At 48.1% G+C, this 142,373-nt stretch overlaps 5 protein-coding genes, 1 long non-coding RNA gene and 1 other non-coding gene across 9 annotated transcripts; 3 read left to right on the top strand and 4 right to left on the bottom strand.

The window, feature by feature from the left end:
- Window positions 1-1,782: 1,782 nt before the first annotated feature.
- Window positions 1,783-15,824, bottom strand: C15H17orf67 (chromosome 15 C17orf67 homolog). The gene is made up of 4 exons (XM_038757485.1): window positions 15,749-15,824; window positions 14,905-15,005; window positions 3,979-4,103; window positions 1,783-2,198 (listed from the first exon to the last, which is right to left on the bottom strand). The coding sequence occupies exons 1-3, from the start codon at window positions 15,801-15,803 to the stop codon at window positions 3,987-3,989; spliced, it is 273 nt and encodes a 90-aa protein (XP_038613413.1). The 5' UTR covers window positions 15,804-15,824; the 3' UTR covers window positions 1,783-2,198; window positions 3,979-3,986.
- On the top strand, window positions 11,827-11,964 carry LOC119937915. Its single transcript, XR_005454285.1, has one exon. It is a non-coding gene; the product is annotated as a small nucleolar RNA SNORA7 (small nucleolar RNA).
- A 23,878-nt stretch (window positions 15,825-39,702) lies between the features above and the next one.
- On the top strand, window positions 39,703-56,773 carry DGKE (diacylglycerol kinase epsilon). The gene is made up of 11 exons (XM_038757021.1): window positions 39,703-40,278; window positions 48,072-48,231; window positions 49,072-49,191; window positions 49,883-50,026; window positions 51,428-51,585; window positions 52,217-52,268; window positions 52,471-52,584; window positions 54,076-54,147; window positions 54,452-54,579; window positions 55,259-55,370; window positions 55,834-56,773. Exons 1-11 carry the CDS (start codon window positions 39,836-39,838, stop codon window positions 56,035-56,037), a joined length of 1,707 nt encoding a protein of 568 aa, XP_038612949.1. The 5' UTR covers window positions 39,703-39,835; the 3' UTR covers window positions 56,038-56,773.
- Window positions 44,763-54,807, bottom strand: LOC119937499. 2 transcript variants are annotated; one of them, XR_005454133.1, is made up of 6 exons: window positions 54,569-54,807; window positions 52,540-52,685; window positions 52,282-52,417; window positions 51,366-51,543; window positions 45,664-45,753; window positions 44,763-45,148 (listed from the first exon to the last, which is right to left on the bottom strand). It is a non-coding gene; the product is annotated as an uncharacterized LOC119937499 (long non-coding RNA). The 2 variants fall into 2 exon arrangements; XR_005454132.1 differs by having other exon boundaries at window positions 44,763-45,753.
- An 8,137-nt stretch (window positions 56,774-64,910) lies between the features above and the next one.
- TRIM25 (tripartite motif containing 25) lies at window positions 64,911-98,560 on the bottom strand. Its single transcript, XM_038757150.1, has 11 exons — window positions 98,542-98,560; window positions 95,728-95,909; window positions 89,554-90,285; window positions 78,623-78,718; window positions 74,385-74,618; window positions 71,089-71,263; window positions 69,424-69,489; window positions 68,182-68,208; window positions 67,212-67,238; window positions 66,094-66,264; window positions 64,911-65,936 (listed from the first exon to the last, which is right to left on the bottom strand). Exons 1-11 carry the CDS (start codon window positions 98,558-98,560, stop codon window positions 65,407-65,409), a joined length of 2,259 nt encoding a protein of 752 aa, XP_038613078.1. The 3' UTR covers window positions 64,911-65,406.
- A 49-nt stretch (window positions 98,561-98,609) lies between these two features.
- COIL (coilin) lies at window positions 98,610-118,237 on the bottom strand. 2 transcript variants are annotated; one of them, XM_038757513.1, is made up of 7 exons: window positions 117,975-118,237; window positions 108,365-109,454; window positions 107,193-107,285; window positions 106,275-106,322; window positions 104,654-104,723; window positions 104,442-104,530; window positions 98,610-99,273 (listed from the first exon to the last, which is right to left on the bottom strand). In XM_038757513.1, the coding sequence occupies exons 1-7, from the start codon at window positions 118,232-118,234 to the stop codon at window positions 99,181-99,183; spliced, it is 1,743 nt and encodes a 580-aa protein (XP_038613441.1). In that variant the 5' UTR covers window positions 118,235-118,237; the 3' UTR covers window positions 98,610-99,180. The 2 variants fall into 2 exon arrangements, with proteins under 2 accessions (XP_038613441.1, XP_038613442.1); XM_038757514.1 differs by having other exon boundaries at window positions 107,193-107,282.
- Window positions 118,238-122,992: 4,755 nt separating this feature from the next.
- SCPEP1 (serine carboxypeptidase 1) lies at window positions 122,993-141,461 on the top strand. Its single transcript, XM_038757319.1, has 13 exons — window positions 122,993-123,107; window positions 127,728-127,942; window positions 129,600-129,689; window positions 130,464-130,619; window positions 131,105-131,179; window positions 132,454-132,526; window positions 135,411-135,448; window positions 135,834-135,962; window positions 136,884-136,977; window positions 138,525-138,638; window positions 139,892-140,029; window positions 140,451-140,614; window positions 141,088-141,461. Exons 1-13 carry the CDS (start codon window positions 123,029-123,031, stop codon window positions 141,154-141,156), a joined length of 1,434 nt encoding a protein of 477 aa, XP_038613247.1. The 5' UTR covers window positions 122,993-123,028; the 3' UTR covers window positions 141,157-141,461.
- Window positions 141,462-142,373: the final 912 nt, after the last annotated feature.

The raw sequence follows: 142,373 nt of genomic DNA, 5'->3' as shown, positions 1-142,373 counted from the left end.
GTAGTCATTCCAGAGACCGATCACTGCTCGCTACCAAAGCCAAGAGCTCTAAGGACTAAGGACAGATCCATGCCCAAATCATTCCTACAACTGCCCATCAAACAAGGCTGCATAGACTGGGTTAAACTCAACTGGTCCTCTTAACCAACTCTGCTCATTGGCACGATAAAGGGGAGAGAGCCAGACGAGGTTTCTTCCACTCTGACTTGACTGACCAAACCATCACCAGTTATCAATCAACTGAACAGCTACTGTGTGTGTGGAACACTAACTATACTACTAAGTGCTTGCAGGAGCCCAACAGAGGTAAAAGACACCACACCCTCAAAAAGTGGCATGGCCCAGTGGAAAGAGTACAGGCTTGGGAGACAGAGAACCTGGTTCTAATCCAAGCTCCACCATTTGTCTCTGTGCCTCAGTTACCTCATCTGTAAAATGAAGATTAAGACTGCGAGCCTTATGTGAGACAGGGACTGGGTCTACTATTACCTCAAATCTACCCCCGCACTTAGTACAGTGCCTGGCACAGAGTAAATGCTTAACAGATACCAATAAAAAGGGAATGTTTAGAACAGTGTTCCGCACACAGTAAACACTGAATAATTAGCATTCGTTGAAAGAACTTACAATTTAATGGAGAAAACAGACATAAAATAATTTACTGGTAGGAGGAAAAAGAAAATGGAAAGATGAATGGGTGGATAAATAATAAAATAGTAGAGTATGTAAAATGATCTGTATAAGTGTGCGCTTATAGGATCCTGGGGAACCTACAGACAGTGTCCAATGCTTTTATAAGATCTACAAATATGATAGAGCTTAATATTTGTCCCAAACACAGCAACGCAAAATGACAGTCTCTAGCATTTTTCACAACGAGCGTAACCTGCTAAAAGTGGAGAGAGTCGGGAACGTATTTAAACACCAGCAACAAATTTTGGACACATTATCAGGAGGACTAATTCTCTGGAGAAGACACTAATGCTAGGAAAAGTCCAGGGAAAACGTGGAAAAGGCAGACCATCAGCTAGATGGATAGAAACCCAAACAACAAAACCGACTCGACAGTACGTAATAATAATAATAATAATAATAATAACGACAATGCTGATGGACTTTAAGTGCTTACTATGTGCCAAACACTGTTCTAAGCACTGAGGTAGATACAAGTTAATCAGGTTGTCCCACGTGAGGCTCACAGTCTTAATCCCCATTTTACAGATGAGGTAACAGGCACAGACAAGTTAAGCGACTTGCCCAAAGTCACACAGCTGACAAGCGGCAGAGTCAGGATTTGAACTCATGACCTCTGACTCCCAAGCCCGGGCTCTTTCCACTAAGCCACACTGCTTCTCCATAATAATAATAATAACAACCAAGTCCCCTAATACATCTTTCAGCCTCTCTGTAGTACAAAGCACTGTACTAAATACTTGAAAGAGTACAATACAATTAATGGACCTGCGTCAGCAGCAGTACAACTGACACTACAGCCGACTTTCTCCAGAGTCATCTTTAGGTCCGTCGCTCCACTGCAAAACATCATCCTGTCCTTCACCTTCCTCAACTACTCCCAAAAATCCTCTTGTGTCCTGAGGTGGTCCCGTGAGACCGACGGCAGCTCCCTCTCACCCTGTCAGCACTAAGTTCCATTTGACCGCCCCGTCTATGAACCTGCGCGACCATCAAATCTGCGTTTTTGTCCTAACCTCCTTTTTTTCCCAAGGAAAACAAAGGTCGCTGAAGACAGATTTTGCTAATGTATTTATTATGACGGGCACAGAGAAAAAGATTCAGACCATTAAGATAAAAAGATACAGCAAAGTAGCATTAGACGCTACGCTACTACTCCAGACTTTCACCAACATCCCAAAGGCCGGCGCCGTAATCTGTTTTTGTTAGTTACCCTTCTCCGATTTCTTTCCTGGCAGTCTCTGCCTCGGCGCTCACTAAAATATGTGGCCTTGGTACCCTCTCAAATCTAGTGGGAAACCCAGAGGAGCTTGTGTTTACCAGGCATTAGCTTTCCAGGTCTCCGCAGGTCAGCAAAAAGAAACATCATGCAGATTTGTCATGCTCCAAACCGCATTCGATACGAGTGAGATTAAGCAACTACTGAAGATATGGATTTCTGACTTCTACAGAGGCATCTCCAGAACAACAGTGGAATTCCTTTCCACCAAAGCACTTGTTGGGATCTAGAAGAGAAGAAGAAAATGTTCTTTCTGCGGCCTTAGAGCACTCAATTAACTCTCTTCCTCCTACTTATCCACTCTCTTCTCTCACCGCCCCATAGCTCGCACTTTTTGCTTCTCTCAAGCCAACCCTCACTGTGCCTTGTCTCTATCCCTGCTAACCTCCTGCTCGCATCCTAACCCCCAGCCAGAATTCCCTCTCCAGTCATATCAGACAGGTCACAGTTTTGCCCGTCTTCAAAGCCCTTCCAAAAGCATATATCCTCCAGGAGGCCTTCCTGGCTTTCTCATCTCCCCACTGTATGTCTCTCAACTGCCATTCTGACATTTCCACACTTCCTGACCATCTCAGTACTCACCATCCTTCAAAACGCATCTGCACACGTTTTAAGCTTGACGAGACAACATTTAGTATAGTAATTCAATCAATCAGTCGTATTTATTGAACACTTACCGGGTGCAGAGTGCTGTACTAAGTACCTGGGAGAGTACAATATAATAGTATAACAGAGTTAGTAGACATTCCCTGCCCACAATAAGCTTACAGTCTACAGGGGTGTTAGGTGTTAAGTAGATGTTATAAATTCGCTGCTCAGTAAGCAGTGGGTGCTCAATTCAGCACTCTGCACGGTCTCTCCCCACTCCAGTCTTTACTTCATTCTGCTGCCCAGATTATTTTTCTACAGACTGTTCAGTCCATGTTTTCCCACTCCCCAGAAACCTCCGTTTCCACATCAAACAGAAACTCCTTTTCAATGGCTTTAAAGAACTTAGTCACCTTGCCTCCTCCTACCTTACCTCCCTGATTTCCTACTTACTGATGACCTCTCGCTCACTGCTGCCTCTGGCCTGGAATGCCCTCCCTCTTCAATCAATCAATCGTATTTATTGAGCACTTACTGTGTGCAGGGCACTGTACTAAGTGTTTGGGAAGTACAAGTTGGCAACGTATCAAGAAGGTCCCTACCCAACAGTGGGCTCATCTGACAGACGAGCACTCTCCCCACCTTCAAAGGCTTATTGAAAGTACACCTCCTCCAAGAGGCCTTCCCCGACTAAGCCCTCATTTCCTCTTCCCTCACTCCCTACTGTGTCATCTCTGCACTTGGATTTACACCCTTTATTCACCCCTTCCTCAGCCCTACAGCACTTACGTACATATCAGTAATTCATTGATATTAATGTCTGTCTCCCCTTCTAGATTGTAAGCTCATTGTGGACAGAGAACGTGTCTACCAATTCTGTTATGTTGTACTCTCCCGAGCTCTCAGTACAGTGCTCTCCTCACAGTAAGCACTCAATAAATACAACTGATTCATTCATTCATTTGTATTTATTGAGTGCTTACTGTGTGCAGAGTACTGAAGTGCAATTTGGTAACAGAGACAATCCCTACCTGACAGTGGGCTCACAGTCTAGATGCAGGGAAACAGACAACAAAACAAGTAAACAGGCATCGATAGCCACACTTCTCCTTCTGGAGGAACACAGGGCAACAGGGTGAGTAGACAGGCTCCCTGTGATTGACTGCATACAATATTTGGTTCAGTGCCTCATGCAGGACGGATACCCAATATATCACTCCTCATGTGGTGGGCATCCGGTAAATACTTTGGCTTGCTTGGTTTTAAGACATTGGCAAGGTATATTTATTCTCTAGATCTAGCTGAGGTAGAAAGGGGAGGGAGGGAAGGCCAGGAGGAAGGAGAGAAATCAAAATAGAATTTGAAATGAACCCGTGGGGTGAGAAAAGCAGAGAGAAGACTCACCACTGTGAACTCACCTTGGACTTCACACTGGATGGACCCAATCCCTGTTGCAGTGCGGTTTGCAATATGGATTCAGCCAGTGTTCCAGCAACTGCTCCTCTGCTCTCTGCTCCAGGCGGAGAAGGTAATGCAAGTACTCCTGTTAAAACAGCGTATCACTGGCTGAGAACTCTTCCAGCGTCAATCAATCGATCGTATTTACTGAGCGCTACCTTTGTGCAGAGCACCGTATTAAGCGCTCGGGAGAGTACGACATGACAGAGCTGATGGATAAATTCCCTGCACACAAGGAACTTACTGTCTAGAGGAGCTTACAATCTAGACTACACAAAACGCTCTGCGCTTAGGGGGTGATTCACAAAGTGGGATTTGATTGCTTTGAGCAGTCACGACTCATCGGACTGCTTCATCCCTTTCAATGAAATGTGGGATGGAAGCTCCTTTGGGGCAGGGAGCATTTCTTATAATTCTGTTAAACTTCCCATGGGTTTAGTACAGTGCATGGCATTCAGTCAATCCCAAGGATTGATCGAGACCAATTTTCTCAATAAAAATGGAAAATTATTGAAAATGTTCTCAATTTTTATTTTCCACCTTAGTAGCATCCTTGCCACCCAATAGGTGCTCAATAAACATCTCCCTACCTATTTTCCTCTCTTAACTGTGTCACATTGTGCTTGAGTGTGTACCCCTAAGCACTTGGGTATATATCTGTATATTGGTTTGCTTCCCCAACCTGTAATTTATTTTAGTGTCCGTCTCCCCAGATAGACTGTAAAGTCTTTGAGGGCAGAGATGGTGTCTACTCACTCTATTGTACTCCCCTATGTGCTCCTTACAGTGCTCTTCACAGAGTAAACATTCAATAAATACTGATTATGTGCTACAATACCTAGCCTATTCCGGTTCTGGGCAGTTTTTTTTTTCTTCAGACAGTTACTCTGTGCTGTGAAGCTCCAGCCAAGGGAAAAAGGAGCAAGGAGAATCTGAGTCCTTCCTCCAATTCTCAAGTACGACATTCAAGTAGAGTGGCAACTTGAGACCTTTTTCTGGGGAGGTGTGGGGACTGCTAAATGCATTATTCTCGGCCTTGAGTTTGTTGGTAGGCACTTTTAACAGAAACCAGACAACGTTCTGCGAGGAAACTCGAGGAGAACAAAACATCAGCTGGTCACAGCTAATCTTGGCCCAAAAAACAATCTTAGGGAGGCTTAATCATCATTAGCCCCATCATCGAGACTGACCCAGGGGCCCCTATATCCTGTGGGGACCAGTGAAAAATCCAGTTGGATGAATGGGCTGCCCTCCCCAACCCCCTCGTCCTTGGGTGTATTCTGCAAAAACAGCAGAGGGACAAAGAGGTGCTGAGAGACCTACTCAAGGAAGCAGATCAGCCACCCCAAGCAATGCAACAGACACTTCTACCATCCTCAGCACTCGCCTATATTCATTCAATCATATTTATTGAGCACCTACTGTGTACAGAGCACTGTACTAAGCCTATATATGTTTTTATGTGTGCATGTTCAATAATCTATTCCGAATCCTCTATTTGTAAATATTTTTCTGTCCATCTCTCTAACACATGCACCATTCAATGGCTGATTGTCATCGTGAAATATTGGTTATTATTATTATTATGCACCTACTATATGCCAAACACTGTACTTCAGCACTGGGGTATCATCATCATCAATCGTATTTATTGAGCGCTTACTGTGTGCAGAGCACTGTACTAAGCACTTGGGAAGTACAAGTTGGCAACATATAGAGACAGTCCCTACCCAACAGTGGGCTCACAGTCTAAAATGGGGAGACAAAACCAAACACAGTAACAAAATAAAATAAATAGAATACAAGATAATCAGGTCGGACACCTTATCTCCCCACATATGGCTCCCAGTTTAAGTGGGAGGGAAAACGGGCACGGAACCCACATTTTACAGATGAGGAAACAAGCACAGAGAAATTAAGTGACTTGCCCAAGGTCACACGGCAGGTAAGTGGCAGAGTCAGGATTAGAACCCAGGTCCTCTGACACCCAGGCCTGTGGTCTTTCCACTAGGCCAAGTGGCTTCCCCTAAAAAGCTCCTGAAGGGCAAGGGACTGTGCCTTCGGCTTCTGTTATACTTTACCCCGTGGGCACTTAACGAGAGAAGCAGCATGGCTCAGTGGAGAGAGCACGGGCTTTGGAGTCAGAGGTCATGGGTTCAAATCCCTCCTCCACCAATTGTCAGCTGGGTGACTTTGGGCAAGTCACTTCACTTCTCTGTGCCTCAGTTCCCTCATCTGTAAAATGAGGATTAAGACTGGGAGCCCCCCGTGGGACAACCTGATCACCTTGTATCCCCCCAGCGCTTAGAACAGTGCTTTGCACATAGTAAGTGCTTAATAAATGCCATTATTATTATTATTACTTAATAAATTTCAATGTTCTTCCAGCTTGGAACATCCTCCCTCTCCACGTCAGACAGACCACAGCACCCTCCACATTCAATTCCTTCCTAAAATTCCACCTCTTCCAACAAGGCTTTCCAACTTTCCACAGTTAATTTCCCAACATCCCGAGTGAGGGTATCCCTTCAGCCAACTCTAGCACTGATGAATCTCTGCATATCTTCCTTCGCGTTCCTGTATAAAGGCCTACTTAATACATTTATTTTGACTGCTCTAGTTGTAGGTTTGTCTCCCCAGCTAGAGTCTAAGCGCCACAGGGGGAAGGAACTAATCACTTCACAAATACCAGAATTATTATTATCATTCTGTACTTCTCAAGCAACTAGTGCAGTGGGCCACACCAAGAAGACACTTTAAAAGGTTCATTATTTCTGATGACAGAGATGCTTATTAAGCCCTAGTCTTTATCAACAGACTTTTGGTTGAGCCCACTCAATGCAAAATGTTGTCCTAAGCCATTTACAAAATTTCATTTAAAAGAACCCTGCCCGTGCCTCTAGGAGCTTACAGTTTAATGATAGGCAACACGGACAAAAAAAAGGGGGGGGGTGGGGGGGAATGACAAAACATTCCAATTCACACCGCTATTCTATTATTTCATTTTACTTTGATGGATCTTTCTGATTTACCTCATTGTCCATCTTTTAACACTACTTAGCCACTCAATAAACAACATAATTCATCCTCTAACTGTAAGCTCCTTGTGGGCAGGGAATGTGACCATTATGTTATACTCTCCCAAGCGCATAGTAAAGTGCTCTGAACACATTAAGCTCTAAATAAATACGATTGCTAGATTGATAATTGTCTGCCCTGCTTGAAGACACAGCTGACAGTGAATTTCATTCATCATATGTGGCTGACAAGGCTAATAATAGTAATATTGATAGTCTTTGTTAAGCGCTTACTGTGTGTCAAGTACTGCCAGGCAGATATAAGGCAATCACGTTGGACACAGTCCCCGTCCCAAATGGGGACCACAGTCTTAACCCCATTTTACTGATGAGGTAATTGAGGCACAGAGAAATGATTTGCCTAAGATCACACAGCAGACAAGTGGAGGAGCCGGAATTAGAACCCAGATCCTTCTGATGCCCAGGCCCGTGCTTCATCCACTACGCCTGAACCACACACCCGCACACAAACACACGCAGACACAGTGTCGACTGTCCCTAACGTTGCGGGGCCTGGTTCTGTTTTCACTTTAGGCTGCTCGTCTCAATCCTTACTAAGTTCCCGCTTAAAGAGAGCCCCTCTTATCCCGATAGCAGTCTGCCCCGTGCTGCTCTAACTGCAGTATTGGACTCCCCAGTTTCAGCTGGGGTGCGGCTTCATCGGAGACTCTGTGCCCTCCTTGCTTTCAGTTTTCCAATTTCAGCTCGCCACACGAAAGTTGTTTGGGTATCCTGCCGTCGTCCGCCCTCCAGACAGTATAGCTTTGGAGAGCAGGGCTTCCAATGCCAGGAGACTTCATTCTAGGACTTTGTTGTTTGTGATCAGTACTAATTTAGGCCAGGTGGGTAGAAAAGAATGCTAATTTTATTAACTTTGGGAGCCACCCTATCCTCATTTACGAGGCTTAAGCCCTGCATTCCTAGATCAACAAGGGAGGATAGTTGAGGGGGAAGAGAATTCTCCTCACAGCCTGGAGCTGTTTCTCCACCAGGCAGTGAGGGTGGGCACACAAAGAGCTCTCTCATCACCCTGAAAGTCGAGGATCACCTTCAAGAGGACTCCCTGCAGCTCACTGGCAAAGCGACTAGGACATCAGCTGCATTTTGAGGAGTTAAAGTAAAACAACCATGATATAAAAAATAAATAAAAACTGCACGGGTCGAATGGAAAAGCGAGGAAATTCAGTCAAGTTGGACTCTTCATAATTCACTCCTTTGACTGTTCTCGGTTTGTTTGTGTTCTTACTGAGACTATTCAGTAAATACTCTCTTCCTGAAGATTCTTCCAGAAAACTTGGATACCTCCAACTAATCACAGGGCTTTTAATAAATGAAGGTAACGATTCCCCAGACGGGGAAGAGGGGCGTTTTCATGGATAAAGACTCTTACACCATTCCTACATGCTAGAACAATGCTAATTCGTTTAGAAAACATTATGCTACCCTCCTCATTCTCAGCTCATAATCCACTATTACCTCAGACAAAGGATCCTCATGGATGATTAGGAACCCACCTCTGGCCCTTGAGTGCTTATTTATTTATACCCCTCCTCTGGACCGGTGTATATCCATTTGAGCACGCGGTTTATTTATTCTAATTCCACAGCCTGTAAAAATGTTTACGTCTGTCTCCTCTACTAGAGTGCATGTTCCTTCTGGGCAGGAAACACGTCTTGAGCTTCTGTTGCGTTTTCCCAAATGCTGAGTAGGGTGCTTTAGACTCAGAAGGTGTCCAATAAATGACATTTCTAGTACTAATACGACGAGTTATCTTTTGGCCTTCTCCATACCTGTTACCATCCCTTTTTTTCATTCGGTTTGGCTTTCGTCTTCCCACTGACCACCCTGCATTGGTCTATACTAATAACTGTGGTATTCATTAAGCACTTTCTGTGTACTAAACACTGAGGACAAGAAGTCCTTGACAAGCCACCTCCCATTTCTTATTGATTGTTCTACAGCGTGCCTTGGCCATTTTGAGTTCCCATTCTAGCCTTTCACTCAGGGTCACATGCTTTATTCTGTCACTCAAAATCAGGACAGTAGTTCCGAATTTAGAACAGATCTCCAAAAAGACTCCTTCAGTCACCAGGGACTACTGATAACTTCACCTCCAAAGATCATCTTCTCACTGGTTTCAAAACACGCGTTATTAATAGGATCAAAATCCACTTGCTTATTAATCACCTGCCTTAATGAAGACCAGGTACTAAGTATATACCCTTCCCTACCTTTAGGTCTGCCCCTCTGACATTCGTACTCCACCTATTTATAAAATCACAATCTAAATACACCTGTGCCATGACTATAACATTCTTTCTGCAGAATCCTAGAGTTTGCAAAGTTTGTAATCCACGTTGACTAGCTTGTGGAGATGGCAGGTCAGGCTGAATATGTTTTGAGGGCAGAATAACGTATGTTTCACATGTCCAGTTGAAATCAGTGGTGACAAAACAAAACCAACAAGCAAAAACCAGCAAGGAGTTTCCATGGTATTTCACTATTTATTTAAAATATTATGAAAATGAATACTCCACAAGGCCTTAAAAATGATCATTATTCAAAGATGAAATGCCAGGCTTCAAATCTGCTGAAAGGCCACACATTTCAACAATTTAGTGGAATGTGTTAAAAATGTTGCCCAGCTCTGATGATAAACTCAAATGTTCCTGGCCTGGGAGAGGGGGGGTTGGCATATGGAAAACAATTTGGACTACGTTAGGTTACTTTCTGTAGAAATATAAGCTTTTAAGTACTTATAGGTTAAAGGACAAGACTGGGAGTCAGGTTTTGGTTCTAATTCCTGCCCCACACTTTGCCTGCTGGGAAAGCCACTTCATTTCATTCATTCAATCATATTTATTGAGCGCTTACTGTGTGCAGAGCACTGTACTAAGCGCTTAGGAATCAATCATATTTATTGAGCACTTTCTGTGTGCAGAGCACTGTACTAAGCGCTTGGGAAGTACAAGTTGGCACCATATAGAGACGGTCCCTACCCAACAGCGGGTTCACAGTCTAGAAGGGGGAGACAGACAACAAAGCAAAACATATTAACAAAATAAAATAAATAGAATAAATATGTACAACTAAAATAGAGTAATAAATATGTACAAACATAGAAGCAGCATGGCTCAGCGGCTCCAAAGAGCCCAGACTCTGGAGTCAGTGGTCATGGGTTCAAATCCTGACTCTGCCAGTTGTCAGCTGTGTGACTTTGGTCAAGTCACTTAACTTCTCTGTGCCTCAGTTACCTCATCTGTAAAATGGGGATTGACTGTGAGCTCCTTTAATAGTAATAACAATGAAAGCATTTATTAAGCGCTTTCTATTGCAAAGCACTGTTCTACTTGCTGGGGAGGTGACAAGGTGATCAGGTTGTCCCATGGGGGGCTCACACAGTCTTAACCCCCATTTTACAGATGAGGTAACTGAGGCCCAGAGAAGTGACGTGACTTGCCCAAAGTCACACAGCTCACAGTTGGTGGAGCTGGGATTTGAACCCATGACCTCTGTCTCCAAAGCCCATGCTCTTTCCCCTGAGCCAGGCTGCTTCTCTGTGCCTCAATTTCCTCATCTGTAAAATGAGGTTTTGATACCTGTTCTCCTTCCCTCTGACACTGTGGGCCCCTTGCGATACAGGGACTGTGTCCGATCTGAATATCTTTTATCTACCTGAGTGCTTAACAGAGGGCTCAGCACCTAGTAAGCATTTAACAAATACCACCGTATCAATTCAAGCTAGTAGCACTTACCCCAAGATTACAGTAGAATGACAAAGACACATCATGGTGCACAGATCAGATGCCACGTTTCAAACCATCTAACAGGAACCGAATTGAACTGAGAATCACGGGCTAAGCAACAGTTAACATCAGGGCAGAAACTTGTTCCAAGAAGTTTAAATCTTTCCTATTTAATTTTCACTGAGTTCGAGGATGACAAACATTTGAAAGAAATGTTTTGCTCATTAGTACAACAAGGGTAACGCTAGACGCAGAAGAGTTTGCTTGACAGGTGATCATTTATTCTTCAAAGTCTATTCTAACCCCAAAAGTCCTCAGATGAATATTTCTGACCATTCAAACTTCAGTAATCTTGGTCTTAAAGGACATAAGGAAAAAAATACACATTTTTTCAATGAGTTAATGCACATGATGGTACACTTCACTGAGGGCTATTTAAGCTGATTTACATTCCAGCATCCAAAATGTTCCTCCACTGAGACAGGCCAAAACGGAGGAGATTTGCTTAGAAACGAAGTATTCCCAGGGCATTTACCACCAAGCGATGCATTCACAAAAGAATGAATTTATCCTTGGATGTCATCCTTGTAAAGCTTTCCACTAGTCACTCCGGTCCCATACAAACATGTTTTCCTCACTTTAAGTTTTCTCTTCCTATTCCCAAATTTTAATTCGGTGAATCACTGAAATTAAAACCATCTCTGAGCTTCACTCCAAGGCAGGACTGTTCCATATAGAATTGCTTCCAGAACTCCCTCACTGCTTTCTAGGTCCGCCAGCAGGACTTAATTGAGCACCTTCAGGGTGCGTACCATTGTCTGAGGTAGTAGTGATAATAGTATATTTATTAAGCGTCTCCTAAGGGTGATGCACTGTACAAGTAGAGGTCAAAACAGTGATCCAAGGGAGAAGTAATAATGATCGAAGATGACCCAAGTGGAAGAGGGAATCAATCAGTGATATTTATTGAGTGCATACTTTGTACCTCTTCTCAGGATGGCACCTGGGGAGTTTCCAGTACTCTACCAGTCTCGGATAGGGGAGGGAGAGTCAAGCAGAGGCCTACCCATTCCATTCCCAGCTTGGGCAGTGGCTACAGAGTGGGAGACCATCTGCTGCAAGTCAAAACTCACCCGTGCAGCGGCGGCATGGGAGAGAGTTGAGGGGGGAGACTCAAGTTTGCAGCACGGAAGAAGGCATTGTAAAACACCTCTGTATTTTTACCAAGAAAGCTTGATGGATACACTACCAGAATGATTGCAGTGGAGGTGGGGCACTCTGGAAGAGATGTGTCCACGGAGTCACTATGGGCTGGAAATGGCTCGACAGCATAAGACAAGACAATACCTTGAGCAGAGCACTGAACTAAATGCTTGGGAGAGTTCAGTACCATTTTTAGACACAATCCCTGCCCTCAGGAAGTTCAAAGCCTGGGTAGGGGGGAGACAGCGATTAGAATAAATTAATAAATACTAATAATAATACTAATAAATAATAATAAATTACAGCTAAGGGAAGCAACTGAGTATAAGGATAAAAACATAAGTGCTGAGGGAAATAGGATGAGTGCTTAGGGGATGGGATTAAGAGCAGGGATGAGGTACTGGAGTGGGGAAAATAGGCTTGGGAGTTGAAATCTTAAGGGAAGTAGAGGAACAGTTTGTTTCATTTCCTCTCTCGACTCTCCTTCCACTGCTGATCCATGGTCTTCCTGAAGGCAATTCATATTTTGTCACCATCAATTAACCAATCGGTTAAAAATATTTAGAGAGCTCCTACTTTGTGCAGAGCCCAGTGCTAAGCACTTGGGAGAGTACTGTAGAATTAATGGATGTGATCCCCGCCCTTACGGACCTTGGAATCTAACAGGGAAGACGGGCTCAAAGTAATCTAGAGCTAAGAGATAAAAAAGAAGGAGAAGTTGGATATGTGAATGAATGAAAATGCTTGACTACTGAAGCACACTCAAATCAACCACTATGCATTTTGGCTAGAAAGCACTGGCAGAGTTAGGGAGTGTTCTTTTGACAATGCACAGCCATGTGGATACATAGCCTTGTGGTGGGAAGAAAAAGTTGTGTGCGCATGTGTGGTATGGGATTGGGTGTGAGTGCTACAATGTCACACTGCAAGTTTTTCTAAACATGGAGTTATACGAGAACGCAATTGTCCCATTTTAGGAAATCTTGAGTGGGCGTAAATCAAATAGTAACAGAAGTGCTATTGATTTGATATCTTCCACCCAGAACTTTACTATGGGCCTAAATTTTTCCTCCTCTGTTATCATTTTCATTCATTCAATCGTATTTATTGAGTGCTTACTGTGTGCAGAGCACTGTACTAAGCGCTTGGGAAGTACAAATTGGCAACACATAGAGACGGTCCCTACCCAACAATGGGCTCACAGTCTAGAGGGGGGAGACAGACAACAAAACAAAACACGTGGACATGTGTCAAGCCATGAGAATAAATAGAAGTAAAGCTAGATGCACATCATTAACAAAATAAATAGAATAGCAAATATGTACAAGTAAAATAGAGTAATAAAGTTGTACAAACATATATATAGGTGCTCTGGGGAGGGGAAGGAGGTAAGGCGTGGGGATGGAGCGGGGTAGGAGGGGGAGAGGAAGGAAGGGGCTCAGTCTGGGAAGGCCTCCTGGAGAAGGTGAGCTCTCAGTAGGGCTTTGAAGGGAGGAAGAGAGCTAGTTTGGCAGATGTGCAGAGGGAGGGCATTCCAAGCCAGTGGGAGGATGTGGGCAGGGGGTCGATGGTGGGACAGGCGAGAACGAGGCCCAGTGAGGAGGTTAGCGGCAGAGGAGCCGAGGGTGCAGGCTGGGCTGTAGAAGGAAAGAAGAGAGGTGAGGTAGCAGGGGGCAAGGTGATGGAGAGCCTTGAAGCCAAGAGTGAGGAGTTTTTGCCTGATGCATAAGTTGACTGGTAGCCACTGGAGATTTTTGAGGAGGGGAGTAACATGCCCAGAGCGTTTCTGTACAAAGATGGTCCAGACAGCAGCGTGAAGCATAGACTGAAGTGGGGAGAGACAGGAGGATGGGAGATCAGAAAGGAGGTTGATGCAGTAATTGTGTATCATTTTGTGTCCGTCTCCCTGGCTAGATTATCAAGGTTAGGCCTTGGAGTCTGAAGGCCATGGGTTCTTATTTCACTCTGCTGCCCAGATCATTTTTCTACAGAAATGTTCAGACCATGTTTCCCCTCTCCTCAAGAACCTCCAGTGATTGCCCATCCACTTCCACAACAAACAAAAACCCTTCTCCATTGGCTTTAAAGCACTCAATCACCTTACCCCCCCACCCCCACTTATCTCTCCTCACTACTTTCCTAATACAACTCAGCTCACACACTTCACTTCTTTAAAGATAATTTTCTCACTGACCCTCTATTTCATTTATCTTACTGCCAACCTCTCTCCCACATCCTACCCTCCAGCCTAAAATGTCCTCCCTCCTCAAATTTGACAATTGCTCTCTCCCCCTTCAAAGCCTTATTGAAGGCGCATCTCTTCCAAGAGGTCTTCCCTGACTAAGCCCTCCTTTCCTCTTCTCCCACTCCCTTCTGAATCACCCTGCCTTGTCCTTTTATTCATTCTCCCTCCCAGACCCACAGCACTTTTGTACATATCTGTAATTTGTTCATTTATAATATTGTCTGTCTCCCCATCTAGTCTGTAAGCTCCTTGTGGGCAGGGAATTTTGCTGTTATACTGTACTTTCCCAAGCCCTTACTACAATACTCTGCACACACTAAGTGCTCAATAAATATGGTTGGCAGACTAACTAGCTTTACTGAACCCTTCCAAGCACTTAATGCACTGCACACTGTAAAGTCCATGAGGGCAAAGACCATAACTACTAGCTTTGTTGTGCTCTCCCAACTGCTTAGTGTAGTGCTTTGCACTCAATAAATACTCAAAGTGCTCAATAGAAACTATGGATTAATTGTTGCTCAGGGCACAGCCATTTCTAGACAAGGGTGTATTTTAGAGGATTAAATTGAAATTATTTTATTTTCTAAAGAGAGAGAGAGAGAAACAATCATTTACCCTCATCGGTTCATCAGGGAAACCAGCTTTTTGTGGTCTGTCTTCTCGCCTGGTTCTCAAGAGCTGCTTAGCTTGTTTTTCTGTCAAAATTGGGGACGCATCTAGAAAGAACGGGAGGGCTTAAGTACTGAGTTAACAGGAAGTTAATAGTTTATCTCCCAAGTCCGCAGCAAAATATTTGCAAGTATGATTTTGGTTAATACACAAAAGTGTTCTTTCACAGAAGCCATGTCCCAGGGAACGTTCCATCCTGAGTGTTCTGAGTAGAATTTTAAACATTTTTAATAGACATTTGGTTTTGGTTCACTGGGTTGGCCAGCGTAGAGCACAAGTGGCATAAAGGGTCTTCTTTACATAGTGCCCACAATTCTAAGAAAAATAATAATAATAATAATTATGGTATTTGTTAAGTGCTTACTATGTGCCAAGCATTGGGACTGTCTGTCATCTTAGTAAATCTACAGAAAAACTGTTGTTTTTCTTTCATTTTTCTCTTTGATGTCTTTAGTTTGGGAATTCTGCACCAGACCAGAAATTGTTAAGCCTCTTTTGGATGAGGGCAAGAATCCCTTAAGCTTTCATAGACCTGTGAAAACTGTAGCCTTCCAATGACATCGTTTAAGTTCATCAATATATGTTAGTTGATCAAAGATAAAAGCAGCACTGCATGTCCCTAGCACTTAGCAATAGCAACTAACACTGGAAATCTCCTCTACAAAACAACGTGCCGAGATAAAAGCATGTCCTATTATTAAACGAGATTTTAACACAAAGCTGTAAACATGTCAAAATCAGAGTAAAGAGTACTTTTTTCAAAACTCTGTATTTTCAGACAAACTCCTACCTGAAAAGAGAATCAGTAAGACCAGAAAAAGGACCCAAGCAAGAAGTTTCTTCATTTTGGCCTCCTTTTCTCTGGGAGTTAGTCCTACTAAGCGGCAACCTCCTTTAGAGAGAACAGCAGTAGCTGAAGTGTTGGTTTATGTTTTGACTATATCAACCCTACGTCACCAGCACGCTTTTGACGACAACGGATCAAGTTTTCACTCTGGTTATTTTATCAGCTTGAATATTTCTCTACAAATCTCTCAGACGCCACCACAGGAAAGAAATAAAAATCAGACTTGGGTTGGCTAATTTGACCTGCTGGACACACAAAGTGTAGCGTAAGATGAAACAGCCCCCATCATCTGCTATTTATTTGTGCATGTGTTAATTCAACCTTTGTTCCTAACATTTTAGTGGGGAGAAATTCTGAATATGGAGAGTGGGCATAGAGAAGCACTAGGTAGCCTCAGAGACTGGGATTAACAAATCTCGCCCTCCTGAGACGAGATATTGAGCGTGTAAGGGTAATGAGTTTTATTGAGTACCTACTGAATGAAATCCACTGTACTAGGTGCTTGGGAGAAGTGGCCATTACCTAGAGATTTTACACTAAACCCAGCATGCATTATTTAATATATTTCAGTCAGTCAGTGGTATTTGCTGAGCATATACTACATGCATAGCACTGTACTAAGGACCTGCCAGAGTACAATGCAACAGAGTTGGTAAAAACAATGCTTCATGATTTTATTTAATGGTATTTTTAAGCACTATGTGCCAAGCACTGTTCTAAGTGCCGCAGTAGATACCAAGTAATCAGGTTGGACACAGTCCCTGTCCCACATGGGGCTCACAGTCTTAATCCCCATTTTACAGATGAGGTAACAGGCACAGAGAAATTACATGATTTGACCATGGTCATACAGATAAGTGGCAGAGCAGGGATTAGGACCCAGGTGCTTTTGAGCCCCAGGCCTGTGTTCTCTGTTTAGAGAAGCAGCATGGCTCAGGGGAAGAGCTTTGGAGTCAGAGGTCATGGGTTCAAATCCCAGCTCTGCCACTTGTCGGCTGTGTGACTTTGGGCAATCCACTTAACTTCTCTGGGCCTCCGTTACCTCATCTGTAAAATGGGGATTAAGACTGTGAGCCCCCAGTGGGGCAACCTGATCACCTCCGCCTCACTTAGAGCAGTGTATAGCAAATAGTAAGTGCTTAAAAAATGCCACCATTATTATCATCATCCATTCAGCCACACTGCTTCAGCTATATCATCAAATGGTTATTAAGTGCAGAGTGCTGTACTTAAACACATAGCAAAGGACAACAGAGTTGAGAGTCCACTCTCAGGAAGTATGTGGTCACTCTAAAGTCAAATTGCATTATGTATAGGTAAAGAAAGGGCCCCAGAGTAAGAAGGACATGGTTCTAATCCAGACTTTACCATCTGTCTGCTGGGTGACCTTAACTGCCCTGTGGCTTAGTTTCATCATCTGTAAAATGGGGATTAAGACTGAGCTCCATGTTGGAGAAGGACTGTGTCCAATATGATTAACCTGTGTCTACCCAGGGCATACATAGTAAAGTGCCTGACAGTTAACACCATAAAAAAAAATGCACATCTGTCATTTGGAAAGATTAAAGCTAGGGGCAGAAGTAGCAGAATTGTTGGTCACAAATTGCACAAAAGCTGGATAAAGAGTCACTAAAGTTTCAAAGTGGTGAATTCAAAACAGAGACTTTGAGGAGTACAGACACTAGGACAGAAGGTTTGCAGGTATAGATTTGCCCCATCCACAGCTCATTTTAATGTCTGTCCCTGTCAATCAGTGGAATTTGAGTGCTTCCTCTGTGGAGAATATTGTATTAAGTTCCTGGGAGAGTACAAGTTGTAGACATGCTTCTTGTCCACAGAGTGATTACAGTGTAAAGGGGGGAAAACAGGTATTAAACAGGTAAACACTTTAGTGGTCTGAGAGGTACAGAACCATCTGCAGATTGTGAGCTTCTTGAGGGTCAGGATCACATCTATCAACTGTTTCGTTCTTGGCCAAGCACTTAGTTCAGTTCTCAATAAATACCATAGATTATTGTAGCTCAACACCAAGGTGTGAACGTATAGTGAGTTTGGAGGGCGAGGAACAGGTAAAAGGTAAGGAACAGAAGGAAAAAAAAGAAAAAAAAAGCAGCTTGGCTTACTGGATAATACATAGGCCTGGTCCTTAGTAGCACCTGGTTTCTAATCCTGGTTCCATCATGTGTCAGCTACGTGTCCTTGGGCAAGTCACTTAACTTCTCTCTGCCTCAGTTACCTCATCTTCAAGATGGGGATTATGACTGTGAGCACTAGCTGGGACAGGGACTATGTCCAAACTGATTAGCTTACCTACCCAGTATTTAGTATGGTACCTGACATGTAGTAAATGCTTAATAGTGCACACATACCAAATAAAATAAAGAGAAATCTAGGAAAAGGAAACACCTTTGGTTTCACACAATGGTTACAGAATAACTAGCTTAGGTAATGTTAGCAAAATGGGGTGGAGGGACCAGAGTTCTCCAGCTAGAGTGTTATTGAATCAAGTGTTTAGTACAGTGCTCTGCATATAGAAAAAGCTTAGACAATATCATTCATCTCATTATTACAGTATATATGCTGAAATCTCACCAGAATTACTATTGCTTGGGTAGTTTTTTTTTAATGGCATTTATTAAGCGCTTACTATGTGCAAAGCACTGTTCTAAGCACTGGGGAGGTTACGAGGTGATCAGGTTGTCCCGTGGGGGGCTCAGTCTTCATCCCCATTTTACAGATGAGGGAACTGAGGCCCAGAGAAGTTAAGTGACTTGCCCAAAGTCACACAGCTGACAAGTGGCAGAGCCGGGATTTGAACCTATGACCTCTGACTCCAAAGCCTGGGCTCTTTCCACTGAGCCATGCTGCTTCTAGTTCTTGAGTCAAATAACCTTTGTTGGGGAGTGTTCGGGTCATTCCTGACTGAGCTCCCATAGAAAGGCCTGCTACCACCAGAATTTTTCCAACAGACTCGGAGAAAGCATTGAGGCAACCAAGCATCAGTGATCATGGCCTCTTTCTGTGTGTATGTCTACAGCCCTGCCAAGTACATTATCTTATTTGAAAAGGCTATTCAAGAACAAAATACAATGTGTAACACTATGGGACCCCAGTCCCATGGAGAGGTGCAGGCAGACCGCAAGAAGCACAAAATAAATGAGGACTTGCTCACCTAGCTGCAGGTCAGGGACAGACAGCAAATAACAGTATTTGGGCATTTAGTAGCAGTATTAAACACCAATACAAGGTTCTGAACAGATGTTTGAGAAATACAGTAGCAAAACAGTTAACTGTACCATAATATGTAAAAGTCACTATTCCTGCCTTCTGACAACATACAGGCTACTATGGGAGGGACTAAGTTTTTCATTCACTTAATTGTAATTGAGAATTTACTGAGTGCAGAGTACTCAGCACTTGGGAGAATATATTACAACACATTCCTTGCCCATAACAAGCTCAGTCAAGAGGAAGATAAATACACATAAAATTACCATTCCATCATATTTATTGATCATTTACTGTGTGCCGAGTACAAAAGTCAGCAAAAGAGTCACATTTCTCTACCTAAAATAGGCTTACAGTCTAGAGTGGGGGAGGCAGATGTCTATACCAGTAAATAACAGACATGTACCTAAGTGCCGTGGGGCTGTCCTTTGGCTAGCCAGTCTCAAAAGTAGTACCCTCTGCATACAAGGAATTGAACCCAGGATGGTGTGGTAGGGTGAGGAATTAGAGAGACAGACAATGCTGTTACCTTGGTCTGGAAACAAAGCTCCATCCCAGTCTCCTGCTGGGGCTCTAGGAACCTGCTGAAGGCACCACAGCTGTTCCTCCAGGGGGAAACTCAGATCTCACACAGACACACCTGTCCCTTTAACATTACCCCTGCCTCTGAAACCCCACTCCCCACCTATCCCACTCCATCAGGCAGGAAAGGGCCTAGAAGTTCTAGGGCCAGAGATGGGCAGGCATCTCTGCAGACCAGAGTGAAGAGGTTCAGCTTGTCTATAGAATTAAGGGCCCCACACTTAACCTTGGCTTCACAACTGGTCAGCAAGAGGCAGAGAGCCCACCCAGTTCTCTGGTCCTACTTACCAGGACCAGTCTCCCCCCCTGAGAGAGGGGAACTCCTCAAATGCTTCCTTACCCCTGTAGCCCTGCCCCCTCACAGATACACTCACAGATACATCCACACACATACACACACCCCTTCCCTCACCTGGAGGAGTCAGCTGGGCCCCACATAGCAAGAGTTCCAGTGAAGGCAGTAATGAGAACCAGAGGCAACAGCATTGTCAGGAAGGGGATGATAAAAGGGGCAGAGACAAGTAGAGAACAGTAATAATAATGGCAATTTGTTAAGCACTTACTATGTGCAAAGCACTGTTCTAAGCACTGGGGGGGGGATCAAGTTGTCCCATGTGGGGTTCACAGTCTTAATCCCCACTTTATAGATGAGGTAACAGGCTCAGAGAAGTTAAGTGACTTGCCCAGGTCACACAGCAGCAAGCTGTACATTGGGTTATCAGGGGGTACTGTCCACTCCACCCCAAGTCATCTTGAAGCAGTTGGTGAGTGTTCAACTGTTCCTGGGTGTCCAATCCTGAGCCACCTGGTTGTTTTCTCTTCTTCCCTGAGGGGAGAAGTCACAGTTGGTCAAAAGCATGTCAGAGTCCTCGAATCTTGGAATGAAATCCACTAGGAACACCTGTCTTGCCACTACTTTAGAAGTAAGATTTCTACTGGTCAGCCTCAGCTGTAAGTGGGGTAGTTTGGAGAGGCCTGGAACTGACCCCACACAAGCCCAGAACAACAGGACTTACTGTTGCTCCCATGACGTTCTTTGGAAATGAAGTGTCCAGTGGGAGAGTGGGGATGATACACCAGCCTGGTCCTGAGTAAGACCTTGGTAGCTGAGGTCTTTCCTGGCCAGGGGAGACAAGTCTGAATGACTGACCTGTCTTTAACTGTCCCCAATCCTCCTCCCACTCCGCACCCTGGCTAATGACTCTGGACTCCAATCAGCCCTCATGAGCCTTGTCCAGTTGGCTGCCCAACCAGCCACAATCTCCCCGCTGCCCTCAGGCCTGCCTAGAGCCCAAACTCCTGCAAGGACACTCACACCAGAGTGAAGGAACAGACAAATGATAGAACAGAAAACGGCCATCACTCACACACCCTGCAGGAGAATGGGGACTGAGTCAAGGCAAACCAATAGAGGAAGGTTTTTCTGTCAGCTCCTACCCCCTCACCCGCCCCCACCAGATAACGGTCTCACCTGTGAGCAGGAACTCTGTGTCAAGCTCTCTGTGGGAAACCCTCCCCAGATGACAGAGATAGCTGGCTTCTGCCAACTCTGCCCAGCCTTTCATCTCTTCCTAGTCCTGATTTCCAACCCACTAACTCAGGAAACACTCACCTTGAATTAACCAGTGCAGCACCCCATGTTGATCCATTTCATTAACAGGACAGGAGATCTGGGAATGAAGAACACTGGCCCCTCTCCATCCCCCCCGTCTTACCTCCTTCCCTTCCCCACAGCACCTGTATATATGTATATATGTTTGTACATATTTATTATTCTATTTATTTATTTTACTTGTACATATCTATTCTATTTATTAAATAAATATATAAAATATATTAATATCTATATATATATATAGATATAAACATATCTATTTTATTTTGTTAATATGTTTGATTTTGTTCTCTGTCTCCCCCTTCTAGACTGTGAGCCCACTGTTGGGTAGGGACTGTCTCTATATGTTGCCAACTTGTACTTCCCAGCGCTTAGTACAGTACTCTGCACACAGTAAGTGCTCAATAAATACGATTGATTGATTGATTGGCCCTAGGACGAGAAATCAGACGATGGTAAACATCCATCAACACTGTCATTGGTATTTCAGTACTTACAGTGTGCACGGCAAGGAATTAAAGTACTTATCAGGTCATAATCACCAGCTTCTGTGTGCTAATTTTATGCTGGATACCTTACAACTGTAAGTGGAGTTCCAGTTTGTGATGAACTGATCTAATGGAGGCGTTTACACCAGAAAATAAATTCATTTCTTAGCTGACACCAAGCTGATACACACGAGAACAAAGGATGATGATAGCATGATATTGAGAGCTGGGAAAATATTAAACACAGTCTTACCCTTAAGCCACGTCTGATAACAACATCCCATCTAAACAGGTACCACACCATTTGACATTCTTGCTTAAACCCATTGAGAGTTACCTGCTCTCAAGTGGCTCTGACAGCAAAAGCACCATTTGTTCTGTTAGCTATATCAAGCACTGGGGTCAATCTATCAAGGATTATCAGACAAATGTAGTCCCTGTCCCACTGGGGGCTCACAACATCATGTAGAGGATTTAAAAGGTACGCCATTGCACTTGAAAAAGCTGAAATACCAAGCAGTTGTATGATTTCACAAGAACAGATAGTATTTTTCATGTTGCCCTTGTTATGCTTACAATCTGTTACATGGACACTATGGCCCTGCACCCCAGAGGTTCACATTCTCAAGCCCGTGGACATTATGGCCTTGATGCTGATCTCAGGAGGCTCACAGTCTCATATATATATCTACCTGGTAGTCTAGCACTGTTTCAAAAGGATTCAGTTTCTGATATGACCAGACTCCAAGAACCAAGTCCAGCATTTCCAAAGCAAGTTACAGTCTTGAGTTGTTTCAACCGATAGCATCAACTTAACATCTATATAGTCTATTATGCAATTAAATCATTAGGCCAGTGCAGTTGGATAACAATTGTGCTCAAAAAGCTTACAACCCAGAGATGCTTTGCAGACTCATGCTGTGGCTTGTAAGCCAGAGTAAGCCAAAATGCCAAGGTTTTCAGGTGTAGCATAGCAAACATCAAGGACACTTACCAAGGTAGTACTTCGTTGTACAAGATACCCTAAAAGAAATGGAAAAATGGGCAATAAGACCGCTCATGTCCAGGAGATTTGAGTCAAGGAGAAAATGAGAAGTGATGGCTTAGTCACTTTCCTGGAAAGAATAAAGAGTATCAACATGTGATTAAAGGGAAAAGAATCTTCTCTAAAGAACCATTAGGTCAGCTGCGATCATGACCTTGGGTCGAGAAAACCATTAGTCCTTGAGGACTGTGCCGTGCCAACCCCTCTCACCTCTGCCTGTTTTGTAGTCATCAAGTAGGAAATCAGGAACACACCACCCCGAAAGGCATTTGCCAAGCTTCTTCCATGATCAGCTTCAGACAAAGCTGAGACTACAAGTCAAGTGTATTTACCAGGAGTGCTTTTTGACCAGCAGATCCTAGAGTTACTCAGTTTCCACTGGGGAAGCTGAAGCCCTTAAAAGCAGGTGGTAAAAAGAAGGCTGAGTTGCATAGGGCTCTGGGGGACACAAGTGGTGTCCCTGCCCTCATTGAATTTAGTCTGTTGGAAGTAACATGGACAAGACACACAGACACACATGTAAACAATAAACATACACATCACTCAACATGCTTTGTGTGCTCATGTTCCCTATGAGCCTTTCTAAGGCCCTAGACCCAGTAGCAAAGCCAGCAACAAAATTAATCAGCACCATCAGCAATATCAGCTCAGACTCAACAAGCCCTATCCCAAATTCATCAAGCCATTTCATTAATTCAGTAGCCACAACAACACCTCCACACTTTGCGCACGTTATTCCCTCATCACAACATGTTACACCCTGAACCCACACAAACCCCCGTCCCAGACACACAGCCATTAAGTACATAGTCGTAATTTATTCATATTCATGTCCACCTCCCCCTCCTTTAAACTCATTGTGGAAAGGAACATCAGTTTATTGTTGTATTCTCAAGCACTGAAGTACATCACCCTACACACACTAAATGTTAAATAGAATGAATAAATCCACAGTTCAGAAACCCCCAAATCAATACCCCCTCCAACCATCCCATAGTCTACTCTCCATAACCCCTCAGCCCCCACCTTACCATAACATATCAAAAGCAGTAGCATCGCTAATAAAATAAGCAACACCATCATTAACATCCAAATAAGCAGCACAACAGGCATCAGCTTCCTCATTCCCATCAGAAAAAATAATAATAATAGTAGCCAAAAATCATCTACTCACCAAAGATCCAGCTCTCTCACCCTCCTGTCTACATTAAGAGAATAGTGAGCTTAGGAGCCTAATTTAGGGCAGGGAGAGACCCAAAATCCTTTGAGACTTAAAGGGGCAGAATTCCTTGTCTCCATTTAGAGGCATGGGGAAAATTGCATAATTAGGGAAATGCATCCTCTGAAACTGAAAACACCTGAGGGCACAGACCATGTCTTTTATTTAACTTTAGGGCCCGTTAAAGGCTCTTTCTTCTGGAGACCTATTTCTATGAAAATGATGAGGATAATTAAAGGAGACCATCCCAAATGCTCTCACTGTGTGGGTCAATTCTCATTCATTCATTCAATCGTATTTATTGAGCACTTAGTGTGTGCAGAGCACTGTACTAAGCGCTTGGGAAGTACAAGTTGGCAACATCTAGAGACGGTCCCTACCCAACAGCAGGCTCACAGTCTAGAAGGGGGACACAGACAACAAGACAAAACATATTAACAAAATAAAATAAATAGACTAAATATGTACAAATAAAATAAATAAATGGAGTAATAAATACGTACAAACATATATACATATATACAGGTGGTGTGGGGAGGGGAAGGAGGTCAGATGGGGGGGGATGGGGAGGAGGGGGATTACTCCTCCCTAGTAGTAATAACTAATATTGTTAGTACAGTGCTCTGCACACAGTAAGTGCTCAATAAATACGATTGAATGAATGAGTTATTATTATTATTATTATTATTATTATTAATCCCCATTTTCCAGATGAGGGAACTGAGGCTTGCCCAAGTGGCAGAGTGGGGATTAATTAATAATGACATTTGTTAAGCGCTTACTCTGTGCAAAGCACTGTTCTAAGTGCTGGGGGGGATACAAAGTAATCGGGTTCATTCATTCATTCAATCGCATTTATTGAGCACTTACTGTGTGCAGGACACTGTACTAAGCTCTTGGGAGGTACAAGTTGGCAACATGTAGAGACGGTCCCTACCCAAAAGCGGGCTCACAGTCTAAAAGGGGGAAAAGCATTCATTCATTCATTCATTCATTCATTCCATCGTATTTATTGAGCGTTTACTGTGTGCAGAACACTGTACTAAGCGCTTGGGAAGTCCAAGTTGGCAACATATAGAGACGGTCCCTACCCAACAGCGGGCTCACAGTCTAGAAGGGGGAAAAGCATTCATTCATTCATTCAATTGTATTTATAGAGCGCTTACTGTGTGCAGGACACTGTACTAAGCGCTTGGGAAGTCCAAGTTGGCAACATATAGAGACGGTCCCTACCCAACAGCGGGCTCACAGTCTAGAAAGGGGAAAAGCATTCATTTATTCATTCAATCATATTTATTGAGCAATTATTATGTGCAGGACACTGTACTAAGCGCTTGGGAAGTCCAAGTTGACAACATATAGAGACGGTCCCTACCCAACAGTGGGCTCACAGTTATTCATTCATTCATTCATTCAATCGTATTTATTCATTCAATCGTATTTATTCATCATTCATTCAGCCGTATTTATTGAGCGCTTACTGTGTGCAGAGCACTGTACTAAGCGCTGAGGAAGTCCAAGTTGGCAACGTAGAGAGACGGTCCCTACCCAACAGCAGGCTCACAGTCTAGAAGGGGGAAAAAGCATTCATTCATTCATTCATTCAATCGTATTTATTGAGAGCTTACTGTGTGTAGGACACTGTACTAAGCGCTTGGGAAGTCCAAGTTGGCAACATAGAGAGACGGTCCCTACCCAACAGCAGGCTCACAGTCTAGAAGGGGGAAAAGCATTCATTCATTCATTCAATCGTATTTATTGAGCGCTTACTGTGTGCAGAGCACTGTACTAAGCGCTTGGGAAGTCCAAGTCGGCAACATATAGAGACGGTCCCTACCCAACAGCGGGCTCACAGTCTAGAAGGGGGAAAAGCATTCATTCTTTCATTCAATCATATTTATTGAGCGCTTACTGTGTGCAGGACACTGGACTAAGCGCTTGGGAAGTCCAAGTTGGCAACATATAGAGACGGTCCCTACCCAACAGCGGGCTCACAGTCTAGAAAGGGGAAAAGCATTCATTTATTCATTCAATCATATTTATTGAGCAATTATTATGTGCAGGACACTGTACTAAGCGCTTGGGAAGTCCAAGTTGACAACATATAGAGACGGTCCCTACCCAACAGTGGGCTCACAGTTATTCATTCATTCATTCATTCAATCGTATTTATTCATTCAATCGTATTTATTCATCATTCATTCAGCCGTATTTATTGAGCGCTTACTGTGTGCAGAGCACTGTACTAAGCGCTGGGGAAGTCCAAGTTGGCAACATAGAGAGACGGTCCCTACCCAACAGCAGGCTCACAGTCTAGAAGGGGGAAAAGCATTCATTCATTCATTCAATCGTATTTATTGAGCGCTTACTGTGTGCAGAGCACTGTACTAAGCGCTTGGGAAGTCCAAGTCGGCAACATATAGAGACGGTCCCTACCCAACAGCGGGCTCACAGTCTAGAAGGGGGAAAAGCATTCATTCTTTCATTCAATCGTATTTATTGAGTGCTTACTGTGTGCAGGACACTGTACTAAGCGCTTGGGAAGTACAAGTTGGCTGCATCTAGAGACGGTCCCTACCCAACAGCGGGCTCACAGTCTAGAAGGAGGTGACAGAGAACAAAACGAAACATCTTAACAAAATAAAATAAATAGAATAAATATGTGCAAGTAAAATAAATAAATAGAGTATGGACAATATGTACAAACATACATACAGGTGCGGTGGGGAGGGGAAGGAGGTAAGGCAGGGGGGAAAGCACTGTTCTAAGCGCTAGGGGGGTTACAAGGTGATCAGGTTGTCCCACGGGGGGCTCACAGTCTTCACCCCCATTTTACAGATGAGGGAACTGAGGCCCAGGGAAGTGAAGTGGCTTGCCCAAGGTCACACAGCAGACAAGTGGCGGGGCAGGATTAGAACCCACGACCTCCGCCTCCCAAGCTCACTCTTTCTTTCGTTCGTTCGATCGTATTTATTGGGCGCTTAGGGTGTGCTGACCACTGGGCCCCTCCTTCCTCTTCCCCTCTTCCCCCTCCCCATCCCCCCACCTTACCTCCTTCCCCTCCCCACAGCACCTGTCTATATGTATATATTTTTGTACAGATTTATTACTCTATTCATTTTACTTGTACATATTTATTCTATTTATTTTATTTTGTTAATATGTTTTGTTTCGTTGTCTATCTCCCCCTTCTAACCTGTGAGCCCGCTGTTGGGTAGGGACCGTCTCTCTATGCTGCAGACTTGTACTTCCCAAGCGCTTAGTACAGTGCTCTGCAAACAGCCAGCGCTCAATAAATACGATTGAATGAATGAATGAATCCCCCCCTCCTTACCTCCTTCCCCGCCTCACAGCACCTGTATATGTTTGTACAGATTTATTACTCTTTTTATTTTACTTGTACATATTTATTCTTTTTATTTTATTTGGTTAATATGTTTTGTTTCGTTGTCTGTCTCCCCCTTCTAGACTGCGAGCCCGCTGTTGGGTAGGGACCGTCTCTTTATGCTGCCAACTTGGACTTCCCAAGCGCTTAGTACAGTGCTCTGCACACAATTAGGTGCTCAATAAATACGATTGAATGAATGAACGAATGAATGGTTTTCCCCCTTCTAGACTGTGAGCCCGCTGTTGGGTAGGGACCGTCTCTATATGTTGCCGACTTGTACTTCCCAAGCGCTTAGTACAGTGCTATGCACACAGTAAGCGCTCAATAAATATGATTCAATGAATGAATGAATCCCCCCCCGCCTTACCTCTTTCCCCTCCCCGCAGCACCTGTATATGTTTGTACAGATTTATTACTCTATTTTACTTGTACATATTTATTCTATATATTTTATTTGGTTAATATGTTTTGTTTTGTTGTCTGTCTCCCCCTTCTAGACTGTGAGGCCACTGTTGGGTAGGGACTGTCTCTAGATGTTGCCAATCTGTACTTCCCAAGCGCTTAGTACAGTGCTCTGCACACAATAAGTGCTCAATAAATACGATTGAATGAATGAATGAATGAATCCCCCCGGCCTTACCTCCCTCCCCTCCCCGCAGCACCTGTATATGTTTGTACAGATTTATTACTCTATTTATTTTACTTGTACATATTTATTCCATTTCTTTTATTATGTTAATATGTTTTGTTTTGTTGTCTGTTTCCCCCTTCTAGACTGTGAGCCCACATTGGGGTAGGGACCGTCTTTATATGTTGCCAACTTGTACTTCCCAAGCGCTTAGTACAGTGCTCTGCACACTGTAAGTGCTCAATAAATACGATTGAATGAATGAATGAATGAATCCCCCCCGCCTTACCTCCTTCCCCTCCCCGCAGCACCTGTATATGTTTGTACAGATTTATTACTCTATTCATTTTACTTATACATATTTATTCCATTTATTTTATTTTGTTAATATGTTTTGTTTTGTTGTCTGTCTCCCCCTTCTAGACTGTGAGCCCGCTGTTGGGTAGGGACCGTCTCTATATGTTGCCAACTTGGACTTCCCAAGCGCTTAGTACAGTGCTCTGCACACAGTAAGAGCCTAATAAATACGATTGGTTGATTGATTGATTAGTACAGTGCTCTGCACCCAATCAGCGCTCAATAAATACTATTGAATGAATGAATGAATCCCCCCCACCTTACCTCCCTCCCCTCCCCACAGCACCTGTCTATATGTATATATGTTTTTGCAGATTTATTACTCTATTTATTTTACTTGTACATATTTATTCCGTTTATTTTATTTGGTTAATATGTTTTGTTTTGTTGTCTGTCTCCCCCTTCTAGACTGTGAGCCCACTGTTGGGTAGGGACCGTCTCTATATGTTGCCAACTTGGACTTCCCAAGCGCTTAGTACAGTGCTCTGCACACAGTAAGCGCTCAATAAATACGATTGAATGAATCCCCCCACCTTACCTCTCTCCCCTCCCCACAGCACCTGTCTATATGTATATATGTTTGTACAGATTTATTACTCTATTTATTTTACTTGTACATATTTATTCCGTTTATTTGGTTAATATGTTTTGTTTCGTTGTCTGTCTCCCCCTTCTAGACTGTGAGCCACCTGTATATATGTATATCACCTGTGTATATGTATATATGTTTGTACATATTTATTACTCTACTTTATTTATGTTACTTGTACATATCTATCCTATTTATTTTATTTTGTTAGTATGTTTGGTTTTGTCCTCTGTCTCCCCCTTTTAGACTGTGAGCCCACTGTTGGGTAGGGACTGTCTCTAGATGTTGCCAATTTGTACTTCCCAAGCGCTTAGTACAGTGCTCTGCACATAGTAAGCGCTCAACAAATACGATTGATTGATTGATTATCTATCCTATTTTATTTTGTTAGTATGTTTGGTTTTGTCCTCTGTCTCCCCCTTTTAGACTGTGAGCCCACTGTTGGGTAGGGACTGTCTCTAGATGTTGCCAATTTGTACTTCCCAAGCGCTTAGTACAGTGCTCTGCACATAGTAAGCGCTCAACAAATACGATTGATTGATTGATTGATATCTATCCTATTTATTTTATTTTGTTAGTATGTTTGGTTTTGTCCTCTGTCTCCCCCTTTTAGCTTGTGAGCCCACTGTTGGGTAGGGACCGTCTCTAGATGTTGCCAATTTGTACTTCCCAAGCGCTTAGTACAGTGCTCTGCACATAGTAAGCGCTCAACAAATATGATTGATTGATTGATTAGTACGGTGGTCTGCACCCAGTCAGCGCTCAATAAATCCGACTGACTGAATAACGTCTCCCTACGTTGCCAACTTGGACTTCCCAAGCGCTTAGTACAGTGCTCTGCGCCCAGCGAGCGCTCAATAAAGACGATTGGGTGAATGAATGAATGAATAGCGAGCCACGAGGCCTCGCTGAGGAGAGGGGCTGGGGGAGACGCCCCCCGCGCGCGCCCGTGGGCCCCACTTCCGGCCCCCCTTCTGCTTCCGGCCCCCCCGATTTGTCCGGGCCGGGCGCCCCCCCCCGGTTCTGCGCATGCGCAGATTTGGGGGCGACGAGGCGGCGGGGGCCGGGGACGGAAGGGCGCCGCCCGCAGGCAGGAAGGAGGTAGGTCCCGCGGGCCCCCTGTAGATCAGGGGATGCACTATATATTTTAATAATAATCATAATCATAATAATAACCATGGTATTTGTGAAGCAATTACTATGTGCCAAGCACTGTCCTAAGCGCTGATGGCCTTTCCTGGGTAATTCTCCTAAGGACAGACGCACTGTACATCAGTAGACACCCTATCTATCATAATAATGATGGTATTTGTGAAGCGCTTACTATGTGCCAAGCACTGTTCTAAGCGCTGATGGCCTTTCCTGGGTAATCCGCAGGAGCACTGTACATCAGTAGACACCCTATTTATCATAATAATAACGATATTTGTTAAGCGTTTACTCTGTGTCATGCACTGTTCTCAGCGCTGATGGCCTTTCCTGGGTAATTCTCCTGCAGACGCACTGTACATCAGTAGACACCCTATTTATCATAATAATAACGATGGTATTTGTGAAGCGCTTACTATGTGCCAAGCGCTGTCCTAAGCGCTGATGGCCTTTCCTGGGTAATTCTCCTAAGGACAGACGCACTGTACATCAGTAGACACCCTATCTATCATAATAATGATGGTATTTGTGAAGCGCTTACTATGTGCCAAGCGCTGTCCTAAGCGCTGATGGCCTTTCCTGGGTAATCCGCAGGAGCACTGTACATCAGTAGACACCCTATTTATCATAATAATAACGATATTTGTTAAGCGTTTACCCTGTGTCATGCACTGTTCTCAGCGCTGATGGCCTTTCCTGGGTAATTCTCCTGCAGACGCACTGTACATCAGTAGACACCCTATTTATCATAATAATAACGATGGTATTTGTGAAGCGCTTACTATGTGCCAAGCGCTGTCCTAAGCGCTGATGGCCTTTCCTGGGTAATTCTCCTGCAGACGCACTGTACATCAGTAGACACCCTATTTATCATAATAATAACGATGGTATTTGTGAAGCGCTTACTATGTGCCAAGCACTGGCCCAAGCGCTGATGGCCTTTCCTGGGTAATTCTCCCTCAGGCGCACTGTACATGAGTGGACACCCTATATATCATAATAACGAGGGTATTTGTGAATCGCTTACTCTGTGCCAAGCACTGTTCTAAGCGCTGATGGCCTTTCCTGGGTAATTTTCCTGCGGATGCACTGTACATCAGTAGACGCCCTATTTATCATAATAATAACGATGGTATTTGTGAAGCGCTTACTCTGTGCCAATCACTGTTCTAAGCTCTGATGACCTTTCCTGGGTAATTCTCCCTCAGGCGCACTGTACATCAGTGGACACCCTATTTATCATAATAATGATGGTATTTGTGAAGCGTTTACCCTGTGCCAAGCACTGTTCTAAACGCTGATGGCCTTTCCTGGGTAATTCTCCCTCAGGCGCACTGTACATCAGTAGACACCCTATTTATCATAATAACGATGGTATTTGTGAATCGCTTACTCTGTGCCAAGCACTGTCCTAAGCGCTGATGGCCTTTCCTGGGTAATTCTCCCTCAGGCGCACTGTACATTAGTAGACACCCTATTTATCATAATAATGATGGTATTTGTGAAGCGCTGACTATGTGCCAAGCGCTGTCCTAAGCGCTGATGGCCTTTCCTGGGTAATCCGCAGGAGCACTGTACATGAGTGGACACCCTATTTATCATAATAACGAGGGTATTTGTGAATCGCTTACTCTGTGCCAAGCACTGTTCAAAGCGCTGATGGCCTTTCCTGGGTAATTTTCCTGCGGATGCACTGTACATCAGTAGACGCCCTATTTATCATAATAATGATGGTATTTGTGAAGCACTTACTATGTGCCAAGCACTGTTCTAAGCGCTGATGGCCTTTCTTGGGTAATTCTCCCTCAGGCGCACTGTACATCAGTGGACACCCTATTTATCATAATAATGATGGTATTTGTGAAGCGCTGACTATGTGCCAAGCACTGCTCTAAGCGCTGATGGCCTTTCCTGGGTAATCTGCAGTAGCACTGTACATGAGTGGACACCCTATTTATCATAATAACGATGGTATTTGTGAAGCGCTTACTCTGTGCCAAGCACTTTTCTAAGCGCTGATGGCCTTTCCTGGGTAATCTGCAGGAGCACTGTACATGAATGGACACCCTATTTATCATAATAATAACGATGGTATTTGTGAAGCGCTTACTCTGTGCCAAGCACTGTTCTAAGCGCTGATGGCCTTTCCTGGGAAATTATCCCTCAGGCGCACTGTACATCAGTGGACACCCTATTTATCATAATAATGATGGTATTTGTGAAGCGCTTACTCTGTGCCAAGCACTGTTCTAAGCGCTGATGGCCTTTCTTGGGTAATTCTCCTGCGGACGGACGCAGTGTACATCAGTAGACACCCTATTTATCATAATAATGATGGTATTTGTGAAGTGCTTACTCTGTGCCAAGCACTGTTCTAAGCACTGATGGCCTTTCCTGGGTAATCTGCAGGAGCACTGTACATCAGTAGACACCCTATTTATCATAATAACGATGGTATTTGTGAAGCGCTTACTATGTGCCAAGCACTGTTCTAAGCGCTGATGGCCTTTCCTGGGTAATTCCCCCTCAGGTGCACTGTAGACACCCTATTTATCATAATAATGATGGTATTTGTGAAGCGCTTACTATGTGCCAAGCACTGTTCTAAGCGCTGATGGCCTTTCCTGAGTAATCGGCAGGAGCACTGTACATCAGGAGACACCCTATTTATCATAATAATAACGATGATATTTGTTAAGCGTTTACTCTGTGCTGAGCAGTGTTCTAAGCACTGATGGCCTTTCCTGGGTAATTCTCCTGCAGACGCACTGTACATCAATCAATCAATCAATCAATCGTATTTATTGAGCACTTACTATGTGCAGAGCACTGTACTAAGCGCTTGGGAAGTACAAATTGGCATCACATAGAGACAGTCCCTACCCAACAGTGGGCTCACAGTCTAAAAGGGGGAGACAGAGAACAGAACCAAACATACCAACAAAATAAAATAAGTAGGATAGAAATGTACAAGTAAAATAAATAAATAAATAAATAAATAGAGTAATAAATATGTACAACCATATATACATATATACAGGTGCTGTGGGGAAGGGAAGGAGGTAAGACGGGGGGATGGAGAGGGGGACGAGGGGGAGAGGAAAGAAGGGGCTCAGTCTGGGAAGGCCTCCTGGAGGAGGTGAGCTCTCAGCAGGGCCTTGAAGGGAGGAAGAGAGCTAGCTTGGCGGCTGGGCAGAGGGATTGGGGGCATTCCAGGCCCGGGGGATGACGTGGGCCGGGGGTCGATGGCGGGACAGGCGAGAGCGAGGTACAGTGAGGAGATTAGTGGTGGAGGAGCGGAGGGTGCGGGCTGGGCAGTAGAAGGAGAGAAGGGAGGTGAGGTAGGAGGGGGCGAGGTGATGGACAGCCTTGAAGCCCAGGGTGAGGAGTTTCTGCCTGATGCGCAGATTGATCGGTAGCCATTGGAGGTTTTTGAGGAGGGGAGTAATATGTCCAGAGCGTTTCTGGACAAAGATAATCCGGGCAGCAGCATGAAGTATGGATTGAAGTGGAGAGAGACACGCATCAGTAGACACCCTATTTATCATAATAACGATGGTATTTGTGAAGTGCTTACTATGTGCCAAGCACTGTCCTAAGCGCTGATGGCCTTTCCTGGGTAATTCTCCCTCAGGCGCACTGTGCATCAGTAGACACCCTATTTATCATAATAATGATGGTATTTGTGAAGCGCTTACTATGTGCCAAGCACTGTTCTAAGCGCTGATGGCCTTTCCTGGGTAATCTGCAGGAGCACTGTTCATGAGTGGACACCCTATTTATCATAATAACAATGGTATTTGTGAAGCACTTACTGTGTGCCAAGCACTGTTCTAAGCGCTGATGGCCTTTCCTGGGTAATCTGCAAGAGCACTGTACATCAGTAGACACCCTATTTATCATAATAACGATGGTACTTGTGAAGCGCTTATTCTGTGCCAAGCACTGTCCTAAGCGCTGATGGCCTTTCCTGGGTAATTCTCCTGTGGACAGAAGCACTGTACATCAGTAGACACCCTATTTATCATAATAATGATGGTATTTGTGAAGCGCTTACTATGTGCCAAGCGCTGTTCTAAGCGCTGATGGCCTTTCCTGGGTAATCTGCAGGAGCACTGTACATGAATGGACACCCTATTTATCATAATAATAACGATGGTATTTGTGAAGCGCTTACTCTGTGCCAAGCACTGTTCTAAGCACTGATGGCCTTTCCTGGGTAATTCTCCCTCAGGCGCACTGTACATCAGTAGACACCCTATTTATCATAATAACGATGGTATTTGTGAAGCGCTTACTATGTGCCAAGCACTGTTCTAAGCACTGATAGCCTTTCCTGGGTAATCCGCAGGAGCACTGAACATGAGTGGACACCCTATTTATCATAATAACGATGGTATTTGTGAAGCATTTACTATGTGCCAAGCACTGTTCTAACCGCTGATGGCCTTTCCTGGGTAATCTGCAGGGCACTGTACATGAGTGGACACCCTATTTATCGTAATAACGATGGTATTTGTGAAGCACTTACTATGTGCCAAGCACTGTTCTAAGCGCTGATGGCCTTTCCTGGGTAATTCTCCTGCGGACGGACGCACTGTACATCAGTAGACACCCTATTTATCGTAATAATGATGGTATTTGTGAAGCGCTTACTATGTGCCAAGCACTGCTCTATGCGCTGATGGCCTTTCCTGGGTAATTCCCCCTCAGACGCACTGTACATCAGTAGACACCCTATTTATCATAATAATAACGATGGCATTTGTGAAGCACTTACTATGTGCCAAGCACTGTTCTAAGCGCTGATGGCCTTTCCTGGGCAAGTCTTCTGCAGACGCATTGTATATCAGTAGACGCACTAAATACAATTGAATGAATATATAATAATAATAACAATGGTTTTGTGAAGCGCTTACTATGTGCCAGTCACTGTTCTAAGCGCTGATGGCCTTTCCTGGGTAATTCTCCCTCAGGTGCACTGCACTGTACATCAGTAGACGCCCTATTTATCATAATAACGGTGGTATTTGTGAAGCGCTTACTATGTGCCAAGCACTGTTCTAAGCGCTGATGGCCTTTCTTGGGTAATTCTTCTGCAGACACACTGTATATCAGTAGACGCACTAAATACGATTGAATGAATATTTAATAATAATAACGATGGTATTTGTGAAGTGCTAACTATGTGCCAAGCACTGTTCTAAGCACAAATGGCCTTTCCTGGGTAATTCTCCCTCAGGCGCACTGTACATCAGTAGACGCCCTATTTATCATTATAATAACGATGATATTTGTGAAGTGCTTACTATGTGCCAAGCACTGTTCTAAGCGCTGATGGCCTTTCCTGGGTAATTCTCCTGCGGACGCACTGTATATCAGTATTTGTGAAGCACTTACTATGTGCCAAGCACTGCTCTAAGCGCTGATGGCCTTTCCTGGGTAATTCTCCCTCAGGCGCACTGTACATCAGTAGACGCCCTATTTATCATAATAACGATGGTATTTGTGAAGCGCTTACTATGTGCCAAGCACTGTTCTAAGCACTGATGGCCTTTCCTTGGTAGTTCTCCTGCAGACGCACTGTATATCAGTAGACACACTAAATACAATTGAATGAATATATAATAATAATAACGATGGTATCTGTGAAGCACTTACTATTTGCCAAGCACTGTTCTTGTTAAGCGCTTACTATGTGCCAAGCACTGTCCTAAACGCTGATGGCCTTTCCTGAGTAATTCTCCTGCGGACACACTGTGTATCAGTAGACACCCTATTTATCATAATAATAACGATGGTATTTGTGAAGCGCTTACTATGTTCCAAGCACTGTTCTAAGCACTGATGGCCTTTCCTGGGTAATTCTCCTGCAGAGGCACTGTACATCAGTGGACGCCCTATATAGCACAATAATAACGATGGTATTTGTTAAGCGCTTACTATGTGCCAAGCTCTGTTCTAAACTGATGGCCTTTCCTGGGTAATTCTCCCTCAGGCACACTGTACATCAGTAGACACCCTATTTATCATAATAAATTTTATTTATTTATTTTTTATTTTTTTATTTCACTTGTACATATCTATTCCATTTATTTTATTTTGCTAATATGTTTTGTTTTGTTGTCTGTCTCCCCCTTCTAGACTGTGAGCCCACTGTTGGGTAGGGACCGTCTCTATATGTTGCCAACTTGTACTTCCCAAGTGCTTAGTACAGTGCTCTGCACACAGTAAGCGCTCAATAAATACGATTGATTGATTGAATAATGATGGTATTTGTGAAGCGCTTACTACATGCCAAGCACTGTTCTAAGCGCTGATGGCCTTTCCTGGGTAATTCCCCTGCAGACGCACTGTATATCAGTAGACACCCTATTTATCATAATAATAACGATGGTATTTGTTAAGCACTTACTATGTGCCAAGCACTGTTTTAAGCGCTGATGGCCTTTCCTGGGTAATTCTCCTGCAGATGCAATGTATATCAGTAGACGCCCTATATATAATAATAATAATAATAAAGATGGTATTTGTTAAGCACTTACTATGTGCCAAGCACTGTTCTAAGCGCCGAGGAAGATATAAGGTCAGCAGGTTGTCCCATGTCGGGGTCACAGTCTTCATCCCCGTTTTCCAGATGAGGTAACTGAGGCACAGAGAAGTGAAGTGACTTGCCCCAAGTCACACAGCTGATAAGCAGCGGAGCTGGGATTCGAACCCGTGACCTCAGACTCCCAAGCCCAGGCTCTTGCCAGTAAGCCACGGCACTTCCCAAGCGCTTAGTCCAGTGTTCTGCGCACAGGAAGCGCTCAATAAGTATGATTGAATGAATGAATGAATGAATGAATGAGTCACTTCACTGCCCCGGGCCTCAGTGACCCCATCTGTCAAATGGGGATTGAGACCAGTAGCCCTTCCTCCCTCTGCTCTACCCCCTTCCCCGCCCCACAGCACTCGTGTCTATTTATACATAAAATAATGATGGCGTTTGTTAAGCACTTACTATGTGCAAAGCACTGTTTATTATTCTATTTATTTTATTAATGATGGGTACATATCTATAATTCTGTTTGTCCATTTTGATGCTATTGATGCCTGTCTACTTGTTTTGTTTTGTTGTCCGTCTCCCCCTTCTAAACCGTGAGCGCATTGTTGGGTAGGGATTGTCTCTGCCTGTTGCCGAATTGTACTTTCCGGGTGTTTAGTACAGGGCTCTGCACGCAGTTAAGTGCTCAATAAATTCAGGGATGGGTCCACCCCAGCGCTTAGTAACAGTAGTAATCGTGGTGGTGTCTGTTAAGCGCTTGCTACGTGCCCAGCACTTTTCTAAGTGCTGGGGTAATAATAATAATAATAATAATGATGGTATTTGTTAAGCGCTTACTATGTGCCAAGCGCTGTTGTAAGCTCTGGGGTAATAATAATAATAATGATGGTATTTGTTAAGCGCTTACTGTGTGCCAAGCGCTGTTGTAAGCACTGGGGTAATAATAATAATAATGATGATGGTATTTGTTAAGCGCTTACTATGTGCCAAGCGCTGTTGTAAGCTCTGGGGTAATAATAATAATAAAGATGGTATTTGTTAAGCGCTTACTATGTGCCAAGCGCTGTTGTAAGCTCTGGGGTAATAATAATAATAATGATGGTATTTGTTAAGCGCTTACTATGTGCCAAGCGCTGTTGTAAGCTCTGGGGTAATAATAATAATGACGATGGTATTTGTTAAGCGCTTACTATGTGTCAAGCGCTGTTGTAAGCTCTGGGGTAATAATAATAATAATGATGGTATTTGTTAAGCGCTTACTATGTGCCAAGCGCTGTTGTAAGCTCTGGGGTAAGAATAATAATAATGATGGTATTTGTTAAGCGCTTACTATGTGCCAAGCGCTGTTGTAAGCGCTAGGGTAATAATAATAATAATGATGGTATTTGTTAAGCGCTTACTATGTGCCAAGCGCTGTTGTAAGCTCTGGGGTAATAATAATAATAATGATGGTATTTGTTAAGCGCTTACTATGTGTCAAGCGCTGTTGTAAGCACTGGGGTAAGAATAATAATAATGATGATGGTATTTGTTAAGCGCTTACTATGTGTCAAGCGCTGTTGTAAGCTCTGGGGTAAGAATAATAATAATAATGATGGTATTTGTTAAGCGCTTACTATGTGTCAAGCGCTGTTGTAAGCTCTGGGGTAAGAATAATAATAATAATGATGGTATTTGTTAAGCGCTTACTATGTGCCAAGCGCTGTTGTAAGCGCTGGGGTAATAATAATAATGACGATGGTATTTGTTAAGCGCTTACTATGTGCCAAGCGCTGTTGTAAGCGCTAGGGTAATAATAATAATAATGATGGTATTTGTTAAGCGCTTACTATGTGCCAAGCGCTGTTGTAAGCGCTGGGGTAATAATAATAATAATAATGATGGTATTTGTTAAGCGCTTACTATGTGCCAAGCGCTGTTGTAAGCTCTGGGGTAATAATAATAATAATAATGATGGTATTTGTTAAGCGCTTACTATGTGTCAAGCGCTGTTGTAAGCGCTGGGGTAATAATAATAATGATGATGGTATTTGTTAAGCGCTTACTATGTGCCAAGCGCTGTTGTAAGCTCCGGGGTAGATACAAGGTAATCAGGTTGGATACAGTCCCTGCCCCCCGTGGGGCTCACAGTCTCCACCCCCATTTTCCAGATGAGCTAACTGAGGCCCAGAGAAGTGAAATAGCTTGTTCAAAGTCACACAGCAGACACAGAGAAGCTCTTAGAACAGTGCTCGGCACACAGTAAGCGCTTAACAAATACCATCGTTATTTGTAAAATGAGGATTAAAACTGTGAGCGCCCTGTGGGACAACCTGATCACCTTGTAACCTCCCCAGCGCTTACAACAGTGCTTGGCACATAGTAAGCGCTTAACAAATGCCATCATCATCATCATCATTATGATAAATAGGGCGTCTACTGAAGAAGTGTGGCTCAGTGGAAAGAGCCCGGGCTTGGAAGTCAGAGGTCATGGGTTCAAATCCCAGCCCCGCCATCATCATCATCAATCGTATTTATTGAGCGCTTACCGTGTGCAGAGCACTGTACTAAGCGCTTGGGAAGTACAAGTTGGCAACATATAGAGACAGTCCCTACCCAATAGTGGGCTCACAGTCTTCAAGGGGGAGACAGAGAGCAAAACCAAACGTACCAAGAAAATAAAATAAATAGAATAGATATGTACAAGTAAAATAAATAAATAGAGAAGTAAATATGTACAAACATATATCCATATATACAGGTGCTGTGGGGAAGGGAAGGAGGTAAGATGGGGGGGATGGAGAGCGGGACGAGGGGGAGAGGAAGGAAGGGGCTCAGTCTGGGAAGGCCTCCTGGAGGAGGTGAGCGCTCAGTAGGGCCTTGAGTAGCACCACTTGTCCGCTGTGTGACTCTGGTTGGGCAAGTCACTTCACTTCTCTGTGCCTCAGTTCCCTCATCTGTAAAACGGGGATTTAAGACTGTGAGCCCCCCCCCGCCGTGGGACACCCTGACCACCTTGTAACCTCCTCAGCGCTTCGCACATAGCAAGCGCTGAACAAGTGCCATCGTCATTACCAAGCGGCGGAGCCGGGATGGGAACCCCCGGCCCCCGGGCCCCGGGCTCTTTCCGCTAAGCCACGCGACGCTGAGCACAGAGGCCGGGCCCGTAGCAAGCGCTTAATTAACCCAGGGCCCGGTGATCGCAGGCGAGGCGGGATGGAGAGGGGCGAGACGGCCGGGGCGCTGGCGGAGAAGAGCCTGGTGCTGTGGACGCTGTGCTCCGTGCTGCTGCCCGTGCTCCTCACCCTGTGGTGCAGCGTGCGGCGGGCCAGGAGGCAGCTGCTCCGCAGGGACATTTTCCGCCAGAGCCAGCACGCCTGGCGCGACGCGGACCTGTTCGGGCAGCCCACCTACTGCTGCCTGTGCGCCCAGCACATCCTCCGCGGGGCCTTCTGCCCCTGCTGCGGCCTGTGCGCCCACGAGGGCTGCCTCGACCAGGCCGACCGCCGCTTCCCCTGCAAGGAGATCATGCTCAAGGCCCAGCCCGGGGACGCCCTGGACGTGGCCCACCGCTGGATCCGGGGCAACGTGCCCCTCTGCAGCCACTGCCTGGTCTGCAAGCAGCAGTGCGGCAACCAGCCCAAGCTCTGCGACTACAGGTAACCCCGCCCCCCCCCCCCCACTCCGAGGGGGCCTCCGTGTGTCCGTACGTGTGCACGTGTGTTTGCGTGTCCATGTCCTGCCAGCACGCTCGGATTGTTGCCACGCCGCTACAGGTACCCGGGAGGCGTCTGTCTGTCCGCCTCTCCTCTGCAATCAATCAATCAATCGTATTTATTGAGCGCCTACTGTGTGCAGAGCGCTGTACTCTGCAGCTACAGGTACCTGGAAAGGGGAGGGAGGGGGGTCTCCTCTCTCTCGGTGGGATGGCGCAGTGGCTACAACTCAGGCCTCCAAGTCAGAAGTTCGTGGGTTCTAATCCCAGCCCCGCCACTTAATCATAATAAGAATAATAATAATAATGGCATTTGCACTTACTATGTGCAAATCAATCAATCGTATTTATTGAGCGCTTACTGTGTGCAGAGCACTGTACTAAGCACTTGGGAAGTACAAGTTGGCAACATATAGAGACAGTCCCTACCCAACAGTGGGCTCACAGTCTAACAGTGCAAAGCACTGTTCTAAGCACTGGGGAGGTTACAAGGTGATGAGGTTGTCCCACGGGGGGCTCACAGTCTTCATCCCCATTTTCCAGATGGGGTCACTGAGGCCCAGAGAAATGAAGTGACTTGCCCAAAGTCACACAGCTGACAATTGGTAGAGCCAGGGTTTGAACCCACGACTTCTGACTCCAAAGCCCGGGCTCTTTCCATTGAGCCACTCTGCTTCCGCTGTGTGACCTTGGGCAAGTGAGAAGCAGCGTGGCCCAGCGGAAAAGAGCGCGGGCTTTGGAGTCAGAGGTCGTGGGTTCAAATCCAGGCTCCGCCAGTTGCCGGCTGGGTGACTTTGGGCGAGTCACTTCACTTCTCTGGGCCTCAGCTCTCTCATCTGTAAAATGGGGATGAAGACTGTGAGCCCCCCGTGGGACAACCTGATCACCTTGTAACCTCCCCAGCGCTTAGAACAGCGCTTTGCACATAGTAAGCGCTTAATAAATGCCGTCATCATTATTATTATTATTCTCCCCGGAGAAGTCCAGGCTTCCCTTCCTCACCCAGGCCTGGGGGCGGATGGGAACTGGGAATCGGCCGGATTCCGGCCCATCGGGAGAGTGGGTCCGGGGGCTCCCCCCACCTCAGACAACCACGTCCATTCATTCATTCATTCATTCAGTCGTATTTATTGAGGTCCTACTGTGTGCGGAGCACTGCACTAAGATATAGAGACAGTTCCTACCCAACAATGGGTTCACAGTCTTGTTCCATCAGAGCCACAGCGGGGAGGACTGACGGGTGGGCTGGGGGCTCGGGCTAGCTGGGGGAGGGCTCAGCGCCCGGGGGGCGGGGGCCCACGGCTCACCCGGCACGGAGACGATGAACTGGACGGCGTCGCGGTGCCCGTGGAAGCAGAGCTGGACCATGGAGCGGTAGGGGATGAAGCTGCCGCCGTCATCCCTGTCCACGTGGATGATGCCCCCCGGCCGGAGGACGTGGGGGATGTCCCGTTGGCTGCGGGGGGACGGGGACAAGGAGAGAGAGGAGGAGGAGCCTCGAGCCTCGGCCCCCGGCCCCCAGCCGGCCCTAACCCTAACGGTAACGACAATCACGACGCCGGTGTTTGCTAGGCGCTTACTACATCTCCGGCACCATCCTAAGCGCCAGGGTAGTTACAGGTTAAGCGGGTTGGACACGGTCCCTGTCCCCCATGGGGCTCCCAGTTCCTCATCCCCATTTTCCAGATGAGGGAGCTGAGGCCCAGAGAAGCAGTGTGACTTGCCCAAGGTCACACAGCGGACAAGTGAAAGTGGGGGTCATCCGAGGACACTGATGGAGGTCACAGAGAGTCCATTGGGTCGTCTGAAGTGAAATGGGACGTTAAGCCGACTTCTGAAATTTTTTCCGATTTCATAAGTGAATGTGGAGGTCATCTGAGGACACTAATGGGGTCACAGAGAGTACATAGGGTCATGGGAGGACACGGGTGGGGTCACGGAGAGTTCATGGGGTCATTTGAGGTGAAGTAGGACGTTGAGCTGCTTCCTGAGAATTCCCCCAATTTAATAAGTGAAAGTGGGGTCATCCGAGGACACAAATGGGGTCATGGAGAGTTCATGAGGTCATCTGAGGACACGAATGGGGTCACGGAGAGTTCGTGGGGTCATTTGAGGTGAAATGGGACATTGAACTGCTTTCTGAAAAGTTTCCCGAATTCATAAGTGAAAGTGAGAGGGTCATCTGAGGACACAAATGGGGTCATGGAGAGTTCACGAGGTCATCTGAGGACACAAATGGGGTCACAGAGTTCATGGGGGTCACTTGAGGTGAAATGGAACATTAAACTGCCTTCTGAAAATTTTCCTAAATTCATAAGTGAAAGTGGGATTATCTGAGGACACAAATGGGGTCATGGAGAGTTCATGGGGTCATCTGAGGACATAAATGAGGTCATGGAGAGTTCATCGGGTCATTTGAGGTCAAATGGAAGAGTAAATGGGTTTCTGAAATTTTTCTCAATTTCAAAAGTAAAAATGGGGTCATCTGAGGACACAAATGAGGTCACAGAGAGTTCATGGGGTCATATGAGGACACGAAAGGGGTCACAGAGAGTTCATGGGGTCATTTGAGGTGAAATGGGACATTAAACTGCTTTCTAAAAAGTTTCCTATATTTGTAAGTGAAAGTTGGGTCATCTGAGGACACAAATGGGGTCATGGAGAGTTCATGGGGGTCATCTGAGGACACAGATGGGGTCACAGAGAGTTCATGGGGTCATTTGAGGTGAAATGAGACATTAAACTGCTTTTTGAAAATTTTCTCAATTTCAAAATTAAAAGGGTCATCCGAGGACACAAATGGGGTCATGAAGAGTTCATAGGGGTCATATGAGGACACGAGTTGGGTCACAGCGAGTTCATGGGGGGAGGTCACTCTATTTTACTTGTACACATTTACTATTCTATTTATTTTGTTAATGATATGCATCTAGCTTTATTTCTATTTATTCTGATGACTTGACATCTGTCCACATGTTTCATTTTGTTGTCTGTCTCCCCCTTTTAGACTGAGCCCACTGTTGGGTAGGGACCATCTCTATATGTTGCCAACTTGTACTTCCCACATGCTTAGTACAGTGCTCTGCACACAGTAAGTGCTCAATAAATACGATTGAATGAATGAATGAGTTCTCTGGGCCTCAGTTACCTCATCTGTAAAAAGGGGATTGAGACTGTGGGCCCCATGGGGGACGGGGACCGCATCCAACTCTATTTGCTTCTATCCATCCCAGCGCTTAGTACAGTGCCTGGCACACAGTAAGCATTTATAACAAATACTACAATTATTATTATTATTGTTGATCTGGGACTGCAGGTAATAATAATAATAGTAATTACGGTATTTGTTAAGCACTTACTACATGCCAAGCACTGTTCTAAGCACTGGGGTAGATACAAGGAAATTAGGTTATCCCATGTGGGGCTCACAGGCTTAATCCCCATTCTACAAATGAAGTAACTGAGGCACAGAGAAGTTAAGCAACTTGCCCAAAGTCACACAGCTGGTAAGTGAACCCACGACCTCTGATTCCCAAGCCCGGGCTCTTTCCCCTAAGCCATGCTGCTTCTCCAGGAGGGAGGGGAGGAATCTCTCTCTCTACCTCTGTCTCTTGTTGCCCTGCAACTACAGGTACCCGGGAGGGATCTCTGTGTATGTGTGTGGGTGTCTGTGTCCTGCCAGCCTACTTTGATTGTGAATAATGATAACAGTAATAATAATTGTGGTATCTGTTCAGCGTATACTATGTGCCAGGCACTGTTCTAAGCACTGGGATAGATACAAGGCAATCAGGTTGGACCCAGTCCCTGCTCCACATGGGGTTCACAGTCTCAATCCCCATGTTACAGATGAGGTAACCGAGGGACAGAGAAGTTAAGCGACTTGCCCGAGGTCACACAGCATACAAGTGGAAGAGACGGGACTAGAACCCAGGTTCTCCGACTCCCAAACCGGGCTCCTTCCAATAGGCCACGCTGCTTCCCTAGACCCCTCACTGCTCTAATGGTGACAATGATAATAATGGCTCGTGGTGATAATAATAATAATAATGATATGGTATTTTTTTAGCGCTTACTAAGTGCCAAACACTGTTCCAAGCACTGGGGAGATACAAGCTAATCAGGTTGGACACAGTCCCTGTCCCATATGGGGCTCACAGTTTTAATCCCCATTTGACATGTGAGGAAACTGAGGCACAGAGAAGTCAAGTGACTTCCCAAGGTCAGGCAGCAGACAGGTGGAGGCGCCAGGATTAGAACCAGGTACTCCTGACTCCCACGCTCGTGTCCTATCCACTAGGCCATCCTGCTTCTGACAGTGTGCTAAGGGCTGTGGTAGATACGACACCATCCCAAGTCCCTTTCCCGCGCGGAACTCACAGTCTAAACTCCGGAGGGAACAGGTTTTTAATCTCCACTGTACAGATGAGGACACTGAAGCCCAGAACAGTCAAGTGACTTGCCCCCGGGTCACACAGCAAGACAGAAGAGGAGCTGGAATTAGGCCCGTGCCCTTCCCAGTAGCTCTTGCCGCTTAGCTGGCGTGACTCATCTTCCAAGCACTGATGCCAGGCTGGAGCCTGAGGCAGAGGAAAATATTAAGAGAAAGGACAGTACGCATTCTGTCCCCTTCCCGCCCCCCGGTGAACTTGCCAACCTTCCGTTCGAAATAAATGAACCTTGCTTCCTTCCTTCAGTTGTTCTCTGAATGCTGGAGACCATCCCTCAGGCGACGTAAGAGGTGCTGTGGTATGGTAAATAGTGAAATGGAAGGAGTTTTCCCAGCGTGGTTTGATAGTAGAAGTGAGACCTAACTTCAGAAGACCAGACGCCATTAGTGTACAGTACAATGTTCTGCGCACAGTAAGAGCTAAAGAAATACCATCGATCGATTAGCTAGCGATTGCTAAGGACAGAGAACGCTGCCTGAGAGATCCATGCCACACCGAAGAGGACCCGGTTGATCTCTCGGACGGGATTCCCAGGGCTAGGGATGAAATCCCTCTCCTTAGGGACGTTGGACGAGCCCCTGGCCCAAGATCTTACATGGAAGACTTGCTCGCCATGCTGGAAGCTTGCCCGGCATCGCTTACACTCTCTGGTCCCGCCTCGTCCTGTTCCCACCCGGGGCCCAGAGTGCAACGAGCAGGCAGGAGTGCAGCATATATAGGTAGTCCTGGCCTACATCACTCAGCTCCAGGCAAAGCCTTTTGGTAGCTGCAGTTTTGCTCTTGGGCTAAAATTGGACCAATACATTTTTCCCACGTGCCAACCGCTAGCCCTGATGGGACGTCACAATTCCTGCTCATGCAAAGTGGGGATACCTTACCTCTTTACCTTTTTTGCTTCATATCTGATTGGCAGAAAAAAACGTTATCAGTTGGCTGAATGGCAGAGACTCCTCACAGACCTCAGCTATCTGAAATAAAAAAATAGGCTTCTGAAGTCAGATTTCAGCAGAGGTTTTTGGATTTGGCATTTGTTAAGCGCTTACTGTGTGCAGAGCACTGTGCTAGGTGCTTGGAAAGTACAATTTGGCAACAGAGACAATCCCTACCCAACAGCGGGCTCACAGTCTAGAAGGGGGAGACAGACAATAAAACAAAACAAGTAGACAGGCGTGGCTCAGTGGAAAGAGACCGGGCTTTGGAGCCAGAGATCATGGGTTTGAATCCCTGCTCTGCCCATTGTCAGCTGTGTGACTTTGGGCAAGTCACTTCACTTCTCTGGGCCTCCGTTCCCTCATCTGTAAAATGGGGATGAAGACTGTGAGCCCCACATGGGACAACCTGATCACCTTGTAACCTCCCCAGCGCTTAGAACAGTGCTCTGCACATAGTAAGCGCTTAATAAATGCCATTATTATTATTATTAGATTGTGAGTCCCTAGACACAGGGACTGTGTCTAATTATTCATTCAATCATATTTACTGAGCGCTTACTATGCGCAGAGCACTGTACTAAGCGCTTGGGAAGTACAAGTTGGCAACATATAGAGACAGTCCTTACCCATCAGCGGGCTCAAGTCTAGAAGGGGGAAACAGACAACAAAACAAAACATAAAAAATAAATAGAATAAATATGTACAAATTAGAGTAATAAATACATACAGACATATATACATTACTCACTTGTGGGTGTGGCGGGGGAACCCACAGTGCTTGAGTTGTGTTTTTCCTTTCATGTAATGTGTGACCTTTTTTGCCCTAAAGAGAGCTGGATCACTAGAGAGGTTCCAAAATAGCATTCACAGCCCTCTTAAAAGGCAAGCTTTGGCCCTGGCAAATTGGAATTAGGCTGGAGAAGAAGGGGGTGGTGGCACATATTAAGATAGTTAAAATGAAAAAATGATTTTCCCAGGAGCTGACAAACTGAGTAGAGTAGATTCAGAGGGTGGTGACTCATTGGAGATTTCCTGAAACGATAACTTCCTACAATACTTGACTATCTTTAGATGGGAGTGGATGCTTTTTTCAGGAAGTGGTTCTTATAAACTGTAGAGCTACTACCCTGTCTATTTCCCATGCAGAGTTTTTGCTCCGATCACTTTGATGTCTCTAGGTCTTGGGGAGAAAAAGCACAAGGGGTTTGAGTTTCTGTCCAAACCTGGAACTTTCAAAGGTGATTAATTTCCACCGATAATTTCACGCACCCTCCACTGGCATCTCCTGCCTGCTGAAGCATCTGTAGAAGAGAGGAGGAATGAAAGGCCTGGTTTGAAGGAACTTCTGTGTGTTCTTTGTCCTGGCCAATTCTGTTTGCTTTGAACTCCAGTTTGCTGGGTTTTTTAAATGGTATTTGTTAAGTGCTTACTACGTGCCAGGAACTGTCCTAAGCACTAAGGTAGCTACAAGCTCATCAGGTTGGACACGGTCCGTGTCCCACGTGGGGCTCACAGTCTTAATCCCCATCTTATAGATGAGGGAACTGAGGCACAGAGAAGTGAAGTGACTTCCCCAGGGCCACACAGCAGACAAGTGGAAGTTTTAGAACCCAGGTCCTTCTAACGTCCAGGCCCGTGCTCTAGCCACTAAGCCATGCTGCTTCTCTTTTCCTCATCGTGTATGGCTTAAAGATTCATCTTATTATCGCCCTGGATAGTGAAGGAAGAAGAAAAGTGAAGGACTCTTTTCTCAAGCTAGTTTTCCCATGGTGACCTTTAATAATAAGGATGATATTCATTATTATAGCCAAGCGCTGTACTAAGCACTGGAGTAGAGACAAGATGGCCAGATCAAGTAGTGTCCCTGCCCGCATGGGTCTCGCGATATACCGTGAGAGGGAGGAAGAGTGGGTGTCTACCCTATTTTATAGATAAGGAAACAGAAGCTCAGAGAGGTTGTGACTTACACATGGCCACACAGCAGGTGAAAGGCGGAGCCATTTCTATTTCATAAATAAATCGGCCATCTCTCCCTGCACCCTGTTGTCAAAAAAAAAAAGAATCCAGTATGAACAGTGGCTGTATTTAGGAAACAAATAAGGAGCAGGGATGCCTGAGACAACTGTTCTCTTTGGGACAGGGACTGTGTCCAACTCAGTTTGCTTGTATTCACCCCAGTGCTTAGTTACAGTGCCTGGCAGATAGTAAACATTCATTATTCTATTAACATTATTATTTTAAATATGCTTAGTACAGTGCTCTGCAAATAGAAAGCGCTCAATAAATACCATCGATCGATTGATGTTGCTTTGAACTTTGGGCTTTTAAAAAGCGTTCTTTTTCCCCTCCCTCAGGTGCATCTGGTGTCAGCAAACAGTTCATGATGATTGCATGCAAAGTTATTTAAGGAATGAAAAATGTGAATTCGGAGAATTTAAAAATCTCATCATTCCACCAAGTTACTTAACCTCCATTCATCACATGCGAAAAGGCAAAATTACTGATTATGGAAAGGTAACTATTCTTTTTACATGGTTTCTAAATGTTGTCTCTAAAGTAACTTTTGGAAATAATTCAGATGTATAAAGCTAGAGTGGAAAAATCCCTGCCTCACCATTGTTTTTTCTCTAGTTTTCACACTCGGTAAACCATTTTTAGTCTGTCAGCCCATTAGATTGTAAACTCCTGGGGGGCAGGGGAAGGATGTATTGCTTCTCAAGTTCTCTACTGAGCACTTAGTACAATGCCTTGCATTATATTATTGATTTGATAGGCACAAAGTTCAAGGTAATGGGGTTCAATGTGCTTCTTCGGGCTGTGTAGATTTAAACAAATACACTGCTGTTCTGTCCGTTAAACCGTGTGTACTTACTGGAATTATCGTGCTCTCCCTTTTTGTGTTTAATTTGGCATCACTCTTATGGATCAGAAAATTTAAAAGAACCTTTTCAATTACAATTGACACCACCCTTGTGAAGAAAGTCAGCATTAGCAATCCATTTCTTTAAATGAAATTCTTATCCAGAAATGGTTGCAAGCTACAAGAGAGGAATTCCTTTCTAAGGAAGCTGTGTGAGCTAGTAGAAAGCTGTCTGGTGTGTAACCTTGGACGAGTCACTTAACTTCTCTGGGCTTCAGTTCTCTCATTTGTAAAATGGAGAATAAATGCCTGTTCTCCTTCCCCCTTTGACAGCGAGGCCCGTGTGGTACAGGGAGTCAGCCTGACCCGATCATTTCTAACTACTCCAGTGCTTAGAATAGTCCTTGGCTGTAGACTTTAAATTAACTGTGGAACAGGTCTGGTTTGCCCATTTTCTATATATCATACTTCCCCGCATTTCTGTCTTTCCATAGTTAGCATCCCCCTTTGGAAATCAGTGGACCCCAATAATAATCCTGGCTAACACGCGGAGTGGAAATAACATGGGGGAAATCCTGCTGGGCGAACTGAAGATTCTGCTAAACCCCGTCCAGGTAATTTTGACAGAAATCTCTCATTATTCATTATCCCAGGAGGTAGCACATCCTCGTGTGGAAAGAGCACGGGCCTGACGGTTGGAACCCCAAGTGCCAGTCCCAGCTCTGTCTCCGGCCTGCTAGATAACCTCGAACAAGTCACTTAACCTCTCTGGGCCTCAGTTTCCTCATCTGTAAAATGGGGAGGAAGGGGGATTAGGCCGTGAGTTCCGTTTGGAACAAGGTCCTATGCCTGATCTGACGATTTTGGATTCTCCCCCAGCACTTAACCAGAAATGTCAAGTCATCAATCCGCAAGCAAACTCTACTTTTTAAAAGTGACTCAAAATTGAGCTTTCAAACCACTCATTTCTCGGACATGTAAAATAGGCAAGAAAATCAAGTACCTGTTTTAGATGCTCTTGATTTTATCCTTAGGAAAAAATAAAGCTTAAGAATGTTTACTAACCCTCTAGACTCTATCAACCTACCCTCACTGTATTGTTCTCTCCCAGCTGCTTAGAACAGTGTTCTGCAACTGGTAAGTGCTCAGTAAATACTATTTATTGATTCAATGTTTGAACAATCTACTGGATTACCATTTGCGCTCCTTAAGTCTGTAGTTTTTGATAAGTAGAAGGAACTTGGAAGTCCCACTTATTTTGAATTCTGAAAAATCTTGTTTGTTTGTTTCTCCGCTTGTCTGTAGATTTTTGACCTAAGCAAAACTCCCCCGATCAAAGCTCTGCAGCTTTGCACTCTGCTCCCGCCCAATTCTGCTCGCGTGCTGGTGTGCGGAGGAGATGGGACAGTAGGCTGGGTCCTGGACGCGGTGGATGAGATGAAGGTCAAGGTATTCCTTCTGGCTATCTCTTAAGACACGAGACGCTTCACAGCAGATATCGGGATAGTTCAAATGCGGGTTTCAGACGAGGGGCACCATGACTTAGTGACTTAGTGGGCCTGGGAGTTAGGAGGACCTGGGTTCTAATTCCAGCTTTGCCACTGGTCCACTGTGTGACCTTGGGCAAGTCACTCAGCTTCGCTGTGCCTCAGTTACCTCATCTGTAAAATGAGGTTTAAGACTGTCAGCTCCAAGCGGGACATGTACCGTGGGCAACCTGATAAGCTTGTATCTATCCCAGCACTTAGGCACATAGTAAGCACTTAAACACCACATATTTAAAAAAATTGCAAATCAGATAGAATAGATCTGTCTTCAGAGATGGAGAGCATTGGGATTGCTTTTTCACAGATCGGGAAAAATACATCCTGCTCAGTTAAATACGTGTTTCTGAACCAGTTGCCAACTTGTGGAATACAAGCAGCGGACTGGTGGGGGTGAAATCTGCATACATTTTTAATCCCTCCTCTTCTCCTTGACCAAGTGCCTCTATCAATCAATCAGTGGCGTTTATTGAGCGCTTACAGCGGAGCACTGTACTAAGCATTTGGGAGAGTACAGTACAACTGAGTTGGTAGACAGGTTCCCTGCTCACTAGGGGTTTATAGTCTACAGGGGGAGATGGATATTAATATAGATAAATTATGGATTTGTGCTTAAGGGATTTGAGGCTGAGGGTTGAGTGAATGCCAAGTGCCCGAAGGGTACAGATCCAAAGGGCACAAGTGACACAGAAGGGAGAGGGAGTCGGGGAAAAGAGGGCTTAATTGGGGAATCAGTCAGTGGTATTTATTGAGCACTTACTTGCACAGAACATGGTACTAAGCACCCTGTTAGTCCATCAGTAGTATTTACTCAGCACCTACTCTGTGCAGAACACTGTACTGGATGGCTGCTGCTGTGTGCAGAGTGTTGCACTCAAGTTCATTCATTCATTCAATCGTATTTATTGAGCGCTTACTGTGTGCAGAGCACTGTACTAAGCGCTTGGGAAGTACAAGTTGTCAACATATAGAGACAGTCCCTACCCAACAGTGGGCTCACAGTCTAGAAGGGGGAGACAGAGAACAAAACATATTAACAAAATAAAATGAATAGAATAAACATGTACAAATGAAATAGAGTAATAAATATGTACAAATGTATATACATACATATACTCAAGTGCTTGGGAGAGTGGGTTGGTGGCATAAGCGCTTAGTACAGTGCTCTGCACACAATAAGCACTCAGTAAATAGGATTGAATGAATGAATTGGCCTTATTGCTTTGGTGTCGGAATTTTCTTACCTTCAATGTCTGTGGCAAAGCTCTGGGAAGGGAGACTCCGAGACGTGTCCATTCTCTTCCAGGGGCAGGAGAAGTTCATTCCACACGTGGCAGTCTTGCCGCTGGGCACAGGCAACGACCTGTCGAACACCCTGGGTTGGGGGGCTGGTTATGCCGGCGAAATCCCAGTGGAGCAAGTCTTAAGGAACGTCATGGAAGCGGACGAAATTAAACTGGACCGGTAAGTAGCACCGCTCAGAGCACAAACCCCCACGTTCTGCAGTCTTATTTTAACTAGAAAATGCAAGAAGCTTAATAAAATAAAGGGGAAAGAGCACGGGAGTACAGCTGTACGCCACCTGTGAGCAGGGAACGTGTCTACCGACGCTCTTACGCTGTACTGTCCCAAGCACTTAGTCCAGTGCTCTGTAAACAGTAAGCGCTCAATAAGTGCAATTGATTGACTGAGGGCCAGTAGACCCGGCTTCTAGACCCTGCTGTGACTGAACTTGAGCAAGTCACTTAACATCTCTGTGCCTCATTTTCCTCCTCTGTAAAATGGAGATAAAATACCTGTCTCCTTCCCTCTTAGACTGTGGGCCCAAAACCAAGTACTTTTTCCACTAAGTCATGCTGCCTCAGTGCCACTTGGAATAGTGTTCCTGCCTCCCGAAATATCATCTTAATTCTTATTATCAGCAGCCTCACCCGGCGTTAAGGTCAGGCGATGGATGAACTCCTTAGGGATGTCTTGGGGCAGCTCATTGAAGGGCTACTCCTCCCCTGAGACCACCACCCCCCCCTCCTCTACCCCCTCAGACTGGAGTGACTCGTTTCTGAGCTCGGTCAAAGACTGTCTCCTCATTTTTCAGGTGGAAGGTTCAAGTGACCAAGAAAGGATACTACAATTTAAGAAAGCCAAAGGTAGGATATTCACCCTCTTTGCCTGGGTTTGGACCACCTCAATGTACCTCGGAATGTCTTTAGAGGCAGCTGAAATGTTACTGGTGGGGTGTCTGCTTGGGACAGAGCCCCGAGATTCACTCCCTGCCTTCGGGGCGGAGCAGCGTGGCCTGATGGAAGAGAACAGACTTGGTAATCAGCTATTTCTACATTTCCTTTGCAGGTGTTGACCATGAACAACTATTTTTCCATTGGACCCGATGCTCTGATGGCTCTCAATTTTCACACTCACCGTGAGAAGACGCCATCGCTGTTTTCTAGCAGAATTATTAATAAGGTGCGTTGGATAAACATATCCTGCTCATCGCCGAAAGTACAGCCACATAAACAGCTCCGCTGTACTTGACAGCCGTGAACGTGGAGTCTCACCGAATTTATCTGTGGAAACATTTGACAGTTGTCCTACTTTTCTGTCACTCAAGGGAGGTGACCAAATCAGGAATTTAACCAAAAAAGGAGGTTAATCAAGTTAGATGCCTTGTCTGGTAGCATATGATTTCTAGTGATTTAAAAGGAAACTTGAAATGTGCTTCAACCCAAATGCTAAACAAATTCAAGGACAAATTGTGGTGGCTGTTCCAGCTTTGCAGTTTTTCATCTGAGAAACACTCTTGGTGGTGGGAGGGAAAGCAAGGCAGGTTACGTTCTTCTTCCCAGCCAATCAGTATTGTGTATCAAGGCCTTTAATGTGCGGAGCACTGTACTAAGTACTTGGGAGAGTACAAGAGAGTTAGTAGATACGATCCCTGCCCCCAAGGAGCTTACAGTTTACTGGATGCAGAGCACTGTACTAAGAAATCAGTACTGTTAATTGAATGCTTACTGTGCACAGCACTGTACTAAGCACTTGGGAGAGTAAAGTAGGCTTGATCCCTGCCAACAGAGAGCTTCCAGTTTCCGTAACCACCTCTGCTTTACTAGCGTGACTGAGTACAAAGAGTGCAGGACTGGGAATTAGGAGACCCGAGTTCTAGTCCTTGATCTGCCTATTGCTTGCTGGGTGACCCTGGGCAAGACACAACTTCTCTGGGCCTCCATTCCTCATCTGTAAAATGGGGAAAAAATGCCTGTTGTCCCTAGTAATAATAATAATGGCATTTATTAAGCGCTTGCTAGGTGCAAAGCACTGTTCTAAGCGCTGGGGAGGTTACAAGGTGATCAGGTTGTCCCACAGGGGATTCACAGTCCCAATCCCCATTTTACAGATGAAGTAACTGAGGCACAGAGAAGTTAAGTGACTTGCCCAAAGTCACACAGCTGACAGTTGGCGGATCCGGGATTTGAACCCATGACCTCTGACTCCAAAGCCCATGCTCTTTCCACTGAGCCATGCTGTTTCTCATGATCCCTGCCAACAAAAAGCTTCCCGTTTCTGTAACCAGCTCTGCTTTACTAGCGTGACCGAGTACAAAGAGCGCAGGACTGGGAATTAGGAGACCCGAGTTCTAGTCCTTGATCTGCCTACCGCTTGCTGGGTGACCCTGGGCAAGACACATAACTTCTCTGGGCCTCCATTCCTCATTTGTAAAATGGGGATAAAAAGCCTGTTGCCCCTCATAGACAGTGAGCCCCAGGTGGGGAAGGGGATTGTGTCCGATCTGAATGTCTCATCTTTACCCCAGCACTTAAAGCACAAAAGAAGCACTTAATAAATGCCATTATTATTACCTGGGGGTCATACCTTTGGCTTTGATCTCCTAGCTGTCTAAGCTACTGTCAGGTTTCTGTCACACCACCATCTTACTCCATTTTCTTCCTCCCGCACTAGGCTGTGTATCTCTTCTACGGAACCAAAGATTGCTTAGTTCAGGAGTGTAAAGACCTGAATAAGAAAGTTGAGGTAAGACCTCCAAGCCCTTCCTGCATTGATTTTCCCCCACCCCCCATGCCCCACTCCTTGGAAGGAGGGAACCTTCCAAGCCACCATCAAGGAGAGAACGTCCTTGGAACTAGAGTTTTACACTTTTTGCCCGCCAGCATCAGGCAGGCTGGAGGAGGGGATCCCGGGAGCCCGGAGGGGCGGGAGCAAGGAAGGGTTCGGTAATGTCCCAAGACGGGGAGAAGACGGTGGAGACCGGAGCCGGGCCGGCTGTGGCCGGCGGGTCCCCTGCTGACTGACTTGTTGTCGTGCTGTCTCTTTAAAGCTAGAATTGGATGGAGAGAAAGTAGAACTGCCCAACCTGGAAGGCATCATCGTGCTCAACATCGGCTACTGGGGCGGCGGCTGCCGGCTGTGGGAAGGGATGGGCGACGAGACTTACCCCCTGGCCAGGTCGGTCCGCTCGAACGCGCCCCTTTCCTTGCATCCTCTTGCCGAGTCTCCTCTCCAGCTGCCAGACTTCCGTCCTTTGGAGTCTTGTGTCGGCGAATCCCGCTCTTTTAGACAAATGGGGGACGGCATGGCCCCAGCGCAGGACTGGGATTCAAGAGACCCGGGTTCTAATCCCAGCTCCTCCATTCGCCCGCAGCGTGACCTTAGACAAGTCATTTAACCTCTCCAGGTCCCAGTTTCCGCACCTGTAAAATGGGGACAAGATTCCTGTTCTCTCTCTTCAATCAATCAAATCGTATTTATTGAGCACTTACTGTGTGCAGAGCACTGTACTAAGCGCTTGGGAAGTACAAGTTGGCAACATATAGAGACAGTCCCTACCCAACAGTGGGCTCACAGTCTAAAAGACTGTCAAAAGACTCTTTGACTGGGAACCTGGGGTGGGATAGGGACTGTGTCCTGTATGATGAGTCTGGATCTTTCCCAGACTTTAGCACACAGTAAGTGCTGGATATCATTATTATTTCCCTGCCAAACAGGTCTATGTGACACTGATCTGTGTCACGTTATTTCCCTGCCAGACCTCAAGGGAGACTGAAGGAAGGGATGGGCATAAAACATCTGTCTCTGGTTTATGCTCCCGGTCCCGGATCATCCCGATTTCCTGTCCTGTTTCTAGGCACGACGACGGTCTGCTGGAGGTGGTTGGGGTGTATGGCTCTTTCCACTGTGCCCAGATCCAAGTGAAACTGGCCAACCCAGTCCGGATAGGGCAAGCCCACACCGTCCGAGTAAGTAAGAGAGGCACCGCAGCCCGGAGGAAGAGCGCAAGCCGCGAGTCATAGTGGGGGAGGATCCGGATTCCAAGCCCAGCTCCGCCACCCCCCTGCTTTGTGACCTTGCCCAAGTTGCCAACTTTTTCGGACCTCAGCTTCCTCCTCTGTAAAGTGAGGATGGAAGACCTGTTCTCCCTTCCCTTTGGACTGTGAGCCCCTCGTGGGACAGCGACTGTGTCCGATAAACGATTATCTACTGTCTACCCCAACGTGGTTGACACGTTGCAAGTGTTTAACAAATATCCCAGTTATTACTACTGTGGCTATTGGCTGTTCTGGCGGCAGCCCCAGTGGGAGGTTTTTTCCGGGGCAGTCGTTGCTTTCCTCAACGCTTCGGCCCAAGTGGCGTTGCTTGGTGCTCCTTGTGTCGGGCCGAGCTCGGCGAGGGGTGGCTGACAGCCTTGTTTGTGCCTCCCAGCTGATCCTGAAGAGCTCGGAGATGCCGATGCAGGTGGACGGCGAGCCCTGGGCCCAAGGTCCGTGCACCGTCACCATCACCCACAAGACCCACGCCCACATGCTGTGCCACCCCGGAGAGCAGAGCGACGATGAAGACGACGCCTCCAGCGCCTCAGAACCGGAGTCCCCGAGGGCAGCGGCGCCGGACCGCCCAGAGCTGTGAGCCCCGCCGGCCTGGGGAGGGGCGTCCGAGGCGTCCGCCTTAACCAGGAGGCTGAGCTCACGCCACGAGGAGTTCGAGACCTCCGCTTCTGGGCTGGGGACAGGTTTGGGGAGGCTGCCTCGGGGCCGGGCTGGAAATGGCGGGGAGAGATGGGGCCAATAGGAAGGTCCAGGGCCCCGGATCAGGGTCGCCGTAAAGGGGGGGCGATTTTTAGGGCCAGGACCGACTCCGCCAGCCAGCGACTCCTCTCTCCAGGCCGGGGACCAGGGCAGAATCAGCCACCATCTCTCAAATTGCAAAACATCAACTCTGAGTTCCAGCGAATCCAGAATATGCTGGTTGGCGCCGCCGGGGCCACGATGAAATGCCCCACCAGCGTGCGAGTTGAAACACTACGGCTCTCACTGTCTTACCCCGGGTGCCCTCAGGTAGACCGCCTCGCAGCCAAGAAAACCGAGGTCCTCTTTCCTTTTCTCTCTGACTTTTCAGTCTAGGTGAGTTCTAACGTTTTCCATTTTTTAAAAACGCCTCTAAAAGGGATGACCTAAGCCAGGGCTGAAGGCTGTCGAGAATTCTCTAGCGCTGCTCACACTTTTCCAGTACAGAGAGTTTTCACAGGCCCCTTGCACTGCCTCGTCCTGCAGTTCCTTGTGGCGCAGACCCCAGAGTCCACCTGGGTTTGTCTGTGGCCAAAATGATGCCAAACTCAAATTCACAGGAAGCATTTAAAAAAAAACCCAACCACCACCCCACAAAAGTTAGATAGGACTGGTCTGGCTGTTTTAAGCTCACAGGCGATTTCCCTCGGCCTACAAAGCAATGTTAGCCAACTAAACTCCATTTGAGGATTTCACTGTGGCAGAGTCTGTCATCGAGGCTCTCACCCCTGCCCATCATGTTCCTGCCCGGGCACCAAGTGCCATGGGCAAGTAGGCAAGCAGAGGTGCCACGTATGGTGAAGAGCAGGTAGTCTGCAGAATCGATCCGGGAGCTAGAGATGGAGCATTTACTGAAACATTTGAAGGTTCATTTTGGGGTGCGTGAAAGGCTGATGTGGGCTCCATGGGCCCAACTATACCAGGGAAAACCCCCAGACCAGCCTCTCTTGTACCATGCATTGGTCATTTGTACTGCCAGGCGCCGTTTTCCATTTTGCCACGTGTCCTTGATCTTCCCTCAGCTCAGAAAGAGCCCCTTCTTTCCGGATTGCCGGTCGCCACGTGGGTCTCTCCGCTGCAGATGTTTCACAGCTTTCGGCTGAGATGTCTGTGGACTGGCTTTCGGGCAACCTCTGACCTCCTTCTTTGAGCTTATCTCGTTTCAGTTCTCTCAACAACTGTTTGCAAAACGTGCCGTCACCGTTCTCCTCAGACTTCCCACCCAGCAAAGCCATGGTAAAGTGACAGTTGTTGCATCAGCAGCGTTTCTGGTTGCTCAGGGCTTCAGGGCCTTCTAATTTAAAGTGAAGCCTGATGAGTCTATCAATCAGCGGTATTTACTGAGCACTCACTGTGGGCAGCGTGGCTCAGTGGAAAGAGCATGGCCTTTGGAGTCCGAAGTCATGGGTTCGAATCCTGACTCCGCCACATGTCCGCTATGTGACCTTGGGCAAGTCAACTTCTCAGAGCCTCAGTTACCTCAACTGTAAAATGGGGATGAAGACCGCGAGCCCCACGTGGGGCAACCTGATCAGCCGGTATCCCCCCCGCAGCGCTTAGAACAGTGCTTAGCACATAGTAAGCGCTTAACAAATGCCATCATCATTATTATTATTATTACTAAGCACTTGGAAGAGTACAATAGAGGTGGTAGATACGATCCCTGCCCGCAAGGAGCTTACAGATTAGAAGTGGAGACAGGCATTAAGATAAATTACAGGTGATTAGGTACCTAAATCCTGTGGGGATGGGGTGAAAGTCAAAATGCATAAGAATTATACAGCCAATTGTATAGGCTGAGCAAATAGAGAAAGTGGCACAGAAGTGCAGACAACTAGGAAAGGTGAAGGCTTAGTCAGGGAAGGCCTCTTGGTGGAGATGGAGTTTCAGTAGGACTTTGAAGATGGGGGAGCGGTGGCCTGCCAGATACGAGTTAAGAGGGAGTTCCAGGGAACAGGCAAGGCGTCGGTGGTGATACCACGATGCCGCCGATCAGACCATTTCCGGACGGATCTGCCGATTTTTTTTTATTTTGGCTTCTTTGTCTGTCGGGTCACTGAACGGGCTGCCTGGGTAACAAAATCCTGTGATGACCCTTAGGGCTGTGTTAGCAATGAAGAACTTTGAACGCGTGGGGTTTCCGCAGTGTGAGTGGACACATTAACCCCATTTTCTTCGGCCTTCCCAGCTTGGAGCTCTCTGCCAAATAAGCACCGTCTTCTGGGGAGCGTCCATCCATCTGCAGTCGGGACTCTTTAGGAGGCCCACAGCTTGTTTATTCCTGGGACTTGGTCCCTGGGGCAGCAGAAGCATAATCCAAGTCCAGTTGCCAGGCTCCTAATTGCATCCTCCAGCCTGGTTGTCTAAATCAATTGAACCAGACCGGCCCCGTCCCCAGCCCCCCTCTACCTCGTTGGTGACGGGAAGTGGATCGGACGGGGCGGCCCAGCTCTGATACAACTAAGCTTGAGGCCACCGACGAGCTTCTCGGGTCAGCCAAATGTCCTCAGTCACAGCCAGAGCCCGGACCCGCCAATTTGGCCCTAAGTAGAGGTCCGTGAGCAGAGCGAAGCGCCCTTCCCGCTGCGGAGCGCGTCTCACAGCTCCCGTTAGCGACGTTAGAAGTCCCCGGTTTGGTCGCCGTTTGTAGGGTCACGTCACAGGTGACATGGCCCACGGGAAGCAGCGTGACTCTGACCATAGAACCCAGGCCCTGGGACCTGAGTTCTAATTCCAACTCCATCACCTGTCTCCTTTGTGATCTCGGGCAAGTCACTTCACTGGGCCTTAGTTCCCTCATCTGTAAAATGGGGGTTAAGAGTGTGAGCCCCAAGCGGGACAGGGATTGTGTCCAACCTCACTACCCTGTATCTACCGCCGCGCTTAGAACAGTGCTTGGCACATAGTAAGTGCTTAACAAGTACCATAATTACTAAGATGGTGGTTCTTAACAGTCAACTCTCCCTCAGGGAGGGCGTCCCGTTTCTGACAAACCTTGTGCAAAGGAAAACCCGTGCCCTGACCAACTCAGGCCTTGACCGACACCACACAAGGGCACTGACCGTTTCTCCGGGGACTCCCAGCAACGTCTCCTCTCCAAAATGTTGCCGAGCAGGGGCCGGGGGACAGCTCACTCCCCGACCGGTCGATCCCGACAGCTTCCCCTTGAGACAAAATACGAAACCACGAACACCTCCTGCAAACGAGTGTTTACATCCTACCTGGGGAAAAACTTCAAGTAGGAAACGGCATGTATATTTTGTACTTGTTTATTATTTATCTGGTGGAGTTGGGACTATTTAGACAACTTGCGAAATACATATTTGCTGCTTAATAGTCTCTGGCAGCCCTACCGGAGTTGTTTCAGTTTGTTGTAGAAATCCAGCCAGTTTCAGTTTGTCGTGAGCAAGGGGTGAAAATCCATAATCTAACTCGGGGTGCTTTGAGCTCACCTTTATCCCAATATCTGTCCTGTCTGAATTCCTCCCTAATGTGATTTTTTTTGTGTGCAAGTCTTCTAAAATATTAGTAAGCTTAAAAGGCTCTGACAAACTTCTATAGAGGAACTGACAAATAATGCAAATTTGTATTAGGAAGTAATATAAGAGAAATTCGGTTACCAGACCATTCGAATCGGCGCTCCACTGGGTCTTACTGTCATGCAGTGGGACTTATCCATTGTAATTCAGGTATCTGAACTGTCCCTGTTATCCAAACCGCCTGCAGTTGAGACTTGGGTTGGATAAGAGACTCTCCTTCCCGTAGACACTATCGTTTTGGAGACGTCTCTGTGGAGTGCAGCCTTCCGTCATTTGGGACCTAGCATCTGCGGAAGAAAATCTCAACCGTCAGCATTTTAATTTTTCCAACAGAAGGCAACAATAACTCCAAATTTATCCCATTCTTCACCGAGGATCGGTAGGTGGGATTCAGACTGTGAGCCCATGTGGGACAGGGACTGTGACCAGCCCAGTTTGCTTGTTTCCACCCCAGCGCTTAGTATAGTGTCTGGCACATAGTAGGCACTTAAATACCACTATTATTATTATTATTATTTAAAAAATCGAAGCCCTGTTACCTTACATTCCTGTGTCACTTAGGTATCAGATGCAGAATTGGAAGCCCCCAGGTCCAGGTGAAAGAAATACGTTGCTGTGTGATGTTTAATGCTTCTCCTACTAGTTCATCAGCAGAATTGTTTCTTAGAAACAAAGGATGCAATTTTAATTTGATTCTGATCTTTCACAGGAGCAAATCCCAAGGGTCAATTACATTTTATTTTAACAAAGGGGAAAAGCAGCTAGGACCTTTGAATTTCTTGTGTATTCATAGAGCCCCCAGTTAGAGTCAACAACTGTAGAATTAATTAAAAAGTACGTACGTGAGGAGAGATATCAAAGATGTCAAATGACCGATTTGAAGAGTGAGCAGGAGAGCCTGGATATTTAGTGAAATTACTTGTCTCATGTTCAGTATTCAGTCTGAGACGACGTCTTGACCCAACCCATAAAGCTCATCATTCCTGATTTTTCTTTTCCTTGTTGATTTAGTTTGACATGTGTTTATTGCAATCTAGGGAGTGCGGTTAGGGGAGAAATCAAAATAGCTGCTTTTTGTGTTTCTAGTTCAGCACTGTGTGGTTTTGAGTCCTTAGACTCTTCTCTAAAGAGATCCTTCAGCACTGGAAAATAGAAATGATTTATATCATTTAACAAATCACCCTTTGTAAGAGTTTTTAAATTATTATTTTTTTAAACTTTGTCACAAACATGCACGTTGGTTGTATTTTAAAATATACGCGTTTACTTAGGAGTCTATGTGGTAGTCTGCCCAAGGAGAAACTGCCAGTATATTCCAATAGTAGTTCTTGGGGAATTACCTGTAATTGTACCCTAAGTGAATTCTCATTTAACACCTAGTAGGAAACTTTTGAATTTGCACTAGACAGAATAATTTAAAAACGTCCTTTTCCCCATTAAAGGAACAACAGGCAGGGCGTTGGTTTTCCCATAGGCTGCCAATTATTTAAGGCCAGGCCCGGCAACTTGGTTGGAAAAAAGACTGCCGGGGTCCCGGGTCGCTTTGGGTAAAAGTTGGCGGAATCGTTCTCCGGCTTCAGCTGCACTCAGCGGTGCAAATCGAGCGTCTCCCGTAGGCAAAGCACCGTGCTAAGCTCCGCGGAAGCGACCAGACGGGGCTGATCGCATCCCTCCCTCCGCGGCTCACGGTCCAAGAGGCTCGATCCCTTCGCCGGTGGGAGTGATTCTCGCACACATCTCACTGGAGCGTGGGGCATCCCCTTCGCCGACTGCCGGATCCACTTGCGGATCGGCTTGGACTCGTAGAGGGAGACGTGCCGCATCTGGCCAGGTGTTCTTGGGTTTCCTTTGCTACTTGGTGGGGTGGCTATTGTGCCGTTGCACCCCTTGTTATATAGTCGAAGCACAGATGTGACTCTCTCTCTCTCCTTTTGGGTCCACTGGACGTATAGCAGGTCTGGGAGTACACCTGCTCCTGCTTTGTGACCTGGCAGAAGTCACTGAGTCCCCCTCCATTCCCTTCTCTGTAAAATGGGGAGAAGCTAGATTGTGAGCCCTATGTGGGACAGGGACCGTGTCCGGTCGTTTAACCTTGTATCCACCCTGGCACTCTGCACCCAGGAAGCGCTTATTAAATGCTGTTGTTTTCAGTGTTCTTGGTGGCGGCCAGAAGTGAGCCGTCTGCATGGTTTTTTGTCTGTTTTTTAAAAAAATCCGTAAGTTAAAAAGGAAATATTTTCTTACCACTATGGAACCACCACTTCATTTACTACTGCGTATATGTTCGGTCACACTGGGTCTGTTCTGTCATTCCGCGAGGTGGGAAGAAGATGGAGATAATGTGAATTAAAGCAGATGAATACTTTTCGGTTGTGGAGCCTGTATTTCCTGGGCACAAAATTGAGAAGCATGACTTTCAAAGAACCCTAATGATCTTTGCAAGTTTGGGAAGCAATTGGAAGTCGTCTGAGACTGCGAAGAGTTGACTTTGATGGCCATTTTCCCAGGGCCCAAACTCAACACACGATAAATTCCGTGAAAGGAGCATTAACTCTCACCATCACCGAGGCCCTGCCGAGCGCATTGCTTCGGTTCAGGCCCAGCGCGTGTATAAGTGTATTTGTATTTAATCGTATAAGAAATACGATTGAATAAGTGGTCCCCCTGGTGACATGCAACTGCTCCTAAACAGCCTGTCTCCGAGGGACCAGAACTTAACTGCATGCCTGGTAGGTAATAATGATAATGATGATGGCATTTAATAAGTGCTTACTATGTGCAAGGCACTGTTCTAAGCGCTGGGGAGGTTAAAGGTGATCAGACCGTCCCATGGGGGGCTCACAGTCTTCATCCCCGTTTTTACAGATGAGGGAACTGAGGCCCAGAGAAGTGAAGTGACTCACCCAAAGTCCCACAGTTGACAATTGGCGGAGCTGGGATTTGAACCCATGACCTCTGACTCCAAAGTCCGGGCTCTTTCCACTGAACCACGCTGCTCAAAGAGAAATTAAGTCAATTGCCCAAGGTCACAAAGCAGACAAGTGGCAGAGCCGGGATTAGAAGATAGGTTCTCTGATGCCCAGGCCCTTGCTTTTTCCAGTAAGGCCATGGCGCTTCCCAAGTGTTTAAGTTTAAAATCAGGTGAAACAGTTTTTAAAAATGCAATTCGTGTGAGAGTTCTAATATTGTAAACTGCATCTTTTCGCAATCTGAATGATCCAAAGGAATGCCACCTTTTGGCATGACCAGCTGTGCCTTAAAAATGAAACGATAGATTGTATGGAAAGAGATTCATAAATACCCTAATTATTAGGTTTAAGCTCTGCCTCTGTTTTGTCCAAGCACTGTCTTACTTGACGTTTGGCCCAAATGGTCTATCCTTTCCCCGTTCCCCTTTTTCATCCGAAAGCTTGTCTGTCCTCCGTTCCTCTCTGGACATTCCCTCCTAACCCCCCTCAATCGTGAAAACAGAATTGACCTTCTGCTGAGAGTGAGGCATTCCTTCTACCCAATCCTCCCGTGTCCAAACCAATTACCGATCTACCCCAGTGCTTAGAACAGTGCCTGGCACTTGGTAAGCGCTTAATACAACAGTTATCATTATTTTCATTGCAGGTTGATACGGGCTCGTATCTCCTCCTGCCTTCAGGACATCTCCATCTGGATGTCTGCCCGCCATCTAAAACTCAGTATGTCCAAAACTGAACTCCTTACCTTCCCTCCCAAACCCTGCCCTCTCCCTCACTTTCCCGTCACTGTAGACGGCACTACCACGCTTCCCGTCTCACAAGCCCGCGACCTTGGTGCCGTCCTCGACACCATCCTCTCGTTCACTCCACACATCCAATCCGTCACCAAAACCTGCCGGTCTCACCTCCGCGACATCGCCAAGATCCGCCCCGTCCTCTCCATCCAAACCGCTACCTTGCTGGTTCCATCTCTCATCCTATCCCAACTGGATTACTGCATCAGCCTCCTGTCTGATCTCCCATCCTCCTGTCTCTCCCCACTTCAGTCTATACTTCACTCTGCTGCCCGGCTTATCTTTGTCCAGAAACGCTCTGGACGTGTTACTCCCCTCCTCAAAAATCTCCAGTGGCTGCCTGTCGACCTACGAATCAAGCAAAAACTCCTCACTCTCGGAGCTAGCTTGGCGGATGTGGGGAGATCCAATCCTCCGTCCAAGGCCTCCCTGCTGCCGCCCACCACAGCCCGGATGACCCAGGCTGGCTTCTTTAAAAACCCAGACTCCGCCCCGCTTTTTTTCCTGGTATTTGTTAAATGCTTACTATGCGCCAGGCACTGTACTAAGTGCTGGGGGAGATACAAGATAATCAGATTGGACTCCGTCCCTGTCCCACGTGGGGCTCACCGTCTCAAGCCCCACTGTACAGACGAGGTAAGTGACGCGCGGAGAAGGTAGGTGACTTGCCCAAGGTCACAGCAGACAAGTGGCAGAACCAGAATTAGAACCCAGGTCCTCTGACTCTCCCAGGACTGTGTTTTTCCCACTAGGCCACACTTTCTCCTGCCAGCCTCCAAAGGCACAGATCATTTTTCAAACAGCTGCCAGATGAAACGGGAGACCGTTCTTTCCCGACCCACCTGTCTGCTTCGGAAAGGTCAACGTGAAGTGGGAGATAGGTCTACACTGACCTCCCCTCAAAGAGACAGCCCTTTCTTCTGCCCTGATGGGGCAGGAGCAGCCAGTCATAGCCCATTTCTGGAAAGAGCTGCCACTTGAAAGAGATCACCCAATTTGGTGATTTTGGGGGGTTTGATCAGCGGCGTGTCTCCTCCCGACCGGTGTCTGCTGGGTGACCTCGAGCAGGTCACTTAACTTCCCTGAACCTGGGTTGCCTCCTCGGTAAAAGGGGGATTAACGCTGTGAGCCCCAAGTGAGACACAGACTGTGTCCGCCCTCATTAGCTTGTATCTACCCCAGGGCTTGGCACGTAACAAAAGCTTAACAGATGCCATAAAAAACAAAACACAACGAGTTAAACGGCACCAAGTCGAGTAGGCTAGGATCCCATCTGTGTCCCTGCACGTTTCTGTGACGAGCAGGGCAAGCAGAGGAAACGACGCCTCAGGAAACGCCCTCTGACAGCAACCGACCGAGAAACCACAGGTTCCGGTGAGGACCGTTGGAAAGTTCAAACAATCAGTCAGCGGCATTTGTTGATCACCTACTTTATTGAGCGCTATTTGATCCCTCCTCATTGTGGTCCCTTGGTTCGAGACTGTACGCTCCCCTAGGGCAGGGACTATGTCTACTTATGCTATCTTATTCTCCACTCCAGTGCAGTAAGAAGGTGCTCAGCAAAGCAAGGGCTGTGCCCTCCGGGGACCCGCTCCCCCAAATGCCCAGGGGTCTCACGCTTCACATGCCCGGCAGAGCCCCTCTCTTACAAGCGATGCCCTCCCTACCAGCAAAAGCCAAAAGACGAGCCAGCCCAGCTCCCTAACACCAGGCTTCTAAGCTAAGAGCCGCCCCCCGGGGCTTTGAAAGACACCCCCAAATCTCAACCCCTCCGTCGGCATTTAACGGCTGCCCACACCGCGCTGGGCACCACATTTTAAGCCTTAACATTGGCAGCCTCCGCCCAACCTTCTGGCACTCCCGTGGCCACCGATGCCCACCCCGTGGGGCTGGTCCCCCTCACGTGCGGCTACATGAGGGGGATGAGGGCCACGGAGGTGCCGCTGGCAAACAGCCAAAAGGCGGGGTACAGAGCCTCGGAAAAGCTGGCCTTGTACTTGTAGAGCAGGCTGACTTTGTCGGAGACGGCGAAGAAGGCGACGAAGCCGGCGTCGTAGTGGAGGAGGACGCCGACCCTGGAGGCCTTGGGCTTGGGCAGGGTCGTCTCGGCGTCGGCGTGCCAGGCCGACAGCTTGCCGTTGAACCACTCGACGCACCAGGACACGGCGTTGCGGCCCAGGCGGCTGCTAGCGCCCTGCCTGACGGTGCTGCCATAGCAGACGCCCACGCCGCAGAAATTGTTGGGCCTCAGCTCCGCCTCCCAGTAGCGCACGCCGCTCTTGTAGCACTGCCAGCCCAGCACCTGGCTGCAGTTGGTGAAGCGCTGGGGGTGGGAGCAGTAGGGCTGGGCCACGTCCGACACGGAGGCCACGCTGTAGCCGTCCGACAGGACCACCCTGGGGTGGGCCGTGTTGAAGTCGAAGATCACTTTGGTGGCATCTGGAAGACAGGGCCGGCGCCAGAACCCCCAAGTGAGCCCCTCGCCCGCCGGGAAGGGAGCGAGGAGCTCGGCCCCAGACCCCCGTGCCACGCGAGCACCTCTCCCTCCTTCCCCTTCTCCCCATCCTCTCCACCTCACCGCCCTCGAGCTACTCACACTCCAGGAGTTCCTGTCTGGATTTGGAGAGGAAGCTCTGCAGCGTGGCTGCGCTGGAGGCAGAGGGGTCTTTGGAGCCCACGGCCGAGGGGACGGCCGGAACCGAGGCGGAGGCTGCTGCAGACGTGGTCCCAGGAGAGGGGGTGGCCTTGGCGGAGCCGACTCCTGGAGCTGGGAAAGATCACAAAGTGGAGAATGGCACCCGGGAGCAACAACCGCCTACGGGTGGCCTCCCTGCCCTCTGGATTTTAAAACAGGTGTAATGACTGAGTCATCTGCTCCAGAATCCACCCAGTTATAATAATAATGGCATTTATTAAGAGCTTACTACATGCAAAGCACGGTTCTAAGCACTGGGGAGGTTACAAGGAGATCAGGTTGTCCCACGGGAAGGGCTCACGGTCTTCATCCCCAGCTTACAGATGAGGGAACTGAGGCCCAGGGAAGTGAAGTGACTTGCCCAAAGCCACACAGCTGACAACTGGCAGAGCCGGGATTCGAAGCCCTGACTCCAAAGCCCGGGCTCTTTCCACTGAGCCACGCTGCTTCTCTTGTGCTTATCTTTCCACACTTGTCTTAGCATCATCATCATCAATCGTATTGATTGAGCGCTTCCTGTGTGCAGAGCACTGTACTAAGCGCTTGGGAAGTACAAGTTGGTAACGTATACCAACTTGTGTTATATTGTGGTATACTGTGTTGGTACCAGCTTAGCAGCTGCCAGAGCCTGGATCTCTCTCTTCCTCCTACTGTCGCCTGGTATCAATCAGCCTCCCCTACAAGCTGGTCGGCTCTTTGAGGTCAGGGACAATGCCTACTAACTCTGCGGGCACGTAAATCCAGTATTCTGCCCAAACTAGGTACTCCATCAATGGTATTTCTTGAGCGCTTCCTATGAGCGCTTGGGAGAGTACACTGCCACCGATCAGCGGATTGGGCCTTCAGGGACCCTTCTTCCCCAGTCGCCGAGCCGAGTCGGAGGGGAGGCTCCCTGTCTGGGTCCTGGACTCCACTTCCCCACTGGACTAGGGGTGTTGAAGGCTTCGGGGAGCAGGGAGCACTAGCTATGCAGCAGGGGGTCGGGGGAGAGAAGAAAAGAAGACCTCGTCAAACCTTACCTTTGGCTTTAGGTTTCTTTTCATCCTCTGAAAAACATCAAAAGTTTTTTTAATAATTAATCATGGCATTTATTAAGCGCTTACTATGTGCAAAGCACGGTTCTAAGCGCCGGGGAGGTTACAAGGTGACCAGGTTGTCCCTCATGGGGCTCCAAGTCTTAATCCCCATTTTACAGATGAGGTAACTGAGGCACAGAGGAGTGAAGTGACTGGCCCGAAGTCACACTGCTGACGATTGGCAGAGCCGCAATTTGAACCCGTGACCTCTGACTCCAAAGCCTGTGCTCTTCCCGCTGAGCCATGCTGCTTCGCATTAGATACTTCGAAGCAAACGCTAGAGAGAGAGATTCAGAGTAATCAAATGCTCCGATACAACTGACCAGTTCACGCTCGAGCACAATAGGGGTGGTGGGGTCAATTTAATTACGTTTTCCATTAATCAATCAATCGTATTTATTGGGTGCTTCCTGTGTGCAGAGCACTGTACTAAGCGCTTGGGAAGTACAAGTTGGTAACATATACCAACTTGTGTTATATTGTGGTATATTGTGTTGGTACCAGCTTAGCAGCTGCCAGAGCCTGGATCTCTCTCTTCCTCCTCCTGTCGCCTGGTATCAGTCAGCCTCCCCTACAAGCTGGTCGGCTCTCTGAGGTCAAGGACCATACCTATTAACTCTGCGGGCACGTAAATCCAGTATTCTGCCCAAACTAGGTACTCCATCAATGGTATTTCTTGAGCACTTCCTATGAGCGCTTGGGAGAGTACACTGCCACCGATCAGCGGATTGGGCCTTCAGGGACCCTTCTTCCCCAGTCGCCGAGCCGAGTCGGAGGCGAGGCTCCCTGTCTGGGTCCTGGACTCCACTTCCCCACTGGACTAGGGGTGTTGAAGGCTTCGGGGAGCAGGGAGCACTAGCTATGCAGCAGGGGGTCGGGGGAGAGAAGAAAAGAAGACCTCGTCAAACCTTACCTTTGGCTTTAGGTTTCTTTTCCTCCTCTGAAAAAAATCAAAAGTTTTTTTAATCATTAATCATGGCATTTATTAAGCGCTTACTATGTGCAAAGCACGGTTCTAAGCGCCAGGGAGGTTACAAGGTGACCAGGTTGTCCCTCATGGGGCTCCAAGTCTTAATCCCCATTTTACAGATGAGGTAACTGAGGCACAGAGGAGTGAAGTGACTGGCCCGAAGTCACACAGCTGACGATTGGCAGAGCCGCAATTTGAACCCGTGACCTCTGACTCCAAAGCCTGTGCTCTTCCCGCTGAGCCATGCTGCTTCGCATTAGATACTTCGAAGCAAACGCTAGAGAGAGAAATTCAGAGTAATCAAACGCTCTGATACAACTGACCAGTTCACGCTCGAGCACAATAGGGGTGGTGGGGTCAATTTAATTACGTTTTCCATTAATCAATCAATCAATCGTATTTACTGGGCGCTTACTGTGCGCAGAGCACTGTACTAAGTGTTGGGAAGTACAAGTTAGCAACATATAGGGACGGCCCCTACCCAACAGTGGGCTCACAGTCTAGAAGGGGGAGACAGAGAACAAAACATATTAACAAAATAAACAGAATAGATATGTATAAATAAAATAAATAGAGTAATAAATACATACAAACATATATCCATATATACAGGTGCTGTGGGGAAGGAAAGGAGGTAAGGCGGGGGGGGTGGAGAGGGGGAGGAGGGGGCTCAGTCTGGGAAGGCCTCCTGGAGGAGGTGAACATTCGTCCTTAATTACTTGTCCTTTATCAAATCCAACCCAGACTCAGGGAGGGGGATGATGATGATGGTATTTGTTAAGCGCTTACTATGTGCAAAGCACTGTTCTAAGCGCTGGGGAGGTTACAGGGTGATGAGGTTGTCCCACGGGGGGCTCACAGTTTTGTTCTGACTTGACACCTGTCCACACGTTGTGTTGTCTGTCTCTCCCTTCTAGACTGTGAGCCCGTTGTCGGGTAGGAACCGTCTCTATACGTTCCCACCATGTACTTCCCAAGCGCTTAGTACAGTGCTGGGGATAGGATGAGACGAGAGGAGGAACCGAAGGAGGAAGAAAAGGAAGTTAAGCAGGGGAGAGACAAAATGAGGAAGTGAAAAGAGGAGAAAGGGAAAATTCAAAACCCCAAAAGGGGCCCGATGAGAAGAGACGCAGCACGGGATACACCACCTTCACGTGACTCTGCGACAGTCCCTGCCCCACTTACTTGAAGGAGGGGTCTTCTTCGAGGGCCACGGACCTTTGTCGAGTACCGGGTGGGTTGCGGGCCGGCCTGTGTCAATGGAGAAGCATCATCATCATCATCATCAATCGTATTTATTGAGCGCTTACTATGTGCAGAGCACTGTACTAAGCGCTTGGGAAGTACAAATTGGCAACATATAGAGACAGTCCCTACCCAACAGTGGGCTAACAGTCTAAAAGGGGGAGACAGAGAACAAAACCAAACATACTAACAAAATAAAATAAATAGAATAGATATGTACAAATAAAATAGAGTAAAAAATATGTACAACATATATACATATATACAGGTGCTGTGGGGAAGGGAAGGAGGTAAGATGGGGGGATGGAGAGGGGGACGAGGGGGAGAGGAAGGAAGGGGCTCAGTCTGGGAAGGCCTCCTGGAGGAGGTGAGCTCTCAGTAGGGCCTTGAAGGGAGGAAGAGAGCTAGCTTGGCGGAGGGGCAGAGGGATTGGGGGCATTCCAGTCCAGGGGGAGGACGTGGGCCGGGGGTCGATGGCGGGACAGGCGAGACCGAGGTACAGTGAGGAGATCAGCGGTGGAGGAGTGGAGGGTGCGGGCTGGGCTGTAGAAGGAGAGAAGGGAGGTGAGGTAGGAGGGGGCGAGGGGATGGATGGACAGCCTTGAAGCCCAGGGTGAGGAGTTTCTGCCTGCTGCGCAGATTGATTGGTAGCCACTGGAGATTTTGCCACTGGAGCCACAGGTCAGCGAGGACCACCCAGGCCCAGGTGGGGAGGGGGAGGGCGGAGACACGGGGCCCCTGACCTCAGTGTGACCAAAACATTGAAACCCACCCCGCCTCCTCACCAGGGCAGCCACGGACTAAGTGGGAAGTGGAAAGATGGAAGTTTCTCCTCCTCCCCACCTGCCACCATCACCCTGTCCCCTGTGGGGGGGCAGTGACCGGCCCAAACCGGTTTCCCCCGTCCACCGTCAGGGAACGGGGGTGACCAACAGATCTCCCCGTCACCATTCGTCCACTATCCGGAACACTTCCACTCCCCTTAATCTTCCCTTTCAGGTCCGGGCCCGATGGGGGTCCAGTGGGCCGGGCCCGGCTCTGGCAACCGGATCATCTGGGTTCTGGTCCCGGTTCTGCCTGGAGCCGGCTAGCGTGGGGGAAGAGCACACGTGCAACTCGCAGTGTGCTGGACGTATATATGTTTGTACGTATTTATTACTCTAACTTGTACATATCTATTCTATTTATTTTATTTTGTTAGTATGTTTGGTTTTGTTCTCTGTCTCCCCCTTCTAGACTGTGAGCCCGCTGTTGGGTAGGGACTGTCTCTATGTGTTGCCGACTTGTACTTCCCAAGCGCTTCGTACAGCGCTCTGCACACAGTAAGCGCTCAATAAATACTATTGATTGATTGATTGATTGGACGTCTCCTTGCCTTCTTGCACTCAATGTTCCAGGGGGAACCCAATGGGAAGAGCCCTGGCGGGGGGCAAGTGGCGTTGACTGGAAATTGGTAGGAGACCCCATCATCAAAATCATCACCATCTTCCTTTCAGGTCTGGCGGACGTCTTTCTCCCGCCCTTACTCCTTTTCCAATCTGCTTCTCAGGCGTCCACGAACCCCGAAACGCGGACCCTCTGGAAAATGCTCCCCGATGGATTTACCTGGGAAAGGCATCTGCGCCGGTGCTCTCGTCTCATGTAGGTCCTTTACGTTGCGTTTCAGCACCTCTTTCAAGGAGAAGGAGCTGTGGTACACGGCTTGGATCAGCTCCTGATTCAGCTCGATTTCGGGCAGGTACACATCCTTGGTAAAAACGCCCTGCAGCTTTGCTGCTTTCTAGAACACGGCAGAGCAAGGGCTGAGTCCGGAGGTCTGATCACAGTAAGCGCTCAGGACGTACGACCGATCCGGGTGGGTGGCTCTGAGACCAGGATGGGGCCCCTGAGGCTCTCCCTGCCAGGTGAACGGGCACGGGAGTCCAGGGTTCAGCAGGGAGCAATATTGGAGCGTCCAACCGCCAATCTCGGAGGGGACGGTCCGCTGCCGTGAAGCAGAGAGACGCTCAGCACGGCGTGAAATCCTGTCAGAACGGGGCTCAGGGCCGTCGCTCTTGCTCGACCCCCATTATAAGCTCAGCAAGGGGCACTGAGCCAGGTTTGGTGGAACGTAGATTGTCCAAACTAACTGGAACTCTTGGGCCACCCCCCTGCCACCCCCCTTCTAGACTGTGAAGAATAATAATAATAATGATAGCATTTATTAAGCGCTTACTATGGGCAAATCAATCAATCAATCAATCAATCGTATTTATTGAGCGCTTACTATGTGCAGAGCACTGTACTAAGCGCTTGGGAAGTACCGATTGGCAACACATAGAGACAGTCCCTACCCAACAGTGGGCTCACAGTCTAAAAGGGGGAGACAGAGAACAGAACCAAACATACCAACAAAATAAAATAATAGGCAAAGCACTGTTCTAAGCGCTGGAGAGGTTACAAGGCGATCAGGTTGTCCCACCGGGGGCTCACAGTCTTCATCCCCATTTTACAGATGAGGTAACTGAGGCCCAGAGAAGTGAAGTGACTTGCCCAAAGTCACACAGCTGACAATTGGCGGAGCTGGGATTTGAACCCATGACCTCTGACTCCGAAGCCCGTGCTCTTTCCACTGAGCCCCGCTGCTCCTCAATACCCACTGTTGGGTAGGGACTGTCTCTAGATGTTGCCAACTTGTACTTCCCAAGCGCTTAGTACAGTGCTCTGCACACAGTAAGCGCTCAATAAATACGACTGATTGATTGATTGGTTGGTTGCCCAGATCCTCACCCAGACAGCCACACCTGAGGGGGACTGTCCGGGTGAGGGGAAAGAGCGACCTGGGTTCTAGTTCCAGCTCTGCCACTGACCGGGACCGTGGGCAAATCAATCAATCGTATTTACTGAGCGCTTACTGTGTGCAGAGCACTGGACTAAGCGCTTGGGAAGTCCAAGTTGGCAACATAGAGAGACAGTCCCTACCCAACAGCGGGCTCACAGTCTAGAAGGGGGAGACAGAGAACAAAACCAAACATACTAACATACAAACATACAAACTAACTCACCAAACAAATCATTTCACCAGCCTGAGCCTCCATTTTCTCAAATGCAAAATGCTCTTTTCTCCCTCCCTCTCAGATCGGAAGCCCCGTGTCTCACCTAAGTATCTTGTCTCTGCCCTAGTGCTTGGCATTATTTTTTTATGGTATTTGTTAAGCGCTTACTATGTGCAAAGCACTGTTCTAAGCGCTGGGGAGGTCACAAGGTGATCAGGTTGTCCCACCGGGGGCTCACAGTTTTTAATCCCCATTTGACAGATAATAATAACAACAACAATGATGGCATTTATTAAGCGCTTACTATGTGCAAAGCACTGTTCTAAGCGCTGGGGAGATTACAAGGTGATCAGGTTGTCCCACGGGGGGCTCACAGTTTTTAATCCCCATTAGACAGATAATAATAATAGTAATGATGGCATTTATTAAGCTCTTACTATGGGCAAAGCACTGCTCCAAGTGCTGGGGATATTACAAGGTGATCAGGTTGTCCCACGGGGGGCTCACAGTTTTTAATCCCCATTTGACAGATAATAATAATAACAATGATGGCATTTATTAAGCGCTTACTATGTGCAAAACACTGTTCTAAGCGCTGGGAAGATTACAAGGTGATCAGGTTGTCCCACGGGGGGCTCACAGTTTCTAATCCCCATTTTACAGATAATAATAATAGTAATGATGGCATTTATTAAGCGCTTACTATGGGCAAAGCACTGTTCTAAGCGCTGGGGAGGTCACAAGGTGATCAGGTTGTCCCACGGGGGGCTCACAGTTTCTAATCTCCATTTGACAGATAATAATAATAACAACGATGGCATTTATTAAGCGCTTACTATGTGCAAAGCACTGTTCTAAGCACTGGGGAGGTCACAAGGTGATCAGGTCGTCCCACAGGGGGCTCACAGTTTTTAATCCCCATTTTCCAGATGAGGTGACTGACGCCCAGAGAAGTTAGGTGACTCGCCCAAGGTCACACAGCTGACAGTTGGCAGAGCCGGGATTAGAACCCATGACCTCTGACTCCAAAGCCCAGGCTCTCTTTCCGCTGAGCCACGCGGCTTCTCATTGAGTAGGTGCTGAGTGAGCAGAACCTTGATTTTCACTTTGATATCGGTCAGCGGCCTCAACCATCATCATCATCATCATCATCATCAATCGTATTTATTGAGCGCTTACTGTGTGCAGAGCACTGTACTAAGCGCTTGGGAAGTACAATTTGGCAACATATAGAGACAGTCCCTACCCAACAGTGGGCTCACAGTCTAAAAGGGGGAGACAGAGAACAAAACCAGACATACTAACAAAATAAAATAAATAGAATAGATATGTACAAGTAAAATAAATAGAGTAATAAATATGTACAAACATATATCCATATATACAGGTGCTGTGGGGAAGGGAAGGAGGTAAGATGGGGGGGATGGAGAGGGGGACCGGAGGAGAGGAAGGAAGGGGCTCAGTCTGGGAAGGCCTCCTGGAGGAGGTGAATAATAATAATGCCATTTGTTAAGCGCTTACTATGTGCAAAGCGCTGGGGGATACAAGGTGATCAGGTTGTCCCACGTGGGGCTCACAGTCTTCATCCCCATTTTCCAGATGAGGGAACTGAGGCCCAGAGAAGTGAAGTACAAGCGCTTAGTACAGTGCTCTGCACATAGTAAGCGCTCAATAAATACGATTGATGATGAAGTGACTTGCCCAGGGTCACACAGCAAACATGGGGCGGAGCCGGGATTCGAACCCATGACCTCTGACTCCAAAGCCCGCACTCTCTCCCCTGAGCCACCGTCGGAATAGAAGTGGGTGGGTGGAGAGGGGCGCCCGGGGGGGAGAAGGGGAAAAGGGGGCAAGCGCTGGACCCACCTCTAAGAAGGAAAACTCATCCGGTTTTTCCAGCACCAGCTCAATCTGCTCTTTCAGGTTCTGCATTTCCTTCTTTTTCCCGGTGATGGTCTGATGGATGATGTCCAACTTGCCCAGGACTCTCTCTTCTTCTTCTTTCACCTTCTTCACAGCATCGCTCTCCACGGCTTCGATGAGGGCCTTCATCTCCGCGAACTCGGTTTTCAATAAATCCAGCTTCCGGGCGGTCGTTTCCTGAACGCGTCCGAAACACACTTGTTGGGGCAGCGGGAATGCGAGATTCATTCAGTCAGTCGTATTTAATAATAATAATAATAATAATAATAATTGGCATTTGTTAAGCGCTTACGATGTGCCAAGCCCTGTTCGAAGCGCTGGGGAGGATACAGGGTCATCAGGTTGCCCCACGTGGGGCTCACAGTCTTAATCCCCATTTTACAGATGAGGTAACTGAGGCCCAGAGAAGTGAGTTGCCCAAGATCACACAGCAGATAAGGGGTGGAGTCGGCATCCGAACCCATGACCTCTGCCTCCAAAGCCCGGGCTCTTTCCACTGAGCCACGCTGCTTCCCATTATTTATTATTTATTGAGCACTTTTATTTATTGAGAGTATTTATTGAGCGCCTACTGTGTGCAGAGCGCTGTACTAAGCGCTTGGGAAGTACAAGTTGGCAACCTAGAGAGACGGTCCCCACCCAGCAACGGGCTCACAGCCTAGCTCAGTGGAAAGACCCCAGGCTTGGGAGTCAGAGGTCATTCATTCGATCATATTTATTGAGCGCTTACTGTGGGCAGAGCGCTGTACTAAGCGCTTGGGAAGTCCAAGTTGGCAACATATAGAGACGGTCCCGACCCAACAGTGGGCTCACAGTCTAGAAGGCCATAGGTTCAAATCCCGGCTCTGCCATTTGTCAGCTGTGTGACTTTGGGCAAGTCACCTCACTTCTCTGGGCCTCAGTGACCTCTTCTGTAAAATGGGGATGAAGACTGTGAGCCCCACGTGGGACAGCCTGATCACCTTGTATCCTCCCCAGTGCTTAAACATAGTAAGTGTAGTAGTAGTAGTAGTAGTAGTAGTAGTAGTAGTAGTAGTAGTACCGCAATCTTGCCCCTCTCCCAAGCTCTCCACAGCCTCCATCCCTCTCCCCCAGCCCGCCCACTCCCCTCGGGCACTTTTGGCCGCCCAAAATCCGGCAAGGGAGGAAAAGGGAGGCCGAGGAGAGGATGGAAATGGGGAAACGGGAACCAGGAGCGGGGGAATGGGAAGCAGCGTACTCTAGTGAAAAGAATCCAGGCCTGGGAGTAGAGGCATTTTAGTTTTAATCCCGGCTCTGCCAATTACCTGCTACAGGTGACCTTGGGCAAGTCGTTGAACTTCCCCATGCCTCAGTTATCTCATCTGTGTAATGGGGATTCAAAACCTTGTTGACCCTCCTACTTAAGCTGTGAGCCCCTCGTGGGACAGGGGCTGTGTCTGCTCTGATTGTATTATACCTACCCTAGGGCTTAAGTACGGTACTTGGCACACGGTAAATACTTAAGAAATAACATTATTATTACTACTAGGTTTGAACCAGGAGCAGGGGAATTCATTCATTCATTCAATCGTATTTACTGAGCGCTTACTGTGTGCAGAGTACTATACTAAGCGCTTGGGAAGTCCAAGTTGGCAACATATAGAGACGGTCCCTACCCAACAGTGGGCTCACACTCTAGAAGAGGGGAATGATAATTATGGCATTTGTTAAGGGCCTGCTATGTGCCAAGCACTGTTCATTCATTCATTCGATGGTATTTACTGAGCGCTTACTGTGTGCAGAGCACTGTACTAAGCGCTTGGAAACTACAAGTTGGCAACATATAGAGACGGTCCCTACCCAACAGTGGGCTCACAGTCTAGAAGAGGGGAATTATAATTATGGCATTTGTTAAGCTCCTGCTAAGTGCCAAGCACTGTTCATTCATTCAATCATATTTATTGAGCGTTTACTGTGTGCAGAGTACTTTACTAAGCGCTTGGGAAGTACAAGTTGGCAACATCTAGAGATGGCCCCTACCCTACAGTGGGCTCACAGTCTAGAAAGGGGAAGACAGACAACAAAACATATTAACAAAATAAAATAAACAGAATAAATATGTACAAATAAAATAAATAAATAAATATGAAATAAATAATACATAAATATGTAATAAATACGTACAAACATATATATAGGCTCACAGTCTAGAAGGGGGAGACAGACGACAAAACAAAACATTAACAAAATGAAATAAATAGAATAAATATGTACAAATAAAATAAATACGTAATAAATAATAAATAAATATGTAATACGTACAAACATATATATAGGCTCACAGTCTAGAAAGGGGAGACAGACAACAAAACAAGACATATTAACAAAATGAAATAAATAGAATAAATATGCACAAATAAAATAAATACGTAATAAATAATAAATAAATATGTAATAAATACGTACAAACATATATATAGGCTCACAGTCTAGAAGGGGGAGACACAACAAAACATATTAACAAAATGAAATAAATAGAATAAATATGTACAAATTAAATAAATACATAATAAATAATAAATAAATACGTAATACGTACAAACATACATATAGGCTCACAGTCTAGAAGGGGGACAGACAACAAAACAAAACATATTAACAAAATGAAATAAATAGAATAAATATGTACAAATAAAATAAATAAATACGTAATAAATAATAAATAAATATGTAATAAATACGTACAAAACAAAACATATTAACAAAATGAAATAAATAGAATAAATATGTACAAATAAAATAAATATGTAATAAATAATAAATGAATATGTAATAAATACGTACAAACATACATATAGGCTCACAGTCTAGAAGGGGGAGACCGACAACAAAACAAAACATTAACAAAATGAAATAAATAGAATAAATATGTACAAATAAAATAAATATGTAATAAATAATAAATAAATACGTAATACGTACAAACATACATACAGGCTCACAGTCTAGAAGGGGGGGAGACAGACAACAAAACAAAACATATTAACAAAATGAAATAAATAGAATAAATATGTACAAATAAAATAAAAAAAAGTAATAATACATAAATATGTAATACGTACAAACATATATATAGGCTCACAGTCTAGAAAGGGGAGACAGACAACAAAACAAAACATATTAACAAAATGAAATAAATAGAATAAATATGTGCAAGTAAAATAAATATGTAATAAATAATAAATAAATATGTAATAAATACGTACAAACATATACATAGGTTCACAGTCTAGAAGGGGGAGACAGACAACAAAAAACATATTAGCAAAATAAATAGAATAGTAAATATGTACAAGTAAAATGGAGTAATAAATCTGTACAAACATATATACAGGTGCTGTGGGGAGGGGAAGGGGGAGAGGAAGGAGGGGGCTCAGTCTGGGAAGGCCTCCCGGAGGAGGTGAGCTCTCAGGAGGGCTTTGAAGGGAGGAGCCCACTGTTGGGTAAGGACCGTCTCTCTATGTTGCCAACTTGTACTTCCCAAGCGCTTAGTACAGTGCTCTGCACACAGGAAGCGCTCAATAAATACGATTGATTGATTGATTGTTGGGTAGGGACCGTCTCTCTAAGTTGCCAACTTGTACTTCCCAAGCGCTTAGTACAGTGCTCTGCACACAGTAAGCGCTCAATAAATACGAATGAATGAAGGAATGAAAGGGAGGAGGAGAGCCAGCTTGGCGGATGGGCAGAGGGAGGGCATTCCAGGCCAGGGGGAGGATGTGGGCCGGGGGTCGACGGCGGTAAGGGCGAGAACGAGGCCCGGTGAGGAGGTCAGTGGCGGAGGAGCGGGTGCTCTGCTAAGCGCTGGGGTAGATACAAGGCAATCAGGTTGTCCCACGTGATGGAGCGGAGCTCGGAAGCACAATAATAATGATGGCATTTGTTAAGCGCTTACTATGTGCAGAGCACTGTTCTAAGCACTGGGGGGGATACAAGGTGATCAAGTTGACCCACGTGGGGCTCACAGTCTTAATCTCCATTTTGCAGATGAGATAACTGAGGCTCAGAGAAGTTAAGTGACTTGCCCAAGGTCACACAGCAGACATGTGGCGGAGCCGGGATTCAAACCCATGACCTCTGACTCCAAAGCCCGGGCTCTTTCCACCGAGCCACGCTGCTTCTCTGAGGACAATGAGGGCTGACCCGGGGGGGGGACTTACCTGTATGGCACTCCGCTTCCCCTTGAGCTCTTCTAAAGCCTTGGCAGCCCCGCCGTCCTGCCCGTACAGCGTGATCAGCTTCTGTTTCAGCTTCGTCTGCAACCACAGGGAGCAAGCGAGGGGCCGGTACAAGTAAAATAAATAAATACGTAATAAATAATAAATAAATATGTAATAAATACGTACAAACATATATATATATAGGCTCACAGTCTAGAAGGGGGAGACAGACAACAAAACATATTAACAAAATGAAATAAATATGTACAAATAAAATAAATAAATACTTGGGAAGGGGGTGGGACCACTACAGCACCAACAACTGGGTGGCACCGGGCAGGCTGAGGGGGGGGGGGGGTCAAAGATCGGACCCCCAGTTCGGCAATCACGCCGTTTTTATGGCAAGGAGGCCCTCTTCCCCAGACGGGATTCCGCTCTGGAGGGACGAAGGCCTGGAAATCTCCTCAAAAATCTCCAGTGGCTACCAGTCAATCTGCGCATCAGGCAGAAACTCCTCACCCTGGGCTTCCAGGCTGTCCATCCCCTCGCCCCCTCCTACCTCACCTCCCTTCTCTCCTTCTACTGCCCAGCCCGCACCCTCCGCTCCTCCGCCGCTAATCTCCTCACCGTACCTCGTTCTCGCCTGTCCTGCCAACGACCCCCGGGCCTGGAATGCCCCCAATCCCTCTGCCCATCCGCCAAGCTAGCTCTCTTCCTCCCTTCAAGGCCCTACTGAGAGCTCACCTCCTCCAGGAGGCCTTCCCAGACTGAGCCCCTTCCTTCCTCTCCCCCTTGTCCCCCTCTCCATCCCCCCATCTTACCCCCTTCCCTTCCCCACATCACCTGTATATATGTTTGTACATATTTATTACTCTATTTATTTATTTATTTTACTTGTACATATCTATTCTATTTATTTTATTTTGTTGGTATGTTTGGTTTTGTTCTCTGTCTCCCCCTTTTAGACTGTGAGCCCACTGTTGGGTAGGGACTGTCTCTGTGTGTTGCCAACTTGTACTTCCCAAGCGCTTAGTACAGTGCTCTGCACACAGTAAGCGCTCAATAAATACGATTGACGATGATGATGATGAAAATCGACCTTGAGAAGACGCGGGGCGTCGGTCGGAGAGTGACGGCTGCGCCGCCCTTCACCGGACGGTCCGCCCCGCACGGGACTGTGGGTCTCTCTGGGGTTGGGGGCATCACGGAGAAGCGGCGTGGCTCAGTGGAAAGGGCCCGGGCTTTGGACTCAGGGGTCGTGGGTTCAAATCCCGGCCCTGCCAACTGTCAGCTGTGTGACTTTGGGCAAGTCACCTCACTTCTCTGGGCCTCAGTTACCTCATCTGGAAAATGGGGGTTAAAACTGTGAGCCCCCCTGGGACAACCCGATCACCTTGTGGCCTCCCCGGTGCTTAGAACAGTGCTTTGCACATAGTAAGCGCTTAATAAATACCATCATTATTATACAGTCAGACGAGAGTGAGCAGCCAGGGGCTAAAGCATTCTTCTTGCGGCCTTCAGGACAGTAACACAGACATTAGTATACAGAAGTGTCAGCTACGGTGGTGTTCCTGAGCCCGTTCACTCATTCATTCAATTGTATTTATTAATCTCCCCCTCGCCCCCCTTCCATCCCCCCCGTCTTACCTCCTTCCCTTCCCCACAGCACCTGTATATATGTATATATGTTTGTACATATTTATTACTCTATTTATTTTACTTGTACATATCTATTCTATTTATTTTATTAATATGTTTGGTTTTGTTCTCTGTCTCCCCCTTCTAGACTGTGAGCCCACTGTTGGGTAGGGACTGTCTCCATATGTTGCCAACTTGTACTTCAATCAATCAATCAGTCATATTTATTGAGCACTTACTATGTGCAGAGCACTGCACTAAGCGCTTGGGAAGTACAAATTGGCAACATATAGAGACAGTCCCAAGCGCTTAGTACAGTGCTCTGCACACAGTAAGCGCTCAATAAATATGATTGATTGATTAATAATAATTTTGGTATTTGTTCAGTGCTTACTATGGGCCAAGCACTGTTCTAAGCACTGGGGTAGATACAAAGGTAATCAGGTTGCCCCACGTGGGGCTCACAGTCTTCATCCCCATTTTACAGATGAGGGAACTGGGGCCCAGAGAAGTGAAGCGACTCGCCCACGGTCACACAGCTGACAAGCGGCGGAGCCGGGATTAGAACCCACGACCTCTGGCTCCCCAGCCCATGCTCTTTCCACTGAGCCACGTTGCTTCTCTATTTATCGAGCGCTTACTGAGCGCAGAGCACTGTACGGAGCGCTTGGGAAGCACGAGTCGTAAACACCCACTCCCCACTGGATCATCATCATCATCAATCGTATTTATTGAGCGCTTACTGTGTGCAGAGCACTGTACTAAGCGCTTGGGAAGTACAAGTTGGCAACATAGAGAGACAGTCCCTACCCAACAGTGGGGCGATTACTTTAACGCGTTTTTCTCCCGGTGCCGGGTCCACCCGGCATCCGGATTCCGGGAATGCAGCCGGACCCGGAGGGAGCTGGCTTTTCCCATTTGGCGCTCCTGGCTAGGCGCTGCCAGGAGAGGACCCCTCCCTCTCCCTCGCCAATGGCCTCCGTCCAAAGTTTTCTCCGGAATCACGAGGTTCTAGACTTTGGACCGGCGCTGCCATCCCCGCTCCCCACCAAGCTTCCGGGGAAAGGCCGCTTCAGGAAGAAATGCCAGTGACCCAGCAGGAACAGGCCGCTCCGGCCCCCGCTCGGACCTCAGGGAGGAGGCCAGGATTATTCCCTGGAGAAACCAAACGAAGAGTCCCAAATTGGACCCTCGATTTCCCCGCTGCACCGTCAGCTCCTGGAGCGTGGAGACTGTGACATACCAATTAACCATAATAACGTTGGTATTTGTTAAGCGCTTACTATGTGCAAAGCCCCATTCTAAGCGCTGGGGAGGTTACAAGGTGATCGGGTTGTCCCACGGTGGGGGGGCTCACAATTTTAATCCCCATTTTCCAGATGGGGAACCAGACCCGTAGCCATCAGTTCCGTCCAATTGGTAGTACGTACTGAGAATTTGGGAGAGGGCAGTAGAATTGAGACGCCGCTGTGGCTCAGTGGAAAGAGCCTGGGCTTTGGAGTCAGAGGTCATGGGTTCAAATCCCAGCTCTGCCAACTGTCAGCTGTGTGACTTTGGGCAAGTCACTTCACTTCTCTGGGCCTCAGTTACCTCAACTGTAAAATGGGGGATTAAGACTGTGAGCCCCCCCGTGGGACAACCTCCCCGGTGCTTAGAACAGTGCTTTGCACATGGTAAGTGCTTAATAAATGCCATTATAATAAATACAATTGAATGAACAAATTGCTTATACCACGAGAAGCAGCGTGGCTCAGTGGAACAAGCGCAGGCTTTGGAGTCAGAGGTCATGGGTTCAAATCCCAGCTCTGCCAGCTGTCAGCTGTGTGACTCTGGGCAAGTCACTTCACTGTGCCTCAGTTACCTCAACTGTAAAATGGGGATTAAGACTGTGAGCCCCCCGTGGGACAACCTCCCCGGTGCTTAGAACAGTGCTTTGCACATGGTAAGTGCTTAATAAATGCCATTATAATAAATACGATTGAATGAATGAATTGCCTATACCATGAGCCCTATTTGGAGTGAGGGAGGGGCTGTTGATCTGCATTTACCCGGGTAGGGACCGTCTCTATATGGTGCCAACTTGTACTTCCCAAGCGCTTAGTACAGTGCTCTGCACACAGTAAGCGCTCACTAAATACGATTGAATGAATGAATGAATTTACCCCAGTGCTCAGCACACTGTAGGCACCTCGTGGATGGACATCAGCCCCACCCCGCTAAGAAGCCAAGGTTGACTGTATATATGTATATATGTTTGTACATATTTATTACTCTATTTATTTATTTTACTTGTACATATCTATTCTATTTATTTTATTTTGTTAGTATGTTTGGTTTTGTTCTCTGTCTCCCCCTTTTAGACTGTGAGCCCACTGTTGGGTAGGTACTGTCTCTCTATGTTGCCAACTTGGACTTCCCAAGCGCTTAGTACAGTGCTCTGCACACAGTAAACGCTCAATAAATATGATTGATTGATTGACTGCTGCATTCTGACCGGCTCAGGAGCTGGGGGAGTCTTCTCTACTGCCTTGCAAAAACACGGGGAGAAGAAAGATAAGAAACGAAAAGAATGAAACAAAGAATAGCAGCAGCAGCAGCAAGGGATAAATCTGGTGAAAATGGTCTTTAAACCTGCCTGTACCTGCGAGCACTCTAGCGACTGCCCTCCCCACTGCGACACACAGTAATCGCTTACCAAATGCCATTAAAATAAAAAAAGAATAGGCAGGGACACATAGTAAGCGCTTAACAAATGCCATTAAAATAAAATAAAATAAAAAAAGAATAGTCGGGGACACAGTAATCACTTACCAAATGCAATGTAAAAAAAGGGTAGTAAGGGGACACGTGGTAATCGCTTACAAAATACGATTAAAAAAAGGGTAGTCGGGGGACACGTAGTAATCGCTCACCAAATGCCATTTAAAAGAAGAGTAGTGGGGGACACATAATAAGCACTTACCAAATGCCATTTAAAAAAAGAGTAGTCGGGGGGACATAATAAGCACTTACCAAATGCAATGAGTAAAGAAGTGGTCGGGGACACATAGTAAGCCCTTACCAAATGCAATTAATAAAAAAAGAGTAGTCGGGGGACACATAGTAATCGCTTACCAAATGTCATTTAAATAAAAGAGTAGTGGGGGGGGGCACATAGAAAGCACTTACCACATGCCATTTAAAAAAAGAGTAGTCGGTGACACACAGTAAGCACTTACCAAATTCAATTAATAAAAAAGTGGTTGGGGGCAGATAGTAAGCGCTTACCAAATGCAATTAATAAAAAAAGAGTAGTCGGGGGACACAGTAATCGCTTACCAAATGCCATTTAAATAAAAGAATAGTGGGGAGGCACATAGAGAGCACTTACCAAATGCCATTAAAAAAAGAGTAGTGGGGGACACATAGTAAGCACTTACCAAATGCCATTTAAAAAAAGAGTCGTCGGTGACACATAGTAAGCACTTACCAAATGCAATTAATAAAAAAAGTGGGCGGGGACACATAGTGAGCGCTTACCAAATGCAATTAATAAAAAAGAGTAGTAGGGGGGCACATAGTAATCGCTTACCAAATGCCATTTAAATAAAAGAGTAGTGGGGGGGGCACATAGTGAGCACTTACCAAATGAAATTAATAAAAAAAGTGGTCGGGGACACATAGTAATCGCTTACCAAATACAATTAAAAAAAGGGTAGTCAGGGGACACGTAGTAATCGCTTACCAAATGCCATTTAAAAAAAGAGTAGTGGGGGACACATAATAAGCACTTACCAAATGCCATTTCAAAAAAGAGTAGTCGGGGACACATAGTAAGCCCTTACCAAATGCAATTAATAAAAAGAAAGTAGTCGGGGGACACGTAGTAATCGCTTACCAAATGCCATTTAAATAAAAGAGTAGTGGGGGGGGCACAAAGAAAGCACTTACCAAATGCCATTTAAAAAAAGAGTAGTCGGGGACACATAGCACTTACCAAATGCAATTAATAAAAAAGTGGTCGGGGATACATAGTAATCGCTTACCAAATGTAATTAAAAAAAGGGTAGTCGGGGGACACGTAGTAATCGCTTACCAAATGCGATTTAGAAAAAGGATAGTCGGGGGACACGTAGTAATCGCTAACCAAATGCCATTAAAAAATAGTGGGGGACACATAATAAGCACTTACCAAATGCCATTTAAAAAAAGAGTAGTCGGTGACACATAGTAAGCACTTACCAAATGCCATTAATAAAAAAGTGGTCGGGGACACATAGTAATCGCTTACCAAATGCAATTAAAAAAAGGGTAGTCGGGGGACACGTAGTAATCGCTAACCAAATGCCATTTTAAAAAAGAGCAGTGGGGAATACCTAATAAGCACTTATCAAATACCATTTAAAAAAAGAGTAGTCGGGGACACATAGTAAGCATTTACCAAATGCCATTTTAAAAAAGTGGTCGGGGACACATAGTAAGCGCTTACCAAATGCAATTAATAAAAAAAGAGTAGTCGGGGGACACGTAGTAATCGCTTACCAAATGCCATTTAAATAAAAGAGTTGTGGGGGGGGCACATAGTGAGCACTTACCAAATGCCATTAAAAAAAAGTAGTGGGGGTCACATAGTAAGCACTTAAATGCCACTAAAAAAAGTGGGGGGGCACATAGTAAGCACTTACCAAATGCCATTAAAAAAACAATAGTGGGGGACACATAATAAGCGTTTACCAAATGCCATTTTAAAAAAAAGTAGTCGTAGTTGGTCGCTTACCAAACGCCATTAAAAAAAAGTAATGGAGGACACAAAGTAAGCGCTTACCAAATGCCATTTAAAAAAAAGAGTAGTGGGGGACACATAGTAAGCGCTTAGCAAATACCATTTATTTAAAAAAAAAGAATAGAGCGGGGGTGGGCAGGTTCTGCGGGCAAGTGGGCCCAAGAAGGCACGGCCCCGGGGCCCAGCCCGGGGCGGCGGGGAGAGATGCCCGTCATTCATTCATTCAATCGTATTTATTGAGCGCTTACTGTGTGCAAAGTACTGTACTAAACGCTTGGGAAGTACAAATAGGCAACAGAGACGGTCCCTATCCAACAACGGGCTCACAGGCTAGAAGGGGGAGACAGACAACAAAAAACAACAATAAATGCCATCATCATTAACAAAACGAGTAGACAGGCGTCAGTACCATTAGAATAAATAGAGTTATAGGTATAATAATGATAATAATAATGGCACTTACTAAGCGCTTACTATGTGTAAAGCACTGTTCTATGCGCTGGGGAGGTTACAAGGTGATCAGGTTGTCCCACGGGGGGCTCACAGTCTTAATCCCCATTTTATAGATTTGGTAACTGAGACCCAGGGAAGTGAAGTGACTTGCCCAAAGTCACCCAGTTTACAGTTGGCGGGGCCGGGTTTTGAACCCATGACCTCTGACTCCAAACCCCGTGCTCTTTCCACTGAGCCACGCTGCTTCTCTATAGAGATGAACTCAGAGGTCATGGGTTCAAATCCCGGCTCTGCCAACTGTCAGGGGGGTGACTTTGGGCGAGTCTAACTTCTCAGAACAGTGCGTCACGACTTCTCTGGGCCTCAGTTCCCCCATCTGTTAAATGGGGATGAAGACTGGGAGCCCCCCGTGGGACAACCTGATCACCTTAACCTCCCCGGCGCTTAGAACAGTGCTTGGCACATAGTAAGCGCTTAACAAATGCCATCATCATTATTATTATTATTATTGACTTGCCCAAAATCACACAGCTGACAATTCTGACTCCAAAGCCCGTGCTCCTTCCCTTGAGCCACGCTGCTTCTCTATATAGATGATGATATATAGACACATCATTAATGCAGTAGTAAAAATGTACAAATAAAATAATTATAAATATAACTCTGTAAGCCCCCCGTGGGGCAACCTGATCACCTTGTAACCTCCCCAGAGCTTAGAACAGTGCTTTGCACATCGTAAGCGCTTAATAAATGCCATCATTATTATTAAAATGGGGATGTAGACCGTGAGCCCCCCGTGGGACAAACCTGATCACCTTTTAACCTCTCCAGCGCTTAGAACAGTGCTTTGCACATAATAAGCACTTAATAAATGCCATCATTATCATTATTATTAAAATGGGGGTGAAGACTGTGGGCCTCCCCGTGGGACAACCTGATCACCTTGTAACCTCCCCAGGGCTTAGAACAGTGCTTCGCACATAGAAAGCACTTAATAAATGCCATCATTATTATTAAAATGGGGGTGAAAACTGTGGGCCTCCCCGTGGGACAACCTGATCACCTTGTAACCTCCCCAGGGCTTAGAACAGTGCTTCGCACATAGAAAGCACTTAATAAATGCCATCATTATTATTAAAATGGGGGTGAAGACTGTGGGGCCCCCCCCCATGGGACAACCTGATCACCTTGTAACCTCCCCAGGGCTTAGAACAGTGTTTTGCACATAGTAAGTGCTTAATAAATGCCATTATTATTATTATTATTAAAATGGGGGTGAAGACTGTGAGCCTCCCCGTGGGACAACCTGATCACCTTGTAACCTCCCCCAGCGCTTAGAACAGTGCTTCGCACATAGAAAGCGCTTAACAAACACGATCATTATTATCGTTATTAAACACAGCTGACAATTCTGACTCCGAAGCCCGTGCTCTTTCCCCGGGGCCACGCTGATATAGATGATGATGTACAGACACATCATTAATGGAGTAGTAAGAATGTACAAATAAAATAGAGTTATAAATATGACTCTGCGAGCCCCCCGTGGGGCAACCTGATCACCTTGTAACCTCCCCAGCGCTTAGAACAGTGCTTTAAACATTGTAAGCGTTTAACAAATGCCTTTTCATTATTAGTAAAATGAGGGTTAAAGCTGTGGGCCCCCCGAGGGACAACCTGATCACCTTGTAACCTCCCCAGCACTTAGAACAGTGCTTTGCACATTGTAAGCGTTTAATAAATGCCATCATTTTCATTATTAGTAAAATGAGGATTAAAGCTGTGAGCACCCCCCGTGGGACAACCTGATCACCTTGTAATCTCCCCAGTACTTAGAACAGTGCTTTGCACATAGGGCTTAATAAATGCCACCATTATTATTATTATGTACAGACATCGTTAATAGAGTAGCGGTAGAGAAGAAAAAGCAGCGTGGCTCAGTGGAAAGAGCCCGGGCTTTGGAGCCACAGGTCATGGGTTCAAATCCCGACTCTGCCAATTGTCAGCCGTGTGACTCTGGGCAAGTCACTTCACTTCTCTGTGCCTCAGTTACCTCATCTGTAAAATGAGGATGAAGACTGGGAGTCCCCCGTGGGACAACCCAATCACCCTGGAACCTCCCCAGTGCTTAGAATGGTGCTTGGCACATAATCGGCGCTTAATAAATGTCATCATCATTGGTATTATGTACAAGACACATCATTAATAGAGCGGTAGAAATAAGATAGAGTTAGAGAAGCAGTGTGGCTCGGTGGAAAAGAGCACGGGCTTTGGAGTCGGAGGTCATGGGTTCAAATCCCAGCTCTGCGACTTTATATGAACAAGACACAAAATTAATAGAGCGGTAGAAATAAGATAGAGTTAGAGAAGCGGTGTGGCTCGTTGGGAAAGAGCACGGGCTTTGGAGTCGGAGGTCATGGGTTCAAATCCCAGCTCTGCGACTGTATATGTACAAGACACATCATTAATAGAGCGGTAGAAATAAGATAGAGTTAGAGAAGCGGTGTGGTTCAGTGGGAAACAGCACGGGCTTTGGGGTCGGAGGTCATGGGTTCAAATCCCAGCTCTGCGACTTCATATCATCATCAATCGTATTTATCGAGCGCTTACTGTGTGCAGAGCACTGTACTAAGCGCTTGGGAAGTCCAAGTTGGCAACATATAGAGACAGTTCCTACCCAACAGAGGGCTCACAGTCTAAAAGGGGGTGACGGAGAACAAAACCAAACATACTAACAAAATAAAATAAATAGAATAGATATGTACAAGTAAAATAAATAAAAATAGAGTAATAAATATGTACAAACATATATACATATATACAGGTGCTGTGGGGAAGGGAAGGAGGTAAGATGAGGGGGATGGAGAGGGTAGAAATAAGATAGAGTTAGAGAAGCGGTGTGGCTCAGTGGAAAAGAGCACGGGCTTTGGAGTCATCATCATCATCATCAATCGTATTTATTGAGCGCTTACTGTGTGCAGAGCACTGTACTAAGCGCTTGGGAAGTCCAAGTTGGCAACATATAGCGACGGTCCCTACCCAACAGAGGGCTCACAGTCTAAAAGGGGGAGACGGAGAACAAAACCAAACATACTAACACAATAAAATAAATGGAATAGATATGGACAAGTAAAATAAATAAATAGAGTAATAAACATGTACAAACATATATACATATATAAAGGTGCTGTGGGGAAGGGAAGGATGTAGGGGGAGGGGGATGGAGAGGGTAGAAATAAGAGAGTTAGAGAAGCGGCGTGGCTCAGTGGAAAAGAGCACTGAGTGGGCTTTGGAGTCGGAGGTCATGGGTTCAAATCCCAACTCTGCGACTGTATATGTACAAGACACATCATTAATAGAGCGGTAGAAACGAGACAGAGTTGAGAAGCGGCGTGGCTCGGTGGGAAAGAGCACGGGCTTTGGAGTCGGAGGTCATGGGTTCAAATCCCAACTCTGCGACTGTATATGTACAAGATACATCATTAACAGAGCGGTAGAAATAAGATAGAGTTGAGAAGCGGCGTGGCTCGGTGGGAAAGAGCACGGGCTTTGGAGTCGGAGGTCATGGGTTCAAATCCCAGCTCTGCGACTGGATATGTACAAGACACATCATTAATAGAGCGGTAGAAATAAGATAGAGTTAGAGAAGCGGTGTGGCTCGGTGGAAAAAAACACGGGCTTTGGAGTCGGAGGTCATGGGTTCAAATCCCAGCTCTGCGACTGTATATGTACAAGACACATCATTAATAGAGCGGTAGAAATAAGATAGAGTTAGAGAATTAGTGTGGCTCGGTGGAAAAGGGCACGGGCTTTGGAGTCGGAGGTCATGGGTTCAAATCCCAACTCTGCGACTGGATATGTACAAGACACATCATTAACAGAGCGGTAGAAACGAGATAGAGTTGAGAAGCGGTGTGGCTCGGTGGGAAAGAGCACGGGCTTTGGAGTCGGAGGTCACGGGTTCAAATCCCAACTCTGCGACTGTATATGTACAAGACACATCATTAATAGAGCGGTAGAAATGAGAGAGAGTTAGAAATAGGTCCGGGGGTGCGGGGAGGGGAAGGGGGGAGTCTCTTACCGCGAGTTGGGCCTGGGCGAGGGGCAGGGCGAGGGGGTCGCAGGCCTTGTGCTGGGGCAGGCAGGCCGGGCACAGGACGTTCCCGTGGGAGGGGCAGAAAAACTCTGCCAGCCGGCTGTGCCGGGGGCACTTGCGCTGCTGCAGGTCGCCCAGCGGTTCGCGCAGGGTGTGGTGGCGGAAGGCGGGCGAGTCCAGGTGCGGGCGCAGGTGCTGGAGGCAGAAGGAGGCCTCGCAGGTGAGGCAGGTGTTGACGGCCGGGGCCCCGGGGCACAGGTCGCAGGGCACGGGCCGGTGGGCACCGGGGGGGTGGGCACCGGGGGGGTGGGCCCCGGGCCCCTGCAGCAGCAGCAGCCGCTGGGCCAGGCCGCACAGCACCGTGTTCCTCTGCAGCCGGGGCCGGTCGGGGAAGGCGGCCCGGCACTGCGGGCAGCTGGACTGAGCGCCCTGGGCGGCCCAGGTGCGGCTCAGGCAGGCCAGGCAGAAGTTGTGCCCGCACGGCGTCGTCACCGCCTCCTGGAAGACCTCCAGGCAGATGGGGCAGGTCAGCTCCTCGGCCAGGCCCAACGCCGGCGGCGGCGGCGGCGGCGGGGGACCCTCCGCCATGGCCCCCTCCTCCTTCCCCTCCCCTCCCCGCACCCTGCCCGACCAGGGGACAATCGAAACTCCCGAGCGGAGCCGGAGGGTTCCGGGAAACAGCCCCCGGGGGCGGGGCCGCTGGGCCTTGGGCGGATCCTGGCGGCGGCGGCACGGGGGGGGGGGGGGGGGAGAGAGAGAGAGAAGAAAGAAGGAAGGGAGAGAGAGGAAGAGAAGAGAAGAAAGAAGGAAGGAAGGGAGGGAGAGAGAGAGAGAGAGAAGAGAAGAAGGAAGGAAAGGAGAGAGAGAGAAGAGAAGATAGAAAGAAGGAAGGAAGAGAGAGAGAGGGAGAAAGAAAGAAAGAAAGAAAAGAAGAAAAGAAAAGAAAGCAAAAGAAAGCAAGCCCCACCGGAGCGGGGCACACCCCCAACCTCATCTACAGCGCCGTTATCAGGCTCTTTCCCTCCCTTCCCTCTCCTCCTGTCTTCCTTCCCTCTCCCACTCTCTTTCTCCCCTCCTTCGCTCTCCCACTCCCTTTCTTCCCTTTCTCCCCTCCTCCCCTCCCATCTTTCCTCTCTTTCTGCCCTCCTTCCCTCTCCATCCCACTCCCTTCCCTCTTTCCCCTTTCTCCCCTCCGTCCCTCTCTTTCCCCCCTCCTTCCCTCTCCCTTTCCCCCTTCCTTCCCTCTCCCCTTTCTTTCTCTCCTCCTTCCCTTTCTCCCCTCCTTCCCTTTCTCCCCTCCTTCCCTCTCCCTTCCCCCTTCTTTCTCTCCTCCTTCCCTTTCTCCCTCTCCTTCCCTTTCTCCCCTCCTTCCCTCTCCCTCTTTCCCCCTTCCCTCTCCCTCTTTCCCCCTTCCCTCTCCCACTCCCTTCCCTCTTTCCCCCCACCTTCCACCTCCCTTTCCCCCCACCTTCCCTCTTTCTCCCCCCGTTCCCCCTCAACCCAAACAAATCGGCAGAAAAGCTCTAGTGCCTAGAGCACAGGCCCGGGGGTTGGACGGATCTGGGTTCTGCCTCCTGTGTGACCTTGTGCGAGTCAATTCACTTCCCGTGCCTCAGTTCCCTCATCTGCAAAATGGGGGTTAAGACTGGGAGCCTCCTGTGGGACAGGGACTGGGTCCAACCCAATTGCCCTGAATCTACCTCAGCGTTTAGACTAGGGCCTGACACAGAGTAAGCATTAAACAAGTGTCATTAAAAAAAAAAAAAAGTCTGCTGGTGCAGAAAGCCCACCCCCTCTGGGAGGCCTTCCCAGTTTCATTTTCTTCTCTCCTGATTTCTCCCTCCGGGATACCACCTCCACACTCCGTACACACTGCCACACTGTACCGGTTCTATCCATATAAACAAAAGTATGTACACTAAGCCATTATTCACCCAACTTTCCCTTGGCATTACAACTAGCCTAATCTAAACAATTTCCTCCCCCATTAGGCTGTAAGCTCCTTGAGGGTAGGGATCACGTTTCCCAGCTCCTCTCCCGGGCACAGTGCTCTGCACACAGGAGGCGCTCAGTAAGTACCATCCCCCCCCTCCCAAAGTGTTTCCGCATTAATTATTTGGGGGGCGGGTGGAGCTCTCATTCCTCGTGCATCCATGGAGAAGGCATCAAAAGAAGAAAAGGAAGGTGGAGGGTGTGGCGCTCTCATTCCTCGTGCATCCACGGGGAAGGCATTAAGAGAAAAAAGGGAAGGGAAACGGAGTCCAAGGGAGATTGTGAGCCCCAGATGAGACACCTGTGTCTTATCCAAGAGCCCCAGACGAGACACCTGGGTCTTCTCTACGAAGAATAATAACAAAGAACGAGCCGAGCACTGTGCTGCAGGACATGCATTACAATCAGTTGTCCATATCTATTCTATTTATTTTATTTTGTTAGTATGTTTGGTTTTGTTCTCTGTCTCCCCCTTTTAGACTGTGAGCCCACTGTTGGGTAGGGACTGTCTCTCTATGTTGCCAATTTGTACTTCCCAAGCGCTTAGTACAGTGCTCTGCACATAGTAAGCGCTCAATAAATACGATTGATGATGATGATGATGATGATGATGAACAGGCTCTGTCTTTGATGGAGTACACCGCCAAAACAGGAGGAAGAATAGATATTCACTCCCCATTTTCCAGGTAAGTTCAGGGCACAGAGAAGCTAGGTGTCTTGACGAAGTTCCCACAGCATTCATTCATTCAATCGTATTTATTGAGCGCTTACTGTGTGCAGAGCACTGTACTAAGCGCTTGGGAAGTACAAGTTGGCCACCTATAGAGACGGTCCCTACCCAACAGCAGGCTCACCGTCTAGAAGGGGGACACAGGCAACAAAACAAAACATATTAACGAAATAAATAGAATAGTAAATATTAGTAAGTGCTCTGCACACGGTAGTAAGCGCTTAATAAATGCCATCATTATTATTATCAGTAAAATGTGGATTAAGACTGTGAGCCCTACATGGGACAACCTGATCACCTTGTATCCCCCAGCGCTTAGAACGGTGCTTGGCACATAGTAAGCAAAGATCAGTTTGATGCCATGGGAGAAGATGATTTATTTTTTTATTTTTTTTATTATATTTTATTTTATTTTGTTAATGCGTTTTGTTTTGTTGTCTGTCTCCCCCTTCTAGACTGTGACCCCGCTGTTGGGTAGGGACCATCTCTAGATGTTGCCAACTTGTACTTCCCAAGAGCTTAGTACAGTGCTCTGCACACAGGAAGCGCTTAATAAATACGATTGGATGAATGAATGAATAAGCACTTAACAAATGTTTTGTTTTGTTGTCTGTCTCCCCCTTCTAGACTGTGAGCCCGCTGTTGGGTAGGGGCCGTCTCTAGATGTTGCCAACTTGTACTTCCCAAGCGCTTAGTACAGTGCTCTGCACACAGTAAGTGCTTAATAAATACGATTGGATGAATGAATGAATCAATAAGCGCTTAACAAATATGTTTTGTTTTGTTGTCTGTCTCCCCGTTCTAGACTGTGAGCCCGCTGTTGGGTAGGGACCGTCTCTAGATGTAGCCGACTTGTACTTCCCAAGCGCTTAGTACAGTGCTCTGCACACAGTAAGCGCTCAATAAATATGATTGAATGAATCATCATCATCATCAATCGTATTTATTGAGCGCTTACTATGTGCAGAGCACTGTACTAAGCGCTTGGGAAGTACAAATTGGCAACATAGAGAGACAGTCGCTACCCAACAGTGGGCTCACAGTCTGATCACCTTGTATCCCCCAGCGCTTAGAACCCGGCAGAGCCTGAGAACCACACTGCCTCCATTTTCCTAGCTGTAAAAAAGGGGCACGGTGGGGAGAGATGAGAATAATACATAGCCTGACATTTTTTGCGGAAAACCGGGACCCCTGAATATAACCCCAAGTTGAAGTCCCATCCTGCTTCCCGGTGGGTGGCCTCGGCCTGGTGGCGCGACCCGCTCCGTCCCAACATCTGTAGAGGCAGAAGACGCCAGGACTCGGAACCTCCTGCTGCCTCCCTACCTCCTTCCCCTCCCCATAGCACCTGTATATATATTTGTACAGATTTATTACTCTATTTATTTTACTTGTCCATATTTACTGTTCTATTTGTCAATGATGTGCATCTAGCTTTACTTCTGTTTATTCGGTTGACTTGACACCTGCCCACATGTTTTGTTTTGTTGTCTCCCCCTCCTAGACCATGAGCCCGTCATTGGGTAGGGACCGTCTCTAGATGTTGCCGACTTGGACTTCCCAAGCGCTGAGTACAGTGCTCTGCACACAGTAAGCACTCAATAAATACGATTGAATGAATGAATGAACAGTGCTTGGCACATAGTAAGTGCTTAACAAATTTGTTTTGTTGTCTGTCTCCCCCTTCTAGACTGTGAGCCCGCTGTTGGGTAGGGACCGTCTCTAGATGTAGCCGACTTGTACTTCCCAAGCGCTTAGTACAGTGCTCTGCACACGGTAAGCGCTCAATAAATACGATTGAATGAATGAACCTGATCACCTTGTATCCCCCAGCGCTTAGAACAGTGCTTGGCACATAGTGCTTAACAAATATGTTTTGTTTTGTTGTCTGTCTCCCCCTTCTAGACTGTGAGCCCACTGTTGGGTAGGGACCGTCTCTCGATGTAGCCGACTTATACTTCCCAAGCGCTTAGTACAGTGCTCTGCACAAGGTAAGCGCTCAATAAATACGACTGAATGAATGAATGAACAGTAAGCACTCAATAAATACGGTGGAATGAATGAACGAAACTTGGTGCTGATTCTATCGCAGCACTTTTAATATTGTGCCTGCCCCTAGTAAGCACTCAAACAGTAACACAATTCTTCTTATTGTTATTATCGTTAGAAAGAGCAGCACCTCATCTGAGTGCAACGTGAGGGCAGCAGTAGGGAGTCCCGGGCAGTTTATCTCCCGACCCTCACGGCCGGATAGCTGGTGCATCTCCCCAGACCACCCGGCTCCCCTCCTCTGGCCGGCCAAGGGTCATTTCATCCCCAGCCCTTTCCTGAGCACGCGTTTCGCCGGGACACCCCTCAGTGATGATGATGATGGCACTTATTAAGCGCTTACTATGTGCAAAGCACTGTTCTAAGCGCTGGGGAGGTTACAAGGAGATCAGGTTGTCCCGAAGAGGGCTTACAGTCAATCCCCATTTTACAGATGAGGGAACTGAGGCCCAGAGAAGTGAAGTGACTTGCCCAAAGTCACACAGCTGACAATTGGCGGAGTCGGGATTCGAACCCATGACCTCTGACTCCAAAGCCCGGGCTCTTTCCACTGAGCCACGCTGCTTCTGTTGCCATATATATACACATATATATTGGCGGAGCCGGGATTTGAACTACTCTATTTATTTACTCTATTTATTTATTACTCTATTTATTTACTCTATTTATTTTATTTGTCCATATCTATTCTATTTATTTTATTTTGTTAGTATGTTTGGTTTTGTTCTCTGTCTCCCCCTTTTAGACCGTGAGCCCACTGTTGGGTAGGGACTGTCTCTATATGTTGCCAATTTGTACTTCCCAAGCGCTTAGTACAGTGCTCTGCACATAGTAAGCGCTCAATAAATACGATTGATGATGATGATGAACGTACAAATGTTATGCTATACATATGCCCCCTCGTCCCCCTCTCCATCCCCCGCTTCTTACCTCCTTCCCTTCCCCACAGCACCTGTAGATATGTATATATGTTTGTACATATTTATTACTCTACTTATTTTATTTGTACCTATCTATTCTATTTATTTTATTTTGTTAGTATGTTTGGTTTTGTTCTCTGTCCCCCCCTTTTAGACTGTGAGCCCACTGTTGGGTAGGGACTGTCTATGTTGCCAATTTGTACTTCCCAAGCGCTTAGTACAGTGCTCTGCACATAGTAAGTGCTCAATAAATACGATTGATGATGATGATGATATGTATATGCATACAATATACACATATATAGGCGGAGGCAGGATTTGAACCCATAACCTCTGACTCCAAATCCCGGGCTCTTTCCACCGACCCACGCTGCTTCTCTGTTGCCACATATATAGATGTATAGATATACGTATATATTGGCAGAGCTGGGATTTGAACATACAAATGTTATATTATACACCCATTACCTCGGGGAGGAGACATTCCACGAGTTCACCGCGATGGGCCGAGCCCACCGCCGCGGCAGATTCTCCGCCAGAAACATCGCAGCCTTCGTCAGTCAGGCCGGGAGACTTGGAGGGTGAATTTGGCTTTAGAAATGGGAAATTCAGACACGAGCCGATTCTAATACTGCCGCTCAGCGAGGGATCTTCGAAATAGCGAGCCGGGTAAGGGGGCCCGGCCCTTTGAGTCCTGCTGCCCCCCAGCCCCCGGTGACCAACTGATCCCAGGCCCCCCGGCAGCCACGAACTTGGGGCAAGGACACCTTATCAGAACCAAAGTTCAAGGAATTCCATCCCTCCCACGCTCCCGGGAACGGGACGAATGTGGCAGGGAGAGCAGAGGCGGCAGAAACCGTGCCGACTGGTCAGGATCTGGGGCACGGGATCGAGAAGGGTTGTTGGGGCTTCTTCTTTTCCCATCATATTTAATCATTATTAAATTATAATTTAATTTATTATATTTAATAATCATTATTATTGTGGTATTTGTTAAGCGCTATGTGCCAGGCACTGTAATAATAATAATGATGATGATGGCATTTGTTAAGCACTTACTATGTGCAAAGTGCTGGGGGGGGATACAAGGTGATCAAGTTGTCCCACGGGGGGCTCACAGTCTTAATCCCCATTTTCCAGATGAGGTAACCGAGGCGCAGAGAAGTGAAGTGACTTGCCCAAGGTCACACAGCAGACTTGGGGTGGAGCGGGGATTCGAACCCACGACCTCTGACACCAAAGCCCAGGCTCTTCCCACTGAGCCACGCTGCTGTACTAAGCACTGGAGTGGATACAAGCAAATCACGTTGGACGCAGTCCCTGTTCTACATAAATAATAGTAATAAATAATAATAATGGCATTTATTGAGCGCTTACTAGGTGCAAAGCACTGTTCTAAGCGCTGGGGAGGTTCCAAGGTGATCAGGTTGTCCCACGTGGGGGGCTCACAGTCTTAACCCCCATTTTACAGATGAGGGAACTGAGGCACAGAGAAGTGAAGTGACTTGCCCAAAGTCACACAGCTGACAACTGGCGGAGCCGGGACTTGAACCCGTGACCTCTGACTCCAAAGCCCGGGCTCTTTCCACCGAGCCACGCTGCTTCTCTAGGGCTTCTACATAGGGCTCACAGTCTCAATCCCCTTCTTACAGATGAGGTAACTGAGGCAAAGGGAAATAAAGTGTCTAGCCCAAGGTCACAGCAGACATTTGGTGCACAATGCTTACTTTGTGCAAAGCATTCATTCATTCATTCAATCGTATTTATTGAGCGCTTACTGTGCGCAGAGCACTGTACCACATGCTTGGGGGAGTACAAATCAGCAAGAAGGGGCTCCCTAAGGGAGATGAGGTTGGTGGGCGAGAATGGAAAATTCTCAGCTCCTCGAGGGCTGCCATCACGTCGGCGAACTGTGATACTTTTCCAAGTGCTCAGTGTGGCACTCTGCCCAGAGTTGGGCGCTCAGTACATAATAATAATAACGATAATAATAATAATAATAATAATGGCATTTATTAAGTGCTTACTATGTGCAAAGCGTGGCTCAGTGGAAAGAGCCCTGGCTTTGGAGTCAGAGTTCATGGGTTCTAATCCCGGCTCTGCCACTTGTCGGCTGTGTGACTTTGGGCAAGTCACGTCACTTCTCTGGGCCTCAGTTTACCTCAACATATTTATTACTCTATTTATTTTACTTGTACATCTCTATCCTATTTATTTTGTTGGTATGTTTGGTTTTGTTCTCTGTCTCCCCCTTTTTTAGACTGTGAGCCCACTGTTGGGTAGGGACTGTCTCTATGTGTTGCCAATTTGTACTTCCCAAGTGCTTAGTACAGTGCTCTGCACATAGTAAGCGCTCAATAAATACGATTGAAGATGATGATGATGATGATGGGGATGAAGACTGTGAGCCCCCCGTGGGACAACCTGATCACCTTGTAACCTCCCTAGCGCTTAGAACAGTGCTTTGCACATAGTAAGTGCTTAATAAATGCCATTATTATTATTATTATTCTAAGCGCAGTTCGTACTATCGGTTGATGAGAATGAGCCCAGGAAAGTGGAAATCTGCAAAGCGAGGTGGCATTGGTCGAAAGAAGCAGTGTGGCCCAATGGATAGAGACCAGACCTGGAAATCAGAAGGATGTGGCTTCTAACCCCAGCTCCGCCACTTGCCCGCTGTGTGACCCTGGGCCAGTCACTTCACCGGGCCTTAGTTCGCCCATCTATAAAATGGGCATTAGGACTGTGAACCCCAAGCGCGACGTGAACCGTGTCCAACCCCACGAGCTTGTATCTACCGCGGCGCTTAGTACAGTGCCCGGCCCGTCGTCAGCGCTTTAATACCGTTTTAAACGCCATGCTTCTCTTCGCCATGAGAAGCAGCGTGGCTCGGTGGAAAGGGCCCGGGTTTTGGAGTCAGAGGCCGTGGGTTCAAATCCCCGCTCTGCCGCCTGTCAGCTGTGTGACTTTGTGCCAGTCACTTCACTTCTCTGGGCCTCAGGGACCTCATCTGAAATGCGGATGAAGACTGTGAGGCCCTGTGGGGCAACCTGATCATCTCGTAACCTCCCCCAGCGCATAGAACAGTGCTTTGCACATAGTAAGTGCTTAATAAACGCCATCATTATTATTATTATTTTAGGATAAAGAGGCACAGAACTGGCCGGCAGCAACAAGGAAGGGTTTCAGAAAGAAGTGCCATCTCTGGGGATGCTCAACTGGTCAGGGGGTTCGGCTCGGCTCCCGCCTGAGCAGAGCTCTGACTTCTTCCTCTCCGCTCACCCGCCACGAGGCCGGACATCCCGCCCGCAGCCGGTCCATCTGGAGACAAAGCAATAAAAAGACTTGGCTTTTAGTGTGCAAAATACCCTACATTTAATGGAATTCACGCTTAGCCTTTCAGATGAGTCCACCTGCCAGCCGGCGAGGGACTGGGTCAGTTAATACGCACCCGTCCCCCGCGGGGGCTGGGCTCCGGATTCCGAGATCCCCACTGATTGTCAGAGTCCCTTAGACGGTTCGAGAAATTACACGTACGACTTGTCAGAGCCCCTTAGTTCGAGAAATGACACCTACGACCCGGCACACCTGCCCACCGTTCCAGCGGTGACACCAGTCTCCCGGCCCGGGCCCCGCGGCGGGAAGCTCCCGTTTCTGGAATGATCGGTCACGATACAGTGGAACGACGCCCATCCGTTGCATTCTTAAAAGCGAGTGTTGAGGTAGACAGTCTCTCCTTGGACTTAAAAACAACGAAGGTACAAAAACGCTGAGTGGGGGGCGGGCGAGGGTGTGTGCGCGTCTCTTTCGAGGAGATTCACGGCAGTCGCAACGACCTTCGGCACAAAGCTCATAAAACAGTACGTTCGTCGGCTATTTACAGGTCTCTGTTCTCACGGAACCCCGCGAAGTCGCGATAAATTAGGTCTGAGCAGGATCTGCGCTCGGCGGGCCGCTCGGGGTCGGTTCTATGATCAGCCTCGGCTCCAGGATGCCTTCCCAGCGCTTGGTTATCTGGCGGGGGTGGGGCGGGAAAGAAACGGATTTTAGTGAGGGGCAAATTGGCAACTAGGCGTCCGCGTTTCGCTTCAGATTTAAATACGCAAAGCTCTAAAAATTTAGGGCCGGGTCCTGGCACTGCCTAATCGGGGAGCAACGCTTTCCGTTTTGAACGGCTGTTCCCACAGACTGGTGTGTCCTCTCACTAAAACACACCTTGCTTTCCACTCCTTCATTCAATCAGTCGTCCCCCTCTCCATCCCCCCCATCTTACCTCCTTCCCTTCCCCACAGCACCTGTATATATGTTTGTACATATTTATTACTCTATTTATTTATTTAATTTGTACATATCGATTCTATTTATTTAATTTTGTCAGTATGTTTGGTTTTGTTCTCTGTCTCCCCCTTTTAGACTGTGAGCCCACTGCTGGGTAGGGACTGTCTCTGTATGTTGCCAATTTGTACTTCCCAAGCGCTTAGTACAGTGCTCTGCACATAGTAAGCGCTCAATAAATACGATTGATGATGATGATGATGATTTATTGAGCGCTTACTGTGTGCACAGCACTGAACTGAGCACTCACAGTCTAGAAGGGGGGAGACAGATATCAGAACAAGTAGACGGGCATCAATGAGAAGCAGCGTGGCTCAGTGGAAAGAGCACGGGCTTTGGAGTCAGGGGTCATGGGTTCGAATCCCGACTCCACCACATGTCTGCTGTGTGACCTTGGGCAAGTCACTTAACTTCTCTGAGCCTCAGTTACCTCATCTGCAAAATGGGGATTAAGACTTGTGAACCCCACATGGGACAACCTGATCACTTTGTACCCCCCCCCCGCGCTTAGAACAGTGCTTTGCACATAGTAAGCGCTGAACAAATGCCAACATTATTATTACCATCAATAGCATCAATATAAACAGAATTATCATCATCATCAATCGCATTTATTGAGCGCTTACTATGTGCAGAGCACTGTACTAAGCACTTGGGAAGTACAAATTGGCAACATATAGAGACAGTCCCTACCCAACAGTGGGCTCACAGTCTAAAAGGGGGAGACAGAGAACAAAACCAAACATACTAACAAAATAAAATAGAATAGATATGTACAAGTAAAATAAATAGAGTAATAAATATGTACAAACATATATACATATATACAGGTGCTGCGGGGAAGGGAAGGAGGTAAGAAGGGGGGGATGGAGATACATATATATATACATACACACATCAGAACAAGTAAAACAGGCATTAATAGAAATAGAATTATAGATATGTACATAGATACACAAGTGCTGTGGGGAGAGGAGAGAGCAGAGGGAGTGAATCGGAGCAATGGGGAGAGGAGGGGGAGCTGAGGAAAAGAGGGACTTAGCCTGGGAAGTGGGAAGGTGAAGGGCTTCGGTAGGGCTTTTTGGGATGGAGGGGTGATTGGCGGATTTGAGGAAGGAGGGCATTCCATGTCAGAGGTCGGAGGTGGGCCACGGATCGCTGGCAGGACAGGTGGGAACAAGGCCCAGTGACATTAGCGGCACCAGAGGAGCGGAGTGTGCGGGCTGGGAGGTAGAAGGAGAGAAGGGAGGTGAGGTATATAGGTATAAACAGAATTAGAGATATATATATATATATACACACATCAGAACAAGTAAAACAGGCATTAATAGAAACAGAATTATAGATATGTACATAGATACACAAGTGCTGTGGGGTGGGGAGAGGAGAGAGCATATATACCTGTATATATATCTGTATATATGTTTGTACATATTTATTACTCTATTTATTTATTTATTTTACTTGTACATATCTATTCTATTTATTTTATTTTGTCAGTATGTTTGGTTTTGTTCTCCGTCTCCCCCTTTTAGACTGTGAGCCCACTGTTGGGTAGGGACTGTCTCTACACGTTGCCAACTTGGACTTCCCAAGCGCTTAGTACAGTGCTCTGCACATAGTAAGTGCTCAATAAATACGATTGATGATGATGATGAGGATGAGGTAGGAGGAGGCAAGGGGATAGAAAGCTTTGAAGCCAACAGCGAGGAGTTTTTGCTTGATATGGGGGGTGATGGGCAACCACTGGAGATTTTTAAAGGGGGTGGGTGACGTGCCCAGAAGGTTTTACTCACCCCTCTCCACCCCGCTGAATGTGCCCCTTCCCCTTGCATGGCCCACCCTCCCCCTAAGACCGAACCACGGGCCTCCCCACCAACTCCGTCATCATCATCATCATCATCATCAATCGTATTTATTGAGCGCTTACTATGTGCAGAGCACTGGACTAAGCGCTTGGGAAGTACAAATTGGCAACACACAGAGACCGTCCCTACCCAACAGTGGGCTCACAGTCTAAAAGGGGGAGACGGAGAACAAAACCAAACATACTGACAAAATAAAATAAATAGAATAGATATGTACAAGTAAAATAAATAAATAAATAAATAGAGTAATAAATATGTACAAACATATATACATATATACAGATATATGTACAGGTATATATGCTGTCTCCTCTCCCCACCCCACAGCACTTGTGTATCTATGTACATGTCTATAATTCTATTTCTATTAATGCCTGTTTTACTTGTTCTGATGTGTGTATATATAGATATATAGATATATATATATATATAATTCTGTTTATACCTATACTGTGGGCTCACAGTCTAATAGGGGGAGACAGAGAACAAAACCAAACATACCAACAAGATAAAATAAATAGGATAGATATGTACAAGCAGAATAAATAAATAAATAAATAGAGTAGGTTGACACTCCTCAATCACTCCCTCCTTCATCAAAATATCCCGTCAGCCAGCTTTGGCACTGAGCCCCTTTGGGGTTTGCTTATTTCTTTTTGGCACACTCAATCAATCAATCAATCAATCGTATTTATTGAGCACTATGTGCAGAGCGCTGGACTAAGCGCTTGGGAAGTACAAATTGGCAACACACAGAGACCGTCCCTACCCAACAGTGGGCTCACAGTCTAAAAGGGGGAGACAGAGAACAGAACCAAACATACCAACAAAATAAAATAAATAGGATAGAAATGTACAAGTAAAATAAATAAATAAATAGAGTAATAAATATGTACAACCATATATACAGGTGCTGTGGGGAAGGGAAGGAGGTAAGACGGGGGGATGGAGAGGGGGACGAGGGGTTTACTGGTTTTCACTGAACGTAAGCCTGCCTTTCCCACAAAGACCGGCCTGGCTCAGCGGAAAGAGCCTGGGCTTGGGAGTCAGAGGTCATGGGTTCTAATCCCGGCTCAGCCAGTTGTCAGCTGTGTGACTTTGGGCAAGTCACTTCACTCCTCTGTGCCCGTTACCTCATCTGTAAAATGGGGATGAAGACTGTGAGCCCCCCATGGGGCAATCTGATCACCTTGTATTCTCATCATCAATCGTATTTATTGAGCGCTTACTGTGTGCAGAGCACTGGACTAAGCGCTTGGGAAGTACAAATTGGCAACATATAGAGACGGTCCCTACCCAACAGTGGGCTCACAGTCTAAAAGGGGGAGACAGAGAACAAAACCAAACATACTAACAAAATAAAATAAATACAATAGATATGTACAAATAAATTAGAGTAAAAAAAAAAATATGTACAAACATATATACATATATACAGGTGCTGTGGGGAAGGGAGGGAGGTAAGATGGGGGGGTGGAGAGGGGGACGAGGGGGAGAGGAAGGAAGGAAGGAAGCACTTCTCCCCAGTGCTTAGAACAGTGCTTTGCACATAGTAAGCGCGTACCAAATGCCATCCTTATTAAAAAGACCGTAAACTCTTAAAGGGCAGGCACTGATTTCCTTCCGCTCCCACTACTGTAAATAAACAGTACCATAAGCCTGCCTCTCCAGATAGACTGAAAGCTCCCAGATGTCTGCTTCACGTACACTCGCTCACAAATTTAGTGCAATGCTCGGCACACAGTAAGTAGACTGTAAGCTCTCAGAACAGCAATCAAGCCTTCTGCTGTTTTCTCCCAAGCGCTTAGTACAGGCTCTAAACACAGTAGGTGTTCAAGCCATACTCCTAATCAACCGATCCTCGGCTCCGGGCAGAGGCTGGGGTGCATTCGGGCGCTTGCAGAGGGTTGCCGATGGCTGGGATTCAAAGACTCTCAAGGGACTCGTGCAAAGTGTGACTGATAAAGTGAAAATCCAAAAACCAACGCAAGCGCGCACACACTCACAAAAAAAAAAAACCGCCCCCCAAAAAACTATGGTGCCAAAAATGGTTTTCAATAAGAAGATGGGACCAATTATTTAAACGCAGGGAAGCAGCATGCCCAGTGGATAGCACACCGGCCTTGGACTCGGAAGGACCTGAGTTCCAGTCCCAGCACTACCACTAGTCTGCCGTGTGACCGTGGGCAAGTCAATCAATCAATCAATCAATCAATCATATTTATTGAGCGCTTACTATGTGCAGAGCACTGTACTAAGCGCTTGGGAAGTACAAATTGGCATCACATAGAGACAGTCCCTACCCAACAGTGGGCTCACAGTCTAAAAGGGGGAGACAGAGAACAGAACCAAACATACCAACGAAATAAAATAAGTAGGATAGAAATGTACAAGTAAAATAAATAAATAAATAAATAAACAGAGAAATAAATATGTACAACCATATATACATATATACAGGTGCTGTGGGGAAGGGAAGGAGGTAAGACGGGGGGATGGAGAGTCGCTTCACTTCCCTCATCTGTAAAAATGGGGATTAAGACTGGGCCCCATGTGGGGTAGGGACTGTGTCCAGCTTGATTAGCTTGTACCTACCCCAGTCCTTAGAACAGTGTCTGGTACATAGTAAGCGCTTAACAAATACCATTAAAAATAAGTACGAAAAACTCTAGAGGAGAAAAAAAATAAAACAAGCGCTTCACTTTTAAATTATTCAAAATTCTGCGTCCGGCCTGATTTTCCCTGTATCTACCTCAGCATTTAGCACGGCGCTTGGCATCGAGAAACCCCTAATCAACTCCACAGTTATTATGGAGCGCGAGCTGTACGTTTGAAAACACACGGACCTCAGAAACCTGATGCTCGGCATGGCCGTTCTCCTCTCCTTGGCCAAGGGCAGAGCTAGAGGATTCTGGCCATTTCCACGCCAGGCTAAGCCACGGCAACAGGCATCCAGTGGTACTACAGAGACGGACGTACCCTTTGGTCCTGGGACACGGCGTATTCCACTACCTCGGTTCCATTTTCGTTCTGGTAGACCAGATCAAACTTCCCGGGTTCCTTGGCCACTAAAACCAGGAAGAAAACGTTTCTAGTGGGTCCAAGTCACCCCGTCCCCTCCACCCCTGCGGTGGACTCTTCGTGTCACCCGTCTGGCCCTCCACGAGGGCCAACCCAGAGCGGCCACTCACCTGGGGACGAGGACAGGACCTCGATGTCGATCTCGCTGGAATCTGGGTTGTAGCTTACGATTCTTCCCTCCTTCCAAAACAGAAACCGCCCGCCCAGTCACCGTCCGGTCCAGCCCGTGAATGCAATAGCGCAACTGTCTCCGCATGACCCGACTTGCGCAAGGGGAGGTCAGTTACACCCCGGGGTCACTGGCCCCCCGAGACCCTGGCAAGGCCAGCTCCAAGCTGGAGCCAGAGCCTGGGGCTCAAGTCCCATCATTCACTCATTCAATCGTATTTATTGAGCGCTTACTGTGTGCAGAGCGCTGTATTAAGCGCTTGGGAAGTACAAGTTGGCATCTTACCTCCTTCCCTTCCCCACAGCACCTGTATATATGTTTGTACATATTTATTACTCTATTTATTTATTTATTTATTTTTCTTGTACATATCTATTCTATTTTATTTTGTTAGTATATTTGGTTTTGTCTCCCCCTTTTAGACTGTGAGCCCACTATTGGGTAGGGACTGTCTCTCTATGTTGCCAATTTGTACTTCCCAAAGTACAGTGCTCTGCACACAGTAAGCGCTCAAAAAATATGATTGATGATGATGATGATGATGATATAGAGATGGTCCCTACCCAACAGTGGGCTCACAGTCTAGAAGGGGGAGACAGACAACAAAACAAATTAACAAAATAAAATAAAATATAATATAATAAAAACAATAAACCATCCTCTCCCATGGCCTCAAACTGATCTGGGTCACCGGATTCGGGAGGCTCTCAGGACTTTGCAAAATCCAGGTTCTTTTCAAAAGAAAACAACCCGGCCACATCCCCGTAGCACTCCCTAAAGCCAAGGAACCATTCATTCATTCAATCGTATTTACTGAACACTTACTGTGTGCAGAGCACTGTACTAAGCGCTTGGGAAGTACCAGGTCTTGTTTCTATAAGACCCGTCCGAGTACATAGCAGGTGAAAACATAAATGCTGCTGCGGACAATAATTCTCCATCGGAAATCCCATGGCGATTCACACTTTGGTACTAATCAATCAATCGTATTTATTGAGCGCTTACTGTGTGCAGAGCACTGTACTAAGCGCTTGGGAAGTACAAGTTGGCAACATATAGAGACAGTCCCGACCCAACAGTGGGCTCACAGTCTAAAAGGCTCACAGTCTAAAAGTGACCGTCCCGAGCCTGAATTCCCAATTTAAACTATTGACGGGAAAACCCGGCTAGCTTGGATTCTTTTCCTGTAACCCCGGCAGGAAAAATTAGGTGGAACATTGTCTTTTCCTTTTGAAGAGCTTGTCCTAGACTGACAAGCCCTTGAGGGCAGAAATGGTGTCAATCCCCTGTATTGTACTCTCCCAAGTGCTCAGCACAGTGCTCTGCACAAAGCCCTCAGGAAAAAAAAAATGCACCAACTCACTAATCTTCAAGAAACCCATTTTTTTTTTTTTTGACAGGATGCTTTCATTGACAGCGAGTTTGCTTTCGTGTTTTCCACTTGATCCCTCCATCCCAATGGCCAGCGTGGCAACCCAAGAGCTCGGGGGTGGCCACAAATGCAGTGTGAGGAGGAAGGCCAAGCACGTGAACGTCACGAGCCCACTCTCCCTCAAACATACCTTGAAACTGGAGACCGCAGGAGTGTAGTTCTCAGTCAGCTCTAAAACCTACCAAGGGACAACAGGACAAAAGTGTTTTACGGAGGGAAAGGAGTGTCCTCCGCTCAGAACCACCAGAGAGGAAGCAGACCGATGTAGACAGCAGTTGAAGGGCCTGGATAAGATGGAGCTGCCCAAAAACCCTGGGCGCATTGGTTCACGTTAAGCAGCTAACCCGTCCTCAACCACCTGTCAGCTGTGTGACTTCGGGCAAGTCACTTCACTTCTCTGCGCCTCATCTGGAAAATGGGGATGAAGACTGTGAGCCCCCGGTTGGGACAACCCGATCACCTTGTAACCTCCCCAACGCCTAGAACAGTGCTTTGCACAGAGTAAGCGCTTAAGAAATGCCATTATTAACCGTCCAGCGTCTGAAGGGGCGGGCCCAGTGGCAGACTGAGGGCAGACAAATGGTCTCCCTCAGAGGGCACTCCAAGGCCCAGAGAGGGGAGAAGGGGATGGGGCTGCTTTGGGAAATGTGCCAAGCACTGCATTCCCTCCTCGTCCCCTGCCTTCCTGCTGGAGAACTGAGAGGGGCAGCCGCCACGGAGCCCCACGCGGCCCCGGGATCTCCGGCTTCATCCCGTCCCGACACGGTCCGGCACCGAGGGGTCCCGAAGAAGGAACAAGTGATACGGTCGGATGGTGACTCCCCCACTCATTAGTCTCAGCGGTGGGAGCGGTGTGGCTGCAAACCCCACTGACACACGACAGCACCCCCGACCCGGGGGGCTCAGGGTCCCGCCCAGCTTGGAGCCACCCTCCCCCCGTATGCCGCCCTCGACCGCAGGCAGTGGCCAGGACGGCTGCAAGCCGCTCGGGAAAACAGCATTCAACACCAACAAGTGGGGCTCGCGTGGTCTGAGGCGCTGCCCTTACCTTAAAGGCGATCTTGGTCCCGACCTGCGGAGGAACGGAGCCCAGCAGGGGCAGGACGCTGTAGTCCCGTCGGGGAGCCTCCACTGCGTTCTGCTGGGAGACAAGGAAAAACTTCACTGGCCCCAAACCCCGGCGGTGACCGAACCCAGAACCGTCAAGGTCTCCGGAGTACTTTCCCCACTTCGCAGAGGGAAACTGTGGCTATAGGACGCGGTGTGGCCTAATGGAAAGATTATTTGGGGCTCCCAGTTCTAATCCCAGCTCTGTCACCGGCCTGCCGAGTGGCCTAGAGAAAGTCACTTAACCCCTCTGGGCCTCGATTCCCTCATCTGTAAAATAGGGACAAAATACCAGTTTCCCCTCTCCCTCAGACTGTGAACCCTTGTGTAGGACAGGGACTGTGTATGACACGGCTCGGCACATAGTAAATGCTTAACAAATACCACCATCATCATCTGATGCTCCTGTATCCAGCCAAGTGAACAGCACAGTGCTTGCCATATGGTAAATAATGAATACTATAGTAAGAGAGAAGCTGTTTCCTGACTTGAAACCAAACCAAATCTACCCTAACATAAAACTCTGATCTCACCGACTGACCACCGACTCCTGTGGCCCGGTGGCTCTCAACTTCGACACCCTAAGGAGCAGGCAGGCGGGGCTGGTAATGGCTAGCGGGCCAAAGAGGCTATCTCGCAGCAGGGCCAAGGGTCATGACTTGGACTGAGGGCAGGGCCGTGTCGCCTAACTGTACCGTACCCTTCCAAGTGCTCGGTACCGTGCCCTGCGTACAGCAGATGACCGTTTTGATTGAGAGCTTGAATCTTATGCCACCGCCCCATCCTGCAGACCGCTAACCACCGAACCTCCCTATGTACTGGCCTCAACCACGGCTGGGCCCATCTGAGGTCTGGTTTGGGGGAAGGAGGAAAGGGAGGGAGGCTGTGATTTCACCTGCTAAAGCGGCACCCTGGCTACAGCTTGGTTTGCCGTCTGGGAACCGGGTGTCAACCCCCTAGTCCGGGCCCAGCCTCAGGGGTGCCCGGCAAAGGGCCCAGGACCCCACCCGCGGGTCGGCGGGTGACCACCGAGGATAGAGCCCCCGAGAAACAGCGATAAGGACAACACCCTTCCGTCCGAGAGACAGGCCGGAGGGAGACCGGCCGACCCACCTGGATCACAATGGAGCTGTTGGCGGCCACCTCGGTCAGCTGTTGCTGTTTCTGCGACTCAGCTCCGCCGCCGGGAAAGCCCCGGTAGCCCTCCCCCCGGCCCCGGCCTCGGCTCATCCCGCGAAACCCCCGGTCCCGGGCCCCTCTCCAAGGGAAGAGGTCCTCCCCCCTCGCTCGACCCCGGCCCAGACCGCCGAGGCCGGGGGCCGGGCCAGGTGGCCGCCTGGCACAGTAGCCCACCCCGAGCGGATCGGGTCCGCCGGCAAACCGGGCGCTCTCCGGGGGCGCCGGACTGTGCCGGTCCGCATCGGGCGAGGGGCTCGCCTCCTCAGGGGGGCCCTGAGAGAGGGCGGCGCCGGCCGGGGCCGCCTGGGGACTCTTCCGCTTCTTCCCTTCCGAGCCAGAGTCGGAGGCTCCGATTCCTCGGGCCCGGGCGGATCTGCTGCCGCTCCCGCCGGCCTTCTCCGCCCCGGGACCGGGCTCGGGGGGCCGGGCCTGCCCACGCTTCGGGGTCGGGGCGGCGGGCTGCTCCGGGCCTTTCTGGCCCTCGGGGCCGCCCTCGTCAGACGACGAGTCGGAGGAATCCGATCCCGACGACGAGCCGGAGGAGGAGTCGGGAGAGGGCTTGGCGGGGCAGCGCTTCCCCAGCTTCTTCTTGGCCGCGGCAGGGGGGTGCCCTTTCAGGAGCCCGCTGACCCCGGCGGGGAGAGGCACCGTCTTCTTCTGTCGTTTGCCTTTTCCCTCCGCCTCCGCCTCCTTCTCCTTCCCCAATTTCCTCTTGTTCTGTTCCCTACCGCCGGCTCGGCCCTCATCTCCCGCAGTGCCATTCTGTCCCCTCCTCTCCCTCCTCTCTTTCTGTCTGAGTTTCTTCCTTGGGCCCGGGTCGTCGACGGGTTTCCCCTCGGAGGGGCCGGGACAGCCACCCGGGCCTTTCAAGCGCTTCGCTCTGTTCTGGTCTTCTGCACCTTCCTCCGATTCCTCTTCCTCCAACCTGGACCGGTGCCGTTTCTTTGTCTTTTTGGCCGGATGCCGGAAACCGTTGCTGACAGCCAGGGAACCCTCGGCGACTTCCACTTCTTCCAGTTTAACTCTGTGAAAGGGAGGAGGAGAATCCGCAGATCAGTGACGGGCGCGGGGGAATTCCCGCCTACCTCTCTTGCCTCCTCTTCAAAGGCAGGTACCTACCTACCCCTTCCCAGGAAGCAACGTGGCTTAGTGGAAAGACCCAGGGCTTGGGAGTCAGAGGACGTGGGTTCTAATCCCGGCCCCTCCGCTCATCTCCTGTGTGACTTTGGGCAAGCCGCTTAACTTCTCTGTGCCTCAGTTCCCCTATCTGTAAAATGGGGATTAAAACTGTGAGCCCCACGTGGGACAAGATTACCTCGTCAATACCCCAGCGCTTAAAACAGTGCTTGGAACACAGTAAGCGCATAACGAACACCATAGTTATTATTATTATTATTATTAACACAGAACTGCACATGTTGGGGATCAGTCCTTATTGACTTGACAGACACATGTCAATCTCTGTTATTCTTAGCTCTATCAAGACACAGAGGCAGCGGTGAAAAGCAGGGTAACTTGGTAGATAGAGTACAGACTTGTAAATCAGAAGAACCTGGGGTCTAATCCCTGCTCTACCACTTGTCTAATCTTGGGCAAATCACCTAACATCTCTGTGCTTCAGTCAATCAATGGTATTTATTGGGAGAGGACAGCTTTACTGGGAGAGGACAATTTATTTATTGGGAGAGGACAAATCAATGTATTTATTGGGAGAGGACAATTTATTGGGAGAGGACCGCTTGGGAGACGACAACCCAACAGAGTTGGGAGACACATTCCCTGCCCACAGAGAGCTTACAGTCTTTAGGAGGGAGACATACCAACATAGGGAAACCTCCCAAACAAACACACGCCCAGATACAACACCCAGCCGTTGCTGCACACTCACACAAACGTTAACACCCACCCAGATGCCCACTCCATACAAATGAGGAAGGCAGAAGGAGAGAAGCAGAGTTGGAGGAGACGAGCCCTAGAGAGAGGGTGAGAGCAAGACACTTCGTCTCCGACTCTTTATCATCCTGATCATCATCACCGATAACGTTCACTGAGAGCCAGCTGTGTCCGGAGCAGCGTATTATGTACTTGGGAACAAAGAGATTCGATTTCCAGCCCCCCTCACAAAGGATGGGGACCGTGTCCCATCTGATTCTCCCGGAACTACCCCAGCGCTGGGCACACGGTAAGCGCTTTCACAGATACCACGGGGGTCAGCAGTCCGAACAATGTGCCTCCAGGAGCTGACGATTCTGTAGAATCCCTCTCAATCCCTCTCCCACAAGACGGAGAGGAATGGAGACAGCTAAGCCTGCTTTTCTCGCCATCCAGCTGGGCCCGGCAGCTCACCAGGCTACTCCACGCCATTAGTAGTCGAAGAACCTGTGTGTTTTAGAATTGACTTACCAGATATGCCGACCTGTGTTTTGAGCCAAAGACTCGCATGAACATGTTACTCAAACCAGCTGCACAATATCACAGCTTGCGTTCGTAGAGGAAAGGAAGATTTTCCTCAGACTAACACTCAGTGGGATTTGGGCCCTCAGTTATCTGATCTGTAACCTGGGGATTAAGACTGTGAGCCCCATGTGGGACACAAAATCTGTCCAACCTGAGTAACTGAACTTTGTGTAGTGCCTGGCACATAGTAAGAACTTAAATACCATTAAAGAAAGTGTGTGCGTTTTTTTGTTGGGTTTTTTTTTTAGTGGGGGGGGGGGGGAGTGGCTGGGACTGGGAGTGAGGAGATCCCCCAACCTGCTTAGTGACCATAGGCAAGTCACTTCACCTATCTGTGCCTCCATTCCATCACCCCTTTTAGACTGTGAGCCCACTGTTGGGTAGGGACTGTCTCTATATGTTGCCAACTTGGACTTCCCAAGCGCTTAGTACAGTGCTCTGCACACAGTAAGCACTCAATAAATACGACTGATTGAATGATCACCTGTAAAATAAAGAATACCTACTCTTCCTCTCAGACTCTAAGCCCTTGAGAGGGGCAGGGACCTTGTCCAATTTGATTATCGGCACCTGACCCGGGGTTTAGCATAATGCTCCGAACATAGTAAAGGTCTAATAAATACCACCGTTTGTGGTATTTGTGCAAAGCTTTGCATTTAATGCTGGGGAAAGGTAGAAGGATGTGGTCTTCAGCCCATGGGGAGCTCACAATCTGAAAGAGGGATGGAAGGGATAATAAACTGCCAGGCCCAATAGAGCAAAAAGCATTTCATAGCTCCTTCCTCTGAACTGCTTCCCCCCCCCTTTTTTTTTCATGGTATTTGTTAAGCGCTTCCTATGTGCCAGGCACTGTTCTAGGTGCTAGGGTAGATGCAAGGTAATCAGGTTGGCCACAGTCCATGTCCCACACAGGGCTCACAGCCTTAATCACCATTTTTCAGATGAGGTAACTGAGGCTCAGAGAAGGGACTTGCCCCAAGTCACAATGCGGATAAGACTCCCAGGCCTGGGCTTTTTCCAGGAGGCCACGCTGCTTCTCTCTATGGTGCAAACCGTCTCTAACAGTGTACCCCCCCTCTCTGTGTCGATCTCTGCCCTCCTGGAGGCAGGTTAGGGTCCACAGACTACCTCTCCCCGCCTGTTTGGGGCTGCTGATGACTTGTTGCCAACTTGTACTTCCCAATCAATCAATCAATCGTATTTATTGAGCGCTTACTATGTGCAGAGCACTGGACTAAGCGCTTGGGAAGTACAAATTGGCAACACATAGAGACAGTCCCTACCCAACAGTGGGCTCACAGTCTAAAAGGGGGAGACGGAGAACAAAACCAAACATACCAACAAAGTAAAATAAATAGGATAGAAATGTACAGGTAGAATAAATAAATAAATAAATAAATAGAGTAATAAATATGTGCAACCATATATACATATATACAGGTGCTGTGGGGAAGGGAAGGAGGTAAGATTCCCAAGCGCTTAGTACAGTGCTCTGCACACAGTAAGCGCTCAATAAATACTACTGATTGATTGATTGGGGGGCGGGAGGGGGGGGGCACCTGGTGCTGTTTGGCCTTGGGAAGTAGGGCTGGAGGGAGATCCTGCCACACTGCCTGGCCTGCCTGCGGGCCTGCTAAACATGCTTCGTGGCCTCCGGGCACATCATCACCTGGGCCTCTTGGCTTTAAAACTCTCCATCACCTCGCCCCCTCCCTTCTATTCTCCATCCCCGCCCCCACACTCTGCTCCTCTGGTGCCGCTAACCGTTTTTTTTTTTTTAATGGCATTTATTAAGCGCTTACTATGTGCAAAGCACCGTTCAAAGCGCTGGGGAGGTTGCAGGGTGATCAGGTTGTCCCACATGGGGCTCACGGTCTTAATCCCCACTTTACAGATGAGGTAACTGAGGCCCAGAGAAGTGACTTGCCCAGTCACCCAGCGGACAATTGGAGGAGCCAGGATTTGAACCCATGACCTCTTGACTCCAGAGCCCAGGCTCTTTCCACTGAGCCACGCTGCTTCTCTAACCTTCTCACTGTGCCTCCATCTCGCCTGTCTCGTCGCCCACCATTAGCCCACGTCCTTCATCTGTGGTCAAGCCTTAACCCAGCTTATCATATAAGTGCTTAGTAAATAGCGTCATCATTAGTAGTAGTAGTAGTAGTAATAGTAGTAGTATTACTGTCACTATGCATACTAATTAGCTCATGTATGTGCATTATTTTCACTGAACATGTACACCGATTAGCTGTGTTACCTCCTTTCCCTCCCCACAGCACCTGTATATATGTATATATATGTTTGTGCGTATTTATTACTCTATTTATTTTATTTGTACATATTTATTCTATTTATTTTATTTTGTTCACATGTTTTGTTTTGTTGTCTGTCTCCCCCTTCTAGACTGTGAGCCCGCTGTTGGGTAGGGACCGTCTCGATATGTTGCCAACTTGTACTTCCCAAGTGCTTAGTACAGTGCTCTGCACACAGTAAGCACTCAATAAATACGATTGAATGAATGAATCACCGACTGCCACCCCTAGTCTTGGGGCCCCAAATTATTAGCAACCCCTGGCAAAAATGAATTACTGACCCCTGCCCGCAGCCTTGAGGCCCCGAATTCCCAGCACCCTTGACAGCAGTGAATTAGAGCTGAGCTGAGAAGCAGCGTGGTTCAGTGGAAAGAGCCCGGGCTATAATAATAATAATAACAATAATAATAATGATAGCATTTATTAAGCGCTTACTATGTACAAAGTACTGTTCTAAGCGCTGGGGAGGTTACAAGGTGATCAGGTTGTCCCGGGGGGGGGCTCACAGTCTTTATCCCCATTTTACAGTTGAGGGAACTGAGGCCCAGAGAAGTGAAGTGACTTGCCCAACGTCACACAGCTGACAAGTGGCGGAGCCGGGATTCGAACCCATGACCTCTGACTCCAAAACCCGGGCTCTTTCCACTGAGCCACGCTGCTTCCTATGGAGTCAGTGGTCATGGGTTCAAATCCCCGCTCCGCCAATTGTCAGCTGTGTGACTTTGGGCAAGTCGCTTCACTTCTCTGGGCCTCAGTTACCACATCTGTAAAATGGGGATTGACTGTGAGCCCCCTGTGGGACAAACTGATCACCTTGTAACCTCCCCGGCGCTTAGAACAGTGCTTTGCACATAGTAAGCACTTAATAAATGCCATCATTATCATTATTATTATTACTGGACGCAGCCCGTGGCCTTGAAACTCAACACCTGCGTTCGCTGAAGACTTCTTGAGCCAAAGAGTGTCCGCTGGATGACCCAAAGCGATGATGAAGGAGCCACCTGTCCACTACACCACGCTGCTTCTATACCTTCTATGCAATACCTTGCCAGCTTAAGTAGCAGGGAATAGTGGCTACAGCCCGGGCCTGGGAGACAGAGGGCCATGGGTTCTCCACCACTTGCCTGCTGTGTGACCTTAGGCAAGTCACTTCCCTTCTCTGGGCCTCAGTTCCCTCATCTGTCAGATGGGGACAAAGACCATGAGCCCCACGTGGGACACGGATTGTATTCAACCCGATTTGCTTGTATCTATCCCTGTGCTTAGTCCAGGGCCTGGCCCATAGTAAGCGCTTAAATACCACAATAATAATAATAATGATTATTATTAATATTGTACATGGGGCTGGCCTGGCAGAGACATACACGCCCATCCAACTGGAATAGCCGCCCCTGCCCATCGCCCCAACTCGCTCCTTTTGCTCTGCCCCCACACCCCGCTCCACAGCACTTGTGCGTATATGTACGTATACCTATAATTGTATTTATTTGTAACAATGCCTGCTTACTGCCTGAGAAGCAGCGTGGCACTGTGGAAAGAGCCCGGGCTTTGGAGTCAGAGGTCATGGGTTCAAATCCCGGCTCCGCCACTTGTCAGCTGTGTGACTTTGGGCAAGTCACTTCACTTTTCTGGGCCTCTTGTACTTCCCCGGCGCTCAGTACAGTGCTCTGCACACAGTAAGTGCTCAATAAATACGACTGATTGATTGGGCCTCTGTTGCCTCATCTGTGAAATGGGGGTGAAGACTGTGAGCCCCCCCCCCCCCGATGGGGCAACCTCCCCAGCGCTTAGAACGGTGCCTGGCACATAGTAAGCGCTTAATAAATGCCGTCATCATTATTACTATTATAATTATTATTAAAGGCGATTGAATGAATGAAAGAACGATGCAAGAGGCAGGCGCGCGCCCCCTCCCGGTTGCGGCTGGGAATGGCGCATGCGCGCGCGCCCCCTTCCGGGCGCGGCTGGGAATGGCGCATGCGCGCGCGCCCCCTGCCGGCCCCCCGCGCCGGCGCTTAACAAATACCATCATTATCATTATTAAAACGTAGGGACCGTCTCTATATGTCGCCAACTTGTACTTCCCAGGCGCTCAGTACAGTGCTCTGCACACAGTAAGCGCTCAATAAATACGACTGATTGATTGGACCTCAGGTGCCTCATCTGTCAAATCCATCAATCAATCGTATTTATTGAGTGCTTACTATGTGCAGAGCACTGTACTAAGCGCTTGGGAAGTACAAATTGGCATCACATAGAGACAGTCCCTACCCAACAGTGGGCTCACAGTCTAAAAGGGGGAGACAGAGAACAGAACCAAACATACCAACAAAATAAAATAAGTAGGATAGAAATGTACAAGTAAAATAAATAAATAAATAAATAAATAGAGTAATAAATATGTACAACCATATATACATATATACAGGTGCTGTGGGGAAGGGAAGGAGGTAAGACGGGGGGATGGAGAGGGGGACGAGGGGGAGAGGAAAGAAGGGGCTCAGTCTGGGAAGGCCTCCTGGAGGAGGTGAGCTCTCAGCAGGGCCTTGAAGGGAGGAAGAGAGCTAGCTTGGCGGATGGGCAGAGGGAGGGCATTCCAGGCCCGGGGGAGGACGTGGGCCGGGGGTCGATGGCGGGACAGGCGAGAGCGAGGTACAGTGAGGAGATTAGCGGTGGAGGAGCGGAGGGCGCGGGCTGGGCAGTAGAAGGAGAGAAGGGAGGTGAGGTAGGAGGGGGCGAGGGGATGGACAGCCTTGAAGCCCAGGGTGAGGAGTTTCTGCCTGATGCGCAGATTGATCGGTAGCCATTGGAGGTTTTTGAGGAGGGGAGTAATATGTCCAGAGCGTTTCTGGACAAAGACAATCCGGGCAGCAGCATGAAGTATGGATTGAAGTGGAGAGAGACACGAGGATGGGAGATCAGAGAGAAGGCTGGTGCAGTAGTCCAGACGGGATAGGATGAGAGCTTGAATGAGCAGGGTAGCGGTTTGGATGGAGAGGAAAGGGCGGATCTTGGCAATGTTGCGGAGCTGAGACCGGCAGGTTTTGGTGATGGCTTGGATGTGAGGGGTGACTGAGAGAGCGGAGTCGAGGATGACACCAAGGTTGCGGGCTTGTGAGACGGGAAGGATGGTAGTGCCGTCAACAGAGAGGGGAAAGTCAGGGAGAGGACAAGGTTTGGGAGGGAAGACAAGGAGCTCAGTCTTCGACATGTTGAGCTTTAGGTGGCGGGCGGACATCCAGATGGAGATGTCCTGAAGGCAGGAGGAGATGCGAGCCTGGAGGGAGGGGGAGAGAGCAGGGGCAGAGATGGAGATCTGGGTGTCATCAGCGTAGAGATGATAGTTGAAGCCGTGGGAGCGAATGAGGTCACCAAGGGAGTGGGTGTAGATTGAGAACAGAAGGGGACCAAGCACTGAACCTTGGGGAACCCCCACAGTAAGAGGATGGGAGGGGGAGGAGGAGCCTGAAAAAGAGACTGAGAAAGAACGACCGGAGAGATAAGAGGAGAACCAGGAGAGGACGGAGTCTGTGAAGCCAAGGTCAGATAACGTGTTGAGGAGAAGGGGGTGGGCCACAGTGTCAAAGGCAGCTGAGAGGTCGAGGAGGATTAGGACAGAGTATGAGCCGTTGGATTTGGCAAGCAGGAGGTCATTGGTGACCTTTGAGAGGGCAGATTCCGTGGAATGTAGGGGACGGAAGCCAGACTGGAGGGGGTCGGGGAGAGAGTTGTTGTTGAGGAATTCGAGGCAGCGCGTGTAGACAACTCGTTCAAGGAGTCAAATGGGGCTGAAGACTGTGAGCCCCCCCCCCCCCGTGGGGCAATCAATCAATCGTATTTACTGAGCGCTTACTGTGTGCAGGGCACTGTACTAAGAGCTTGGGAAGTCCAAGTTGGCAACATCTAGGGACAGTCCCTACCCAACAGTGGGCTCACAGTCTAAAAGGGGGAGACAGAGAACAAAACCAAACATACTAACAAAATAAAATAAATAGAATAGATACGTACAAGTAAAATAAACAGAGTAATAAATGTGTACAAATATATATACATATATACAGGTACTGTGGGGAAGGGAAGGAAGTAAGATGGGGAAGATGGAGAGGGGGACGGGGGGGGGAGAGGAAGGGACTCCTTCCCAGGCACTCAGTACAGTGCTCTGCACACAGTAAACGCTCAATAAATACGATTGATGATTGACTGGGCCTCAGTTGCCTCATCTGTCAAATGGGGCTGAATCAATCAATCAATCGTATTTATTGAGCGCTTACTGCGTGCAGAGCACTGTACTAAGCGCTTGGGAAGTACAAGTGAGCCCCGCCCCGTGGGGCAACCTCCCCAGCGCTTAGAACGGTGCTTGGCACACAGTAAGCGCTTAATAAATGCCATCATCATTATTATTATTAATAATAATAATAATAATTTACTTGTACATATCTATTCTATTTATTTTATTTTGTTAGCATGTTTGGTTTTGTTCTCTGTCTCCCCCTTTTAGACTGTGGGCCCACTGTTGGGTAGGGACCGTCTCCCTATGTTGCCAACTTGTACTTCCCCAGCGCTTAGCACAGCGCTCTGCACACAGTAAGCGCTCAATAAATACGATTGATGATGATGATGATTAAAGGCGACTGAATGAATGAATGAACGATGCCAGAGGCAGGAGAGCGCCCCCTCGCGGGCGCGGCTGGGGACGGCGCATGCGCGCGCGGCCCCCGCGTCCGTCGCGTCCCCGCGCGCGCGCGCGCCCCCTGGCGTCCGGCCGGCGCGCCCACCTGAGGCAGTCGTTGTCGCGCACGAGGCGCGCGCTCTCGGCGGGCGGCAGCAGCCCCCCGTCCAGGTAGAGGCCCAGGGCTGCGCCGGCGCTGAAGCCGAAGCGGTGGCGGATGAGGCTGGCCAGGTCGGTGACCACCCGGCACTGGCCCAGGTCCGCCAGCAGCCACGACACGGAGCAGCGCGGGGCCGCCGGCGGCGGGTAGTCGAACAGGAGGCGCAGCCGCACCGTCTCGCCACCGCCGCCGCCGCCGGCAGCCATCTTGTCCCCCCCCCCCACCCGCGGACACCGAGACGCCGGGCTAGAGCGGCCCGCGCCGCCGGGGACCAGCCTCGGGCGGCGCCCCCTGCCGGCGGCCCAGGGAACTTCAGGCGAAACCCCCCAGCCGGGCTCGGGCGGCGCCCCCTGCCGGCGGCCCGGGGAACTTCAGGCGCCCCCTCCCAGCCGGGCTCGGGCGGCGCCCCCTGCCGGCGGCCTGGGTAACTTCAGGCGCCTCCCCCAGCCGGGCTTCAGCGGCCCAGCCTCGGGCGGCGCCCCCTATCGGCGTCCCGGGTAACTTCAGGCGCCCCCTCCAGCCGGACTCGGGCGGCGCCCCCTGCCGGCGGCCCGGGGAACTTCAGGCGAACCCTCCCAGCCGGGTTCGGGAGGCGCCCCCTGCCGGCGGCCTAGGGAACTCCAGGCGCCTTCCCCAGCAGGGCTTCAGCGGCCCAGCCTCGGGCGGCGCCCCCTTGTCGGCGGCCCGGGGAACTTCAGGCGCCCCCCCCCCTCCGCTGGGCTCGGGCGGCGCCCCCTGCCGGCGGCCTGGGTAACTTCAGGCGCCTCCCCCAGCCGGGCTCCAGCGGCCCAGCCTCGGGCGGCGCCCCCTTGTCGGCGGCCCGGGGAACTTCAGGCGCCCCCTCCAGCCGGACTCGGGCGGCGCCCCCTGCCGCCGGCCCGGGGAACTTCAGGCGCCCCCTCCCAGCCGGGTTCGGGTGGCGCCCCTGCCGGCGGCCTAGGGAACTTCAGGCGCCTTCCCCAGCCGGGCTCCAGCGGCCCAGCCTCGGGCGGCGGCCCCTGCCGGCGGCCCGGGGAACTTCAGGCGCCCCTCCCCCCCCGCCGGGCTCATCATCATCATCATCATCATCAATCGTATTTATTGAGCGCTTACTGTGTGCAGAGCACTGTACTAAGCGCTTGGGAAGTCCAAGTTGGCAACATATAGAGACGGTCCCTACCCAACAGTGGGCTCACAGTCTAAAAGGGGGAGACGGAGAACAAAACCAAACATACTAACAAAATAAAATAAATAGAATAGATATGTACAGGTAAAATAAGCAGAGTAACAAATATGTACAAACACATATATATATATATATACAGGTGCTGTGGGGAAGGGAAGGAGGTAAGATGGGGGGATTGAGGGGGAGAGGGGCTCGGGCGGCGCCCCCTGTCGGCGGTCCGGGGAACCTCAGGCGCCTCCCGCTAGCCGGGCTCCAGCGGCGCAGCCTCGGGCGGCGCCCCCTTGTGGGCGGCCCGGGGAACTTCAGGCGCCCCCTCCAGCCGGGTTCGGGCGGCGCCCCCTGCCGCCGGCCCGGGGAACTTCAGGCGCCCCCTCCAGCCGGGTTCGGGCGGCGCCCCCTGCCGGCGGCCTAGGGAACTTCAGGGTCCTTCCCCAGCAGGGCTCCAGCGTCCCAGCCTCGGGCGGCGCCCCCTGCCGGCGGCCCGGGGAACTTCAGGCGCCCCCCCCCCCCGCCGCCGGGCTCATCATCATCATCATCATCAATCGTATTTATTGAGCGCTTTCTGTGTGCAGAGCACTGTACTAAGCGCTTGGGAAGTCCAAGTTGGCAACATATAGAGACAGTCCCTACCCAACAGTGGGCTCACAGTCTAAAAGGGGGAGACGGAGAACGAAACCAAACTTACTAACAAAATAAAATAAATAGAATAGATATGTACAGGTAAAATAAGCAGAGTAACAAATATGTACAAACATATATACATATATACAGGTGCTGTGGGGAAGGGAAGGAGGTAAGATGGGGGGATGAGGGGGAGAGGGGCTCGGGCGGCGCCCCCTGCCGGCGGCCCGGGGAACTTCAGGCGCCCCCCCCCCCAGCCGGGCTCGGGCGGCGCCCCCTGCCGGCGGCCCGGGGAACTTCAGGGCCCCCAGCCGGGCTCAGGCGGCGCCCCCTGCCGGCGGCCCGGTGAACTTCGGGCGCCTTCCTCCAGCTGGCCGCGAGGGGGCGGAAGGGAGAGCCCGTGTGGGAATAAAAATAATAATCATGATCATGGCATTTGTTAAGCGCTTAATCATCATCGTCATCATTCATTCAGTCGTATTTATTGAGCGCTGACTGTGTGCAGAGCACCGGACTAAGCGCTTGGGAAGTACAAGTTCATTCATTCATTCAATCGTATCTATTGATAATGATAATGGCGCTTAATTTGTTAAGCGCTTAATCATCATCATCATCATTCATTCAGTCGTATTTATTGAGCGCTTACTGTGTACAGAGCACCGCACTAAGCGCTTGGGAAGTACAAGTTCATTCATTCAATCGTATCTATTGAGCGCTGATTGTGTGCAGAGTACCGTACTAAGCGCTTAGGAAGTACAAGTTCATTCATTTATTCAATCGTATTTATTGAGCGCTGACTGTGTGCAGAGCACCGTACTAAGCGCTTGGGATGTACAAGTTCATTCATTGATTCATCCATTCAATCATTTATTGAGCGCTGACTGTGTGCAGAGTACCGGACTAAGCGTTTGGGAAGTACAAGTTCATTCATTCATTCATTCAATCGTATTTATTGAGCACTTACTGTGTGCAGAGCACCGTACTAAATGCTTGGGAAGTCCAAGTTGGCAACATCTAGAGACGGTCCCTACCCAACAGTGGGCTCACAGTCTAGAAGGGAATAAAAATAATAATGATAATAATAATAATAATGGCATTTCATTCATTCATTCAATCGTATTTATTAAGCGCTTACTGTGTGCAGAGCACTGTACTAAGCGCGCTTGGGAAGTACAAGTTGGCAACATCTAGAGACAGTCCCTACCCAACAGTGGGCTCACAGTCTAGAATGCGGAGACAGAGAACAAAACAAAACATATTAACAAAATAAAATAAATAGAAACGTGTACAAATAAAATAAAATAGAGTAATAAATCCGTACAAACATATATCCATATATACAGGTGCTGCGGGGAGACAAAGGAGGTAAGGCGGGAGGGATGGGGAGGAGGAGGAGGGGGAGTGGAAGGAGGGGGCTCAGTCTGGGAAGGCCTCCTGGAGGAGGTGAGCTCTCAGTAGGGCTTTTGTTAAGCGCTTAATCATCATCATCATCAGAGAAGCAGCTCATTCATTCAACCGTATTTATTGAGCGCTTACTGTGTGCAGAGAGCTGGGTGTGGGGGGGATAATAATAATAATAATGATGGCATTTATTAAGCGCTTACTATGTGCAAAGCACTGTTCAAAGTGCTAGGGAGGTTACAAGGTGATCAGGTTGTCCCATGGGGGCTCACAGTCTTCATCCCTATTTTAATAATAATGATGATGGCATTTATTAAGCGCTTACTATATGCAAAGCACTGTTCTAAGCGCTGGGGAGGTTACAAGGTGATTACATTGTTCCACTGGGGCTCACAGTCTTAATCCCCATTTTACAGATGAGGTAACTGAGGCACAGAGAAGTTAAGTGACTTGCCCAAAGTCACACGGCTGACAATTGGCAGAGTCGGGATTTGAACCCATGACCTCTGACTCCAAAGCCCGGGCTCTTTCCACTGAGCCACGCTGTTTCCCCAATACAAGGTGATGAGGTTGTCCCACGGGGGGGGCTCACAGTCTCAATCTCCATTTTACAGATGAGGGAACTGAGGCCCAGAGAAGCGAATTCATTCATTCATTCAATCGTATTTATTGAGCACTTACTGTGTGCAGACCGCTGGGTGTGGCGGGGGGGGATACAACAGTAAGCGCTCAATAAATACGATTGAATGGATGAATCAATCAATCAATCGTATTTATTGAGCGCTTACTGTGTGCAGAGCACTGCACTAAGCGCTTGGGAAGTACAAGTTGGCAACATATAGAGACGGTCCCTACCCAACAGTGGGCTTACAGTCTAAAAGCATGGGCTCACAGTCTAAAAGATACGATTAAATATGACTGAATGAATGACCGGACAGGCAGTGCTCATGACAGTGCCTGACACAGGGCAAGAGCTTGGCAGATCCCGTCATTATTCTTTTTATTCTGCATCATCATCATCAATCGTATTTATTGAGCGCTTACTGTGTGCAGAGCACTGTACTAAGCGCTTGGGAAGTCCAAGTTGGCAACATATAGAGACGGTCCCTACGCAACAGTGGGCTCACAGTCTAAAAGGGGGAGATGGACAACAAAACCAAACATACTGACTGCACCCAGTAAGCGCTCAATAATCAATCAGTCGTATTTATTGAGCGCTTACTGTGTGCTGAGCACTGCACTAAGCGCTTGGGAAGTCCAAGTTGGCAACATATAGAGACAGTCCCTATGCAACAGTGGGCTCACAGTCTAAAAGGGGGAGACAGACAACAAAACCAAACATACTAACAGACTGCACCTAGAAAGCGCTCAATAGTCAATCAGTAGTATTTATTGAGCGCTTACTGTGTGCAGAGCACTGCACTAAGCGCTTGGGAAGTCCAAGTTGGCAACATATAGAGACAGTCTCTACGCAACAGTGGGCTCTAAAATATATGATTAAATACGATTGAATGAATGACCGGACAGGCAGTGCTCGGAGCGGCGCCTGACACAGGGCAAGAGCTTGGCAGATCCCGTCGTTATTATTGTGATTCTTTTGATGGTGACTATGATTTGGGGGTCCCGGGTCTGGGCCCCTAAGGGGGGAGCCCCGGGCCCGGCTCTAGCGAGGAGATCCGGGGGCCCAAATGACTCCTGGCCCCACCCACCGTGCGGACACATGTGACTCGGCTGAGTTTAAGAGCTGCTGCAGTTGTTGCAGTTGTTGCATTTGTTGCCGTTGCCTGCTGCAGTTGTGACAGGCCCTGCTGCCATGGAGCTGGCCCTTAGGGCTCATCCCGTCCTGCTGCTGCTGCTGCTGCTACAACTGCTCCAGCCGATCCCGGCCGCCGGTAGGTTCCCAATCCAGAAACGGGATGTGCCTGGATCCCCCCCCCCCTTTTTTGGGTGGAAGTGGCCCAGGCCCCAAAGCCGAGACCCCGGGAATCCGGACGATTTCCATATCTATTCTATTGATTTTATTTTGTTAGTACGGTTGGTTTTGTTCTCTGTCTCCCCCTTCTAGACTGTGAGCCCGCTGTTGTGTAGGGACTGTCTCTAGCGTTGCCAGCTTGGACTTCCCAAGCGCTTAGTACAGTGCTCAGCACACAGTAAGCGCTCAATAAATACGATTGATTGATATGTTGTCAACTTGTACTTCCCAAGCCCTTAGTACAGTGCTCAGCACACAGTAAGCGCTCCGTAAATACGATTGATTGATATGTTGCCAACTTGTACTTCCCAAGCGCTTAGTCCAGTGCTCTGCACACAGTAAGCGCTCAATAAATACGATTGATTGATTGATTTTCCCCGGCCCCTCCCCTCCTTTTCCAGCCTCACCATCGAGGTCTAAGAACTTCTAATTTAGATCGATCAATCAATCAATCGCATTTATTGAGTGCTTACTGTGTGCAGAGCACTGTACTAAGCGCTTGGGAAGTACAAGTTGGCAACAGATAGAGACAGTCCCTACCCAGCACTGGGCTCACAGTCTAAAATGGGGAGACAGAGAACAAAACCACACTAACAAAATAAAATAAATAGAATAGATATGTACAAGTAAAATAGAGTAATCAATCAATCAATCGTATTTATTGAGCACCTACTGTGTGCCGAGCACTGGACTAAGCACTTGGGAAGTCCAAGTTGGCAACATATAGAGACAGTCCCTACCCAACAGTGGGCTCACAGTCTAAAAGGGGGAGACAGAGAACAAAACCAAACACACTAACAAAATAAAATAAATAGAATAGATATGTACAAGTAAAATAGAGTAATCAATCAATCAATCGTATTTATTGAGCACTTACTGTGTGCGGAGCACTGTACTAAGCGCTTGGGAAGTCCAAGTTGGCAACATATAGAGACAGTCCCCATGCAACAGTGGGCTCACAGTCTAAAAGGGGGAGACAGACAACAAAACCAAACATACTAACAAAATAAAATAGAATAGATACGTACAAGTAAAATAGAGTAATCAATCAATCGTATTTATTGAGCGCTTACTGTGTGCAGAGCACTGTACTAGGCGCTTGGGAAGTACAAGTTGGCAACATATACAGTCCCTACCCAACAGTGGGCTCACAGTCTAAAAGGGGGAGACAGAGAACAAAACCAAACATACTAACAAAATAAAATAAATAGAATAGATATGTACAAGTAAAATAAATAAATAGAGTAATAAATATGTACAAACATATATACAGGTAGATAATAATGATGATGGTATTTAAGCGCTTACTATGTGCCAAGCGCCATTCTAAGCGAGGTGATCAGGTTGTCCCACGTGGGGCTTACAGTCTTAATCCCTATTTTACAGATGAGGGAACTCAGGCACAGAGAAGTGAAGTGATTTGTCCAAAGTCACACAGCTGATGTGGTGGCGCAGGGATTAGAACCCATGACCTCTAACTCCCAAGCACAGGCTCTTTCCACTGAGCCACGCTGCTTCTCTAAGATCAGTAGACTGTGAGCCCACTGTTGGGTAGGGACCATCTCTATATGTTGCCAACTTGTGCTTCCCAAGCGCTTAGTACAGTGCTCTGCACACAGCGCTCAATACGATTGATTGATTGATTACCCCTAGCAAATTGCTCTCCTCTAATAATAATGTTGGTATTTGTTAAGCACTTACTATAATAATAATAATGATAGCATTTATTAAGCACTTACTATGTGCAAAGCACTGTTGTAAGCGCTGGGGAGGTTACAAGGTGATCAGGTTGTCCCACGGGGGGCTCACAGTCTTAATCCCCATTTTACAGATGAGGTAACTGAGGCCCAGAGAAGTTAAGTGACTTGCCCAAAGTCACACAGCTGAGAGTTGGCAGAGCTGGGATTTGAACCCATGACCTCTGACTCCAAAGCCTGTGCTCTTTCCACTGAACCACGCTGCTTCTATGTGCCAAGCACTGTTCTAAGTGCTGGGGCGGGGATACAAGGTAATCAAGATTGTCCCCTGTGGGGCTCACAGTCTTCATCCCCATTTTACAGATGAGGGAACTGAGGCACAGAGAAGTGACTTGCCCAGAGTCACACAGCTGACAAGTGGTGGAGGTGGGATTAGAACCCAAGACCTCTGACGTGCAAGCCCGGGCTCTTGCCACTGAGCCACGCGGCTTTTTCTGGTTAATGGTAGACTTTTATTATCATTTAATTGCCAGACAACTCTCAGGTCCTTTTTAATCCATTTTGACCTCTCCCCACTGGTTTTACTGGATTGTGGAGAAGCAGCGTGGCTCAGTGGAAAGAGCCCGGGCTTTGGAGTCAGAGGTCATGGGTTCAAATCCCTGCTCCGCCAATTGTCAGCTGTGTGACTTTGGGCAAGTCACTTCACTTCTCTGGGCCTCAGTTCCCTCATCTGTAAAATGGGGATTAAGACGGTGAGCCCCCTGTGGGACAACCTGATCACCTTGTAACCTCCTCCGCGCTTAGAACAGTGCTGTGCACATAGTAAGCGCTTAATAAATGCCATTATTATTATTATTATTATTATTATTATTATTATATTCTAAAATCATACGGTCTTTCTTACCTACTCTTTCCCGGACTTACAAACTGGCCCTGGGGGCAGGACATAATAATAATAATAATAATAATGGCATTTATTAAGCGCTTACTATGTGCAAAGCACTGTTCTAAGCGCTGGGGCAGATACAAGGTAATCAAGTTGTCCCACGGGGGGCTCACAGACTTAATCCCCATTTTCCAGATGAGGGAACGGAGGCCCAGAGAAGTGAAGTGACTTGCTCAAAGTCACACAGCTGGCAAGTGGCGGAGCCGGGATTCGAACCCACGACCTCTGACTCCAAAGCCCGGGCTCTTTCCACTGAGCCACACTGCTTCCCCAAGGACATCTCTTTCAGCTCCCTGAAGTTACCCCAACTTCTCCCAAAGCCCCAGCCGCTCGCCTCCCACCCCCGCAACCGCAGGATTTGGGGTCTGAGGAAGCGGACTGCAATCGCTAGACAGGGAAGTCGGCTCAGATTTGGCATCCTGTTTGCGCCCTGTCCCTCTCAAATGTTTAATAAATATTTATTTATTTATTACTCTTATTTATTTATTTATTTATTTGTTTTACTTGTACATTTCTATCCTACTTATTTTGTTGGTATGTTTGGTTCTGTTCTCTGTCTCCCCCTTTTAGACTGTGAGCCCACTGTTGGGTAGGGACTGTCTCTATGTGATGCCAATTTGTACTTCCCAAGCGCTTAGTACAGTGCTCTGCACATAGTAAGCGCTCAATAAATACGATTGATTGATTGATTGATTCAGGGTGACAGAGGATGGGGAAATAACGTGTGTCCCTGTGGACTGTAAACTCCTCAGGGCCCAGAGTCATGCTTGCTAGTTCTGATGTGCTCTCCTGCTCTCCTAAGTTCTTCATACAGTGCTCCGCATACAGATGCTAAATTGATACTATTGCTTGACACACATCTTGTGCATCTGGCAAGGACGGTATGCCTTTCAGAATAAGGGGTGTGTGCGTGTGTTTCCAACTTGTACTTCCCAAGTGCTTAGTACAGTGCTCTGCACACAGTAAGCGCTCAATAAATACGATTGATTGTTTCACAAGTGGCCAATGCAGAACCCACAATCCTGACTGCACACGTGCACTTACACACACACACACACAAAATACTCTAGGCTGGACTGTCGTGTTCATCGTTTGCAGTAATAATAATAATAATAATGGCAGTTATTAAGTGCTTACTATGTGCAAAGCACTGTTCTAAGCGCTAGAGAGGTTACAAGGTGATCAGGTTGTCCCACGGGGGGCTCACAGTCGTAATCCCCATTTTACAGATGAGGGAACTGAGGCCCAGAGAAGTGAAGTGACTTGCCCAAAGTCACACAGCTGACAGCTGGCGGAGCGGGGATTTGAACCCATGACCTCTGACTCCAAAGCCCGGGCTCTTTCCACGGAGCCACGCTGCAGTGCCAGGTGCGGTTTTCCCTTGTCCCTATCCCTCCTATTGCCTAGAATAAGGCACCATCCTAGGATTTGGCTTAAACGGCAGCGTGGGGGATTTCATTCATTCAATTATTGAGCGCTTACTGTATGCAGAGCACTGTACTAAGCGCTTGGGAAGTACAAGTTGGCAACATATAGAGACGGTCCCTACTCAACAACGGGCTCACAGTCTAGAAGGGGGAGACAGACAACAAAATAAAACATGTGGACAGGATTTGGGTTACGAGAACAATTCCCTAACGAGGGAACTTACTAGGACAGGCTGTCAAGGTCTCAGAAGGCAGATGAAATTCTCAATCTGTCAGCGAGGTTTTAGATGCCCCAAGGCAGGAGGAGGGACTCGATAAGCCCTTGAGGTCCTTTGGAGTTCCAGGATTTCTTCCAGCACAGCTTCGATGGGGCGGGGGGGATCAGTAATCAGGTTGTTCCTAACCGAGTGGCTTAGCACAGTGCTTCGCACTCAGTGGGCACTCCTTAAATACTGTTTCCACTGCTCCAGCTGGCCGGGTCCACAGAGGACCTCGCCATCGTCCATCATGGAAACTAGCTGGAGCCTGTACTTCAGATTCTGCGACGAAGCATCCGAGGAAAGAGGGCAAGGAGGCCTGGGGATACGTGGACGTCAGGAGCAACGCCAGCATGTTCTGGTGGCTTTACTATGCCGACAATCGCTGCAAGCCGTTCGCAGAGCTGCCGCTGATCATGTGGCTTCAGGTAAGGCTGCCCTTGGGGACTTGTCGCAGCCTCTCACCTCCGACCCCATGCCCCTCCGCACGCCCTCCCCCAACCCGCGTCTGACGTGGGTCTCATCCTGATGGGTGAGGGTGTGAGGCGGTGCCAGAGACACCGGCTCCGTAACCAGTGCCTCAAGGACAATCCCGCTGCTTAAGTCTCAGTACTGAGGTTCATTTCCACCCCCCATCCACCGTTCTCGGCTCAAGTCCCCGTCAACTTGACCAATCTGTCCCCCTTGGACTGATCTTGCTTGCTCGTGGGGGTGGGGGGATGGAAGGGCTGAATCCGCCAGGCCAGATTCTCCTGTCATTCGTGTGGGAGGCGGCCCAGCCTCTCCATTCTCCAGCAACCCCTTGCATGCTGGAGGACTGCCTAGTTTTCCCCTGCCCAACCCCACAGTACCCTCACCTGTAAACTGGGAGTCGTGGGAGAATCGTCTTCCCGTTCCAACACGGTGCTTCTGCCAGCACCGTTTCCAAGAGTGCCCCTATCAACTCAGCTGGGCACCTTTTCTGGCCCCTGCCCACACAGGTGAGCATTGTCCAGACACCATTGGTGACCTGGGGCAAGGGGGACCTGTGCTGACGGTCTGCTATGGGGAAATGGTTTGCACCGAACAACCCGCACTCTCTGATCCGATGAGAAGGTGGGCGGGGAGAATGGGTGCAGCCTGTGGTCTCAGAAGAGGCTGTCTCTGGGGCCTCTCCAGCAGAAAACGCTCTGGCCCATTTGGTAAGCCATCGTTGAGGGTGGTACCGCAAGCAGATCGGGGTTGATACCCACCTCCCTCACCAGGCTGTCCGGTAGCCCTGCTTGGGCAATCCCTGGGTGTGGGTTGCTGGCCCTATTCCTCCCAGCTGCATTAATAAATCAATGATGGGTAAGGTCTAGATGCGAATCCTGATGTCACTTAGTCCATTTCCCAAAGGAAGAAACCTGGGGATAGGACAGAGGACCTTCTTACAGGCCACCCCTGGTTGAGTACGAATCAGAGGCAGGGAGAGAGTTTATACCTGCCCTCTTGTATTTGATGATTATCTTAAAGAATGTGCTGACTACTTATTCTCCCAGAAGACAGGACTGCAAGGAAGCTTACATTGCAGCAAAAACGATTTAGGTCAAGTGTGAGGAAGTACTTTCGGGTAGTAAAGGTCACTGAGTCCTTGTACCGGTTGCTTGAGGGGGTGTTGTGGGATCTTGAATGAAAGAGAAAGCCATCTGCCTTGAGGTGGGTTCTTCTTTGAAGCTAGGGGTCTGCATTCTTTAATTCTCCAGAATGTCGAACCTCCTGGAATCTAGAACTTGAGTGATTATATAACCCTGCACATACAGCTCTGCATTTGCCAGTGGGTTTTAGAATCACTTCTCCCAGGCATCTTGGGGAAGTGTCTGCATTGACTAGGGTGTCCTCTGAGCTGTCAACCCGTAGTCTTTATGGAGGCCCTGCTATGTGTAGAACACTCTACTGAGCTCTTTAGGGAATTCAGAAGAGTCGGTAGACACTATCGCTGCCCTTAAGACTTTTATAATCCAGTGGGGGAGGCAGACAGCAAAATAATTTTACAGCTAGGAAGAGGGGTGTTGAAGAAGCAGGGTAGATAAGCTATGTACGCAAATAAATTCTTCTCTCTTTCAGGGAGGGCCCGGGGGCTCCAGCACCGGATTTGGAAATTTTGAAGAAATTGGTCCCCTCAATAAGGATCTCAAGCCCAGGAAAACCACCTGGGTATGGTGACCGTCTTGCTGCAAACCAGGCTCTTTAAACCGCCAGTATCATTAAGAGGATGAGTGATTAGCGCCCACCGCCCCAGTTCAGCAGCCATCAGTCAATCAATCAGTGGTATTTACATCCCACTAAGGTGCCAACTCTTCATTGTGAGCCCAGGGATGGAAACTGGGTAGGGCTTTTAGACAAGGATAGGGCTTGGTAGGGAGCAGGCTCTGAAGAGCCAATGGGCCAGAGAGCCACCGTTTAGGGCCTTAACTGGAAAGTCTCCAGCCTTGTCAGAGAACTGGGGAGCAAGGTGAGGGGTCCAGCTGTCCCCCCTTTTCCCCACCATCGCCCAAATGGCGCGGACCCCGTGTCCATCAGATATCCCAGACTGAATTTCCTAAAGCTGTTATCGACTCTCTTTTCCTTGTGCCCGAGCACAGCCCTGGTGGATACTGGAAGCTGAGTCTAGTCAGTCCCTCTGCCCACATTCTTCTGCAGACCTTCCAGGCTCTTGCCTAGATAGAAAGCAAAATCCAGCCTGGAGGGAAAAGGCTTTCAGAAAAGGCTGGCATGCTCTTGTTTCAGCCTTGACTAGATTGTGGCCGCAGACAGCCTTGCCAGCCTGTCTCCCCACGTATGTAACTGGAAGGGCCAGAGGAAGTGACCTCCAGAGGCAAGCTTGCCTGCAAGTGTCCAGATTCCATCTAAAAATAACTCCCCGGTGGGCTGGGTGCGATCACGAGCTTATGGGAAGTCTCACCCCTGGGTTTTCTGTGGGCCGCTCAGGTGCAGGCAGCCAGCATCCTGTTTGTGGATAACCCCGTGGGCAGCGGGTTCAGCTACGTGAACCATAGCGACACATACGCCAAAAACCTCTCCACCGTGGCTGCTGACATGCTGGTTCTCCTGAAGACTTTCTTTGAAAAACAGACAGAATTTCAGGTAGGAAGGCCCTTGCCATTCCCTCCCACCCACGGAATCACTCCTTCCCTCTGGAGCAATATGCAACACTTCCACATGCTGGACACGGAAGAAGGATGTACGCCATCAGGGTCAGATTGGTGGCCTCTGTGTTTCTTCCCAAGAGCGGTCCATTCGCCACCGCTTCCAGGTTTGGGAAAGGGTGGGATTTCTAAGACCAGTCCTGATGGGGACCTGGGGAAAGACCACGGCTCTGAGAATCGGGAGTCCTGGGTTCCAGCCCCAGCTCTGCCTGCTGTTTCCGGGCCTTCAGAGGTGAAAGTTTACAATCAAAAGTCTATCTAGCTGGGCCACAGAATTGTTCCCCTCAGGAGACTCTGTCGTCACCAGTCTCTGACAGATGTGTTGACCATCTAAACCAGAGAGTCCGGGTGACACTGTTGCCTGGAGAGGGGTGGGAAGGCCCAGGAGCTCAGGGTTTTAACTTTGGGTTTCGTCTCCTGCAGACTGTTCCATTCTACATCTTCTCCGAATCCTACGGAGGAAAAATGGCTGCTGGCATTGCTCTGGAACTCCATAAGGTATGGGTAAAAAGCCTCTTTGACTTTTTCCATTTTTTTTCCCCATGGTCCACAAGAAGAGTGGCTCTGATAGGGTACTCTACAATCATTTTGGGTTCTTTGCTACACTCCTCATTGATTAAATTTATTAAGCTCATGTCCGTTGCCCAGACCTGGGGTAGATAACGAATCACGTGTGCAGAGGTTTAGAGGCTGCATTAGAGTAGGTAGACCTCATCACTGCCTGCAAGGAGTTTGCACTCTAGCTGGCACATAGTAAGCGCTTAACAAATAACATAATTATTATAAATTTCAGGTAAGGGAAGGTGCAGGAGAACACATAGGAAGAAGAAAGGGAGGTACTGCTGGCCCGTGTGAAAGATGGACTGCCATTGTGCCCGGTCTAGCTAACGGTTAGGAGAAGAGCAGCCACCATCTTTCTCCAGCCCAAGTTTCACTACCCTCTCATCTGTTGGTTTGGGGCAGAGTCAAATGATCTGGTTAGGGAGGAGTGTTCTCACCCATAAGTTTTCAGTTCCTACTGACTCAGCTTGTATTTCCTGCTTCTGCGCAGTGTTCCCTAAATTACCCTCCTGCTGAGTTCTGTTGAACTTGGCCACTTGCTAGTAAAAACCCGAGGTCTCATGGGGCGAGAGAGAGAGGAGAGGGAGAGTGTGTGTGTGTGTTTGTGCACACGTGCATTTGCGCTCACACTTGGAGTCTGGACCAATCTGGGCCTCCTGAAGGTGTGTGGTCCAGGCTTCACCGGACTTCCCCCACCCCCCCAGTGCTGGGGGAGTCTGGCTTTTATCACCCCAGGTGGGGTGGCAGAAGATGGGTCCCTTCAGAGGGGACGGGGGTTTGTAAGCCAGGAAAAGCCATCAAATGGAGCCTGCAGCATGGCCTAACGGAAAGAGGTTGTGACTGGGAGTCGGGAGACCTGGGTTCTAATCCTGGCATTGCCACTCGCCTGTTGTGCGACCCAGGACAAGTCACTTCTGCATCTCAATTATCTCAGTTATACTGGTTCTCCCTCCTACCTCAACTGTGAGAGCCCCATGTGGGATGGACTGTGTTGGAACTGAACATCTTGTATCTACCCCAGCATTTAGAACAGTGTTTGGCACATAGTAAGCGCTTTAATACCATCATCATCATCACCCCAGTGCTTAGCACAATACTTGGCATATAGTGCCTAACATATCACAGTTATTTTTGTTGTTATTAGCTCCTTAATGGGACGGAAAAACAGGTGAACATCCCCAGGGGTCTGAATTTATGTTTGTTTCCCTCAGGCTATTCAGCAGGGCAGCATAAAGTGCAACTTCGCTGGGGTCGCCCTGGGTGATGCCTGGATTTCTCCACTGGGTAAGTGAAGACTTCAGGGCCTCAGCCCGGGACAGAGTCCCCTGGGCCTTAGTCCTCTAAGGAACAATCCATTCAATTCATAGGTGTCTGTGGTATCAGAGCTCAGTCACTGGCCTGCTGTGTGACTTTGGGCAAATCCCTTAACCTTTCAGGGCCCCAGCTTCCTCTTTTTGATGGCGATCAGATCGGTTGCGAGCCCCACATAGGACAGGGACTGTGCCAGATCTTATTACCTCGCATTGACCCTAGCACTTTGTGCAGAGTATGTAACCAACAGCATCATTATGATCTAGTGTCCACAGAGTTGCAAAGATGGAGGGGCAGGTAGAAGCCACAGAGGTCCAGCCGTGGCTAACCAGTTGCTCTGGGAGGGTCGCATGGGAGAGGCCAGGAGGCCCCCAAGCTCTACTTCTCCACAGTACTAGGAGGAGAGCTGACTCTCTTTGGAAGTCTGGGGTTTCAGGGAAGGGAACTTCTGTGCCCCTGCCCTTGGATCTTTCCCCACTGGATTCATCCATTCATTCAATCACATTTATTGAGCGCTTACCATGTGCAGAGCACTATACTAAGTGCTTGGGAAGTACAAGTTGTGACCTAAACACATACACACTATCTCTCTCTTGCTCCCTCTCTCTCTTTCCACCACCAACCCCTACCCACCAGACAGGAACACACACACACACAGCCCAAGGCCACTGCACCCAGAGAAGGATTGTCTCAAGGCCCTGCACCGTCTGGATGACCAGGATGCCTTTGCCAGCCTCGGCATTCCTGCCCTGAGGGGGCTGGGGACTGGGCGCCCAACAGTCTGAGTCAGCACCCCGGCCGCTGGGGATGGGACCTTGGCGGGGAGAAGCGGGAGGTGGGATTAAGCCGCTCAATTTGGGAATGATCCCCAGGCCTTGGGGGCAATTACCTGAGCACTCCCCCGCCACCCCTCCACCCCCCACAATCAGAAGGGGATGCTACAGCCTTGTCAACTGATGGGCCAGGGCAGTGGGAGTTATTGGACACTGGGGGAATGGGTCAGAGGGAGGGCGAGTGGCTAGCACATCCCATCGCTGCTACCACAGATCATCTCCAGCACCTGCCCTGGAAGGAGTGGGACACCCCTTTCCCTCCGTTAAGCACTAGCATCTGATCAGTGCTCATCCAAATGGCCAGACAAGGCCATTTTCACGAGAACCGGGTGCACTCTCGAGTGCAACCTCATTGTCGGAAGTGTTGTCTTCAACCTGAAGACCAGCTCTCCCTATGTGGACAGAGAGCACATCTGCAAACTCTGCTATGTTGTACTTCCCCCTTTGTACAGTGTTCTGCATGGTTAGCACTTAATAAGTGACTGATTAGTCACAGTGGTATCTCACAAGTACCTACTGAATGTTTAAGATATAGAACAGAAGCATGAGACCCTTTCCTTGTCCACAGAGTAATTCCACTCTGCTGAGCCTGGGAAGCTTGTGGGGTGCAAGTTAGGACAGAGGTCCCTGCTCACTGGCAGAAGGCTCCGTGGGGGATGGTGGGAATCCGAAGCTTGTGGTAATTAAGGTGGAAGGGGCACAGGGGCCAGTGGACCAGGAATAACCTGTCTATTGCCAAATACCCCTCCGGCAAATCTCAGATAACAACCTTCATGGCTTCTGAATCATCTGGACCTGGCTAATCTCTGCAGCATTATATACTGAGCACCTGCTGGGGCAGAGCTGTATGTCCCACAGAAGTAAAAGATGCAGGGTCAGCCCTTAAGTTTCCCATCTAGTAGGGGAGAATGGCAGATCCAAGTTACCCAGCCAAAACTGAGTAATAAGAACACAGAGGGAAATGAAAGGAAGCTATTGAATGAGCATAGTTACATGAACCCCAAGAAAACTGTTAGAATGATATGTCCAGGAAGGTGGGGGATTAGTCGGGGAAGACCTTTTGGAGGAGGTGAGATTTTAGGAGGGCTTTGGAGGGAAGGGGGAGATGCGGATTGACAGATTTGTAGCGGGAGGGAGTTCTGGCATGAGCATGGGAGAAGTACGAGTGACAAACAGTAAGGAGAAGTCCAGGAGGCCTTCCCAGACTGAGCCCCTTCCTTCCTCTCCCCCTCGCCCCCCTCTCCATCCCCCTCATCTTGCCTCCTTCCCTTCCCCACAGCACCTGTATATATGTATGTACATATTTATTACTCTATTTATTTCTTTTACTTGTACATATCTATTCTATTTATTTTATTTTGTTACTATGTTTGGTTTTGTTCTCTGTCTCCCCCTTTTAGACTGTGAGCCCACTGTTGGGTAGGGACTGTCTCTATATGTTGCCAACTTGTACTTCCCAAGCACTTAATACAGTGCTCTGCACACAGTAAGCGCGCAATAAATACGATTGATTGACAGAAAGAGTGGAAGGGGAAGCGGGAGACCACTGGGAAAGGGAAAGTGGATGAGGCGGCCGGAGACCAGTGAGGAGGCCAAGCTGGTCCTTGGGGAAGTTCGTGTGCGATGGTCTCTCTGTCAGGTCCACAAAATAGCAAGACTCCAGGGGGCAGAGAGGGAGAAGGGGCATTGGGTCAAACAGTACTTAAACCCTACTACTGAGCTTGAAGTCTTAAGCCACCCACCTCCTCCCTCCCTCCCCTGCAACTCCTAGCAGCATTCTGACCGCTATAATAATATTTATCAAGTGCTTATTTAATGAAACCAAGCACTGCACTGCACTAAGCATTGGGGTGGGTATCTGCTTGGACGCAGTCCCTTGCCCCAAACCGGAGACGTCTACCCCTTCAGACAGCTGTTCTCTCAAACGCCTGTCTGCCGTGTGGAGTTGGCTTGGCACTTGCATTCTGGAGAATGAGGCTGCAGTGCCCATGTTTTGATTCCCCCGTCTGTGTGCTTTTCTTTAGATTCCGTGCTGTCCTGGGGACCTTATCTCTACAGCATTGTAAGTATTCCCATACCAGCCCACGGAACCAGTGGCAGAGAGGGACACAATGAGCTATTTGAGCTAAAGCAGTTTCAGTTCTTTCCAAGCCCCGTTTAAGCCTTTTATTGCGAAATTTCTAATTTTTTTTTCTTCACCCTTGTTTTTCAAGTTCCTCCTTGTACTTTCAGTGCAGTATCTCGGCAGGGGGTTTCAAACAACATCCCCCAGGAGCTGAGCTGGATTAACATAGAGACTTCAGGGGCTAGAACCAGAGCTTCAGGCTAAAGGTGGGGAGGGGCCTCAAAGTCCAGATTTAAATCAATAACACCACGACGGTCTTAAGCACGTTAATAGTACCTTGATAGCAGAAACGTGACCAAGAATCCTGCTGTTTGTTTTCCAGTCCCTCCTGGATGACCAAGGTCTAGCAGAGGTGATGTTGGTTGCTGAGCAGATCAAGGATGCCATAAACAAAAACCAGTACTCTAAGGCCACCCAGCTGTGGAATAAAGCAGAGGATATCATTGAAGAGGTAAGAGAAGTCGTAGCAGGTCCAGATCCAGCCAGATGAGTCGGTTTGACCCTCTAGGGCTGGGCCTAAATTAATAAGCTAGAGGACCATTGAGATATTTTGTGGGAGGCAGTGTGCCCTGATGAAAAGAGCTTGGGCCTGGGTGGCGGGAGACCCAGGTTTTGGTTCCAGCTCTGCCACTGGCCTGCTGTGTGACCTCAGGCGAGTCCCTTAATTTATCTGGGTCTGTTTCCTCATCTGTGAACTGGAGATAAACTAACTTTAGATTGTAAACCCCATGTCGGGCAGGGATTGTGCAATCTGATTATTTTGTACACTGAGCACATTGTTGGGTGCTTAGTAAGCACCTATACCCAATGAGAAACAGTGTGGCCCAGTGGAAAGCATATGGGTGTGAGAGTCAGGGGACCTGGGTTCTGATCCTGACTCCATCACTTACCTGCTCTTTGACCATAGGCAAGTCACAAATTATCTGTGCCTTAGTAGTCTCTCCTACAAATGGGGATTAAATGCCTGTTCTCCTTCCCCATTAGACTGAGCCCCATGTAGGAGAGGCACTGAATCCAATCTGATTATCTTATATCTATCCCAGTGCTTCATACAGAGCATGCACCTAGGAGTCAGAAGGACCTGGGTTCTAATCCCGGCTCCACCATTTGTCTGCTGTGTGATCTTGGACAACTCACTTAACTTCTCTTTGGCCCAATTCCCTCATCTGTAAAATGGGGATTGCAACTGTGAGCCCCACGTAGGACAGGGACTGTGTCCAACCTGATTACCTTGTATCTACTCCGGCGTTTAGGACAGTGCTTGGCACGCAGTAAGCACTTAACAGGTACCACAGTTATTATTATCCATGCATAGTAAGCGCTTAACAAATACCATGCTACTACTACCATAATAGCGAATCTTGCATTTCAGAACACAGATGGGGTGAACTTCTATAACATCCTAACAAAAACCCCTGAAATTTCTGCCAAGAAGATGAGCCTGGAATTTTCCCAGAGCCACCTAGGTAAGCTGAGCCAGGAGAATTTGGAAACGGGTCCGAATCGTGGAATAACAAAGCAGGGGCATCTATGGAATGACTGTTTTAACTCAGTAAGAGGGTCAAGGTCTCGCTAAGCCGCTCTTGGCCTGAGCCAAAGACCTCTGCAAAGACAGCAGGCAATTTGTGGAACACCACTTGTCTGCCGTGTGACTTTGGGAAATTCATTTAGCTTCTCCATGCCTAAATTACCTCATCTGTAAAATGGGGATTATGGCTGGTCCAACCTGATTAGCTTGTATTTATCCCCGTGCTTAGTGCAGTGTCTGGCACATAATGAGTGCTTAACAAATACCGTAAAAAATAAAATAAATAAAAACCTTTAGATGTGCTGCCCAGGCTGTTGTGTAGTTCGTTTTTGGCTCATATACTTAGCCTGCTGCTGCTGCTCTTACCGAGATAAACTATTTCCCTTCTTCTTTCTGCCCAAAACTGAATATTTTTCTTCCTGGCAGCCTAGACAGCCCAGATGCTAAGAGTGGCATCATTTCCCTGACCACCCATCCCGGTGCCTCACCCCCCCAGAAAAAGAAAATGCACCCCCTGCACAGTGTAGCCAAGCTTCCCAAATAATCCCTTTTCAAAGTAGTTCCAAAGAGAGGAGAAGTGAAGCTGCTTGGTGTAGTCTTATCAATCCATCAGGAGTATTTACTGAGCACTTATTATGTGCAGAGCACCGTACTAAGCACTTGGGAGAGTCCAATCCTTAATAGGCATGATCCCTATCTTCAAGCAGCTTACAATCAGGAATCAGGTACAATCAGGTGCAGGAAACAAGCGAGCTAAAATAATTTACAGCTACAAAGGAGGAGATGCAGTGATAGCCCAGAAGCAGCATGGCCTAATGGAAAGAGCCCCAGGTTGGTGAGTCAGAGGATCTTTGTTCTAATCCCAGCTCGGCCACATTTCTGCTGTGTGATCTTGGCCAAATCATTTAACTTCTCTGGGGTCACGGTTTCATCATCTACAAAAGAGGAGTTCAGTAGCTGGGCTCCATCTTACTTGGAATGTGAGCCCCCAACGGGACTTGAATATCTCCTATCCCCCCAGGACTTAGTATAGTGCTTGGCACATAATAAATGCTTAACAAATGCAGTTACTATTATTATACAGTGGGAGCCCTGGGTGGGGCAGGGACTGTGGTCTGATCTGATTATCTTGTATCTGTTCTGGGGCTTGACCCATAGCAAACACTTAAAAAATACGACTAATATTACTGTTAAAGTGCTGGGTGACAGAGGTCCCCATATCTGTGTTATCTGGACTTCCGCCTCACACACTCACCCCTTACCTTCAATATGATGTGAAGAGCCCCAAAATGGAAGCTGTCTGGCCTATTAGCTCCCCAAAGCCCATCCACTTTTCCCCTCTCACACTCAACAAGTTGGTCCCACCCCTGGGGAAAGTTGTGAGAGCACATACGTCTCCGGGGGCAGACATGGCATCTGGGCAGCCGGAACCAGCAGAAAGTCTTGGCTTCGGGGTTCATCACGTGGCTCTTCTTTTCCTTTCAGTCTCTCTTTTTCACCGCCACGTGAGACAGCTGGAGGAGGACAGCTTAAGCGCCCTCATGAACGGACCCATCAGGAAGAAGCTCCAGAGCATCCCTGACGATGTCACTTGGGGAGGTAACCGTCTCCTTGGTTGGCTTCCAATCTCCCAGCCTCGTGGGGAGGACACTTAAGCGCTTAGTACAGTGCTCTGCACACAGTAAGCGCTCAATAAATACGATTGATTGACACCCACTTCCTTGCTGATGAGGGACGGGGCCCCTAAGCAGGTGGCTTAGGCCTCACAGACGCTCAGGTTCAGGAAGGAGACTCCTTGTTTTTGCTCCCTCGGGAACCGTTGGTCAGCATCTGTGGTCCCAAGTGCCATAGCCTCATTCGACACAACTGCCAAGAGGCTTGGCCTCTGCTGTTAAGACCCTGATGTGCAGGAATCAAGTGACCAGGGAAAGGACCCTCCAGGGCTGGTCTTCAGAGGCTTTCGTCCTTCTGTGTGACCTTGGTTGAGTCACTTAAATTATCTGTGCCTCTCTTCCTTCATCCGTGAAATGGGCATTAAATCCCTGCCCTCCCTCCTCCTTAGGTCACGAGCCCCAAGTGGGACAGGGATGATGTCTGTGACCTGACTGCACTGCATCTATCTATGAAAAGCAGCGTGGCTCAGTGGAAAGAGCACAGGCGTGGGAGTCAGATGTTATAGGTTTGAATCCCGGCTCCGCCACTTATCGGCTGTGTGACTTTGGGCAAGTCACTGCACTTATCTGTGCCTCAATTACCGCATCTGTAAAATGGGGATTAAGACAGTGAGCCCCATGTGGGACAACCTGATCACCTAGTATCCCCCCAGCACTTAGAACAGTGCTTTGCACATAGTAAGCACTTAAATTCCATCATTATCTATCGCAGTGCTTGACATAGAGGAGCGCACAGCAAATACCTCTATTGTTGAAGCCCAGGAAAAGAAAGGGATTCAGGATTCTGCTGCAGGTGACCCCAGGCGGGAGCAGGGAGCCAGGACCTCATCTTCTGAACCTGGCTCGGCTTTCTGACTGGAATTGCGATCGAGGGGAATGGAATCTCCACATGTTGGGAGTAAGGGACTGAAAATCACTGGCGGGTTTTCGGTTCCCAATTTTCTGAGCCCCCGGCCGCTGCTGCGATCCTTAGGAAGTCCAGGGGCAGGCCTCGACAGCCAGAGCAGTGATGGGGCAACTCCAGGCCGAAGCTGGGCTGTGGTCCCTCAGGAGACTTAGCTATACCTTCCACACATCTGTGTAACAGTGAGGGCTCCTGTTTGTCCTCAGATGCTCACACGGGCTGCCTGGCCCTTCTCTCTATCCGTTTTTTTCTCTGCCTTCCTCCTCCTCCCACAGGGCAATCTTCCTTGGTCTTCCTAAATATGGAGGAGGACTTCATGAAGCCTGTGATTGACATCGTGGACCAGCTGCTGGAGGCCGGGATCAATGTCACCATATATAATGGGCAACTGGATCTCATCGTGGACACCATGGGTAGGAAAGCGGACCCAGGGAAGGGCATTGTGGTCCAGTGGAAAGAACACATAATGAGGCATCAGGAGACAAGGGTTTGAATCCACGTTCTGCCCCATAGCTGGCTGTGTGACCTTGGGAAAGTCCCCTACCCTTTCTGCACCTCAGTTTCCTCAGCTGTGAAATGGGGATAAGATGCCTGCTCTTCCTCCCTCTTAGATCGTAAGACCTATGAGGGATGGGGTTTGCACAGAATCCAGTTTGGGCTTCAAGTGACAGATTTTAGTAGCTGGAAGATTTTGGGGCGAGTGAGTTTTGGAGGGCCTAATAGGAAAGGACATCACTGCACATGGGGAGCACTCAGTAAATACCACTGATTGATCCTCTACGAACCGCTCTTGATGCTTCTTTCTCCTTTCTGTTCTCCCCTCTCCCGCTGCAGGGCAGGAGGCCTGGGTACGGAAACTAAAGTGGCCCCAGCTTGGCCTGTTCAGTAAGCTGAAGTGGAAGGCCCTGTACAATGACCCACAAGGTTGGGAGACAGCTGCGTTCTTTAAGACCTATCAGAACCTGGCCTTCTACTGGATCCTCAGGGCCGGACACATGGTAAGTGGCCCCGTGTGCTTTGGCCCGGGCCCACCCTGGCTTGGGCCTGTGTGTTTGGCCCGAGGCCTGGCCCACGTCGCAGTGAGCGGGGAGGTCCTGTTGCTGAAGATAAAGAATGCCGGAAGAGCTCCCACTGAACCACCCAAACTCCTTTTAGCTTTTTCCTCAAAGGATCCTTTTTCCAACAGATTTATGGAGGCTACCAATAATAGTCATGCTACTGTTTGAGCACCCCATGGGGCCAGTGCAGTGTACTAAACCCTTGGGGAAAATTCAGTAGAAGCCCAGACCCGGGAGCTTCTGCTCTAATGGGGGAGACAGACACAGAGACTGTTACAAAGTAGATAGAGGTGGAGCCAGAAGAACACACAGAGAAGATTAGAGAGACCAGGCAGGATCCAGGACGCTGGTGGACTACTCTGAGCCCCCAGGCCCTCAGGGGCCACAAATCCACAGGCCTTGCTTTCTTTCAGGTGCCGTCGGACCAGGGAGACACGGCCCTGAAGATGGTGAAGATGGTGACCCAGCAAATCGAAAACTGAGAGGGGCAGGCGGTCGGGAGGCTGCCCAGATGTTTACCAAAGCATCTAACAATTTTTTCCCCCCCTAAGGATTTTGTAACCTGCGTAAGATCATATTTATTGAGTGCTTACTGTGCGTAGAGCACTGTACTAGGCTCTTGGGAAGTCAGCAATAGAGACGGTCCCCGCCCACAGTGGGCTTCCAGTCTAGGAGGGAGGAGACAGGCATTAAAACAAGTAAACGGGCATCAATATAAATAGAATTATAGATATACACATTGAAACAAGTAAACTGACATGAATATAAATAAACAGAATTATAGATATGTATGTACACAAGTGCTGTGGGGTGGGCAGGAGGGGGAGAAAAAAGGGAGCGAGTGGGGGTGTTGGGGAGGGGAAGCTGAGGAAAAGGGGGGCTTAGTCTGGAAATGTTCCTTCAGCCGTCTGGGAATTCATCAAGCATTTTAACTCTCCAAAGCTCCGTCACTTTGATAAGTTAGTGAGTTACGGTATCGTTTGAGGGGTTACTACTTTTAATAATAATAATAATATTGATATTTAAGCGCTTACTTTGTGCCAAGCACTGTTCTAAGTCCTGGGAGGTGGATACAAGGTAATCAGGTTGTCCTGTAGTGGGCTCACAGTCTTAATCCCCATTTGAAGGATGAGGTAATTGAGGCCCAGAGAAGTGAAGTGACTTACCCAGAGTCACACAGCTGACAAGTGGCGGAGCCGGGGGAGGAGGTCTTTGTGATGCTGTTGGATGCTTATCCCTGGCCTTGAGGACCATCCCCTTGTAGTGTGGGCACAGTCATGTCAATCCCCAGACTTGCCCCACCAGTGAGAGACTGAAGTGTGGACCCTGTTGCCACCACAAAGGGAAGGATTTGTGTGTGTGTGTGAAGAGGTTAAGCTTTTGGGGAAGGATAGTTAAGACAAAGCTGCCAATCTAGGTATGGGGGCTGGTTCTGGAAACAGGACCTGGGAATCTGTGCAGGGAACTGGTTCTGACTTGACTGTGGGACTGAGAAGCCCCGGGGCCCTTAATTCTCTAGCTGGGTTAAACCTCCCTGCACGCACAGTCCTGTCTGTAGTGTCAACCTACACACCCTCAGGCCCTGGAAAAGGGACCTGTCTTGGCCGAACTGTACTTTCCAAGCGCTTAGTACGGTGCTCTGCACATAGTAAGCGGTCAATAAATACAAATGAACGAATGCCTCTGGAACCCATCTTTC

Source organism: Tachyglossus aculeatus, chromosome 15 (assembly GCF_015852505.1).
Source record: "Tachyglossus aculeatus isolate mTacAcu1 chromosome 15, mTacAcu1.pri, whole genome shotgun sequence".
NCBI lineage: Eukaryota > Metazoa > Chordata > Mammalia > Monotremata > Tachyglossidae > Tachyglossus > Tachyglossus aculeatus.
The sequence above is the reverse complement of the archived record's forward strand: the minus strand, read 5'-3'. Positions and strand labels throughout refer to the sequence as shown.

What these genes read in the sequence shown, in the direction of transcription:
- C15H17orf67 (XM_038757485.1), bottom strand. Translation starts at nt 15,803, where the DNA reads ATGAAGAAACTTCTTGCTTGGGTCCTTTTTCTGGTCTTACTGATTCTC. An exon ending in CTTACTGATTCTCTTTTCAG is followed by an intron (nt 15,006 to 15,748) that starts GTAGGAGTTTGT and finishes CGTTCTTTCTAG; the next exon opens with ATGCGTCCCCAATTTTGACA. An exon ending in TCCCTGATGAACCGATGAGG is followed by an intron (nt 4,104 to 14,904) that starts GTAAATGATTGT and finishes CTGTTTTAACAG; the next exon opens with GAGTACTTGCATTACCTTCT.
- DGKE (XM_038757021.1), top strand. Translation starts at nt 39,836, where the DNA reads ATGGAGAGGGGCGAGACGGCCGGGGCGCTGGCGGAGAAGAGCCTGGTG. An exon ending in CCCAAGCTCTGCGACTACAG is followed by an intron (nt 40,279 to 48,071) that starts GTAACCCCGCCC and finishes CCCCTCCCTCAG; the next exon opens with GTGCATCTGGTGTCAGCAAA. An exon ending in ACCTGAATAAGAAAGTTGAG is followed by an intron (nt 54,148 to 54,451) that starts GTAAGACCTCCA and finishes GTCTCTTTAAAG; the next exon opens with CTAGAATTGGATGGAGAGAA.
- TRIM25 (XM_038757150.1), bottom strand. An exon ending in TCGCCCAGGCCCAACTCGCG is followed by an intron (nt 78,719 to 89,553) that starts GTAAGAGACTCC and finishes CTGTGGTTGCAG; the next exon opens with ACGAAGCTGAAACAGAAGCT. An exon ending in GGAAGCGGAGTGCCATACAG is followed by an intron (nt 74,619 to 78,622) that starts GTAAGTCCCCCC and finishes GGACGCGTTCAG; the next exon opens with GAAACGACCGCCCGGAAGCT.
- COIL (XM_038757513.1), bottom strand. Translation starts at nt 118,234, where the DNA reads ATGGCTGCCGGCGGCGGCGGCGGTGGCGAGACGGTGCGGCTGCGCCTC. An exon ending in GGACCAAGATCGCCTTTAAG is followed by an intron (nt 106,323 to 107,192) that starts GTAAGGGCAGCG and finishes GTCCCTTGGTAG; the next exon opens with GTTTTAGAGCTGACTGAGAA. An exon ending in GGTCCTGTCCTCGTCCCCAG is followed by an intron (nt 104,531 to 104,653) that starts GTGAGTGGCCGC and finishes TCCTGGTTTTAG; the next exon opens with TGGCCAAGGAACCCGGGAAG.
- SCPEP1 (XM_038757319.1), top strand. Translation starts at nt 123,029, where the DNA reads ATGGAGCTGGCCCTTAGGGCTCATCCCGTCCTGCTGCTGCTGCTGCTG. An exon ending in AGCCCAGGAAAACCACCTGG is followed by an intron (nt 129,690 to 130,463) that starts GTATGGTGACCG and finishes TGGGCCGCTCAG; the next exon opens with GTGCAGGCAGCCAGCATCCT. An exon ending in TCTCATCGTGGACACCATGG is followed by an intron (nt 140,030 to 140,450) that starts GTAGGAAAGCGG and finishes CTCCCGCTGCAG; the next exon opens with GGCAGGAGGCCTGGGTACGG.